Source organism: Cnephaeus nilssonii, assembly GCF_951640355.1.
Source record: "Cnephaeus nilssonii genome assembly, chromosome: 10".
In the NCBI taxonomy this organism is placed as follows: Eukaryota; Metazoa; Chordata; class Mammalia; order Chiroptera; family Vespertilionidae; genus Cnephaeus; species Cnephaeus nilssonii.
In genome coordinates this window covers 84,113,949-84,235,918 of record NC_137081.1, presented here as the reverse complement: position 1 = coordinate 84,235,918, position 121,970 = coordinate 84,113,949, and the positions used below count along the sequence as shown (strand labels likewise).

The window sequence follows — 121,970 nt, the reverse complement described above, 5'->3', positions numbered from 1 at the left end:
GGCTGATTCCAGGTGGTAGCATAGTGGGAAGGTTGCTTCACTTTTCCTCCAGGTCTTCTGCTTGAGTGAGGAGGCCACAGCTGGGTGTTGCCCTGTCCTGGAGATTTCCTTAGCCTCATTCCCTCCTCTCTGATATATATATATATATATATATATATATATATATATATATATACACACACACACACATATATATATATAATCTCTCTATATAAAAGCCTAAGTGACCGTTCAACTGTTCAACTGGTAGCTACGACAACCAGGGGGCAGACATTCAATGCACAGGCATGGAAACACAGAACAGACTGATGAATCTCAGAGGAAAGGGGGGTGGGGGAGGGCGGGAAGAGATTAACCAAAGATCTTATATACATACTAGAAGCCCAGTGCACTGGTGGGGTCCCTCGGCCTGGCCTGTGGGGATCAGGCCTAATCTGTGCACTGGGCCTATGACATCTCCCGAGGGGTCCCAGATTGCGAGAGGGTGTAGGCCAGGCTGAGGGACCCCACTGGTGCACCGGGCCTCTAGTTAAGTATATATTTCATTGATTTTAGAGAGAGGAGGGGAGAAGGGTAGAGAAATAGACACATCGATCAGAGAGAAACGTCAATTGCCTGCCTCCTTCATGCCCCTACTGGGATCAAGCCTGCAAGCCGGGAATCCAGCAGTGACCTCCTGGTTCATGGGCCAATGCTCAACCACTGAGTCATGCCAGCTGGGCTCTGTTTTATACTTTCAAAGAGAGACCAGGGCTACTCCACTAAGCATGTTAGCAGGTAAATATATAGCTAGGATTTAATAACACCACTTTGTTTTTATTTATTTTAAGGTTTTATTTGTTTTAAGATTTTGATGGCAAGTAATTCTGGCTTTCTGTTTATATTAGGGGTATTTGTTTAGCAAACATATAACACTTACTCGGTGGAAAGCCTGTTTCAAACACTTTGCAAAGAGAAACTTCTATGAGTCCCATAACCTAATTATAAACCTCTGTCTGTGACAAGAATTGTCATCCTCTTTTTTTTTTTTAATCTTCACCCAAGGATATTTTTCCATTGATTTTTAGAGAGGATAGGGAGAGACAGAGAGAAACATGGATGTGGGAGAGACACAGACATAAACACCTAAATAAAAGCTACACAAACCCAGTGACCCATGGCGGTCCCTTTGGGAATCCTATGGGCACAGCGACACAGTGGTTAGCGCAGAGGCTTTGGGGTCCATGTGATTGGTTGCCTTCTGCACACACTCCGACTAGGGCCAGGGAACCTGCAACCAATGTATGTTCAGAATCGAACCCGGGACCCTTCGGTCCACAGACCGACACTCTATCCACTGAGCCAAACTGGCTAGGGCACAGTGTAATCCTCTTTTATAGATGGGGAAACTGAGGCATGAGCGGTTAAATCTGGTTAGAAAGTGGTGGAATCAGTGTTGAAACCTGGCCATTTGGCTCTGGATATTGTTCTTAAGCTCTGTGCTATGCTGCTTCCACAAGGAGCACTCGAAAAATTGATGCATTCAAAGAAAAAGTGAGTTGATTTGAAGGAAACATCGATATAAAGAAAAAAGTTCACGCACCATCTGGAAGTGGCAGATATTGTGAAGGTGAACTAAAATGAGGACGGTTGGCTGCTACCTTGGCCTACAGAATGAATCAGTGACTCTCTGATTAAGCATTTGACCTTGAACACAGCATACTCCACTCAGAGGATCCCCAGAACTTCAGATAAAACTTCTTACAGGTTGATTCTACAGTAGAGGCATCTTGCAGGAGTAGATGTATTTGTAATCTTATGTCCAGGCACACACACACACACACACACACACACACACACACACACACACACACTGCTGCTTTGAGCTAGTATGTAGCAGGGGTGGAGCTACACAGAATTATCATTGAGTGCTTTATCTTCTTTAACACATATTATCTCTCTTATCTGTCACCACACCTGTGTGTCGTTTGCTGAGCTAAGATAAGCTGCGGAACTTGCCCCGGGCCACTCTGCTGACTGGGGCAGAGCTGCGCTGGGAGATGAGCCCAGGCCCCTCTGAACCCAAGCAAGTGCTTCCCCACTGCCTCATCCTGTTGGTGACTTGTTAGGAAAGTGAGCTCAATCTGCCTACATTCGAAGGTAGGGAAGGGCGGGGGTAAGGGGGAGAGATCAACCAAAGGACTTGTATGCATGCACATGAGCCTAACCAATGGACACAGACAACAGGAGGTGAGGGCATGAGTGGGGTTGGGTGGGCAATGGGAGGATAAGGACACATATGTAATACCTTAATCAATAAAGAAATTAAAAAAAAATAAAGAGTGTTGGGTCTTAGCCTGACTCTGGACCACAGTTCTCAGACTCTGAGATTTAAATAATAAATAACTGAAATCTTAGAGATTGATGTGGATTTGCCAGCTCTTTATTTAATAAGTAAGTGCATTAAAAACAAATCCAGCTCTGGCCAGGTAGCTCAGTTGGTTAGAGCATTGTCCCAATACACCAAGGTTGTGGGTTCGATCCCCAATCAGGGCACATACAAGAATCAACCAATGAATGCATAAATAAATGGAGCAACAAATCAATGTTTTCTCCTTCTTCTCCTTCTCCTTCTCCTCCCTCTCCCCCTCCCCCTCCTCCTCTTTCTCCTCTTCCTCCTTCTTTCTCCTTCCTCCTCCTCCTCCTCCTCCTCCTCCTCCTCCTCCTCCTCCTCTCTCTAAAATCAATCAATTAAAAAAAACACACAAGCCAACGAACAGATTCATACTTCCCTACATAAGTAACAAAGCCCAACAACCATCCGTCATCACGGGTAGTACAGAAAGGACAAGACGATCCTAACACAGAAATGTAGGGAGGACATACACTCAGAATAATGTGTGTGTGTATGTGTGTATGCATATGTGGCATATGTGTGTATGTGTGTGTGTGTGTGTGTAATATTTTTAAGACAATTGGAACTGAAGTGGCCATGTTGGGAGCCGCTGTCTTGGAGTGCCTACCTGCTGTCTCCTGTTGGCTGTTTAATTATATTAATTTTAAAATCACCTCCTTCAGGTGATATCAAGAAGCTATCTCTCAGGTATCCTGAAACTGATTATTTTCATTTCGGATTCTTCTGGCTCTTACTTCCTATTCACGCTCAGCACCATCCCCAGTGACCTAAGCCCCAGGAGGTTGTGAGCTACGAGAGGGAAGCAGCGCTGTCGGTCTTGTTCACTGCTCTCTCCTGGACCCTAGCACAGGGCCTGCATATAGTGGGCACACAGTATTTGTTGAGTGACTGAATGAGTGAACAAATGGCTGATAAATGGGAGTAATATGTTTAATTTTAAAATGTTTTACATGCAGATCTGATAAAATTCTTAATATAAAAACATATATTTAAAAATATATTTGTATTGATTTCAGAGAGGAAGACAGAGGGAGAGAAAGATAGAAACATCAATGATGAGAGAGAATCATCGATCAGCTGCCTCCTGCATGCCCGGGGGATCGAGTTCACAACCTAGGCATGTGCTCTGATCAGGAATTGAACTGAAATCAAATCGTGACCTCCTGGTTCAGAGGTCAATGCTCTACCACTGAGCCAGGCTGGTTGGGCATTATAAAAACATATTTGTAAATTGTGAAACAAAACAATGAAAAGTACACTGTTTTATTTAATTGTTTTCAAAAAAATTATTTGAGAGAGAGGAAGGGAGAGAGAGAAAAACATTGATGTGAGAGAGAAACATCAATTGGTTGCCTCCTCTATGGGCCCTGACCGTGGATCGAACCCGAAACCTGGGTATGTGCCCTTACTGGGAATGGTGCACAGGATGACGCTCCAACCAAGTGAACCACCCAGCCAGGGCGCAAAGCACACTGTTAACTTCCATGCAACTTCTGAGAAAACCTACCCTAGCCCATCCTCATTGCTTCTCCAGAAATACTAGTAAAAACCATCTTGAATTTTGGGTTTATCATTTGCTTGCTTTTTAAAAGTGTGGTTTTAAAAATCACAAATGTATGTATGTATCCCTAAACAATGTATTGTTTAGTTTTTGCTTGCTTTCTGAAGCTTATAAAAGCTGTATCACACAGCTAACTGTTTTTTTGCTACCTGCTCCTTTCACTCTGTATCATGTTTCTAAGTTTCACCAGAGCAATAGGTTTCTTTTAGTTGCTGAGCGATAATGGGTTGCTTCCAGTTTGGGCAATTATGAACAATACTAAGAACATGCTCTTCTTAAAAAAAATTAGGTGGTAATTATGCACACACATGTATATGTAGCATAAAACCAAATGAAAAGTGAATGAATTAAAATGTGAACAGTGTTGAACACCCCCAGGGTAAGGAGACCGGAGGCTGACCCTGGCCGCCGGCCTGCGAGCTCTGTCCCACACACAGTGCCCGCCCTCCTCCAGCCTGACTCTGTGCCAGTCACCTCTTTACTCCTCTTTGCTGCAATGTCGCCCATTCCTAACTACGACAACGTAGCTTTGCCTGCTTTTACTTTTCTTTTTTGAATGTCTGTTAGCTCTCCTTTAATCTGTAGGCTCCCATTCCATCTCCCCTCCTTCCTTGGCCAATTTGAACTATTCGGTGATGGTATTCACCTCTGTGATTCACTAGCATGCTTTATTGTCTGCAGAGATGTTATTTTGATCCTTATTTTTCTTTAAACAATGATACAGGGTTCGACTTCAACCATTTTCTGTTACTTATGTTTAATAATATGAGGTTTCCTGAACTTTTGGAAAGGAGGTAGCCTATATAATAAAGAGGTAATATGCAAATTGACCATCACCCCAACACACAAGATGGCCACCCCCATGTGGTCAAAGATGGCTGCCACAAGATGGCTGGCAGGGGAGGGCAGTTGGGAGGGACCAGGCCTGCAAGGGAGGGTAGTTGGGGGCGATCAGGCCTGAAGGGGAGGGCAGTTAGGGGCAACCAGGCCTTCAGGGGAAGGCAGTTGGGAGTGACCAGGCCTGCAGGGGAGGGCATCCTCGAGGGGTCCCAGATTGGAGAGGGTGCAGGCTGGGCTGAGGGACACACACACCCCTCCCCCCATGCACAAATTTTGTGCACCGGGCCTCTAGTAATTTCAGAATTGTTCTAATTTCACAACTTTAGAGCACCCTCTTCTGGCTTTTTTGTTAACTCCTCTGTTGGGGTTTGTCAGGGACAGGAGCTGGGCTGGTCAGTCCTAGGGTTTCTCAGGCCCAGTCTTTTCTGGCCCCTTCAGACACTGCCCCTCATCCTCACCAGCAAGTGACCAGCTAGCTCCCCCTGACCCAGGCTTTCTCCCGTGGGCCCACTGGCTGACCCCGCTGCCTTGGCTGTTTGAAATTCTTAGCTCTGTCAGGTAGACCACCGCTTCCTCCCGCTTCCCCTGGCACCTGCTGTAGCCTTTATTCAACCATCAATTGACCGACATTTGGGTGATTTCCACTTTTTTGCTTATATGAATTATGTTGCTATGAACATTCGTGCACATGTTTCTGTATGAGCATTTGTTTTCAATGCTGTTGAGTATATACCTAGGAGTGGATTTTCTGGTTCCCATGTTTAACTTTTTGAGGTTCTGCCTAAGGTAATTGTTTTTTAAAGTGGCTATACCACTTTACATTCCAGCAATGTATGAGGGCTCCAACTACTTCACATCTTTGCCAACACATTTTTAATTTGATTATAGCTTTCCTAGTGGGTGTAAAATGGCATCTCATTTTGATTTTGATTTGCATTTCCCTAATAACTAATAATGTTGAGCCTCCTTTCATGTGCTTCTTGGATAATTTTATATCTTTTTTAGATATATGTCTATTCAGAGCCATTGTCCATTAAAATTTTTAAAATAAATCTTTATTGTTCAGATTATTACAGTTGTTCCTCCTTTTTCCCCCATAGCTCCCCTCCACCTGGTTCCCACCCCACCCCATACCCTTACCGCCCGCCACCCCACTTTCCTCATCCATAGGTGTAAAATTTTTTGTCCAATCTCTTCCTGCATCCCCCTCACCCCCTTCCCCCCGAGAATTGTCAGTTCACTCCCTTTCCATGCCCCTGATTCTATTACATTCACCAGTTTATTCTGTTCATCAGATTTTTTATTCACTTGATTTTTACATTCACTTGTTGATAGATATGTATTTGTTGTCACTTGGTTGTTCATAATTTTTATCTTTACCTTTTTCTTCTTCTTCCTCTTCTTAAAGAATACCTTTCAGCATTTCATATAATACTGGTTTGGCGGTGATGAACTCCTTTAGCTTTTTCTTATCTGTGAAGCTCTTTGTCTGACCTTCAATTCAAATTATAGCTTTGCTGGGTAAAGTAATCTTGGTTGTAGGTTCTTGCTATTCATCACTTTGAATATTTCTTGCCACTCCCTTCTGGCCTGCATAGTTTCTGTTGAGAAATCAGCTGACAGTCGTATGGGTGCTCCCTTGTAGGTAACTAACTGTTTTTCTCTTGCTGCTTTTAAGATTCTCTCTTTGTCTTTTGCCCTTGGCATTTTAATTATGATGTGTCTTGGTGTGGTCCTCTTTGGATTCCTCTTCCTGGACTTGTAAGTCTATTTCTTTCACCAGGTGGGGGAAGTTTTCTGTCATTATTTCTTCAAATAGGTTTTCAATATTTTGCTCTCTCTCTTCTTTTGGCACCCCCATAATTCGGATGTTGGTACGCTTGAAGTTGTCCCAGAGGCTCCTTACACTATCTTCATATTTTTGGTTTCTTTTTTCTTTTCCGGTTGGGTGTTTTTTCCTTTTTCGTATTTCAAATCTTTGACTTGATTCTTGGGATCCTCTAGTCTGCTGTTGGATCTCTGTATATTATTTTTTATTTCAGTCAGTGTATGCTTAATTTCTGATTGGTCCTTTTTCATATCCTTGAGGGTCTCGCTAAATTTCTTGGAGGTTTCTAGAAGATTCTTGAGTAGCCTTATAACCGTGGTTTTGAACTCTATATCCAGTATTTTACTTTCATTCATTTCTTTCATTTGTGACTTGTTTCTTTGTCTCCGCATTTTGGCTGCTTCCCTGTGTTTGTTTCTATGTACTAGGTAGCTGCTAAGTCTCCTTGAGTTGATGGAGTGGCCTTGTGAGGTTGGTGTCCTATAGGGCCCAGTGGCTCAGCCTCTCCAGTAACCTGAGGTGGACGCTCTTGGTGCACCCCTTTGTGGGCTGTTTGCACAGTCTTGTTGTAGTTAACCCTTGATTGCTGTTGGTATCACTGGGAAGAATTGACCTCCAGGCCAATTGGCTATGATGACCAGCTGTGTCTACACTGGAAGATCTGTTGCACAGGAGATACCCTTTTGGGGCAGGACTTGCTTTAGTGGGGCTTTGGTGCTCACTGAGTCTGCCCCTTGAGTGTGTCTCTTATGGATGTGAAGAGTTGTAATCCTCTATGGTCTCACTCTGACCACTAGGTACACTGGCTCTTGGGTCTCCAAGGAGGTGCAAGGTCAGCCACTGTCTGGGGCTGCCCAGCAGAAGCTACAAAGACATCTGCAGATTCCTCCTCTTTGTATGGAGTTTGGAAGAGCCCAGATGAGGTCCAGCTATGAAGCAAGGCCAGCAGGGCCTTGGGGCTTCTTTTGGAAGCTATGGGGCTCTCTGACCCACCTGCAGTTTGACAGGTTTTAGGTGAAAGGACAGGCCATTCATATGCAAAAGCTGATGCGCACACCTTGGGTGGGGTTGTAAATTGGGTTGGGCAGGGTCTCTGGGAATCACCAAGGCAGAGCAAATAGTAGTGGCTGCCAGTCAGCCCTGAACCGGAGAAGTCCCCGGTTCTCTGCATCCTGCACCCCTGTGCAGGAACAATGATTACTGCGAGCCCCTCTAAGAGAAAGCCACCCTCACGTTCCTGTCCTGATGCCAGACAGTCCAGTTTCTCCCCGTATGTGCCTGGGTCCCCCAGAGTCTTGCCCGGAACTGGAGTTCAGAGCAAGCGGGAGCTTGTATCTCCCTCCGGATTAAAAGAGCAGCACATCCAGGTGCCAACACTTTCCGCGCCTCTGCACCTCTTACCAGTCTCAATGCGCTTTCTTCACCTCTCTAGTTGTGGAACTTCCACTCAGCCAGCCTTCCCACAGTTCTGGGTGGTAGTTGTTCTGCCATTTAGTTGTGGTATTGATGTGGTTGTGAGGGGCAGCAAGTACTGGTGCTTACCTCTGCTGCCATCTTGGTTCTGTCCATTAAAATTTGAGTTATTTATCTTTAATTTTGGGTTGTAAGAGTTCTTTATATATTCTGGATACAAATTCTCATCAGATAAATGATTTGCAAATATTTCCTTCCATTCTGACATTGTCTTTTCATTTCTTGGTGGTGTCCTTTGAAGCACAGAAGTTTTTAATTTTGATGAAGTTCAATTCATCTATTTTGTCTTTTGTTGCTTGTGCTTCACGTGCCATATCTAAGAAATCATTGCCTAAATCATGGCCATGAAGACTCACATCTATGTAAGAGTTTTAGCTCTTACATGTAGGTCTTTGATCCATTTGAGTTAATTTTTATATATGGTGTGAGGTAGAGGTCTAATTTTTTTTCTTTTGCATGTGACTATATAGCTGTCCTAGCATCTTTATTGAAATGACTATTCTTTCACTATTCAGTTGGCACCCTTGTTGAAAATCAATTGACCATGGGTGCACAGATTTATTTCTAGGCTCTAAATTCTATTCTATTGATCTATATGTCTATTCTTATGCCAGTCTTACTTCCTGTAGCTTTATAGTAAGTTTTAAATTTGGGAAGTGTGAGTCCTTCAACTTTGTTCTTTTTGAAAATAATTTTGTCTATTCTGTATTTGCCTTTCCATGTGAATTTTAGGATGTGCTTGTCAATTTCTGCAAAACAAAAAACAAGAACAAAAACCAGATGGAATTTTGATTGAGATTGGATTGAATCTGTAGGTCAATTTGGGAAATAATGTCACCTTAACAATATTAAATTCCAATCCTAAAGACGGGTGTCTTTCTGCTTACTTATGCCTTTATTTTTTTTAATGATGTTTTATAGTTTTCGGTGTACTTACAAAATTGTGTTAAATTTATTATTAAGTATTTTAGTCTTTTTGATGGTACTTTTAATGAAATTATTTTTTATTAACATTTTTTGCATTTTCTTTGCTAAGACATAGAGATACACCTGAGTTTTGTATATTAAACTTATATCATGTAACCTTAATGAAGTCATTTATTAGCTGTAATTTTTAATAGAATCCTTACGATTTTCTATATATAACATCAGGTCATCTGTATACAGAGATAGTTTTATTTGTTCCTTTCCAATCTGGATGCCTTATTAATTTTTTCCTTGCCTACTTGTCCTGGATAGAACTCCAGCACATTGTTGGTGAGAGTGGACATGCTCTGCCTCCTGATCTTAGGAGAAAAGTGCTCAGTCTTCCACCATCATATGTTAGCTATGGGCTTTCATAGCTGAGGAAGGTCCCTTCTATTCCTAATTGTTGTGTGTTTTTCTCGGGAAAGGGTGTTGGGCTTTGTGATGTGCACCTTTTTTATTATTATTTATTTTTAAATTTAATAGATCTTTATTGTTCAGATTATTAATTGTTTCTCTTTTTCCCCACATAGCTCCCCTCCACCGGTTTCCTACCCCACCCTCTGCCCTTACCTCCCCTGCACTGTCCTCATCCATAGGTGTACACTTTTTGTCCAGTCTCTTCCCACACCTCCCACTCCCCTTCTCCCCCAAGAATTTGTCAGTCCACTCGCTTTCTATGCCCCTGATTCTATTATATTCACCAGTTTATTCTGTTCATCAGATTTTTTATTCCCTTGGTTTTTAGATTCACTTGTTGATAGATACGTATTTGTTGTTCATAATTTTTATCTTTATCTTTTTCTTCTTCTTCCTCTTCTTAAAGAATACCTTTCAGCATTTCATATAATTCTGGTTTGGTGGTGATGAACTCCTTTAGCTTTTTCTTATCTGTGAAGCTCTTTATTATCTGACCTTCAATTCTGAATGATAGCTTTGCTGGGTAAAATAATCTTGGTTGTAATTTCTTGCTATTCATCACTTTGAATATTTCTTGCCACTCCCTTCTGGCCTGCATAGTTTCTGTTGAGAAATCAGCTGACAATTGTATGGGTGCTCCCTTGTAGGTAACTAACTGTTTTTCTCTTGCTGCTTTTAATATTCTCTCTTTGTCTTTTGCCCTTGGCATTTTAATTATGATGTGTCTTGGTGTGGTCCTCTTTGGATTCCCGAAACCCAGGTATGTGCCCTCACTAGGTATCGAACTGTGACCTCCTGGTTCTTAGGTCAATGCGTATTTACTCCTTCAATTCTGACAGTTTTTACTTCATGCATTTTGGGAGTCTTGTTAGGTGCATTTGTGTTTGTAACTGTAATGTATTCTAGATTGGCTGACTCTCTTATTGTTATGTAATGTTCTTTATCTCCAGCAACAAATTTTGTCTTAAAGTCTGTTTGCCTTTTATTATATAGCCATTCCAGTCTCTTTTGGTTACTATTTGCAGAGAATGTCTTTTTAATCCTTTCACTTTAAAACTATTTGTGACTTTGAATCTCAAGTGTGTCTCTTGCAGCTAATAGATAGTTGGATCATTATTTAAAAAAATCCATTCTGGCAATCTCTGCCTTTTAATTGGAGTATTAAATCTTTTTACATTTAATGTAATTACTAATAAGGTAGGATTTATGCCTACCATTCTGATATTTATTTTCAATTTTTCTTTTTTGTTCTTCATTTTCTCCATTCTTTCTTTTGTGTTAAATAAATATAGAGTAGAGCAAAAGTGGACATACAGTTGTTTGTATGGAAAATAATACAATAACTAATAAATAATAATACAAGAATAAATTCCTGTGTTTCAGGTACTTACAACTGTAAACCTATTTTTGCCCCACCCGGTATTTTCTAGTGTACTATTTCAATTCCGTGTAATTTCTTTTGCTATATATCTTAAATTATTTTCTTAGTGGTTGCCCTGGGAATTATAATTTACATATTAATTTATAACAATTTAGTTTGTGTTAATACTAACTTAATTTCAGTAATACACAAAAACTTTACTTTTTTTATACTCCATTCCATTCTTCCTCCTTTGTTCTGTTATTGCAGATATGACATCTTTATACACTATGTGCCCATCAACCAGATATGTAGTTATTGTTTTATGTGTTATCTTTTTAATCAGGTAGGAGGTGCTATAAATAAAAACATACAGTTACATGTTTCCATATTTACCTTCGTAGTTACCTTTACTGGTGTTATTTCTTCATGTGGGTTTGAGTTATTGTCTGGTGTCCTTTTAATTGAGGCAGAAGAACTTCCTTTATGTGTCTTCTATGGCAGGAATGCTAATGATTAATTATCAGTTTTGTTTACCTGTGGATATCTTCATTTATCCTTCATTTTTAAGCATATTTATAATGGGGTTTTGAAGTCTTTTTTGTGTGAAATCTGATATCTGGTCATTTCCACAGGCAGTTTCTTCTATTTCCCTGTTTTGTTTCCATGGTGTGTGGGTTATATTTTCCTGTTTCTTAAATGCCTCATAATTTTTTGTTGGAAACTGGACATTTTAGATAATATATTGTAGCAACTCCTAGGTATTGGTCCTTTCCCCCACCTCCACCCTACTTTTGCTCCTAAGTGACTGGCTGGATTATTTTAGTGTCTATCTCCTCCCTCCCAGCTTCTATCATTGCTCCTCAGAGAGGCTCAGTTTGTGCATACCCAGTCACCTTGGGGTCCCAGTGGTATTGGTAGGGCTATCCTTCTTTCGTTCCCTGGCCACACCCAGTTTATGGCCCTGGGACCATCAAAGTGTGGCTCCTTTGAAGGGATAGTTCCTGTGTTGATATTTGTTCTGACCCTGGAGGACCTAGGATCACTTTTCTTCTATTTGAAGTATACTTTTTAGAAGCTCTTTGGGTAAGAACTATTGGGAAATTCTAAATTTTTGTATATCTGAAATATTCTTATCAAATCTGAAATATGCTTATCTTTCTTTCTTTCTTGAAAATCAGTTTTGCTGGATTTACAATATTATGTTGACAATGAATTTTCTGCATTAGGCCACTATTTTCTGATTTCCATTGACACTGTTAAGAAGTCCATTATAATTTCACAACTATAAAGGGTCTGTCATTTTTCTCTGGCTGCTTTTGATGCCATTATAATAACCTAATTATCATTTAGTAGAAAAGGACTGAAAGGGGAGACCAGATAACATAGGGATGCCATTTATACAGCTTTGCCAAAAGCTGCATTTAACACTTTCCAGTCTGTCCCCCACTGATGGATGGAGGAAGGGACTGGACAAAGGCAAGTTAGACACATGCCAAGTAAGGTCTGAGTGACGTGGGAGGGTGCCTACCTGTTTGCCCATCAATCACACCTGTGAGTGAGTCGGTGCCAGAATAGGCATGGCCACTGAAAGCACAGGAAACGTAATATATAAACTTGCAAACAAAGGAAATTCTGGCTCTCTCTCTTCTCCCTCTGGGGACTCCTGTGGCAGAGGATGCTCTCCCTGTGCCCACATGGCTGTGCCCACGTGGCGCACAGCCATGTTGCACCCCACACATGGACTAAGAGACTAATCTGGCCTGAATGCTGAGCCACACCCAGCCACAACATGAAACGGAAGCTCTGGACACTGACCTCCCAGCTACACCTCGTCCAGGACTGGCTTAAGGGACAGGGGACTTTGGAATCCAAGAAATGTAACTCCACACCAATAAAACCTTCTTCCACATCCCATTCCTTTCCTAAAGATGTCACAAGAACCTCATTCCCACTCGTGGGAAAACTGGTCCATTAATACCTCCTGCACCACTTGTAAGAGCTCCTTAGTTTGTGTGGTTTTGTTTTGTAAATTTGCGTTCCTCTTGATGACATGCCCTGCACTCTCTGCTGTTTTGGATCCCAGTGCTTCATTATGGCTGGGAAATCCTCAGCCTTTCTCTTTAGAATTTGCCTCCCCACCTGCTTTCTCTCTGGAACTCGTTATTTGTATATTAGACACTTTTGTTTTAACCTCTAGATTTTTAAACCTGTCATATATTTTCTATCCATTTGTCTCTCTTTTTGCATTCTGGGTAATGTTTTTCAGCTCCATTTTAGAATTTACTAATTTTCTACAATCTGTTGTTAAACCCATCAAATTATGTTAGTTTCCAACAATTTTTCATTTCTGAAGATTCTATTTTTAAAATTCACTTGAGAGAGAGAGACAGACAGACAGATATTGATTTGACTTGTTGTTCCACTTATTTATGCATTTGTGGTGGGCAAGATAGACAGACATGAGCAGGGCAAGGACAATGGGCCAGGTACAGAAGGTCACCTGGGTGGAAAGCCCAGGGTGCCTAGCAACAGACGATCAATTGTAGGTGGGACCTCGCCCCCAGGGTGACTTTTTCTCGCTGGTCCTGTGGTTTGGACCCCCTGACCTTTTCACTCTTCACATAACATCTATGCCTCAGTTGCATTTTAGTTCCAGGCCCAGAAGAGCAAAAAACCAGCCACAGGCAACCTCAGGACCAGCTGCATTGACTAATGACCCCCTGACCTGGTGCCCGCCAGTCAGTGGTGACCATAACCCTGAAAGGACACACCTGGAAAACTGCTGACTATTCTATTGAGGTCTTCCCCTGGGACCTCCCCTACAATCTCTGTCTTTAAAATCCTTAGGACTGAGGACCCCAGAGTACTCCCCGTCCTGAACCCTTCCCTTCCCTCACCCCTCCCCGCCCCCCAGGCACTTTGGGTTACCATTACCTTCCTCACTCCCAAGCTCCTTTGCCCCTAACACTCCATTTCTTCTACGAGTTACTTCTTGTACCTCTGTGATTTTCTAAGTAAATGTTCTCTTATAGTTTGGGTCTTGGCTCTGAATTCTCTCCTAGCCAGAACTCAAGGACTGATTTGCTGAACCCAGGTCCGGTCTGACCCCACCGGTCTAACACCTGGTGCCGCTCCCACCGCCTACAACACTTTCATAGTGTCTTATAGCTTGTTTTTATGACTCTCTATTTTACTCTTTCTGTATTTGGTGCTTCATTCTACATTGGATAATTCTATTCTTTGATGTCCTGGGGGGTTGTGTTTCTGCTAATTTCTCAACGACGTTTTGTTGATTTTAGATTTGAGCTCCTATTTGATTTATCTGATCTGATGTTGTTTTTCTCCAGAAAGGACTTGAATTTGCTTCTGCCAGGAGTCAAGGAGAGTATGGTTTTGTCGTGTGTGTGTGTGTGTCCCACTTGTTTTCTGCCCTCCTGATTTCTCTTCCCTCCGGAGAGTTCAGCATTAAAAAGTATGTCCTTTGCCCAGGAACGAGTTGCTTTGTACAGGAAGTCTCTTCAGGAAGTGAAGGCCCTAGTGAATTCTCTAGTTGGGGAAAAGTTTTAACTGTTGAGTGAAATTAAATGTTCAAGAGTAGGTTCTGTGTGGGAACAAATATGCTAGGTTTCTGGCCCAAGAAGTGCAATCAGCACTTGAGCCAGGGGTGACCGTTCACGCTGCGGGCCGGTTGGCAGTGGGCTGTTTAGCTGGTGAGTGCACCACAGGCTCCGTGTGTGCTCACTCCTTTCCCGACACAGAAAACAAAAAGGAAGCCAGAGCACTTCGAGTAGCTGTTAGAGATCAAACGGAGCCAAAACAAACTACCTGGAATTACTACAGAAATTGGTGGGACCAACGGAATTTAACTGAATAAAAACTCCACTTTGCATACTTTCCAGGAAATACAATTAGTATGTTTCACCTTAGACCCCCCCCAAAAAAATTATAACCATGTTTGTTTGCTTGCTTTTGTCTAACCCTACCATGTTTCTCTGGTCAGCTCCCTGTTCACTTTCTCCAACAATTTGTTTTAACCTTTCCTCCCTTTTCAATCCTCAGAGCCAAACCTCCTCCTTCCCTGTCACTCTCAGAAGGTGGCATTGGCTACTTTGTGAGAAAGGCTGCAGACACGATCGATCGGAAGAGGACTTCCGCACTCACATCACCAAAGCTTGACCCTCCCCTCATCGTGCTCGGCCTTTTCTCGTAATTTGGAAAGTCGGTCTGCTCCTTGCTGAGCTTCCTGTGCTCATTCTCTCTCAGTGTCAAGCAGGTCTGTTCATCGCGTTCTTCTCCAGAAACGGAACTCATGCTCACGCCCGAACCAGGGAAAAATAACCCGCCCACTCTGTGCCCTCCAGCTTTCCCGTGGCCAACCCCCCTCCCCCCGCCGCCGCTACTGCACAGCAGCGCTCAGCAGCTGGCAGGATTAGTCCATGTCCCCACTTCTCACTCATCACCTACCAATCTCGGTTTCACCCCCAACACTCCACTGAAGTTCTCACCATAAAGTTTCCATATTTCCAAATCCAGTGGACATTTCTTTGTCTTCACTCTTCTTAACTTCTCCCAGGCTCCAACAGTTTCAAGCACACACACACACACACACACCTTTAATCCTTATTTTAAAATGTCAGTTATAAAGAGGGTAAATGATATTTCATTGAATATCATTGTATTTCTTGTAAAACAAACATTTATTGCAAGGACATTACTTATAATTACTATTCATTTTTAGTATATATTAGACTAAATTAATTTCTAATTTTTATTTCAATGAAGACCTTAAATTGATGTTTAAAAAACCATATGTAGTGCTCCCTTCGATAGCTCAGCTGGTAGAGCGGAGGACTAAAAAACCATATGTATAGGTAGGTTACATTTTTTCTGAATTTCATTTTTAAGGTTAGTTAAAAGGGATTTTCAACCTATTTGTTAGGGAAAGTTGGAGGGCGGGTGGGACTGCGTTTCTGCTCTCTCCTGTGGAGTCCTCAGGTTTCCGCACAGGCGCGCTTCCGTATGTTCGAGGGCCACTTCAGTGCTTGTGGAAGAGATTCAACTTGTCAAATAGCGGAATGATAATTTCTCTCTTTAGCTAATATGAGTTATTCTGGTTGCTCCTTAGTTCTCATGTCAGCTACCTGAATAGTGATTTTTTTCATCAAAATATTTAGTCACTTCTTTTTACACTTAACTCTCCCAGGGTTATGTGTGGGAAGACACAGAGTAGAAGGTGAACCTCCAAGCGCAAGGTTCCTCTTCCGGTGACAATCACTGTGGTGGGGTTGTGAGTTGTTTTCCGGCCACGGTTCTTTCTTTGGAGAACGGTTATCATGGGCTCAGAACGGAAGGCCCTCTTTCTGATTACTGTTCCCAAGAAATGGTTTTAGCCATTAGTCTGCTTCCTGCACATGGGTTTCTTTTTCCCTCCCTGCACAGGAAGTCAGTTCTGGCTGCTTCCGGGAGTGGCCTGATGCATGATGGGTGGTCTCTGAAGTGACTGTTCTCCTGGTGGACCCAGGCCCATGGGTGGGGCCACCGGGGGCATCGGCATACATGGCCTTGCCTCTGCCGGCTTCCTCCCTCCTTTAAGAGAAGAGGCTGCAGCCCCAGGGCCCTGTGCAGAGGTAGGGCTCACCAGGACAGCCAGGGCTCCAGGGTCCTGGGGAAGGCTCGTGGGCAGAGAGGACTGTGTGCACTGGTTTGTGGGCTGTTGGGTACAGCACAGCCGACAAAGGAATCCATCTAAACCCTGTTACCCAGTGTCTGCCGATCAAGCCCATCCTGTCACCTGGGAGCTTATTAGAAATGCACAGCCTCAAGCACCATATGATTTCACTCCTGTGTGGAGTCTAATGAACAAAATGAGCCATCAAGCCAAGTAGAGACAGACCCGTCGGCAGAGAGCAGGCTGACAGCTGGTGGGGGCTGGATGGTGGGGTGGAAGGAATGAAGAAAAAAGGGAAAAAAGAAAAACTCATGGATACAGATAACAGTGTTGGGTGGTGGGGTGGGGGAGTTGGAGGAGGGAGTCGGGGGGTAAATGGTGATGGAAGGAGACGTGGCTTGGGTGGTGAACACACAATAAAGTGTACAGGTGGTGTGTTGTGGAATTGCGCAGGTGTAACCTGTATCATTTTGTTCATCAGTGTCACCCCAGTACATTCAATTAAAAAAGAAAGAAGTACAGAGTCTCGGGCCTCCGCCCCTACCAACGAACCAGAACGTGTGTGAGCAAGGCCCCTAAGCGACTTTCGTGCACAGTCCAGTTCTAGAAGCATTGCTGCCCCAGCCCACATCCCTGGCTGCGGCCTCGGACCACCGCGCACACACTCTCCCTCCGGGCAGCCTTCCCAGCCCTCTGCGGGCCGGGTGCTCCTCTCACTCCCCCTGCACTTTGTCCCCTGGGTCCTCAGGCTTCCTCCCTGGCCTGTCGTCGCTGCAGGTCTGCCCTCTGCCCTTCCTCAGAGGAGAGCTGTAGCCCGGGTCATTCTGTGCTCACCTTGCACGTTGCCTAACTCGATGAAGGAAGGAAGGAGTGGGCAGGTGAGCGACAGGACAGAAATAAAAGCCTGAAATTCAAAGCGTAGATATTTATTTTTGCTGCTTCTTATACAAGCTCTACAGGTAAAAATGACTTCCAATGCATCCATTTTAAACGTAACCTCTGACGTGGCAGTTGGATTCCCCGAGCACGCTGGTTCAGGCACTTGTGCACCCAGAGGCAAAGACTTTCCCAGGCTCTGAGAGTGGCTCGCTCTCTTGGGGATGCTGTTGCCAGCTGCTGGGTGAGGTAGGGAAGAGCAGCAGACACAAGGTCAAGGCCAAGCCCAAGCCCACAGCCACCTGCCTTTTATGAGCTGCTTTTCCAGTTGGTGGGTGGGAGGTCCTCTGTTGAGCCTGCTCCTCCCGCCGCCCGCCTGGCCGCCCTCTCCCTCCTGAGCGCCTGCAGTGGGAAGTGGCGGGAGGGAGGCCGCGCACTGGGCTTGGCTGTGTTGGCATCTTTGGTACAAGGACCCGTCCCCAGGCCCAGGGAGGCGCGGAGAGGAAGGCAGCCAATAGCCACTGGGGTTGGCGGCCTGGTGGGTTGCAGCGGCCCATGTTCTCCCTGCTACCTGTCAGCAGGAAGCATGGGCCCTCATGGGCCCTCATGTTGCCCAGCAAGTCCTGAAACCGCGGCTTCACCCGCCTACTCGCAGAGACCTCTGCGGGCCACTGAGGCTGCTCCACCAGGGCCCGTTAGGAGGCAAGGAGTGGCAGGTGGCAGCATCTGCAGTAAGCGACAGCTTTGCTAGCTCCGCGCCCCCCCTCCCCCCAGTCACTGGCCTAACAAGATGTCTTGCACTTGTCTTTTTCCCCCTTTTCACTAACGGACCCTGATGAGCTCCAGACATGAGGTCACGGAGCCTCCCCGAGGAGGCAGGGGCCCTCTCCCAGCAGCGCTGCCTGCTCAGCCTTTGTACCTGGACTCTTCCATCCTGAGATGCCCTCTGGCCCAGGAGACCTAAGCAACGTAGGTGTGACCCCACTCCCCGCCAGGGAGGAGCGCAGTGCGTCTCCCCGAGGTCTCAAGGTCTCCGTCAGGAGGTCCCGCCCTCTGTGTCCAAGGGGCTTTGTGTGGAAATGACAGACACCTTGGCTCTGCCAGGAGCGGGGGTGGGGGTGGGTGGGTGGGGGAGGGGGGCTCGGGCTCAGGGAGAACTGTGTGTTCACAGGGGAAGTAAACACAGTTTCAGGGTGAATCAGGCAGGGATGGCATATGACTCAAGGGCACATGTCCTGTGGCCCTGGCTGTGGTCCAGCCTCTTACGCTTTGTGGCAGCAAATTTCAAGTTTGTAACTTTGGTGGAAAAAACGCCCCAGCTGTTTTGAAATGTACCCCTCCTTTAAGAGGAACTTGGAACTTTCTGGGTGCTCAGAGGCAGGCTCTGTGCCCTGGGGCAGCAGAGGGCATTGGAAGAGACCCCTGTGTTTCCCACAGGGGCAATTTAATGAAGACATTCAGCCCTGCAGCCCTCCCCTGCTGGAGCCTAGGTCACCTCCCCATGCACGGAGGGACGAGGGACATGGAGGGGGCCTGCCCCAGGCTCCCTGCAGACACTCAAGCTGATGATCTAAAGGGAGAAGGCACCGTGGTCCAAGGACCGGTCATCACCAGCTTAAAGGAGGAAAGACATTCCACTTGTTCCCAAGACATGGCCGATTAGTGCCGCCAGGAGGGCGGTGCCTTCCCACGCCCACAGGAGGATCCATCCTCAGCGCAGTGGCGACGCCTGGCTTTGAGGGAAAATCTCCCAGCTCAGGGCAGATTAGGGGGAGCCGTTCAGCCCAACCTCCCTCCTTCCCCTTCCCCACCTGGCAAAGGAAGGGCCTCAGACACCAGGATCCCCCCACCCCAGCCCTGTCTGCCCTGCCACCTTAGAGCCCAGCTCTGCAAACGCCTTGGGAAAGCAGCAAAGGGGGGTGCGAGGCACAAATGGGTCGACTCCACCAAGGACAAGCCGCTCATGGCCTTTCCTGGGCTGAAAGTGTGTGCGCATCTCTGTTCTCCTAACACCGGGCACTCGCTTTTAGATGTGCAGGCTGACATCCCAGGGCCTGAACATTTTAGCTAGGAAGTATAATTGCAAGCCCTGTTGTACATATGAAATATATATGAACCTACATATCACACACACGCGTGTGTCATTCTGAATATTACTAAATACATTTGCGTCCCAGGAATTCGAGCCTCAAACCATCGATTTGTGCAGTTACACCGTACCAGGAAAGCTGTCCTGCCGCGGCTGGTTTCCGGAGCCAGCTGCGAGTCCTCACAAGTGGCTCGTCTTCTGGCCCAGGGCGTGGTCCATGGGCAGCGTGAACTTGACGGCGCTGTCCTTCTCCCAGCCCCTCCGGATCTTGGAGAGTCTGCGGCTTAAGCAGGGCAGGAGGAACAGGGCTTTGGCCAGGATGACGACGCAGGGCACCAGCAGGGTGAGCGTGAAGGTGGGAGGCAGGTAGAACTTGTAGTGGCTTTCCTCGAAGGCGCGGGTCCAGCCGTAGGTGAGCGTGTGCAGGGTGCTCAGCACCAGGGCCACAAAACCCAGAGTGGACTGCGGAAGAGAGAAGGCTGGAGTGAGGGCCAGGGGCTGGCGGAAACAGAGTCCACCAATGGCCCACTGCTTGCCCGGCAGAGGGGAAGGAAGGAGTGTGGCTTTAGCAGTTAAGGCTCTGGGTTCAAATCACTTGCTCGCCACATGATCTTATCACTACCTAAACTCTAAGCCTCAGTTTCCCCAACAGAAAAACAGAAATAATACCTCTACCCTGAAGGTATATAAAGACTGACTGATTCATAAGGATTCACTAAAGTAACTGTTATTCGTACCTGTGGTGGCTAGCAGAGGACTTTTTAATTTATTTTTTGACTTTAAATAATTTTGTATTTTTTCAATTACAGTTGCCATACATTAGCTTCAGATGTACAAGCCAGTGATTAGACATCATACAACCCACTAAGTGATCACCCAGATAAATCCAGTACCCATATGACACCATACATACATTGGAATATTATTGACTACATTCCCTATGCTATACTTTACATCCCTGTGACCATTCTGTAACTACTAATGTGTACTTCTAAATCCCTTCACCACCCGGCTAGTGTGGCTCTCTTGCTGCTTTTAAGATTCTCTCTTTGTCTTTAACCTTTAGCATTCTAATTATGATGTGTCTTAGTGTGGGCCTCTTTGGGTTCATCTTATTTGGGACTCTCAGTGCTTCCTGGACTTGTGTGTCTAATTCTTTCACCAGGTTAGGGAAATATTCATTTATTATTTCTTCAAATAGGTTCTCAATCCCTTACCCTCTTTCTTCTCTTCTGCTACCCCTATGATGCAGCTGTTGTTAGGCTTAATGTTGTCCCAGAAATCCCTTACAGTATCCTCATTTTTTAAATTCCTTCTTTTTGCTGTTTTGATTGGGTGTTTTCTGCTACCTTGTCTTCCAAATTGCTGATTCTATCCTCTGCTTCATCTAATTTGCTGTTAATTCCTTCTAGTGTATTATTCATTTCAGTTATTATATTCTTCATTTATGACAGATTCTTTGTTATGGGATCTATGTCCTTTTTTATGCTTGCTATCTCTTTGTTGAAGTTCTCACTAAGTTCCTTCAGCATCCTTATAACCTGTGCTTTGAATTCTGTATCTGGTAGATTGCTTGCCTCCATTTCGTTTCGTTCTTTTTTCTGGAGTTGTATCCTTTGAGGAAAAATCTCCCAGCTCAGGACAGATTAGGTCAGCCTCATTTGGGCCATGTTTCTTTGTCTCCTCATTTTGGCTGCCTCTCTGTGTCTTCTCTGTGTATTCGGTAGATCTGCTTCAGCATTGGCATGGTGGCAGTGTGTAGTAGTTGTCCTGTGGGGCCCAGTGGCACAGTTTCCTGGTCCTCTGAGCCGGGATCTCCAGAAGAGTCCCTTGTGTGGGTTATGTGGGCCCTCTGGTTGTAGTCAAGCCTTGATTGCTGCTAGCATGTCTACGCATGTGGCTGACCCTCAGGCTGGCTGGCTGTGAGGATAGGACATCACCACAGTGTATGAGCTACTTTGTGAGCTGAACCCATGAAATGGAATTTGCCTCAACAGGGTCTGGTACCTGCTTAGTCCTCCCTTTGGGTGTGCTACCTGTGGACCAATTGAATGGTACTCTGTTGTGGTCTGAGGCCAGCCACGGGGTGTGTTGGTTCTGGGGCCTCTTCTGAGGGCCCAGCATGAGGCTGACACCCCTCACTCCTCGGGGGGTGGGGAGGAGGGGGGACTCTGCCACTGAGTCATCCCTTTGGATTCTCAGCTGCCACAGATGGGTGTGGGGCCAGCTCGTTTGTGTCTCTGCCCCTCCTTGACGTGGCTTCTTTATATCCTTAGGTATATGACTTCTGTTTAGCTAGTCTTCAGATGGTTCTCCAGGTTGATTGCTCTGTAATTTAGTTGCAATTCTGATGTGGTCATGGGAGGAGGTGAGTGCAGCATCCACCTACTCTGCCATCCTGGGCCCTCTCCTGCAATCTAATGATGTTTAACTGGCTTAATTAGGAGCAGTTAGCACAGCCCAAACCAAAGTAAAACAATACCCCACCACCACCCAGACAAACAAAAATCCAAATTTAATACTTTGAAAATGGCCTTGGGAACAGAAGGATAAAATGTAAGCACAAGTCACCTCTATGGAACAATGCACTGTTTTGAAAGCTTTTAGCTAAATAAATCAGTAAGGACCCAGGCAGGGGTCAGCTGGGCCCACTGAGAGCCATGGCATCTCCATAGCCGGTTGAGAAGCCCGGTGGCTTGCTGGGTCGTGTGTCGCAGGGGAAGGAGTTGGGGTCAGCTTGCTCCTCACTGGCAGTGCTAACTTTACGGAAGACGGCAGCTTGCCTCAGCAGTCAGGCAGCCACCGCTGGGCCTGTGACTTTTACACGTCTTCAACTCATGCACTCTCCTGTCCTCAACTCAAATGCTACCAATGACCACAGGACGCGGACACAGACATGTGAGGACACAGATGCTCTGAGAGGCTAAAATTCTGCCTAATGGCACAGGGCCAGAGAGTGGTGGTTGTAGGACTGAAACTCAGGTCTGTGCCCCCCTCCCTCAGAGGGACTGCATCATGCACACCTAAAAGGCACCCAGGAGCCAGCAAAAACCAACTTCCAGAGCCATCCAAGCCACCCCCAGGCATCGGAGCTCATAGGTCAGGGATGAGCCTGCGTATTTCTCGAAGAGAGCTCTGTGACTTCAGACTTTTTTGATGGTGGCTCACTGTAAGAATCACACATCACTGCCCAGTACACAGCCAGGCATGACACGTGTATCTATACCTACTGAGTCAACGCAACTTAAAAAATGCAACATGCAAAGCACTCTGATGCTTTCTTCCCCATTCTATTCATTTCATGTTTTTAAAAAGCTGGCTGTGAGCCACTAAATTGATTTCATGGCCACCAATAAGTATCAATCACCGTTTGCAAACAGTGACCTGGACCTTCTCCTGCCCAGGGTCGGAGTTCCTTGACCTCACTCGCCGCCCCCTACTGATGGGTAGCTTAGTCGGGGATAATGGAAATGCGGCCACAGGCTGTAAGAATAATAGCAAAATGCTTTTTCTCTCTCACACAGAACCCCTCACAGTGGCTCAGAGCATCCTTGTAGCGCACTCGCTCCATTTTACAAGAGGCTTGGGAGGATGTGCTCTGTCCAGGGCTCTCACAGCTCCCCCTCTTGTCAGCACCCCCGGGGGAGACAGGGCGTTGGCTTTTCTGGACAGAATGCGGGCAATTGATCTCCTCAAGTAAAGCCCAGCCTCTCTCCCCACCTCCCGCCCGCCAATCCGCTGCTCCTGCAGTGGCCGGGGGACTTGCATATTTGTCTTTTCGACTCTTCAACATGTAAAGCAGAGTGTGGCTGCTGAGGCCCTGGTCCGTTTGGCTAACAAATCCTAATCCTCCGGCTTTCCTGGGCAGTCGGCGGCCGGCTTGTAATCTGCGGCTGCTTAAGGGAGCAACTTTCTGGCGAGAGGAGCAACTGCATCTGTTTTAATTGTGGACAAACCATGCACCCCGGGATACTCGGGCAGGAACAGGAAAATCCCAGCTTTGGGTGTGCGACACATGCGGATTAGTGGCCAATAAATGAAATTCTTGTTCCCCTCTAATGCCGGCGTGTGTCAGCCCTGAGCATCCCTCCAGGGGCCTGCTGAAATGAGCAGAGCCAGTGACATTCAGAAACTGACACACTTAAAAAGGAAGCCGCCACAGCTCTGGTGGATTCTGAGCTGGGTACGTGGTCCCAGCCAGGGGCAGTTAATGGGTTCCAGAGAGTCCTGCACTGTCCCTCTGTGAATCCTGTACTGTGTCCTCACTGCAGAGAAGATTGCAACAGGTTTTTGTTGACAGTGGGGGTGGATGTGATAGCTGCCCTCTGCCTGCCACGACGGGGGCGGGATCCAGTCCCAGTCAGCTCCCTCCGTGGGAGGGGAGAGTCAACCTACCAACACTGGGGAGCTGGCCACGCCTTCTGCATGGGGAACAATGGCAGATGCCAGCCATGTAAAAACAGTCCGTCTCACTTGTCCTTATCATGGAAACTGGCTAGGCCTGTCTTGTTCCTTGTCACATCCCAGGCCTAGCCCGATGGCTGGCATGCAGTAAATGCTCAATAAACAGTTACTGAATGAATAAATGCATAAAGAACCTTTTGTCACAAGCAGTGTATTCTGTGGAGTGTAGATAGTGCTCAAAGAAGTCTGGTTATTGCCCTGGCCGGTTTGGCTCAGTGGATGGAGCGTCGGCCTGCAGATGAAAGCATCCTGGGTTCGATTCCTGGTCAGGGCACATGCCTAAGTTATGGGCTCAATCCCCAGTAGGGGACGTGCAGGAGGCAGCTGATCAATGATTCTTTCTCATCGTTGATGTTTTTATCTCTCTCTCCCTCTCCATTCCTCTCTGAAATCAATAAAATTATATATATTTTTTAAAAGTCTGGTTATCCAGGTTTGTGTTGTAGACATTAGAATCTGCAGTGTGCCAAAGTGCACTGTCTCTCTCTTGGGGGGCAGCAAACCTTTTCTCAGATTCATTTGACCACCGACCTCCTTTCCTCTGGTTTCTCACAGGAATGGGTCCTTGGGAGATGCTGTGTTTCATCTGCTATGAACTGGCGATCCCAATGCTCACCTCCCTTCTGCCCTGCTCAGATCCGGGGTTCAGGACCCACAGGGCTGGGTGGAGAGGAGGTGCTCAGCGAGGCTCACTCCCCGGCACAGTGACTCCCCGCCAGTGACGCCCAGTGACTGCACATCATGAGGTTTGGTTTGGGAAGCTCAAGAATTGTAAAACGGATCCTGCTTAATCCAGGGCTCCCTGGTCTGTTGTCTACTCTTCTCACACACTTATATCTGCTTCCCCAGAGGCCAGGAGAATGAGCTGGTCCCAGGCAGCCCTTTATCAGGCACTTGGACGGGCCCAGAAGCCCTGGCACCTGACTGAGCGGTCCTGCTGTGTAGATTATCACAACCGGGGCCGTTGGCAAAGGGGGAGGTGCTGAGGCGAGGGGAGGCCCGCTGAGGCTCACTGCCGCAGGCAGCCCTGCTTTACCTGAACGAAGCTGAACTCCCTCCAGTTGAGCGAGTTTGCAATGGACGGCAGGGAGGTGACGGCCAGCAGAGACAACGTGCCGAGGGCCAGCACTCCCAGGGAGAGGTAGATCTCCATCCGCCAGACATTCTCTTCAACCCAGAGGTGACTCTTGTTGGTCAAGACCTGATGGGGATGGAAGGAGAACGTGAACACCGGGCCCTGGGATGCGGCCAGCGGTACCTTCAGATGCCAGACACAGAGTCACGGCCAACCACACGCAACACGTGCCTGGCTCTGCTCTCAGCGCTTGCAGGTATCAGACCATCTAAGTCTCACAGCCACCCCCGAGGCCAAGGTCTCTCTTCTCCCCGTTGTACAGAACAGGGGAACGAGGCAAAGAGACGAAGTTCCTTCCCCAGGGTCACACCAGCTAGGAGACGGCCAGCTGGGACCGGGACCCAGGCAGACTGGCTCCGAAGACCTGGGCTCCCTCCCTGTGGCTCTCACCGTTCTGCCTGGGCCAGCCAGCCCGACGGTCACAGGAGTCGGTGAGAGTCAGAGAAGTCAGTAGACAAGCAGACCCTGCGAACACGACCGTATCACCCAGTCCCCCAAAGGAGGGAGACGCTCTCCTAGCTCGGAATCCCATCAGCCAGATGTACCCCTGTTTCTGCCACCTGCTTTGCCTTCCTGGTCCCCCAACCTGCCCTGTCACTGCCTCGCACTAGGGGCACACAGAGACACATGGACACTAGCGCCCCAGCTCCCACCTTCCCACCCAGATCCCCATTTCTTTTGGAGGCACGTAGCTTTGGCTTACCACTGCCGGGCCACAGGGACTGACACACACTCAGCAAGCACTCATAAAGCACCTACTGTGTATCACGCCCTGGGCTGCAGAGAGCAAGGATACCTGTCCTCACAGAGCTCTGGATTCCCCCCCTGAGCTACAAATCAGGGATCCACGTGGACTTGGAGGTGTCTACCCACCTCCCCACTCAGAGTGTCTTTAGCTGAGCCTCCTCCCAGCCCGGCTGACACTCAGGCACACAGCGTACACACGAGGAGCTTTTATCAAGGTCATTCCATTAGAAGTGCCATTTCCCACCGCGACCAGGTGGCAGAGTTCCTGGAAGTCGAGGTGTTCTCTGAGAAACACCGTGACATGCTGGTGCTGTATCCGCAGCACCAGGAAGTCTTCCCGTTAGGAACGGTGACAATGCGTCAGCAGCCAGGCCTCTGCTTCGCACAACACAATGACTCACACAGGTTTGTGAGAAAGTATTTCAGCAGGAAAAGCAACCCAAGCCCAGCAACCGGATCTAACATTTAAAAGTAATCTAGTGGGCTGAGCAGAATGCTTGAGTAGCTTATGAGAGAAAGCATAAAAAAGGAGAAAATGCCATCCACTGGGTACTTCTCCTGCAATTTGAGAAAATGATGGCGTCTGTTCTCATTTAAGGGCAGGCTGGCCCACGTTGGTGTCTGTAAGCCTCAAAAGAACCAGGGGCCTGCGGACCCAGCTTTCCGTCCTGACAAGTCATGTTTCTGGGCTTCTGCCGTCCACCTGAGAGCGTTGGTGAGGTCACGGCTAAAACCCTGGACTGCTGCTAGAGGACTAGCAGGCAAGGGGGCTGACATTACCACCGAGGGCAGACGGCAAAGAGGTCTTACTCACACCCTCGTGCGCTAACAACCGCAAAGTCGTCTAGTTGCAGGTTGTGCGTTGAGTCTGCTTCCTTAGGCAGCTCATTCTCCAGTTGGAGTTTGGATGATCACACACACAGCCCACAGTTGCTTGCAAAATGTCTTGTGTTTCCTCTAATACTTCCACTCTGCAGGGGTGCGGGGAGGGCGAAGGGGGGTCACCAGGGTGCAGTGGGTGGTGCGGAGCCTGCGTGAGGATCTGGATCCAGCTCCCTTTCATAGCCTGTGAGTCTCGCCCAACCTACTGAACCCCACTGCTGGAATCGGGGCTCCCAGTGACCAGCGCCACACACGCTGGAACACAGCTGACAGCTCTCCACTCCCCCAAGTAGTTCCCTCTAGAGCTAATCAAGGCGGCCACCTGGAGACTGATGAGAGTTGTTCATCAGCAGACGATACAATGGCGGCGGCATTCACGTGGATTTCCCTCCCCTGTAGGTTGCAGGGCCAGGAGGACCAGCGGGGCTGCAGCACCAGCCCCTCTCCGTGTCCTAAGGGTGGCTGACGGATGGGATGAGAGTGGCGCTGGCCCAGAGGAGGGGGAGGCTGGATGTGAAAGGGGCAGCCTGCGGTGGTGGGGGAACGGCCTCACAGTCCCAGGGCCTGGGTTCCATGCCCACTCTGCCTGGGGCAGTCCCGGGGCCCTGGCTAACGGCAGCGCTGTCTCTTTCTCACTGCACTATCGCCAGGACTAAGAGGAGGATGTTCGTGGCACAGGTCACAGGTGACTAGCACGCAGCAGGTGATTGGTGTCAGCAGCTGGTGCTGTTGTTCCAATGAGAAGCGGGCAGGTGGGCTAGCTCTTGCTCCAAGTCCCACATGGACTAAGAGACGCCTGGTGTTGGCTTTGTGTGGCCACGTTAACAACCAGCCACTCAGTGAACATATGGTGGGAATCTGTGTCACATACATGGGCCTCCAGTGGTGAAGGCCCAGTCCTGGAGGAAGACAGATGTGCAAGTGAGTGAGCACAGTGTTACATGAGAAAAATCATAGAAGTGTGCACAGCGTGCCTTTGATGGAGGTGAGCATGGAGAATGGGGGAGACGCGCTGGGAGCGGAACGGCAGGAGGGTTTTGAAGGATGAACAGGAGCTTGTCAGGCTGTCAAGTTGTCTCCAGGTGGGGAGCCCAGGCCAAGAGGAATGAGCTCTGCCCAGTCATAGGGCAGCGTGGGACCTAGTGGGACAGGTCACGGGTCACGGGAGCAGTGGGGAGACGCGGTTTGGAGAGAGGAGGCTGCATGCAGAACAGTCTGTCACTACCCCAGGGCGGTGGGGCGTCACTGAGCGCTTTTCAGCAGTGACGTGGTCAAATGTGAGTTTTAGACAGTTCTCTCTGACAGCCAAGATTAGATTTGGGGCGAGGGGGAGAAGAAAACTGTGTTGGTTAAACACTTTCTTTGATCTCAATCTTGAAATGCATTTTTAGGGAACCACACAGCACCTTAAAACACGGTGCAAATATTAGTTATTGTTCGTAGTAATACAGTCAATAAGCATGGTCAGAGGTTTTCCCTGCAGCTGGGATGCAGCTCTGCCTCCAAGTCTGTGGGCTCAGGGGCTTGGCGGAAACCGTGCGGTCTCCAGTGCCCTGGCTAATGCGATCCCCTCCCCCAAAGGCCCAGCAGGGCAGCGGGATGGTGAATGTGCGCCCACCTGGAGGCCCTGAGGGGAGGCCCAAGGGCAGGATGGGAAAGCCACACTCCAGGCACCCGGAGGCCCTGCTGTGACCGGCTGACTGCAGAACACCTAGATGTCCAGTCTCGGCGCCTGAGAACAAGGCTGACCCGCAGACTCAGCATCTGCTAGGGCTCCTCCAGGTCAGGCGGCTCACCACTGGGCAGCTCTGCTCTGTTAACCCCGCCTTCCTCTACCCCCTCCCGACATCACCCCTGCTCTGCCCTCCAGACTCTGTGGACCAAGGTTAGGCCCCTTCGTGTGACAGGCCTTCGCTACTCCCACTCGGAGAGGGATCCAGTCCTCTGGGAGTGATGGTTGCCTGGCCTCCACCAGGGCCTCCAGCCCTACGGGCTTCGGGACTCAGGGAAACTGCGTGGCATGTGCCCCCCTGTGCCCTGCTATTTGCACCTTGGCAGCACTGGGTGAACATCCTGTCAAGGAGAGCCTTGGCAGGGCGGAGAACTTAGGGAAAGGCCTTCGGAGGCTGCGTGGGGGGTGGGGCAGGCGTTTGCCTTGGGCTCTGGGGGGAGGAGCATTACCTTCTTCCCCACCCACTGCCTGAAATGCCTGCCACTCAGATCTGCCACGTCCTGGGCAGCAAACACGGTGCCAGTCCCAGAGGAACCGCACAGAGCCGCCCTTTTTAGAAGAAAATGTCATCGAAGAATCAAACACATTAGCACCAGGGGAGACCTTGATCTACATCCACATCAGGGCCCTAGGACAAAAGAGGGGCTCTGGCCTTCAGACCCTCCCGGCCCCCGCCCCAGCCAAGAGCAGGGACAAGGCTGTCTCCTCTTATTCCCTTCTGGGACCCCAGGACCTGGAGAGAAGGTGCTTGGGGAATGAATGAGATAAAGACCCGAGTTCATCTACTCAGCTCTTCATCTGGACTTGTTTCTCCTGCAGAAAGCGGTCTGGTTATGAACATGGACCAGGGGACGGCTGGATCTGAATCCCAGTTCTGCCTCTTACTGGCTGTGTGACTTTGGTCAAGTTACTTAACCTCTCTGTGGCTCATATGCAAAATAATGGTAGCACAGCACACTGGTTTACAGGGGTGAGAGAAAGGTTAAGTGAATCCACACGGAGGGTGTGAAGCCTTGGGAACAGCACCTGGAACACAGAAGCTCTTTTGAAAGGTTTGTGACTACAGTTTTCCCCTTCCTCTCACTTCCAGCAGGATTCTTGCTTCTCTGCCTCAAGTGTGGTGTCCGCTTCTCCTACGAAAGGCCAGGCCCACACATGCGCGATGCCAGGAGTCGGAGGGTGGGAAGGCGGAGGCATTGGAGAAGCTGCCAGCAGGGAGGCTGAGAATGAGCAGGGGCCGAGGTCTGTGCTTCACAGGCCGTGACCCAGCCTGGCCTCCCGGTCCTGCTCTGGGACGCGGCCCAGCCAGTGAGGGGACGGCTGCGGCGGGGGGGGGGGGGGGGGGGGGGGGGTGTGCACCTGGGGAGGGTGCGGCCCCACCACGATCCCTGCACTCCCCTAGGCTGGAACAGACACTGCAGGGACCGTCGGGCCTGGAAAGAGGGATGGACGAGCAGTATCTCATTGGCACCTGGGCCAAAGCCTCTGAACCCATTCACCAGTCCAGAGGCAGGAGGTGGGATTAGGGAGGCGGGGGAACCGACAGAAAGACTGTGTCACTTGCAGACCTGAGCTTGTGCCCCGTGAGCTTGTCAGCCAGGAGACAGCATCAGGGGGCCTGTTTCTGTGGGTCCAGGTCCCGCTGATGCTGCCTGTGCTGTTCCCTGCCTCGGCAGGAAGGCCCCCATTTCACAGGAATCCTGCTGGCAAGAATGCAGCCTGTGGTTTCTTAAGTGAATGAATACTCCCTCCGTGACAAAAAATACCTGCTCCTAAGGCCTTCCTCTCCTCAGCTGATGGCAATACCATTCCTCCAGGTGCTCAGGCCAAAGCTCGGAGTCCCCTTGACCGCCCCGTGTCCAACACAAGTCTGTGTACCCGCCTCAGTGCCGTCCTGCCCCTCCACTGCCCGCCCCTCTAAACCTTCCCTGCCTCTCAGCTGGGCTCCCGCACAGCCCCTACCTGCTCTCTCAGCATCTGCCTCCAACCCCTGTTGTCTATTCTGCACCAGCAGCCAGAGTGAGCCAGTGGAAAGATCAGCTGGATCCTCACTCCTCTACTCAAGGCCTTCGCTGGCTCCCTAGTTCAGTGAGTCTAAGGCCGGAGCCCGCCCTCAGCCTCCCAGGCTTCCCTGGTCTGGCTCCAACCCATCAGGCCTCACCCACCACCCCCTCCCTCGGGTCCAGCCACAAGGGCCCCCTGGCTGCTCCTCACATGTGCCAGGCAGCTCCCCCCCTGCCCCCCCCAGGGCCTCTGCTCTGGCTGCTCCCTGCTTCTCCTCCCCCCACCCCTCAGCAAGGCCTCCTGACCATCCATTACAACTGTATCGCTGTCCCCTGCTTGATTTTCCCCCTTAGCTCCCAGACCTTCTAAAAGCACTCTGTAACTTACTGCTGTATGTGGCCAAGTCCCCCTGCCTGGCTGCCCATGAGCACAGGGATTTTCATAGTTCGTTCACGGACACTCAAAATCTTGGACAGCAGGATGTGGGTTCTGCCGGGTCAGGGCAGAATCGAGAGGCACACCGACTCGGCACATACTGTGTCCCGAGCTTTCCCCCGCGATCCCTCCGCCCTGCCACAGGCCTATAGCTAGGTGCCATTGTCCCCACTTGTCAGGTGAGGAGACTGAGGCCTGAGCCTTTGCAGGTTGTCTCCTCAGCCCAGAATGCCCTGCTGCTCACCGTGACTGGCGGGTCACACCCCCGGGCACGGCTGGCCTTGGTGACATGGACTGTACCTGCTTGATGGCGAGGTTGACGAGGTCGTAGCGGTAGGAGACGCGCACCGGCAGACAGACACTGTAGAGGGCGTGCAGGGCGGCGCAGAAGAAGCTGAGCAGGCCGATCTGCTTGCGGTGCTGCAGCCAGTGGTCTAGCCAGTCGGGGAAGCGGCGGTACTTGGTGCCACGCCACAGCTGCAGCGCGGCCGCCAGGATGCCGGGCAGGTAGACCAGCGACAGCAGCACGTAGGCCACGCACGGCAGCGACGTGTTGACCACGGACAGGGGGAGCTTGTAGAACTTGCTCTTGCCCTCCTGCACGTAGGGCTGCAGCACATCCCGGGTGAAGTTGTAGGCGTAGAAGAAGATGAAGAGCCCCAGGGCCAGGATGACAGGCACCTTCCAGCTTGGGAAGAGGTGCAGAGGCCTGGCCTCCACCTCCCGGGCCGCGGCCAGGGACCCCATGTCCACGGGCATGAAGCCCATGGCGTGCGCCAGCTCTGAGACGACGCGCTTGGCTTCTGGCTGGTCACTGCAGATGGGCACCTGCGGGAGGGAGGCGAAGGGGAGTCAGACCGGGTCACAGGCCACTGGGGTGGGCAGAGCCTCAGAGCATCAGGGCCAAACTCCCCGCTGAGCAGCTGAAAACCCGAGGCCCAGCCGTGCCAGTTAACAGTGTAGCTGGGCACAGAGGTGGCTCTGACACCCAGGCCCGGGGTCTTCCCTCGCCCCTTGTGGCCTCCCGGACTCTGGCCCAGCAATGCCCACTACTCAAGGAGAGCACCGGGCCCACCCAGCAGCGAACGTGTCGCCCAGGTCATTACCATCAGCCTCCCCAGCACAGTGCTCGCCTCGGCGGCCCCTGCGGGGCCTGGGGATAGCTGCATCGAGGGCTGTGCTCTCGAGGACTGTGCACTTGGCAATTGGGCTGTACATGTAGCTGGGAATGCAGCTCTACCCCTCAGTCCAGAGTGTCCCTTTGGATCATGTTCCTCAGCCCTATGACCCTCAGCCAACACACAGCCAGCCCCAGCCTCAGTTCATGGCTCCCCACCGTGAGCTCACATGCACGCACCCTGGTTTTGTCCCTAAACCCTCCATGGGCCTGGTGACCCTGCTATGGTCAGCATGTTCTACCAACACTGACTCGGCATATACTGTGTTCCGGGCTTTACCCCTGCCTGGTACCATTGTCCCCATTTTTTTCAGGTGAGGAAACTGAGGTCTATGACTTTGCAGGTTGCCTCCTCGGCCCGAAATGCCCTGCTGCTCACTATGCATAACAACATGATGTGGGCAAGGCCAAGGTCGACCTCAAAGTCTTCCTCAGCCAGCCGCTAGCTCTCTTTCCTCCAAGCCCTGCCACCCCACACTCACCCATGGTGCCTGGCCTGTCCACACATGGGAGCCCTAGGATGCAAGCTGCACAGAGGTAGTTGCAGACAGGGGTGGCCCGGCCCCTGTGGGCTCTCCCCCGGCCTGGCAGGCAGCTCTGCAGCAGCGTCTGGCCTGACCTCGGCGGTGGGAGTTCTCACACATACGTGGGTCCTGGCCCCTTCCTCCAGGAAAATGCTTGGCCTCTTGGTATTAAAAACTACCTTGTCTTGGTAAGAGCTCCTCCTGCCAAGAACTGGGAACAGCTCGGCCGTTCTCCGGAGCCATTTCCACCGTCAGAAAAACCTGCTAGAGACTGTTTTGAGAAATGCACTCAGTGCTGGGAAGCCCTCTGAATAAATGGATGAAACTTTGGGACATACACACTTCCTCAGGGCTTGGCACATACGTGGGTGGCTTTCCTTCTTCTGAGTCCAATTCTAAAAGCAAAGTTTCTTCCCTTCTTGACTCTAAACAGAAAAAGAAAGCCATTGGCTGGAGGGGGTTAATGAGGGGTGGGGGAGGAGGGCATATGTAATACTTTCAATAATAAAGAATTATTTAAAAATAAAAAAATAGGCAAGCCATCAACCTTTTCCTCCTTGCTCCCTAGGTAAGCAAGTTACCATAGAAAAAAGAATATGAATTTCAGATTCACAGGAAATGGGTTCAAATCCCAGATCACCAACTGTGGGACCTGGCGTAAATTCATCAATATCTCTGAGCCTCAGTTTCCTGTCTGTGAAATGGAACTTCCCAGTGATGTGAGACGAGCTGAGACAATGAGCACAGAGAGCCTTGTGTGCTGAGGGCCCTCAAGGAAAGCTAGTCATTATATTTATTGTCATGATGGTTGTTACCCCCCCTCCCCCGTCTCACCCCCGCACCTACCTGCCTGTTCCCATCCCTTGGGCCAGCCTGCAGGGTCCAGGCGGAGATGACATTGAAGGCCTTGACCACTGTGCAGGTGGGGAAGAGGGCGGCCAGGTACTCGGCATTGGACTCACGGTGCTGCAGGTGCTCCTGCTCGGTGGGGTTGCTTACGTCCACCAAGATCTTGCCGGCTAGCTGGCTACTGAGCCCACACAGCGAGGAGTAGTGTTCCCGGAACACGGCCACAAAGATGACCTCAGAGGAGTCTACCGCCTCCGCCTGGAACACCACTTGTGCTGCCGAGGGGAACAGCCCAACCGTGCGTTTGGGGTTGCGGCTTCCCACCACCACGCTGAAACCAGAGCGCACCAGGTGTGTGGCCAGGGACCGGGCAAAGTCCCCGGTGCCCAGGATGCCCACTTTGGGGGCCCCACTGGCAGCCTCGGCAAGGCTGCCATCACTGTCCACCAGGCGACGGCTGATCAGCGGCTTGTCCATCTCTCCTGGCGTATTGGTGGCTAGAAGAGAAAACAGGGACCTGGTCAATGGAGGGCTCCTGGAATGCCCTTCCTGTCAGCTCTGTCTCTTGTTCACTGCATGGTGGTCAAACATTCACCCAACAGGCCTTCATGAGTGCTAAGCGGTGCCAGCATGGAGCGACAAGCTGAGTGAGACCCAGCCCCTCCCTGAGGAGGGCACATGTGCAGGGAGAGGAGGGGGAAGGACCTCTGCCCTCCAACCTTTGTCCTTCCTACTGAATTATTTCTTTGGGACAAATGCGCAAGAGTGAGAGTGCTGAGTAAGAAGGGTATGGAATTTCCAATACCGTGCTAGGCAATGCCATGCTCATTTTCAAAGGAATGTGTGGTGGACAGTGTGACTATCCATAGTGACTGTTGAGCCCAGCCTCACCATCTCTGGGTGTTATCTTAGATTACCAGGGAGGGTAGGTGTGTTCCTCTGCTCGGCTACATTTTGCATTTGGAATAGAACCTATGATGCTCTCCTTAAGGAGATGTGAATAGCTTGAAGGCAAGGACCTCATCTTATGTGACTTTGGATCTCACCACTTGTCACAGGGCCAGTGCTCAATATTTGTCGAATAAATGACTAAATACTGCAGTGCTACTCTAAGGGTAAGGGAGGCTGGGTCATGACTTTGAATGGGATCTCCCTCACTGAGCCTGCGGGATGAGTGGACAAGGATGGAACCCTGGACTTGAACCAGGAGTTACCAGGAGTTTATAGTAAACTTATTGGGAAAAATTATATTTTAATTGTTACCAAATTCTAACTGAAATTTGCTATTTCCTTATGCACGAAAGTAAGCAACAAATCACAACAGTATTCATAGTGAGCTTGTCATCCATATTGACCAATGTGACAGCACAAATTTAATTGTGAAAGTTTTCCAAATACTGTTTAAATTTGTCACTAATTTAAAAATCATTGTAAAGAAGAGCACCTAAATATATAAAGCAAATATTAGCAGATCTGAAGGGAGAAATAGACAGCAATACAGTTCCCACTTTCGACAATAGATAGATCATCCAGACAGAAAATCAGCATGGACACATTGGATAGCCCTGTAGCCTCCTCATGTGTACATGGAACATTCCTCAGGACAGATAATTTGTTAGGTCACAAAATAAATCTTAACAAATTTAAAAAGATTGAAATCATATCAAGATTCTTTTCTGACCACAACAGTATGAAACTAGAAATCAATAACAGGAAGAAAACTGGAAACTTCACAAGTACATGGAAATTACACAACACACCCTGAACAACCAATGAGTCAAAGAAGAATACAAAGAGAGAAAAAGGTATTTTGAAACAAATGAAAATGAAAACCAAAAACTTATATAATGCAGCAAAAGCAGTTCTAAGAGGGTTATTAATATTTTAGTGACTAAATTAAGAAAAACAAACACACTCAAACAATTTAACTTTACACCTCAAGGAATTAGAAAAGGAACACAAACTAAGTCCAAAGTTAGCAGAAGAAATAAAAAATCAGGGTGAAAATAAATGAAATACAGGAGAGAAAAACAGTAGAAAAAAATCAACAAAACTGAGACCTGTTTTTTTTAAATCTCTAAGGGAGCTGGTTTTCCCTTAGTCTATGACAGTGTAAACATTACAGGCAGCATAAGCAGAGTAAGATATGTTTGTTTTTAATTGAAAAATCTTTAGTGAGACTAAAAAAAAGAGAGATAAAAAAATAAATAAAGTAAAAAATAAAAGAGGAGAACCCTAGTCAGTTTGGCTCAGTGGTTAGAGTGTTGGCCTGCAGACTGACGGGTTGCAGGTTCAAGTCCAGTCAAGGACATGTACATTGGTTGCAGCTTGATCCCTGGCCCAGTCAGGGCTTGTGCAGGAGGAAACCAATCAATGTGTCTCACATCGATGTTTCTCTCTCTGGGTCTCTGCCCTTCTCCCTTTTATACTCTCTAAGAATCAATGGGAAAAATATCCTCCGGTGAGGATTAACAAAACAAAATAAAAAAACCCCAAACAAACAAAACAAATAAATGGAGAAATTACAACTGATACTATAGAAATATAAATAATCATAAGAGACTATATGAACAATTATATGCCAATAATTGGGTAATCCAGAAGAAATGGATAAATTCCTTAAAAAAAATACAATCTACCAAGACTGATCATGAAGAAAGAGAAAATCTGACAGGCCAATAATGAGTGATGATATTGAATCAGTAATTTAAAATCTCCCAACAAAGAAAGGGCCCAGGACTGATGTCTACACTGGTGAATTCTACAAAATATTTAAATAAGAATTAATGCCAGCCATGGCCTGTTTTGTTCAGTGGTTAGAGCATTGGCCCTTGGACCCATGGGTTGTGGGTTTGATTACAGGACAAGGGCATGTACCTCAGTTGCAGGTTCCCCAGCCCTGGTAGGGGCATGTGTGGGAGGCAACCCATCAATGTGTCTCTCTCACATCAATGTTTCTCTCTCTCTGTCTCTCCCCCTCCCTTCTACTCTTTCTGAAATGGAAAAATATCCTTGAGTGAGGATTAACAACAACAACAACAATAAAAACACACAAAAAATAATTAATGCTAGTCCTTCTCCAATGCTTACAAAAAATAAGGACACTGTAAGAAAAGAAAATTACAGGACAATATCTCTGATGGGAAAAAAATTCTCAACAAATTTCCTAGCAAAAAAACCAACAGCATATTAAAAAATCCTGTACCATGATCAAGTGGGATTTTATCCCTGGCATGCAAGGATGTTTCAACATCTGCAAACCAATAAATGCGATACACTCCATTAACAGAATTAGGGATAAAGATCATATGACCACCTCAATAGATGCAGAAAAGAGCATTTATCCTTTCATGATAAAAACCCTCAAGAAAATAGCTAAAAAAGGTATGTATCTCAACATAATAGAAGCCATATATGACAAGTCCACACCTCACACCATCCTATATAATAAAGATGTAATATGCAAATGGTCATTATGCCATGAAGCATAAAGACCGACCATGTAATGACTGGATCACGGATCAGCAGGAGGGCAGGGCAGCGAGCTACAAGCAGGTGGTTGAGAGCTACAGGAGGGGACAGGGAGCAAGCTATGAGGGGGGGAGTGGGGGTGGGGAGTGGGGAGGGAGAGCTACAGCAAGGCGGCAGAGAGCTACAGGGCGAGTTACTGGTGCATGGATTCATGTGCAGGGCTACTAGTACTATGATAAAAAGCTTTTACTTTAAGATCAGGAATAAGACAAGGATGCCTACTCTTGCCACTTCTATTCAACACAGTACCAGAAGTTCTAGCCAGAAAAATCAAACAAGAAAAAAAAATAAAAGGCATTCAAATTGAAAAAGAAGGAAAATTGTCACTAGTTGCAGATGACATGATCTTATATATAGAAAACCCTAAGGACTCTACCAAAAATTTGTTAAAGCTAAAAAACTAATTCAGTTAAGTTGCAGGATACAAAACTCAATGTAAAAAAATCAGTTGTAGTTCTAGACACTAATAATGAACTATCTGAAAAAGAAATTTTAAGAAATCTCATTCACAATACCATCAAAAATAAAATAAAAAAATACTTAGGAATAAATTTAACCAAGCAGGTGAAAGACCTGTACACTGAAAACCATGAAACATTGATGAGGGAAATTGAAAAAATAAACACATTAATAAATGAAAAGATATCCGTGTTCATGGATCAGAAGAATATTGTTAAAATGTCCATAATACCCAAAGTGATCTACGAGTTCAAAACACTATTAAAATTTCAATGACATTTTTCACAAATATAGAGACAATAAACCTAAGATTATATAAGACTGCAAATAGCTAAAGCAATCTTGAGCAAGAACAAAGCTGGAGACTGATTTCAAACTATATTACAAAGCTATGATAATCAAAATACTGGAATAAAAATAGACACATAGACTAATGAAATAGAAGAGAGAACCCAGAAATAAACACACAGATAAGGTCAACTAATCTTTGACAAAGGTGCCAAGAATACACAATGGGGAGATGACAGTCTCCTAATATATGGTGTTGGGAAAATTGCATATCCTCACGCAAAAGAATGAAATAGAATCTTTATTTCACACCATACATGAAATTCAACTCCAAATGGATTAAAGACTTAAATATAAGACCTGAAACTGTATAACTCCCAGAAGAAAACATAGCAAAAAGATCCTTGGCATTGGCCTTGATCGTGAATTTTTTGGATTTGACACCAAAAGCACAGGCAAGCAAAAGTAAAACCAAACAAGTGGGACTACATCGAACTAAAAAGTCTTTGCATAGCAAACAATCAACAACATGAAAAGACAACCTGTGTAATGGGAGAAAATATTTGTAAATAAGTTACCTGATAAGCTTATATCTTATACACCCAGCTATATGTATCTGATAATATCCAAGAAACTTACTTGTATACAACTCAACAGTTAAAAAAAGAGACAAATAAATGGGCAAAGGACCCGAATATACATTTTTCCAAAGAAGAAATACAAATGGCCAATAGGTACATGAAAAGATGACCAGCAGCACTAATCATTAGGGAAATGTAAATAAAAACTCTTAGGATTATCATTGAAAAGTCAAAAGATAATAAATGTAGGCAAAGATGAGGGAAAAAAGGGAACCCTTGTATGCTGTTCACAGGAATGTAAATTAGTACAGACAACACAGAAAACAGTATGGCGGCTCCTCAAAAAATTAAAAATAGAACCATCATGTGAGCCAGTAATCCCTCTTCTGGGTATTTATCCAAAAGAAATAGAATCACTATATATATTTTTAATATTTTTATTTATTTCAGTGAGGAAGGGAGAAGGAGAGAGAGATAGAAACATCAATGATGAGAGAGAATAATTGATTGGCTGTCTCCTGCACGTCCCACACTGGGGATTGAGCCCGAAACCTGGGCATGTGCCCTGACCTGGAATCGAACCATGACTTTCTGATTAATAGGTTGATGCTCAACCACTGAGCCACGCCAGCCGGGCTAGAATCACTATTTTGAAGAGAATTCTGCCCCCATGTTCGTTGCAGCAGTATTCACATAGCCAAGATATGGGAACAACTTGAGTGTCTGTTGATGGGTGAACAGATGAAGAAGATGTAGTACGTGTACACAGTGGAATATTATTCAACCTTAAAAGAGAAGGAAGTCCTCTGGGCATTATGCCATGTAAAATGGGCCAAACACAGGGAGACATATTACATGATCTCACATGTGGAATCTAAAAAAGTCAAACTCACAGAAGCAGAGAGTGGAATGGTCACCGGGCTGAGGGGTGGGGGAAACGAGGAGATGCTGGTCAAGGGGCACAAACTTTCACTTATAAGAGAGCAGGTTCTGGAGATGAGACGTCCAGCGCGGTGTCTACGGGGAACAGCACGGTACTGTGCACGTGGAATTTGCTGACTAGATCTCCAGAGTTCCCAACACACAAAAGTTGTAATTATGTGAGGCAATGAACATGTTATTAGCTTGACTGTGGTGATTACTTCACAATGCATATCTATATCAAAACATCACACTGCATACCTTACCCATTAACCATTTTGATTTGTCAAGCATACCTCCTTAAAGGTGTGGGGGGATGAAAAATAAACAAAATCATGGTAGATATTAGACCAGTCACTAGATTGTGTTATTTAATAAAGAAGCACGCATATTACTACAGCACATCCTTTTTAAAATAATCTAGAAGCTATGTTTCAATAGCTGGTTTCCTTTTCGACCCTGTTATTTTATTTCATGCATTGTTCTGCACGGAGGTCCAGGGGCTTCACCAGCTGTGGGTCCCCGGGGGTTCCTGGCATCGAAGGGTTAAAAACCACTGCCTGGAACCGGCTTTAACACCCTGCAGTGGCTGCCTCTTCCCACGCTCCACAGCGGTCCCCGGGTCGCTCAGCACCAGGTGAAGTGGGTGGGTGGGTGGGGGGTTTACAGGGTCTAATGCGAGGGGCAGCAGGGGACCAGGAGCCCGTGGCAGGCTCTGTCATGGACCAGCCCCTGTGCCTCTCTGGCATCCCACCTTTGTGAATGGAAACCACAGTCTCCATCAGAGATAACAGACCAGCAATCCTAAAAGCTTTGAGAACTGTGGCATGGACTTAGGAGATGCCCACTACGTCGTGCCAGACACTGCCTTTCTGGGAGTGATGCCGCCCAGTCCTCACAAGAACTCCCCGAAACAGGTACTGTTGTTACCCCCAACTTAAAGAGGAGGGAACCGGGGCTCAGAGAGGCTGAGGAACTGGGCCCTCGGCCTCTCGCACTTTAAAGTGGTTTCAAAGCATCTCCCTGTCCTCACAGCACATCAGGGGCCAGCTGAGCTAAGCCTCTTCGGGGTTATTTTTGTGGGGACCCACAGATGGAGGGGCCACGCTCACACAGACATGCAATACCAGTCGGGACCCCAACCTGCTCATTCGGACTCGACTGTGGACAATCTGCCTGGCTCTGGGGGAGGTTTTTGAGTGGAGCAGCCCCTGCGGGTGCAGGGAGGCCCCGGACTCCTCTGTGCACAGGCTGGAAGCTGAGCCCATGGCTGCTGGGGCGGGGGCGGGGGCGGGGCGGGGGCGGGGGCAGGGGGTGGCGGTTCTGGGGCCAGACTGCCTGGGTTCTAATTCTGACTGCCACCTGCTGGCTATATGACCTCGGGCTTCTCAGTGCTCAGTTTCCCCACTATGAAAAGGAGGCAATCAGACCTTCCTATGGGGAGATCACAGGAATAAATAACTCAGTATTTGGGAAGCACTTAGGACAGTGCTCGCTCAGCACACAACAGCACGCAGAGATGCAGGGCAGTAGTTATGACATAAATACTGGCTGCCGGCAGGAACCAGCAGCAGGGCCAGGCGCAGGAAGGACGCAGGAGACCCGGAGACCTCCTCAGTGTGGGGCAGAGGGCGCTGCTTGGCTGGGGCTGTGCGGTGCCTCGGGCTCCCAGGGCAGCTTAGGGGATGGGGCCAAGGTGAATGTGAGCGCTGACTGCCCGGACTCCAGCGTTCCCGCAGCGGCCCGAGGCTGGAGAAGGTCTGCGGGCACCTTTCCGAGTGGCTGCCTCGGCCCTGGACACACCAGCCCTGGGCGAGCTTTGCCCTCAAGGGGAAGGAAAGTAACCACACCACCTCCAGACCATCTTCTCCACATCTGCCAGCACCTTGCAGGAGCAAATTCTCCTCCCCCCCTCCCCCCCCCCCCGTCTCCTGAGTAACTGCTATGTGAACCCTCAGAGGATAAAGTGGGGAAGACGAGGTCCCACTCAGGCGGTGTACTGTCTGGTTTCCAGCATTGTGTGAGCGACTGGTGAGATAAGGCGCGCCCGCGCAGGGCGGAACACAGGGCAGCACGGGAGCCGGAGCGTCAGGCTTCATGGCACACGTGGCACCTGCTGGTTCCTGAAGAACCCCAGTGGTTTACAGACTCAAAGCAAAACCCAGCCCACCGGAAGGAAGAGAGACAGTGAGGCCTGGACTCGGTGCGCCGTCCACGTTGACCCCAGCCTCCAGCGCGAGCGGGAGGAGCTATTTGGAGCTGGCTCTTGGGGCTCAGTGCTCAGCACCCGACTGGGTACTTGCTTCCTTTGGGGGAGCTGAGACAGAGGCCGCACAGAGGGAAGCTGTGAGCAGGGGCTGGGGGGACCTGGGGCTGGTCCCAGCTTTGCCCCAAACTGGCCCTGAGACATGGGAAAGTTGCCGAGCCTCTTGGGGTGGGTTCTGGAACATCAGAGCCTCTCAGAGCTCCTCCCCTACCCCCCTGACCCCCCTCCCCCAGCAGGCTGGGGAGCTAAGAGATGCCCTGACTTATGGACCTCAGGGGCCCTGCCCAGGATGGAAAGGAAACATGAAGCATCTCTACTGTGCTTCTTGCCATCAGGATTCGGTCCTTAGGACAGGAAGCGGCCGGGTGCTAAGGCCTCCCGGTGAAGCCTCCGCCCAGGGGCTGCTCCTCAGCAGCGCTGACAGGCGGCCCCGGGGCCACGCCTGAGGTCACCCACAGCCACACCAGTTGCTCGTGAGCCTGTGCCTTTCAGCCTTAGCCCCAGGGCCTTTAAATGGGGACTCCAATTGCACCTTTCCACACGGGGTGCTGGGGTGCTGTGAGCTGAAAGGAGGAAATTCGTGCACAAGCTCAGAGCCCTCTCTTCTGATTGGCGCATGTGCCGGTGTGTGCCCGGGCTGTTCTCTGGGGTGCTTCATGGGCAGCGGGCACGTCTCAAAATTCTTTTGCCCGCCCAGTGCCCAGACCAAGGCCTGCTGCTGGTGGAGACTAATCCTGGCTTTGCCCTGGCTCCTAGGTTGTTCTATTTACAGATCTGGGGGAGGGGAGTGGGAGGGGATCGAATTGCTGCTGGGTAGGCTGAGACTCAGCCTACCCACAGACCTGCCTCCGCCCCTCCCCCTCCCAAGCTTCCAGCAAAAAACCAGACAGTCAGGCCTGCAGGAGCTCCAACCACAGGTCCTAGCCCCTCTGGGTCTCTGCCAGGCTCACCCATTCCCTCCCACTTCCTGGCAGAGGCATGGCAGGGCTGTTTGTGGCTGGGAGCCACGCCTGGCCCATGGGCCTGCCTGCCAGCTCCTGCCAGCTCCCAGGCAGGCCACTAATGGTGGGCAGTCCCCACACGGCCAGCCCTGCAGCCTCTTCGGCGGGGGCAGCAGGCAACCCTCAGGCTGAAGTGGCTGGGCGGGCCACAGCCACCAAGGGGTCACCGTGGGGGGGACTGAGGGTAGCTGGCTGTGGTGCCCTGCAGCTAGATGGAGAGATGGCCTTCGGGCCAAGTGGGGTGCCTCCCCCCCTCCCAAGCAGAGGCCAATGGAGCTAATATTTCTGGCCCAGGCTGGCCATGGGACGGAGAGAGGACAGGGCACAGTTCATGTCCTCATGCGGCCCACAGTTACCTTCAAGCTTTATTTTTAAATGTTATCTGATAGTAAAATTAAATTTGGGGGATACATTCCTGTTATTGCTACATTTGCGTATAAGTTAAATATATTTAAAATGTATAATTTGTGCAGTATAACGTGATATACAGAATAAATCAGATAGAAACAAATAGAAATGTAAAGGGATACGCTGGAATTTAAATACACATGGAAGCTCTAAATTTCCTTCGTCCCTGGGGAGTTCGCACCTGTTCCGCAGACCTGTGCCCAGGGAGAGTGCCAGGCCCAGGAGGAAGTTGAACCAGGTCTCCTGAGAAGAGGGCACTGGCTTCAAAAGGGGGAACTGGGCGGGCTGGCCTGAGCCGAGCCTGAGGGATGTGAGGAGGAACCGGGAAAAGCACTCCTGGAAGAGGGCCGGTGGCTGGAAAGGGCAGAGCGCAGGGACCCACCAGGGCTCGGCTCCCTGGGGCAAACTGGTGTGTGCCCACGCCAGCACCAGGGCCTCAGCAAAAGCCACAAGTGAAAACACAAATCCTTGCACAGACCTTTGTTTAAGCCGAAAAAGTGCAGAGTTGGAAGGAGTAATCTGAGAGGTTGAAACTCTGGTCCTATCCGATGATTTCCTCACATGGAGACACCACAAGTCCTCCTCTCTCTAGCCTCAGTTTCCTCATCTGTACAAAAGGAATGCCTACAGCTGCCCAGCTGCCCTCAGTGGGCACAGCGAGGGCTGTCACACCGGGGCGTTGCTCTGTGGCTGGAAACTTCTCTGAAGTCCTTGCCTGCTGGCTCACATGCTTGTCTGCCTCCCTGCCCTCCTGTCACCTTGGGGAGGGCAGAGGTTGCTGTGTGTGCTCCATGCTGTCCCCCTGGCACCCAGCACCATCCTGGCACATGATAGGAGTTCCATGAAGGCACACATCTCTGGAACTTACAGCTTCAAAACTCACTCTATCCTTGGGGGACAGAAATCCTTTCAAAATGCAGTGTGTATTTCAAGAGAAGGCAGTCAGATCCTCACCCGAAAGGCAGGGATCACCCAAGCTGCAAGAGATGCTCGTGGGTCTTGTCTTCTGTTTTATAGAACCTGCTCTCAACAAGGGAGGATGCCAGGACAGTGATCACAGCTGTCTGCCTGCCTCTTGCCTCCCCCGCCCCCTTTCTATTGAATTTATTGGGGTGACACTGGTTAACAAAATTATGCAGGTTTGAGGTGCACAATTCTATAATACATCATCTGTACACTGTATTGTGTGTTCACCACCCTAAGTCAAGTCTCCTTCCATCACCAAGCCAACTTGCCTCTTAAAATCTCCCCTCTCCCCACCCAAGTCCTGCTAATTTGTTGTGAACAAGAAATACAGACAACACACCATTGAGAAAGTGAAAAGACAGCCCACAGAATGGGAGAAAAATTAGGCAAATCATGTATCTGATAAGGGACTCGTTTCTAAATAGATAAAGAACTCTAACAACTAAATATTTAAAAGACAGCCCTGGCTAGGTAGCTCAGTTGGTTGGAGTGTTGTTCTGATACACTTAGGTTTTGGGTTCAATCCCCGGTAAGGGCACACACAGGATGCATGGATGGGTGTTAACAACAAATTGATGTTTCTCTCTCTCTCTCAATCAATGAATAAAAATGAAAAGAAAGCCTTGCCTCGATGGCTCAGTGGTTGAGTATCGATCTATGAACCAGGACAGGAGGTCACAGTTCGATTCTTGGTCAGGGCATTTGCCCGGGTTGTGGGCTCGATCCCTGATCATGAAGGAGGCAGTCATTCAATGATTCTCTCTCTTCATTGTTTCTATCTCTCTCTCCCTCTCTCTTCCTCTCTGAAATCAATGAAGATTTTAAAAAAATTAAACAGAAAGAGGTAAATATTAGGACAAATAACCTATATAAAAAGGGGCAAAGGACTTGAATAGACACTTCTCCAAAGAAGACATACACATTGGCAATAAGCACATGAAAAGATGCAAATTAAAACCATGTGGCATCAGTTCACACCTATTAGGATGCTATAATCGAAAAGATAAATAATAACAAGCGTTGGTAAGGATGTAGAGAAGTCAAAACCTGCATCCACTGCTAGTGGGAATGTCAAATGGTGCAGCAACTGTGGAAAAGAGTCTGGCGGTGCCTCAAGGGTTAAACAGAGTTTCTATGTGGCCCAGCAATTCCGGTCCCAGGTATATACCCAAGAGAAATGAAAACATATTTCCACACAAAAATGTGAACATCAGCATTCCTAGTAGCATATTCATGATCCCCCGAACATAGTTTGAGTGAGAGCTTCAGGACTCTTCACGAGCTTAATGTGTGGATTTTGGACATTCATGTTGGTGGTTCTATGATCTTCCAAAGTTATTTCCTAGCTGTTTTCCACATATTTGAGGCTTCTAAGCCCCATGACCTTCACATAATCAACACCATTAACTGTTGTTGTAGGGGCGGTGGTACAATAGGCTAAGCAGGCCTCTCAGCTTCTGAATGGGCCCTGCAGCTTTTGCTCACACAGCTACTTCTCTGTACTTCACCTCACGCAGCAGATAGCCATTCCTGGCCACATGGGGCAGCTGGCAGAGAAGGGTGCTGAGGTCTGAGGCCAACCCACCCAGCTCCCGGGGTGGGTCAGCCAACAAGGCAGATGCGATCTGGTAAGAGGGTGGGGGGAGGTATCATTTGCCAATTACCCAAGTGGCTGAGGGTTTACAAGGCACACAGCTGCAAAGCTGCTAGGGGGGGCCTTAGGTCCGAGTCACTCCCCTTTCCCCACCCAACTCATCCCCTCTTTAATTAGACAGAGAATCAGCCCCTGAGAGCCAGCCGGCTCCCACAACGCAGCCACAGAGTGTGGGCCCAGGAAACGCGGGATGTGCTGGATTTACTCCACTGCAGGTGCCTTTGGAAACAGCAAAACAGACCAGCAAAACACAGGCTGGGAGGCAGCGGGTCGAAGTGCAGCCCACACTTAAGAGCCGCTGGCCTCACCAAGTCACGTTACCCCCTCTGAGCCTCGGTTTCCTCATCTGTACAAGAGAGTGCTGTTGCAGTAATGAGCTATAGTCATGATTATATGAGATACGCCAAGTGCCACGGTCTGAGCCTATTAAGTTCACTCATTTTCATTTTGTTCCTCTCTATCTGGCATTTTTAAAAACCTCTTGTCTGTGTAAAGCAGAAATAGATGCTCCTAAATCAATACATGATGTTCCCTGCTGAATGGAAAAACTGGCTCTAAAATTTTCTAAAAATGTGCGCTGAGGTAATGGCCTGGAGGTTCGCACACATTTCCCACCAGGACAATTGAAGAAATTGACTTGCTGCCATTTGCGACTCAGGGAGTGGAAAGGGAAGGGCTAGCGGTCAGGGGCAGAGCACCAGGGTGCTTTGGGGTTAGGCCGTGGGCCCCATGAGCCCTCTAGGGGCAGCTGGTCCCAACATCAGGCTCCTTGCCAAGACGGCCTTCATGCCAGGAGGGTCTCCAGGCCCCCATCCCTGCCAGGACCCCAGCTCCTGGGTCTGCCTCCACCCCTTTGAGAGCAACCCCTTTCCTGCTGACAGTATTTCATTCTTTCCCGTCTGCCTCCTCCCTGGACTCCAAGCTCCACCAGGGAGGGATGGAGTCAAACTCACTTGGCACCCCCCGCACTTGGCCCAGGGTCTGGCACGCGTGAGGTCAAACTTGAGCCTCACTGGAGCCACCGGGAGGGCTTGTTAAAATGTGTTGCTGGGCTTCAGCCCCAGAATCTCTGGTGCTGCTGGTCCCAGGACCACTCTCTGAAAACCACTGCAGTAGAAGCTCAATGAAGGTCTGTGCAAGGCGTGAATGAAGGAAATCACTTGCAAGAACCACTCCACATTGACCTTTTTCTGGGTCCTCACACTCGGGCTCCTCCTGAAGCCCTCCTGACCCCCAGGCCCGGCAGCAGTGCTCTCCCCCCGTGCTCCTCTAGGCCTTGAGGGTCAGAGCTGGGTCTCTGTGGTGAGGAGAAGGCAGGCAGGACCATGGAAGCCTAGTCGCTGAGCCAATGAGGCCAACGCCACAGGGACGCTCCCATAGCCCCCTCCCCTCCTGTGCACGGGTCGTCAGGCCCACTGCGGGCTGAGGGAGAACAGAGGAGCGGTACGAGGAGACATCATAGATCCTGAGGACCCCTACACCCCAACTAGGGAGATCTTCACCGAAGACTGAGTTTCCCAGATGACCAAGAATTCAGATGGCCTTCTCTACAAGCAGGACTCTCTCACTACTGACGGCGGGGCCTGGAAGAGCTGCTCACTGGACACGTCATCACCAGCCACTGCCAGCAGAGGCAGGAGGGAGGCCAGTGCTGGCTGGGAAAGGGAGGGAGGAAGGCCCAGTGGTCAGCACCAAGGCCAGGAGCTCCAGGCAGTGAAGATGCTTTAGGCCCATGGTCCCCATGCTGCACAACCCAGGGGCACCATTTACACTGTAATCCCTTTACCTCTGGGGCTGTGCGGTTTTAGGCAATAGTTGGTCCTGTAATCCTCATCTGAAATGTTTCCTCATTCGTTATTCCCTGTAGACCTACTGTGTACCCCGCATGGAGCAAGGCACTAGGGCAAAGGCTGGAGACACACTGCAGCAAGGATTGAAGCGCTTCATTGATGGCACACCCAGCGCTGTGCCAGCCAGTGCGGAGCAGCTGACCTCCACCCAGTGAGGTCAGGGAGCTGGCATGGGGGGTGGCAGCCGCTCCTTCTGGGCTGGTTAATGCAGCCAGGCGGGAGCAGCTGAAGCTGCAGCCTCAGCGCCTGGGTGGGTGGCTTCTTGCTTTCCAGGGACTCTTGGAGCCGCAAACCCTGGGGCCAGATAGGTTCTGTGGGCTGTGGCTGCCCCACCCGCTCCCCTAGCCATGGTGTAGGTTTTCAGAATCAGGGCTAGAAGCTCTGCTCCCTGCAGGGGAGGGGTGGGTGCAGGGAAAGGGGCAGAGGCAGCCAAGCCACACGGGGGCAGCTCCAGGGGCTTCCGCCAAGGAGCTCAGCTGCCTCACGTGGTCTGACTCCAGGCTTGGGGATGCATGCTGCCCTGCTTTGCCCAGCGGATGGGCCACCTCTTCCAGGAAGCCTCTGAGGCGGAGGGAGGTCCCCGCTGATGCTTAGTGGCCTCTGGACTCCTGCAGGAGTCCCCGGGGACCAGCCCTACCGTGTGCCAGCCCCACGCACGACTGACTTCTGCAGGAGTCCCCGGGAGTGCCTCCTGGCTTCCTCCGTGGACTCACGCTGCACTGTCACGTTACCATTGGCGATACACACTGGCTCACTTGTCTGTCACCCACCGAACTAGGGGTCACTTCTTACTTCTGTGTCTCTAGCAACCGGCCTGGGCCTGGCACCAAGTGGTGCCCAATCACTGTTTGTAGCTTGAAGGACTTCGCTGCTGGACGGGCTGAGGGCAGTGTGCTGTGCGCGGGCCTTCTCCCCAGAAGCTGGCGGGGGCCCTCCCGTACCCAGTGGTGACTAAATACTGCGAGTTTCTAATCCCTACCGCAGCCCGGCAATTTAGTTGGACCTGGCCAGGCACTTCCTGTTTGATAGACTTAATAACACGGAAGACAAATAATGCCCATATGTACTTAAACGCTGCAAATAAACAGACAACACAATGGACTCACGCAGCTCTGGCAGAGTGGAAAGCCAAACACACACGTGAGGCATGTCAGCGGTAGCTGGGTACGTGGGTACCCGGGCGTCCAGGGAAGGAGGCTGCAGGAATGCTGGGTCAGTGGCTCCCCGGCCCGCGGGCTTCTGAGATGGGGGGCAGGTAGCAGCCATGCGGAGGAGTCTGCCCAGTCTCCATCCGGCAGGGTGTCCGGGGGCGGGCGAGGCCCAGCTGTGGCCACTGGCAGATGGCCTCCTTGGCCTTTCCCACCCGAGTCCTGCCTGGCCCCTCAGTGGCCACCACACCCAAGCATCAGGCTCTCCCCTGCTTCGGTCACAGCCCTAATTTTTTTTCTCGGTCAAGTCCCTTCCTCCAACTGATGGCAGCCTAGGTGGAGCGGAAAGGCCACCTCGGCGAAGCTCTCACCTCCTCGCGGCAGGATTAATCCCTCTCCCCGTCCCTTTCCCTTAGAGGCCCCTCCCCCCTAATCTCCATTACTCCTTCCCACATGCTAACGTTAATATTAACATTCATACCCTTCCATGTAGTAATTCACATTTCCCAGCCAGGTGAAATGACTAAGAGCTGCTGTAAATCCTCCCCATTTTATGGATCTGAAATAATCTAAGCAAAAAGCGGGCCTTTGCTGTGCAAATAGAAGCTGCTTTCAGGGAAGTCCCGAGTTCCCCTTCCCTGTAGAAACCCTGGGCTTCCCCGGCTCTGAAGTCACCGCCCCTGCAGCGAGGCAGCGGGCGAGTCACAGCCCGGCAGCCAGCAAGTGTCCGGCACGGGGCACGGGGGCAGAATTCAGGAGTCACAGAGGATAAGGTTTTGTGAGGCGAGGTCCACAGGGAACGATCCCGGCTCTGGCTTTGACGTGTAAAAGCTCTCATGACTTCCGCGTTGCAGATGAGAGAATTGAGGCCCAGTTAGGACTTCTTTAAGGCCCCAAAGTTGGCTCTTGCCCTGGTCCCATCCAGTCCCTGCATCCAAGCTTCCTGCAGGGTGGTGAGGGCGGGCGGCTCATTGCTGTGGCATGAGCAATAGCCGTCAGCTGGTCCCCACGGGTCTGCTCCCTTCCTCCTGGCCATCCCTCCGCCTTGCTGAGCTGCCTGAACCCATACTTTTTAGCCCCTCATTCTCAGGCTGTCTCTGCAAATCCACCCTCTATCCTGGACTCCAGACCATGGCCGCAGGGCCCCAGGCCCTCCCCCTCCCTCTTAGGCCAAGGGGTCCAGGAGGCATAAAGGAGGCTCCACCTGAGTCCGCCTCCCACCCGGGCCCCACAGCTGACCCGAGGGGAGACAGGGTGGAAGATGCTGGTCTCGAATTGGGGCTTAAAAGCGGGATTAGAGCCACACACATCTTAATTGGTGCATTTCTACCTTCTCTGTGGGCTTGGTCCCTTTCTGATGGACTCTCACAAACATCTTCCTGTTATATTTCTTGTAATACTGCCTGGAATTGTTACTTAGACATCATAAAAAAATCATTATATTTTTAAAAGGAAGGCAGAGAAGTTTCTACAAAAGCGAATACAAAAAGCTCAGCACACACACAAACACACACATATAAGCCAAACCCCACACAATGCACACACGTGCAAATTTGGTCTAACAGAAAAGGGCAGTTCATTACTACACCGCTTTGCAAAATAGAAGTGCGTGCATAACTTATAGGGCTTTTTACAAACATCTAGATTTTCTAATCATTCTAGAAAAATCCGGTTCGATTACTTACAGCAGCAGTTCTGTGATAAACCACCCGGAAATGGTTACCAATAAATAACATTTACAATTCCCAGTGGGTCTGTCTCCACAGAAATGCATCAGAGGCATTAACGACTTTTTCTCTAACACGCCGGACCCCACATGGCTCTCCCTCACCGAAGGCGCTGTGTGATAAATCCTGAGCCCTTCACTTTAACAAGGCTCCTGGCTTAAGGTTTAGATGATATTTCCCATTTTATATTGGCAAGAACTTCATTATATTCCCCTCTATGCTGCCAGTCGCCAATCTGCGGCGCCTGAATTGAGCCGTGCAGCTCAGGGCCTGGGGACCCCGAGATGACAGGGAACAGCGAGCAGGCCAGGGGCTGGTGGGGCAGGTGGGAAGGGGCTGCACACTCCCAGGGGGCCGTCTGGGACCTGCCCTCATCCACTTACCCACCACAGGCTGGCACCACATCTGGCGACGAGGGTCTGAAGCACCAGTCCTGACAACTCCACTGTGACCCAGGCCCCCCTTCTTGCCGGGTCTCCCTCTCACCTGTGGGCAGCCTGACTCTTGTTTGGAAGGCGAGGGACCTCCCAGGGGCTGGGACAGCGGGCGGCTGCCCCTCGGCCTGCACTCCGGCTCCCGACCACAGGCTGGCGCAGGAGCGGTCACTGATGATGGGTTACAGAGGGCACTGCACAGCCTTCTGGCCCCACACTTCCTGTTCGGGGAGGAAACCTCACTGATGATAAGTAAGGGCTCAGACTCAGTCTGTTTGCTCCAGGAACTAAAGAAGGAGAGCCAGCAGAACCCAGGACACGTAAAATGAATAAATGTCCTCCAAGCAGGGCAGACTGCCTCACCACAGTGTGTGTGTAAGAGGCGGGTAGAGGGGGGGGGGGGGGGGAGAGAGAGAGAGAGAGAGAGAGAGAGAGAGAGAGAGAGAGAGAGAGAGAGAGAGAGTGCTTTTATACTTTGGGATACAAAGCCAAACATAATGGCTATAGAAAGCGGCAATTTATAAATTGCTGAGGAGGTAATTTATTGCAATCACTGTGGCTGTCACAGGCTTAGTGATAATTCTCTCCACATTTTTGTGCCAACAAAGGCTTCCTGGCCGTCTTTCCTTGCTGGTCACCGCGATGGTGGGGAGAGACAGACAGGCCAGCACTGTCCCGGGGCAGCGCGGGCTGGGGCGCCTGCCTGCTGCTGAGGGCTTTCCCACTGGACTGGAGGCCGCGCCCACAGCACAGGGAGGCCAGCGGTTTGGAGGCTTCTCTATCATTAACGCAAATTATGCCAACTTCAGTCCTAGGACAAGTATTCGATTGTTTTCAACTTGTTTGAAAACTGGTGATCTTGGAAAATTGTAGCTCTGAGTAACCTTGGGCATTTGATAACCGGAATATACACCACAGGCTCAGACGGGTTTACTCTGTCATTCACAGAACAGGGCCCGCATGGTTGACTGCTGTGGCCAGGGTCGCTCTTCTGCTGGACAGAAGCCTCCTGTGGGCCGAGATGCTTAATCCCCCACCCCACTCGGTGCGTCCAGTGCACAACTACTGGAGTCCAGCTCGGAGTCCAGCGCTGTCCTACGTGCAGACTGATGCCGCCTTAGCTCATCTTCCACTCTCTCCTCCGGTCCCTGCCGCTCCCCACTTCTGCCAACGCTGCTACCTCCGCCGGACATCTGGGCATCCTCCCGGCCATCCAAATGCCCCTGCCCTGAAGGGCCTTGGGCAGGCAGGCACTTCCCAGCCCCACCGCCCACACGGTGCTCCAGGCCTGAAGTCAGAGGAGCAGCTGTGTTCACTGGTGGATCTAGTGGGACAGACCTGGGTATGAATTCGGGTTCGGCCATGTACCAGCCCTGAGACTTGGGCAGGTTACTCCTTCTCTGTCCGGATGATTAAGTAAAACAGGGAACTTGAAAGCCCCCAAAGCCACACCTTAGAACCCTCTTGTTTTCGCAGTTGCTGCGCACTGCTCTGAGCATGCTCACATTTCAGCTTGCCAATTAGACTCTAAGCTCCAGGAGCGCAGGGACCTGTCTGCCCGCCACACCTGTCTGCACAGTCCCGCACCGCGCGCTCTGCTCACTGGGGGTCTGTCGATGCCCGCTGGGCCCACAGGCTCAGGCAGTGAACACGGACACTCTGCTCCTATCAAAGCTCGGGGGGTCTGAGCCCCTTGGAGAACCGTCCTGTCAGGGGCCACACTTCCTCTGAAAGCAAACCCTCCAGGTTGGGGGCAGGAGCTCCGAGAACATCCCCCCAGTTCCTGGGGTCATCCTGGTCAGCTGCGATCTGTCCCTGGGGTTCTCACTGAGCCTTTAGCTGTGCCCTGAGCTCCCCCCAATCCTGGGAACCCCATTCCCCTCCCATAGACAGCCAGGCCAGATCAGAATGTTCAAGAAGAGCTGTAGAAGCTATGGGAGGAGAGAAAGCAGCTATGCCAGAACTCATAAGAGCAGAGCGTGCTCAGGCCTCCAACCTCCCAATCCTGGGAGGCCAGAGGGCGGGGGAAGCACCCCAACGCCCCTCACCATCCCGGCTGCCCCGGCTGGCACTGTCCTGTTCCTTCCCTTCCAGTGCCAGGTGCCACACATTTTGGCCGTTCCGGAGCCATCTCCATGGACCAGCACAGAGGGCCGGGTCTCGCCTCCTGCGCTGCTCAGCCCCGCCCAGGCTGAGGTTGATTTGCTGGAAATGGTGACGGACCCCCACCCCACTCGGGGCGTCCAATGCACAACGACTGACCCATTGCCGGCCGGGTCATCCAGAAAGCCTCGGTACAGGCCCTCGGCCACCACACACATCGGGTGCTATGGCAACAGGAAGGGTCACTCCATTAGACGCCAGCACACCATCTTTGGGACCTGCTGTCTACACAGAAACTGGGCGTCCACTCCACCCGGGAAGCTTAGCGGGCACATTCGCCTGTCCCCACATTACATTCACCTGTGACCGACTTTATAATCTTGGGGCCATTTTTTAGTTTAATCTCCTGATCTGATAGCGCCAGGAGGCTTAAGAAATGCGCTGTTTGCTTAGATCCCACCTGGCTCTCATGAAGCGGAAAAGGGAGACGAGAATAAGCCGCTGCGTGATTGCAGGACAATTAGTGTCACCTGTTGCATGTTCTGCCAGGTGACAATGGTGATTTATGAGGACAGGCTGATTGGGAAGAGTTGAGCCCTGGGTTGAAGTGACAATTCAGGAATTCACGGTCTCGCATAAATCACCCGTCACCGATGGAGCCCTGAGAGCAGGCGGGGGTCAATAGCTCCAGCTCAGCAGGGAGCTGTCTCTAGTTGTGAATCCTGGCTCGCATCAGCTGGGGACCTGGGAAATACAGTTCCCTCACTTGTATTTAGAAAAAAGTGGGGGGAGTGGGTTTTTCACAGGGTCATAAATGACAACCGACACTCATCCCGCCAGAAGTGGGACTCAGCCAGCTCTTGGGGCTCAGGAGACGTTTGTTGAATGAATAAATGATGAGACAGAACTTGGACAAGGATATATAGTTAGTGGTTAGGAGTCGAAAGTTTGGGGTCTAAAGAATGGATTGGAGTTCCGTGTGTTCTCGGGAGAGTTAAATAGTTGGGAGAACATTATCTATGTCTTAAGAATGGGAAGATTCGAATGTGCTCACACATACAGCATGCTTGGCCCAGGGCCTGGCACGTGGGAAGCTGAGTGTTGAGTGATGATGGAGATTTGTCACTTCAGGCGTGATGGAAGTGGTTCCGTGGCTCCCGCAGGAGGGCGCATGGCGAGGGTGTGAAGGGCTGACATGCAGAGGCCTCAGATTGGGAGGAGGTCAAGTTGGACATGAGGTGGGCCCTGCTGTAGCAGGAAGTGCGACTTCTGTCGCTGAACCTTTGAGAACCACTGTCTCTGGTTTTGAATCCTGGCTCGCATCCTCCTGGACGGGGTTGGCGAGGGCAGAGTGTGTGGGGGAAAAAGAGGCACTCACCTCTCCAAACCCCGAGAGGGAGGAAAAGAGCCAGCTTGGCCTTAGGCTCTTAAAACTACTTAAACTGGCAAGTGTCTCTGTTTTAAATCGCGGCCCATCCCTGGTGCAGATGCTGGAAAGCAATTTCATCGAGTGCTCAACCTACGTGGCTCAGCCTGCCCCGCCCAGGAAGACCCGGCCGCTGTGCTCGGTGGGGAGGGCAGAAAAGGTGGATCCGGCCTCAGGTGGGGCCCAGGGAGCCTGGACGTTACTGCACAGCCTGTTCCGCTACCCCAGCCCACCTGAACACCACCCACCTGCTGAGGTTCTATGAGGAGGAGGCAGGCTTCTCCCAGTGTGGGAGCCTAGGCCAGGACACTGAACGGGGAGTCCTGGGGCTGGGCCTGAGGCCAGCTCTGCGACAGAGAAGGGGGCAATGGAGGCCATTCTCTGGGCCTTAGTTACCTTCTCTAGTGAACTGAGGGGTTCAGACTAGGACAGTGATGAGTCTGGAAGGTCCCCTGGGAGGGGGAGGGAGGAAGGGGGAAGTATCTGATAGTGCACTCCTAAACTCATTGCCCTTCACATAATTAACCCCCCAGGAAGGCAATATTGTACCCTATTTATAGGAATATCAGGTGCAAAGCCTTTAGCAAGGTTTTACAGATGAAGAAACAAGTTCAGAGCTGAGGACTGCCAAGGTCATCACAAGGCAGAGCTGTGGGGATTCAGACTTGGGTCCATCTGATCCCAAAGCCAGGAGCCCTTCCCTACAGTCAGCTCAGCCGCTTCACCCCTCTACCACGGAGGTGAGGCGCGCAGCGGTGGACTTTAGTCATTCACTTTCACTTGTTAACTACCCAGAGCCCTGCCCATAACTGATAAATCCCAGGAGGGAAGAGCAATGGGGCGAGGACGGCTAGCATGGACAGGAGAGGAATCCACGTTTGGCATCTCCAGGCTGGAGACGTGGTCCCAGTGGGACCAGGCCAGGCCCAGGGAGCCCAGCACTCATGGCTCTGAGGCCAGGGCCCACCATTGGAGTCCTCCTTCAGGAAACCTTCTCTATCAGTGGCGCCCCCCGCCCCACTAAGTCCACTCATCCATCAGACACTGACTAAGCACATGCTTCATGCCAGCCCCTGGGTGACTTTGGCTGGGGGTGGGGCTGGGGGTGCACCCTGCTGATTGGGATTCCCTTGGCTGGGGTGGGACCAGGCATCTGTATTTTTTTAAAGATGTTTTTATTGATTTCAGAGAGGAAGGGAGAGGGAGAGAGAGATAGGAACATCAATGATGAGAGAGAATCATTGATTGGCTGCCTCCTGCATGCCCCACACTGGGGATCGAGCCCACAACCTGGGCATATGCCCTGACCAGGAATTGAACCGTGACCTCCTGGTTCACAGGTTGATGCCCAACCATTGAGCAATACTGGCCAGGCTAAGCGTCTGTACTTTTAACAATCCTTACAGATTATCTGATCAGTAAATCCTTACTGATCAGATAATCTGCCTGTTACTGGAATTACCTAAGGGCTATGGGTGTACCCCATAGTCTCAATAAAAGGGATAGCAAGGTCAGAGCCTAGAGTAGTCCTCCCACTAGAGGTGGGCCCCCGCCTGGCCCCCAATATCGCCAAATTAATACATTTTCTAGTCTCTTTTCATTTGTGTGCGGCCTTCTCCAGAACCCGAACCCTGAACCGGAACCCTGAACCACGCTGGCCGTGAAAGGGGCTCTCACATCCCACTTCTGGAGCCTGTCCTGGAGGTGGCCTGGCCTCTCAGTGCCCTCCGCCAGGCTCTGATCACTCCTATTGCCCCATGAACAACATTCGGGGTGGGCAAAGGTAGGCTTACAGTTGTGAATACCCGAAAGTTTACTTTGTATTATTTGTTATTGTACTGTTTGTATTACACCGGCAGACCTGCTTTCGCCGACCCCTGTGTTAGCTTCGCACACGCACAAGTGCCTTCCCTTCAGGAGTGCCCCAAGTTCCAGCCACGCCTCCGGCAGCCCACCCCAATGTCAGGGAAATGCACGGGAGAGGGAAGGGCTAGCCAAGTGCCCCCGCCTCCTTCCCACCGAGGTCGGCGCCTCGGACCGCTGCCTCCCCGGCCAGGGAGCAGCCGGGGAAGCCCGGCCCCCGGCCCCCAGCCCACTGCCCCGGCCCCGGCCCCGGCCCCGGCCCTCCCTGAGGCCGGCGACACACCGCGGGAGCAGGGACCGGTCACCTCGGCGGGTCGCCCCGCCAGCCCCCCAGCCCTGCCACCCCCGCGGCGCACGCGGCTCGGGGCTCGGAGGAAGCAGGGCGCGCGGCGTGGGCACCGGGACGTGCTGGGTCCCGGCGGCCGCAGTCGCCTGCGCACTTGGGGCGCCGCCGGCCTCCGCGCGGCCATGGCACAGGGGGGCAAAGGGGCAGCGCCGGGTCGCGGGCTCCGGCCAGGGCGCAACCCACGGCCCGGGGACCGTCTGGGGGACGGGTCACTCACCTCTCCGGCCCGCTGCTCCCAGCAGCCGCTGAAGGATCCGCGACGGAGGCGGTGGCCCGGCCCAGGCTCCTCCTCTGGCCCCGCGCCCCGCCCGCCCGCCCGCCCGTGGCTGCCGCTTATCCGGCTCGGCCACCTCCCAGGTGCGGGGACGGGAATGCCGGTCCGCTGTCCGCGCTGCCCGCTGCGCTGCCCCGGCGGCGGCGGCCACCTGGGACCCTCCCCCCTCGCCCAGTGTTCGGGGCCGTCCCTCGGCTTCCCGATTTGCCCCGTCGCTCCCCCGTAAAGTGTGCAGAACTCCGGAACCGCCTGTTGACCAGCACGAGGGGGTCGTGGAGGCCGTGACTTCTGAGGCCGCCCCCTTACTCGGGGGGGGGGGGGGGGCGGGGGGACACTCGAATCCACGCTAGTTCCCAGCGGCTTTTGGCGGTGGCACAGGGGGGAGAGCCACGTGCCCGGTTGGCCCTGCGTCCTTCTGCGCTGGAAGCAGCAGAGGCTCCTCGCCAAGCCTGCGCTCCGGCCTTGGCGGTCCTGCCCCATCTCTGTCCCTTGGCCACCCTTAGGGCCAATAGTCCCCGGCCGGGTGTCCAGGTGCTTGGGCCTCCGGAGCTGCGGGGCACTTGGCAGCTTGCCTCGGTCTGGACTCCGGGGACCCCAAACACCTCCCTCCCCGGCCTCCCTCCGTCCCCATGCTGAAGGCAGCACAACAGGCACGAGGGGGGCATCTCGTGGGCGCTCCCTAGAGGTTTGCGCCTTCATCGGATGCCCATCTCACTCAGGACCTCACACCGGGTCCTACTGGCAGCTCTTCCTCTCCCCGAGAGAACAGGGCTCGGCTCGGCTCGGAGGGAGAAGTTGGGCACAAGGCCACTCCTCAGGGAGGCTCACGTGTTATCTGATCCCCGGGACTCTCTCTGGAATATTGCTGGGGGCATAGTCCACCAGCCCCTGTAAAGACCTTCAAAGTACTCCAGGAAGCAAACCTGTGCTGGAGAGATAAGCCCTAACAGGGGTTATCTGAACCCCCAGGCAGAGGCAGCCGGCTGGGCCTCAGAGAGCACAGTGCGAAGAAGAAGCGGCAGAGTTCTCACAGCCCCGTGGCGGGAATGCTGCTGTGAGGGGCCTCTCCTCCCCCTCCCTGTTCCCCACCAAGACCCACCCGTGAACACCTAGTGCTTTCCCGCCTCCATGGGTTTTCTCCTGTTTAAAATAACCCCCTTCCCAGCCCTCTCTTCGGCCTGGCCCCAGGGCCCAGGTCCTCTCCTGTCTTCTTCCGGAACCCTCCTGCCCGACCCTGCCCCAGGGCATCGCCCTCTGTCTTATAGGTCCTTTATCCAGCCAACACTTAGGGAGCCCTGCAGTGCCACACAAAGTCCCAAGGCTGGGGACACGGGCGCCCATCGCCTGGTCCCTGCCTTTGGCTGGTGAGTTGCCTCTGCAATGAGTTGTCAAGTTTAAGAAGACAGAAACCAGTTTCTCGCCCCCCTTGGTGCCCCTAGCATGGGGCCCTGCACAGAGTAGGTGCTCTCCAAATACTGGCTCTAGCTGACGGGGGTCTCTGAGCATCCTTCCTGCAACTACAATGGGTGGCACAGGACATGGAACTTGGAAAACCGAGTGCTAAAGTCTCCCAGCATTTTTGGAAGGATCCCTGAATCTATCCAGCATTCCTCCCAAGAGATCTGGTAGGCATCTTTGTGGGGCTCCCGGGAGCTAGAGAGAGATCTGAAAGATGAACTGGCAGAGGCTGTGAGAACAGTAACCTCACAAGTGATCTGGTGGTAAATTCTTAACTGGCAGGTCCAGGTGGGCAACCACACCAGGCACAGGAAGTGTTTCTCTCACAGAACGTGAGCTCTCGCAGGGCAGGCGGTTTTTCTGTCTCATTTACTTTTGCGTTCCCAGTGCCTGGCACATAAGTAGGTGGTCAGCAAATAGTTGTTGAATGAATGCACTCCCAGTCTCACCCTTCTTCACCTCCTTCAGCATCTCTGGGAAGCTCCCCCATGGCTCTTGCCCACCTCTGGCCTCCTCCCTCCCCTGCCTGCCCCAGAGCTGGTAGGGTGCTGGGGACTGAGGAGTGCCCAGTGTACTAGTACCTCTGATGCATGCTGGGTATTCTCTTTAGGGAGCCTGTGGCTGCCACCTCCTGAGATTTCCCGTCTCCTAAACAGGAGGGTAGCCTTTTGGTTAAGAGGACAGGAGCATCCGGGATGAGAATCTAGGGTCACGTCCTACTTGGGCCAGAGAGAAGAGGGCTGTTGTTCCCTCTCAGCTTCTCGGATTGATGCAACATTTATAGGCCGCACATCCATTTTACAAAATAAATATTCTAACTGACTATTAAAGCGTGATGGCCAGGAAAAGCAGTGTGCCCTGATGTACTCTGACAGCGCTGGCTGGGAGCCAGGCCACGGGAGCCAGTCCTGCCACGGGCAGCACCCTAACCTGCGCTCACCTCTCCTCTCACCCGAGCGTGGGGAGACGCCTCCAAACGTGGGCACAGGGAGCTGCTCCCCTATGTGAGGAGGGAGTGGGGCTGCAATTTCTCCATGTAAGAACTTAGAGAATTTTTATGAGTTTATCTGAGCCAAACCGAAAATTGCCAGGAAGCAAAATCTCAATGGACTTGTTAGGGGGCAAAAATAGAATACTGGGGACTAGCTATGGTTATGGGAAATACGAATTATGTTTTGTTAACCATGATTGCCTTGTGCTGGTTAAAGAAAGGACATTCAAGCTGGTTTGGCTCAGTGGATAGAGCGTTGCACCCAAGGGTGCCGGGTTTGATTCTGGTCAAGGGCACGTATCTCAGTTGCAGGCTCCTCCCAACGGGTCCTGGTCGGGGCTCTTGTAGGAGACAGCCAATTGATGTGTTTCTCTCACATCAATATTTCTCTCTGTCTTTCCCTCTCTCTTCCACTCACTATATATTTAATATATATTTCCCTCACTATAATATTAATATTAAAAAAAAGGACATTCTAACCTGGCTGGGAGTTGTACACCCTCAGGACCTGGGAGTCAACGTTGGGCCTGGGAATGTGGTCCATTCTCATTCAAGAACTGCCTATTTTTGCCCGTGGATTGAAGGATTCCAGGTTCAATTTCAGTCATGGGCACATGCCCAGGTTGCAGGCTTGATCCCCAGTAGGGGGTGTGCAGGAGGAAACCAATCAGTGATTATCTCCCAATTACTGAAGTTTCTATCTCTCTCTCCCTCTCTGAAAATCAATAAAAGTATGTATATTTTAAAAAGAACTGCCTATTATCATGGAAAGATTAACAACCTTGTTGCCCAAATAATGGGGTCCCACCCCAGCTGCATAGCCTACTTCCCCATGCCCGTAATCCCTACTTCCCCATGTAATCTTTGTCCTACCTATATAAGCAGCTGGCTTATGGGAGGCTGAAGAGCAGATTTTTGTGGATAACCTTCTGCCAACAGTATTGGAATAAACGCTCATATATGATTTGACCCTGTCTCTGCTTAATTGGCTCAAGTAGTGACAGGCAGCACGGACCCATTGATTGTGCAGTTACAGACAGAAAACACACTGGAGAATGGCAGTTTTACAGCTTATTTTATACATTAGAATCAAAGGAGGAGATGCAGGGGATTACATGAAATCCATCGCTGGTTGATTAGGGGGAGGGAGAAAGCAAAGGGGGAAATCGCTGGGATTGGATGAAGAGTCAGATAGAGAGACACATACTCCTACATTGCTGGGTACAGGCTGGGTAACACAGTATATAGAGATGCTATGTGGGGAACAGATAACAATGAGGAGTCTGTGGTCTCCTGTTTTGGTAGGAGGTTGTGCCCTAAGGAGTCTGGAAAAGGAGATTACTCTGACATTTCAAAGGTATGTTATCTTAGATGCAAAAAGACAGTAGGCAGGCTCAGTTAAGGTCAAGACTGACCTTTGTGAAGGAAGCTACAGGCCTAGGATGTGTCCCTGCCATGGCTTGCTTCTAGTTAGAAATGTTTATTAATTTTAAAAACTTTATTGAATTTATTGGGGTGACATCTATATATATAAAAAGCCAGCAACCAGAATGCTGGAATGACCGGAACGACTGGTCACTATGATACCCACTGGGGCCAGCAAACCAGCCCGATCGGGGGTGGGGCTGGTAGGCCAACCTCCCGTGGCCCCTCCCCCTGGCTGGCCCCACCCCAGATGGGCCCCCACCACCCTGATTGGCCCACGGCCCCTCCCTCAAGCCAGTTCCATCCCTGATGGGCCCCCCTACTCTGATCAGGGGTAGGGCTGGCCAGCCAACCACCCATGGTATCTCCCCCAGGCTGCTGGCCCCCGATCGGCCCCCCCTCACCCCATTCGGGGGCAGGGCTGGCTGGCCCACTGCCAACAGCCCCTCCCCATGACAGCCCCATACCCAATTGGCCTCCCCACTCTAATCGGGGGTGGGGCTGGCCGACCAATCGCTCTCGGCCCCTCCCTCCAGCCAGCCAGCTGGCCCTGATCATGCATCCATCAGGGTTGGGCCGGCCGGCCAACCTCCCTCCATCTCCTCCTCCCAACAGGCCTGGCCCTGATCCGACAATTGGAGCCAGGCTGGCCGGACCCCACCCATGCATGAATTTGTGCACTGGGCCTCTAGTTGGTTAATAAAATTATATAGGCTTCAAGTGTACAATTCTGTAATACATCATCTATATATTGTATTGTGTTACTACACAAAGTCAAGTCCCCTTCCGTCACCATTTATCCCCCTTTACCCTCTTCTACCTCCCCCACCCCCTTTCCTTTAGCTAGGAATTTTTATGTTCAGACCATCCTGTGTGGTTATTTTAGGTCTCTGAGCTTGTAAGGCCACCATGCAGGCCTCCCCTAAGCTTGTCAGGTTCAGTATGTTGCCCCTTTTTCATCCACAAATTCAAGGGGTCTTGAGGGTGATTTGGGCAAATGGAGGGTTGTCTGCCACCCTGATGACTCAGTGGGTTAAGTCATGTCAGAAACTCCCAGAGCTCAGGTATGTGAGCAACGGGCATAGCCTGTGAGGGAGGGGCACTGATTGGGAGGCAAGCTGGCACAGGTGTGCTTGGGGCCTGGGATTTAGCTACAGGCTCTGTTCTCACATGGCACCTTATTTTGAGACTGAGATGTACCCACCCCTACGTCAATCTCCCTGCACCTGAGGTTGGTACTCTAGCTTGGCATAAGGCTGCCTTCCGTCTGGTCCTCGGCTGAAACATGAACTCTCCCAAGAGGAAATGTTCTCTGAGCTCAGCGGAATGGGGAGCCATGTCTCCTGTTTTGGTGGGAGGTTGTGCCCTGAGGACTGTGGAAAATAAGATTACTATGACATTTCGGAGGTATGTTATCTTAGAAGCAACATTTTCACAGGAATTGCCAGAGACTGTGTGCACATGGAAGTCTGAGAAATGCTGGTCTACAGTGCAATCGAGGAGCTGTAGCTGTGGTCAGCACAAGTGTGGAGAAGGTTCTGAAGGCAGCTGCTAAAGGGCAGGGTGGGTAAAGACCTGGGGGTGGGCTATTTTGCTCCCTGGCACATAGTAGGTATGTCTGTATAAGAAAGTCCACACCTACACAGAATTTTTATAAAAATTCATTTGAGCCACACAGAGGATATGCCTGGAAACAAGATAGGAACAGACTGAGAAAATGCTTCCTAGAAGGGCAGCTTGCAGCTGCTCTTCTGCATTTGGAACTGAGGAAGATTCCCCGAAGATGGGACGCAGCGAGGCAGGGATTGGATTACCGGAGAGTTAACAAGATTAGGTGTTCTCTTGAGGGAGGTTTTCCTTGAGGGGTCTGAAAAGAAGCTTTTCAAAGGTGCGTTAACTAGATGCACAAACCATGGGCAGAGTTTGCTTAAGACAAGGATAACCTTTCACTAGGGAAGTTATAAGCCTAAGGCATGACTTACCTACCATGACCTGTATGATCAGATCACCCTTTGGGGTTACTTTCTACAGAATCACCCCCCCCCCTCTTTTTTTTTGTCCACCGTACTTAATAACTTTTTGTGTGAGATCAAGTGTCTTGGCTTGTGACTAGGCCATCGCTGGCCAATGGGAATGTAGGAAGCTGGCCCAGCACCTCCAGGGAGCATTGAGTGAGCCCAGGAGCAGGTCCTTCCTGTGAGTGTGGGAGCCTAGCGTTGCCTTTCAGCTGGGGGAGAGTGCAAAGGCACCAACTCCAGAAGTCTGGGCCTTAGCCCCTTGCTCCGGGTGTGGTGCACATGATGGCCTGGGAGGATTTTAAATTGCAAAGCCTTAGGCCCAGCCTAGACCTCCTGAATCAGAACCACATTTTAGCAGGAACTGCCAGTGACTTCGCACATGCAAGTTTGAGAAATGCTGGTCTACAGTGCAATCGAGGAAACACCCAACTCCTTGCACACCTAGGCCAAGACAGAAAGCCGATACCGGGCCACACTCATCCTCACTGGGTCGCACTTCAATAATGTTCGTACCCTTTGTTTTCTTAAAGGTCCTTGTGAGCCAAATAGACTTGTTTAATATGCTTCTGAATTTAAATATTTTTAAATTGATTTTACAGAGAGAGAAAAAACATCAATTTGCCATTCCACTTACTTATGCATTCATTGGTTTGATTCTTGTATGTGACCTGACTGGGGATCGAACCCACAACCTTGAGGTATGATGCTCCAACCAACTGGGCTATCTGGCCAGGCTGTTTCTGAACTTTTATAAATATGGAGTAAATGACTCTGTCCTTCACAACACTCAATGCCTGCTATGCAAAGCTTCAAGGAGAAGATAAAAGACTAGTATGCTTACTCCTTTCCAATAACTGATCTTATTTCCCTTTTTACCATGGCTACTATGATACTCAGACCTATATTCATGACTGTGTTCACCTTGTCAACTGTATTTACATTCTACTTTATTTTCCTTTGATCTGTGCTTTTTGTGCCTAGTGTACTATTAGCCTTATTGTTAAACTTTCCATTATAAGCGACCTTAAGTTGCTTTTAGAAACAGCACATTGTTTGAGTCAGATGACTTGGAAACGGCTGTGTGCTACAGCAGCAAACCCTCTCCCCTGCGTGGCCATCACCCTTTCATGGTAACGGCCAGGTCAGGGCACGTCCTCTGCTGGATTTTGTTTGAGAAGAGGATGGAGGGGTTGGGAGAAGCATGTGTCTTGGAACTTCTATCCCGACTTAGGAGAAGAGAAAACCCAACCAGCTAGAGGTCACTTTGAGACAGGCTAATCTGCCGGGACAAGCAGAATAGGAAAACACAAATAGTTAAAGGGTCACACAGTTTACAGCCAACTAGTAACCCCCCAAATCCTCTCTTCTCTAACTAAGGACACTTTTGCCCTGTGCCCAGTTGCTTGAGCATAGTCGCATGCACCCAGAGGTTTCTGGTTCGATTCCTAGTTGGGGCATATGCCTGGGTTGTGGGTTTGATCCCCAAAAAGGGGTATACAGGAGGCAGCAGATCAATGTTTCTCTCTCTCCTCCTCTCCCTTCCTCTCTCTAAAATCAATAAACACATTAAAGAAAAAAAAAAAAAGAACCAAGGTTTCAACTTCACCAGTAACAACTTGGGGTGCTTACTCTGTGTCCCTCCCAGCTTCCCTTCTGCACACCAGTGCCCATCTCACCTGATCGGGAGTCCTTCGTGTTGGGGGACTCTCCACAGCCTAGGGCAGGGTCCTGTTCACCAGGGCCTTCAGCTGCCATCTCTCCACATGCCGCTCCTTCTGCCACTGGGCCCGCAGGCTGGGCGGCCAGCGCTCACTCAGCAGAGCGTGGACTGTGGACTCAGTTGAGGCTGCTCAAGGTCAGGAGGGTCATGGCATCGCCCAGCACAGGTGGGGTCAGTGGCCTCAGACTATGTACAAACAAACTGGTTCGCACACATCCCTCCAGGCCTGGGGATGTTTCAACTTGCTCAATTATGTTTCCTGGGTCTTGGCTCCCAAAGGGAGGTTAAGGGGGGCAGCTTGCCACCCCAAAATATGCCTCTTTGGGGGTAGTGATTATTTGAGGCTGGTTAATTTAAGAAATAGCAGACATGGGAGAGGCTCTGAAAATCAAAGGCCTAAAGTAAGCACAAAGTTTGAGAAGCATTTGGGAAGAAGGTCCCCCTGGTTCATCTGTCATCTGGAGCTGAAATACAACTGAGGCCGAGATGTTATCTTTAGGGAGATGTTATCTTTAGACGTGGGAGAGGCTCTGTAAAGGACACTTATATTTGTAAGGGGAATCTCCCTGGTAAGGGGCTCTGCCTCCGAGCCAGGCCTGCACTGGAACCCAGTGGCAGCCTTACCCTGGGTCACTGTGCTCTTCCTGGTTACCTCCCACAACTGACTTGCCACCCCCAGCACCATCTTTTGTCTTTAGCTGAAGGTGGTATTTCAGACGATGGCTACAGCCACTCCCATGTGTAACGGAGGTATACATGTTATTAAACTTGTTAGCGTAAGAAACATTAGGAAATGTGGAGATTTTTTGTGAGTTTATTTGAGCCAAACTGTCCACAATTGCCGGGAAGCAGAATCTCAATGTATTGGGATAATGCTCCAGAGAATGTCAGTTTTTCACCTTGTTTTATAAATTTCCATCAAAGGAGGAAATATAAATGGGTTGCATGAAATCCATTGGTGATAGATTAGGGAGGCAAGAGAAACCACGAGGGGAAACCTCTGGGATTGGACAAAAAGTAAAACGATAGACTGTGGGGGCCCTGACCAGAGTATGCCGGAGGTTAAAGGCCTGCTTGCCATAGGCATGGGTGCCGGCAATGACTCAGCAGTAGCACTGTACGTACTGCGCAGGCGTACCCTTAAATAACCTGCTTATGTTAATGTAGCACAGAGGAAACTAATTGGCAGGAGGCCTCTTTCGTTTGAGCGTGTGTATAAGATGCCACTGACCAGCCAGTTGTTGCTGCTTTGTTCGTAATAAAGCATGTCCCACCTACCTATGGTCATTCATGGGTTCTTCCAATTTCCTGCACCCAGAGGGGTCAAGTCCCTGGCTGAGGAACTTCCATGGGACATAGACACATACCTCTTTTACACAGGTGGGTACAAGATAGTTCACAGTCAACAAATAACATGGTAAAACAATGAGAGGATTTACCCAGTGGGGATCTGGAAAAAGGGGGGTTACCCTGACATTCCAAAGGAATGTTGTCATAGATGCAAAAGACAATAGTTAAGGTAAAGATTGACCTTTTACAGGGAAGATACTGCCTAGGACATGACTACCCACCCTAAACTGCTTTTAGTTAAAAAAGTTTGAATTTAAACTTGGTGCTTACTTTAGGCCTCTGAGTTTGTAAGGCCACCACGCAGGCCTCCCCTGAGCTTGTCAGGTTTCATACATAAACTTTAATTTGTTTCTCTACTGCTAATCTGTCTTGTGTTAATTTGATGTTAGTCCAGCCAGAAGAACCTTGAAGGGTAGAGGATAATTTTCCCTCCCCAACAGAGGTGAGGGTAGGGAAGTGACATTTGTTGATGTCTCACCTAGAGGCAAGCACTGTGCCCTGTTTACATTGCCCCCTTTGGGCCCCACCGGACCCTGCCAGGGCAATGGGATCAGCCCCATTTTTCAGGTAAGGAATGTGCTTGCTTCGCATCCCGCAGGGAGGAGGTGGCAGAGCTAGGGTTTGAAACAGGTTCCCCGACTCCTCTTTTTGCCTCCTCTGCCTCACCAGGTGGAGGGCTCCTGTGAGTAGTGGCCAACATCTCTTCAGTGACAGCCCGCTTGGTGTGAAGGACTGGAGCTAGCTCGGTGCAAGGGCTGAGCAGTGCTGTGTGTGACAGACGAACCAGGGGGACCTTTTCCCCAAATGCTTCTCCCAGTGCAGCCCTGCCCTGCCTACCCGAGGTCCCACCAGCTTGTTCCTAATGGGGTTACCGGCTGGGACTTCGGTTCCTCTCATCGACACAGCAAAGATCTTAAGGTCAACGAAAATGAAAGTAAAGCAAAGCGGGATTTGTTGAAGGTACACTCCAAATGAGGAGCGGGCTAGTGGAGAGAGACTGGGAAGTCAGAGAAGAGGGGGCCTAGGAGACAGGTTGCGGGAGTCAGCCCGAGACCAGCTGCTGCTGCTCATTGCTCTCCTGGTTGCAGGTCTCGTGGGGTCCCTTGGAGGTTGGGGAATGCGTGCCTGTGGGGGAACGGCACGGGTGTGCTCCTAGGAGGGAGAGTGCGCACTGGGTCCTTTGCCCTGAGCGTATTTATCTCTCTCTTGCAGGTGGAATCTTAGGGGAGTGTATCAATATTCATTAGCTCTCCAGATGTGCTCTTTCAGGGTCATGGTCTCCACTGCTTGGTCAGTGCCAGGGCAGAGGGTCATTAGTCAATGTAGCTGGGCCTGAGGCAGCCATAGCATCACTTGTATGGTTCTGTTGCTTTTCTGGGCCTGGAGCTGAAATACAACTGAGGCCTAGATGTTATCTTCAGGGAGGAAAAGATCAAGAGTCTAAATCACATGACCAGGGATATGAAAGATCAGGGCTCCAAACCGCATGGCCAGTGATGTGCTGGGGGCGGATAGCTTGCCCTGGGCCAGGCTCTTGTCTTCCCAGTTTTGTAAGTCTCTTGCTAAGCATCCGGGGCTTTCCGCCCTGTGCGTTTCTGTACCTGGCCCATCCCCTTGCTCTGCTCTTGTCTAACAAACTGTTCCCAGCCTCGCACAGGTTTGTCCACCTGATATTCTTCAAGCCAGGAAGCAGGTCTGTGAATGCCAGGTAGGTCTTCAAGGTTCTGTTTGTGGATGACAAAGGAGCCCATGCTAACCTGACAAGCTCAGCCTCTGACCTGGGGTGGAAAGGCTTCGGAAAGGCCCATTATCCAAGGTCATATCTCTTGACTGTGACATCCAGGAAGGAAAGCAAATGCAGGACCCTTGGGCCACCTACTAACTGACACTTGGAAAGAAGGCTTTTGAAGTTACAAGGACCTAGGCTTAAATCCTGAGCCTCAGTTTTCTTATCTGTGAAATGGGGATGATGACAGCAGGAGGAGTAAGCCAAGTGCAGATGGTACAGTTGGGCCTTGGACACATATTAATCCCCCACCTCCCCTCACCTATACTCCTTTGGCTCCACAATCTGAGCCCATGGATTCCAGAAGCCCGAGGAGACAGAAGGAGAGTGCTAGGACCCAGTGTGAGAAAACACTCACCTGTTCGAATTCAAATAATGGACTCGGAGATACAAAGTATGGTAAAAGTGAGACCTTTAATGCGGGCTTGCAAGATTGGGTGTCTGGTTGAGCAGGCATACCCGGAGTGGTGATCACAGGTAATTTATCCCTAGTGTGCAGAGTCCCTCCCCCAGTTCCTCGTTGGCTGAGTACTATGTGGTTAACAGTTTCCCCGTATGTCGCCTCGGTCTTTTTGTCTCCTATTGGGTTATTTAAAAATATATAGGCTGAGGCCTTTTCTAGTTGTTTCTACCTCCCTTTGTCTAGTTGTGGAGGGCAGATCTTCCTGGAAAATGTGTTGCTTTTCACGTACACAGTTCTTTGTTCTTATACTCTTTCCCCTTCTCCTTATATCCTGTTTTCCCTGGGAAAATTCAGTAACCGACTGGCAACATGCTGTTAGTCTTCTCCATTAAACGTTGGCTATGCTGAAGATGGATCACAGATGCTTATTTCCTACCCCAGGGTGCAAACTGCCCCGTGGCTCCCTCTTGGCTGGAGGGCCTGATTTGGGTGACTGCAAGGGCCAGTCTTCCCTCAGCTCTCGGCCTCAGTCTTCCTTGGAGTTCCAGAAACCCTCATCCTCCCAGAAGGGGAAGGGAGATGGGACCCCTCTTTTGCCCTTTGTGCTCCGGGCCTATCTGGCTACAATTTTTCTGGAAGTTGCTCTGTGAGGCCTGGAGCCTCCTGGGCATGCTGGCCACCCCTGCTGGCTGCACAGGCACACCAGCTCCTCCGGCTCTGCTGCAGCCACTGCGACCGAGGCTGAGACCCTTTCCTCCCTGGGCCTCCGTTTCCCCAGCTGTAACATGAGGTGTTTCATATGCTCTGCTGAGCCTGAGGTCCCTGCAGACACCACTGTGTGGTGAGGGCCTAGGCCGTGGTGGGACTCATCTAGAGCAGGACGGCTCTTACTTGTCTAAAAGGGGATCAGGTTGACTACCTCTGAGTTAGACATTCTGAAAGTGGCCTCCACACCTAAGAGACTAATCTGGTTAAATTAGGGTGCTCAGGAGTGGGGGACGATTGGAGTTGCCAAGACCCGGCCTTCCCCGGTGGTGGAAGTCAAAGGCAGGGGCAGTAGCTCCTAAGGGGGGTTTAGGCAGCAGGTATGTGTGGCGGGGAGGAGAGGTGCAGGCCCAAGGGAGACCAGTTCCTGTTGGGGTTGAGTAGGGGCCCTGGATGCCCTTTTGACACAAAGCCCAGGGGGCCACATCTCTGCTGGTGCCCTTTCCTGAACAAAATAATTGGCTACAAGACACATGAATACTGTGCTCATGCAAATTTATGTAAATAACATGCAAATGTAGCTGGCCTTAGGCTGGGTGCCTTGGGATGGCAGCTGGTGGGGATGGGATACCCCCCTTTTACTTCTGACTTGTCTCTCGCCTCTGCTTCCCAGGAGGACTGCACAGGGAGAGGCCCGCCCCTTCGGTCAGAATCATTCTCAGTGGGCTTACGCAGGAGACAAGCAACTACGGAGGGCCCACTGCACAGGCCTCACTCTGCAGGAAGCACCAGGCACTGACCCCTGATTCAGGACAACACCCTCACCCATAGAAAGGCCAGTGAAATGTGGAGAGGTGTGTGAACTGCCCATCACACAGCAAGAGGCAACAGAGCTGGAATTCAGTCCAGACCTGCCTAATCGCATTCCATGCCCTTTGCCATCATCGCTGTCTACGATGCTGTGCTACCTAATAACTAAATACCGGGGTGTGTGTGCATGTGGGCGTGGAGTCGCCTAGAGCCTGCGGGCCCCTGCAGTGGGACTCAGGCCCCCTGAACGTGCCACCTCTGGGCCATCTCTCTATTCCCAGACCCGGGGCCTAGCACTTGGGAGGGGCTGGGCACGTGCTTTGTGAATGCATGGAAACACTCGTTAAGGTGGTAGCACATAAAGTCTGTTTCAGCCACAGGGGCATCGGTTGCTCTTTCCCCAAGCTGGCCTTGTCTAGGCCAGACCACACTCTGAGGGTAGCTGGGGGTAGAGTTTTTATTTCAGGAAATGGATGTTCTATTAGCCAATCATGGGGAAAGGCACGCATCCTGGGGTGGGGCCTTAGAACTGGGCAAGGAGGTCCCCTCTGGGCCCAACTGCTCAACTGTGGAGGGGCAAGAGGAGGGGCAAGAGTTCCCGTTGGTGAGAGTTGAGCTGTGACTTCCTTCCTCCTCCTCCCAGCCCCCACCCAGTCCACCCTCCAGTTCCAGGGAATGGGGGGAGGGAGGGCCACAGGCAAGAACTGAGTGGGGCCATAAGGTCAGGCTGAAGTCCTGTGAACTAAGAGTTCTGGATTTGGGTTGCCTCTGAGCTTTGAGGGATATTTAGCTCTGAGTCTTCGCTGGGCCTGCTCATGCTGGGGCCAATCAGGGATCCCATTCCCTCTCTAGAGCAAGTGGGGGCATTCGTGGTCCGCAGTGGAGAGAGCTATGCCCACACAAGTGGGCATGTGGCCATCTCGTGTGGTCTTTGGTAAGGGAGGGGGGCAGAGGCTGGAGGTAGGGCCTTACTTGGAGAGAGTTTTCTGGGAAATACTCAGAAATCACGGTGGTCGGGTGGGGCAGGTATTCTCCAGAGCAAGAACCTTCCGGTAGGTGGTGTAGGAGCTTGTGTTAGAACGATTTCACCCTCAAAAGCATAGGCACAGTTTTAGGTGGTGACAGGCTGCTGGGCTCTGAGACCCACATAGCTCACCTGTTCCCCGGCCTGGGAACCGGCCAGGCACAGTGTGGAGAGACAACACCACTGAGGCTGGGGTGGTGAGGCAGAAGGCATGGCTGAGCTGGCAGGGGCCAGGCAGTGCGGTGGCACCGGCACCAGAGCAGGGTCTCCAGGCCCAGCAGCCAGTCTCCGCCCCTCAACCTCGGGGCACGGAGCTTCTTCCCAAGCAGCATTCACTTCGGAATTTGACTGGTTCCCCAAGTGAAATAAGACAACGTTTTGCTTCCCTAGGCTTTTCACACAGGGACCAGGTGCAATTATGGGCAAAATAAGTTGCCAAGCCCCACAGCAGAGGCCCAAGTCCTTGAAGAGGGCAAACGGGAGCCGAGGGCAGTGTGGTGAGCGTGGCTGCGGGGGCAGTGCCGGGCTTCTTGCCCAAGCCGAGCAGAGGGGGGCAGGCAGAGCACTTAGCTGGGGGGAGGCTGGTTCGTTCCCCCGGCCATTAGTTAGGCGAGCGGCTGCTGAAGCATTAGCCACCGCCTGGCTAATGCAGGGCGCAGAGGAGCGTCCCCCAGGCTCTCAGCTGCACCGAGGAGTAAGCGGGGGTGGGCAGGGCTGTGGGTCCTTGGGAAAGGAGAGCGCAGAGACATGGACCCTGCCCCTCACGGCCTTCCTCAAGAGTGTATTTGAGGCAGTGACCCTGAGCACGGGGCATCTTTACCCGGACCCCTGGAGTCCCAGGTCTGGAATGCCATTCTTGACCCCCCTCCGAGGCTCTGCCCTCTCACTCGAGGGGGCTTCACCCTGGCACATGCTCTGAAAAACGGGCCCAGGTTCTCCAGTCTCAAACCCTCTTAGGCAGGGGTCCTGCCAGAGCAGGGGCAGAGAGCACACGGGGCCAGGGCCCAAGGACCGTGGTCTCCCTCTGTCAGATGTGGCCGCCTCATCAGCCACCTGGCAGTCTTGCTGCCTTTTTTTTTTTTTAATTAATATATTTGTATTGATTTCAGAGAGGAAGGGAGAGGGAGAGAGAGATAGAAACATCAATGATGAGAGAGAATCATTGATCGGCTACTTCGTGCATGCTCCCTACTGGGCATCGAGTCCACAACCTGGGCATGTGCCCTGACGGGAATCGAACCCAGACCCTTCAGTCCTCAGGCCGATGCTCTATCCACTGAGCCAAACCAGCTAGCGCCATCCTGCTGCTTTTGAGCAGCTCTTGCCTGCCCCAGGCTCCGCTTCATCCCTGCCAATTTCAGCGCCTTATAGCAAGGCCCCCCACGCCCATTCCTCATCGCCTACTCTCCTATTTTGCCTTAGGGTCCTTTCTTCTTGAAAGACAAATAATGAGGGGTCACACATGGCCCTTACAGGTGCCAGGCTCTGTCATGTATGACCTGACAAGTATCATCTCCTATCGCAAACCCATAGGTGGGTTCCATTACCATCAGCCCCATTTTACAGATGAGGAAACTGAGGTACTCTCAGATTCCACAGGTTTAGCCACTGTCTCTAGTGAATAGAGACAATTGCCCATTGGGGTATTTCTTAAATCATCTCTGATTAACCCCAGGGTTCTCATCTGGGCCAACTCTGCCCCCAGGGGATATCTGGCAAAGTCTGGAGATCTTTTTGTTGTCTTTGCTGAGAGGGCGCCCCTGGCATCTGGTGGGTAGGGACCAGAGATACTGCAGTGCACAGGACAGCCCCTCCACAACCAAGCAGGGTGCAGGCCACGGTGCCAATAGATGGAGAGCCCTGGGTTAAGCAGAGCCCCCCGGAGAACCGCTCCTGTCCGGCTGTGCTCGCCTTGACGCTTCTCCTCCTGGCTCCATGCCAGTGCCGCTGCCTTGCCAGAGATCCCACTTGGCACCCAGGAAGCCCTCCTTGGCCGCAGCCCACCACCTGAGCCCTGTGCCCTCCTGCCTCTGGCCCTGACCCAGCTCCCGGGGGCTCATGTCTCAGCCTGGAGTCCCAGTAAGGGCAGGCCCCCCGCCGGCCTGTGTGGTTTAGCGCAGAGGAGAGGCGAGCTCAGAGCTGGTGAGGGGCTGGAGGAGTGAAGTGGAGAAAAGCAAGTCAAATCAAGCGTGTACTGTAGAGGTGATCTCTGTTTCTAGAGGCTTCTGCCCCGCCCCACCCTGCGGCGGAGGGCTGCACGGAGAGCCCCTAAGGCCCTGCACTTCAAGCTGTGAGGGCCTGCGCGTGGGACAGGTGCTTCAGGCGCCTCGCGTCACAGCGTTGGAGAAACCCTGGGGCAGGAAAGGAAGCGGAAGCCTGCAGAGGGCAGGCGGGCATGGCTTCAGTCAGAGGGGGGACTGGAGGCAACTGGTATAGCCAGGGAAAGCCCCAGTGGGCCACGGCGAGACCCCCACACACTTTCCACAGACTGACACCAGCGAGTGTGGGCACAGCCCCTGCCCTCAGAGACACCCTTACGCTGATGGGGACAAAGAGAGGGCCGCATCAAACAGCCTGGGGGACCTCGCAGAATCGTCCCCCCACAGCCATGGATGAAGATGGCAGAGCTGCAACTAGTAGGAGCTTCTTGTTAATTCTAGTCCAACCTTGACTCAGAGATGAGAAAGTGAGGTTTGTTTATTCCTTCATTCAGCACGATGCCCATTTCACTATAGTAAAAAGGGAGAGGGGTGATGTCAGTTCTAAAGGGGGCCCGTGCCACTGCTAAGCCCTAGAGGGTTCGGTGGGGGCTCTAGAGCCTGAATGGGACGGGGTGGAGGTGCGCAGGCTGGCTCCTCGCACCTCCCTGACTCTTGGCACGCCTGGAGGCGACTACCTGTCTAGGAACGCCTGGGACCTGCTAGAGTCTGCGCATCCCTCCCCGTTGTCGATGGGTATTGACCTGCAAACAGATGCTTACGTGCAAGAGACGAGGCTCTGGTCAAAGAACAGGCACACACTGCAAGAACGGGAGTCCTGAGCAATATGAATGCTCCTTCCCTCCCGGGCACTGGCTCTGTCTAACCTCAGGCAGGTCAGCTTTCCTCTCTCTGGGCCTCAGTTTCCCCTGTTTTTTACACAGCTGGAGCCTACCAAGAAGGCTGGCTTGATGACTAATTGGTCGAATGCCTGAACCAACCCAGAGGATGATCAGTGGACGCAGCGTTGGGATAGTCTTACCTAATTTCTTGTTTAAAGATGGGGGAGTCGAGGCCCACATCCAGGAAGTACAAGTTGCCCTCCAAACACCCACAAGCAGATGAAGAAGGCAGATGTTTAACCAACGCGAGGTGATGAGTGTTGGAGCAAGTGGGCCAGGAACAGAGCGCCAACCAGGAGGCATGAGCAAGTCTGCCCACACCGCTTTGGACTGTGGGAACTCGGCTGGAAACAGCCTTAAACTCCCCCAGAGGCCAGAGAGGTCTGCCAGCAGCGTGTTTTCTCCTTCCTCCCTCCCTCGTCTTCTGTGACCTTTCCAGGTTGCCCACAGCAGACCTGGGCTCGGACGGCCTGGGGCAGGAGATGGGCCCTCGTAGAATCTAGGGAGACCAAAGGGAAATAGGCAGGAACCACAGGCCACCAAAACGACCGCCGAGGGCATGTGACAGCATCATGGTCATGACCAGCTGCCACCCTGGCCCTCTGCTCCTGCCTCCGCAGTCGGCTGGGCTTCTGACCTGCCCTGCTTCTCAGAGTCCCTCCCTCTAGTCTTATGCCACTGGCGAGAGCCTCCCATCATCTAAACTTAGGGCACCAGCGCTGTCCAGTGGCCCAGGCCAAGGAGAGCAAGGCAGGGCCATCTCCCCAGTGGCCCATTCCTGAAACATGGCGAGGCATACTAGGTCCATCGACTGTGTGCTCTGTACTTGCCTGGCCTCCCACACCCACTCTGTGTAGGACAAGGTCCCGAGCTCAAAGAACCCACAGCCCATGAGAAGGCAGCTTGAGACTGAGCCCCCGGAGGCCAGCCTAGACCCAGGGCTGGCCTCTTCCATTCCTGGAATGCTGGAGAGGTGATGGTGGCCCAGTGCCTCCCAGCATCTCCAGAGGGCATCTTAGTGGGCATTTTGACCTTTGTGCTCAGAGGCATCACAAAGAGACGGGGACCAAAAAGAACCTCATCGGGAGAGAAGAATGTGGCTGCAAAGTGGCCAAGGGCTCACTTTGCCCGTCAGCTACGTATCGAGCACTGTGGGCCCCAAGGCGACAAGGGGACCTGAACAGCAGTGCGGTCCTCTCCAGTCCCTCGTCCTCCGTGAGCTGCATTCAGTAAGTGACAACACAAAGGTGTCCCCTCCCTTGCCTCTCTGCTAGGTACGATCAGCACAATGGGTAGCAGAGGATGGACAGATCTGCACCTTGCTCCTGCTCAGCAAAGCATCTGGAGGTCATTCCACATCAGAGCACGCAGCGCTCACTCCTGTGATGGCTGCAGGACATGCCGTATGAATTCATTTCCTTGTTGATGAGAGTTTGATGGTTTCTATGCTTTGCTTTTACAGTGTTTGTGGGTTTTTGTACATATACATGTGACTTTTTGCAGGCTAAAGTCTTTGAAGTGGAGTGCTTGGATGAAATGCCCATTTAAAATGTTACCCAAGCCCTAGACAGGTTGGCTCAGTGAATAGAGCATCAGCCTGTGGACTGAAAAGTCCCAGGTTCGATTCCGGTCAAGGGCAAATGCCCGAGTTGTGGGTTTGATCCCCAATAGGGGGCATGCAGGAGGCAGCCAATCAATGATTTTCTCTCATCATTGATGTTTCTATTTCTCTCTCCCTCTTCCTTCCTCTCTGAAGTCAATAAAAATATGTTTTAAAAAAGAAATTTCTTCTAAAAAAGTAAAATGTTACACAAATTGCATGCCTTAGCCAGTGTGACTAAGTGGCTAGAGCATTGGCCTGAGCACCGAAGGGTCTCAGGTTCAATTCCTGTCAAGGGCAGTGCCTGGGTTGAGGTTTGCTCCCCGCCCTTAATAGAGGCAAGTTTGGGAGGCAACCAGTCAATGTGTTTCTCTCACATGGATGTTTCTCTCTCTCTCACTTCCTCTCTCTCTTTCTCTCTCTCTCTCTCTCTCTCTCTCTCTCTCTCCCCCCCCAACTCCCTCCCACTCTCTCTGAAAAGCAATGGAACAAATGTTCTCATGTGAGGATTAACAAAAACAAACAAACAAACAAACAAATAAAGAAATAAAATGTTACCCAAATTGCCATATTGCTCTTGAGTAGCGGCTGTGTCAGTGTGCACTCCCACGAGCAGCAGATGGGCAGATGGGAATGAGAGCATCTGCCGCATGTACGGGGTGTTTGGGATACGGGGGAGGTAGAAAAGGTCGAACAAGTTGGCCAGTGCTAGTCAGACCCAGCAAGATGGCATTGCCTGGTGCTTGGCTGGGGAGATGGTGCCTCAGCTCTCTGGCTGTGTTATAAATGTTGGTTTTCTGAATGCAAAGTGTTTTGTCAGGGCTTTTCCCCCCGACGGCAGATTGGTGGAGGGCCTCTGTTAGCCCGCAGGGCGACGGCTGTGAGGGCAGAGGAGAGAGCGGGAGCATTCCTCTGGCCACACTCTCTTGCATGTGAAGCTGATGGGCCCTGTGGCATGCTCATTGCTCAGTCAACAGGAAGTGGCCACGGCCCAAAGATCATTCTGGAGCAAGCATTCCTTCGCTTCTCACTGACTCATCCGTCTGTCCATCCATCCATCCATCCATCCATCCATCCATCCATCCATCCATTTCTTCTTTCATAAGACATAGCCCCTGCTCTGGGCTAGACACTGTTCTTCGTGCTTAGAGAGCTATGAGGTGAGGCGGAGGGAGAGGATGTAGAAATGCAAGTAACTAACAGCTCTGATGTCCCTTGTGCTGATGTGGAGGAAGGTCAGTTACAATAGATGGCGCTCCTTGCAGACTCCCAGTGTGCCGGGCCCTCGCTAGGTACGTGGGATGCAGAAACGGTGGGAAATCGTCATCTCTCCCCTAAGGACACCAGGGTCTCCCAGGGAGGAAGGACAGTTATGCGAAGAACCCACATTAGGGAAATACTGTATACTCCACACTGAGGAAAGGGGTTAGGTTTTGCTGAGAGTGAAAGAATGTCACATTATTTTATTTGCTGTAAAGCAAATTAAAGTGGCTGCAAGCCCCCGTCTGTCAGGATGGATGAGAAGCCCATGTCTGTCCTGTGTTGGGCGCTCTTCACCCAGGGGGGTGGGGGGGGTGTTTGGGGAAAAGTCTTCTGCTCTCAGGGGGTCTCCCACAGGGTGTCCCTCTGCTTCCACACCGGCCGAAGCTGGGCTCTTACGGAGGCTGGAGCGGCAGGGCTTACGGACAGCCTCCGCGGGCACCTCCTGTATGAAGTGTTTGTCTGCCTGGGAAGATGTTCAGACAAAGGCCCAACTCCTGCCAGCTCAGAGACCCACCCCAGAAACTCTAAATTTCCACTTCTAGGCCCAGGGGAAGACGGAATCCTCCTTTCCTCTCTGGAGTCCAACCTTTGCAAGCACTGGTGTCCTTTCCTTTTAGAGAATTCCGTTCTGTCAATGCCAGGAACCCAGACTTTGAAAACAAAATCTGTCCAGCAGGTGTGGCTCAGTGGTTTATTGTTGACCTTTGAAGCAGGAGGTCACAGTTCGATTCCCGGTCAGGGCACATGTCCAGGATGTGGGCTCCATCCCCAGTACGGGGTTTGCAGGAGTCAGGAGATCAATGTTTCTCTCTCATCGATGTTTCTATCTCTCTTCCTCTCCCTTCTTCTCTCTAAAATCAATAAAAATATACTTAAAAAGAAAGAAACAAGGTAACAAAAGCCTTGGTGGTCATTGTCTCCTTGCGGCCCGGGCTGCTCCTGACCTTCGCTGGCTGAGCAACACAGAATAGTTAGTGAGCCCGGAACCAAAGGCTTGTCACCGCCTCTGTGGAGGGGACACTGTCCTGATCCCCTCGGTCCCTTCACCATATCTGCTTGCTGAGCACTTGGCGTGGAATGGCCTGCACCTGAGCCACCTGCTGCACACGTGCACAGAGGACCCAGCGAGGGGTGGTGGCACCTCCTAGGGAAGCCCTGAGGTAAGGACTGACTGGCTGGGACAGGCGGGCCCTGACTGCTCCCCTGAGCCAGGCGGCTGGACGGCCATGGGCGTCCTCCATTCAGATAACGGAAGGCACCCACCATGGACTTGGGTCCTAGAGGGAGGGACACCTAGAAGGAGGGCAGGTCAGAGTTCCTGCTGGCCGAGGTGGCATCGCTGCAAACAGCAGGGCCAGTGGTGGCATTTGGTGTCCACACTAATGGTCATAGCACCCTGTCATGTGCCCTCAGCGCCATCTTGGTTTCTCCCCTTTCTCTGTCCTGCACCCCCACTGCTTCTCGTGTCTCCTTAATCACTCACCTGAGTCCTCATCTCGGGCCCTGCTTCTGGGGACCATGACCTGTGACAACCAGCAAGGACTAAACACAAATTATGGCCTCTTCCTGCTGCTTCCCTGACAGACGCAAGGAATGTGTTGTTTCAAAACTGAGAGGGGACCCCAAGCCCATCCAGTCCACTTTGTCTCAGTGGGGTCACCCAGACGACCAGCACAGGCGAGGAGCGGCGGCTCTCCAGGGCACTGAGGGCGGCAATGCCTTTGTGACCACAGGCTCAGGCGTGCCCAGCGCAGCTCAGCTGCCCCACCGTAATGACTGCCACCATGCGGTGCTAGCGAGCTGGAGTCCAGAGTAAGACAAGTGAGCCCTAGCTGGTTTGGCTCAGTGGATAGAGTATTGGCCTGTGGACTTAAGGGTCCTGGGTTCGAGTCAGGTCAAGGGCACATACCTCGATTGCAGGCTCCTCCCCAGCCCAGGCCCTGGTCGGGGCTTGTGCAGGAGGCAACCAATTGATGTGTTTCTCTCACATCGATATTTCTCTCTGTCTTTCCCTCTCTCTTCCACTCTCTCTAAAAATCAATGGAAAAATATCCTCAGGTGAGGATAAAAAAAACACAAAAAAACCACACAGAGTAAGACAAGTGAAATCCCACTTAAACCAACAAGGGCACATGGCCCTGAAGTTGTGGGCTCAGCTGGAGGCTTCAGCTAGAGAGGGACATTAGCCCAGCTGGCGTGGCTCAGTGGTTGAGTGTCAACCTATGAACCAGGAGATAGGGGTTCAATTCCTGATCAGGGCACATGCCCAGGTTGCAGGCTTGATCCCCAGTGTGAGACATGCAGGAGGCAGCTGTATCAATGATTCTCTCTCTCTCCCTCTCCCTTCCTCTCTGAAATATCTCTCTCTCTCTCTCTCTCTCTCTCTCTATCTCTAATGTATCTCTCTCTTTACCTCTACCTCTACCTCTACCTCTACCTCTACCTCTACCTCTACCTCTACCTCTACCTCTATCTCTATCTCTATCTCTATCTCTATCTCTATCTCTATCTCTATCTCTATCTCTATGGAGGGACATCAGATTTCTGGTGAAGTGGGTGGAGAAGGTAAACGCAGAACCCGCCTCTCTCAGCAACCACATCAAAATCACAACTAAGCTTCAGAGCAATCATCATTCAGAACTGCCGGAAATCTGGCCGAATGGAAGTCCTATATTTAGGGAATTAGAGAGGAAGCCACATCAAGACTGATGCTGCTATGGGGACAGATTCATCAAAAACGACTGGTGTGGAGGGTGGTCTTCAGCAAGGGCAGCTGCCGGGATGGGGTCCCGATGCCCTGCTCAGCTGTGGCCCACGGAGCTGCCCTGGAACTGGAGGCCCTCTCCACAAAGGGAGACATAGAAAAGAAAGATGAGCCCTAGCTGGTTTGGCTCAATGGATAGAGCATTGGCCTGCGACTGAAAGGTCCCGGGTTCGATTCCCGTCAAGGACACATACCTGGGTTGTGGGCTTGATCCCCAGTAGGGGTTGTGCAGGAGGCAGCCAGTCAATGGTTCTCTCTCATCATTGATGTTTCTATCTCTCCCTTCCTCTCTGTAAAAAATCAATAAAATATATTTTTTAAAAAATTAATTGAGTATAATGGCTTGGGTCAAATTCTGGGTTCTCTGTTCTGTTCCATTGGTCTGTATGTCTGTTCTTGTGCCAGTACCAGGCAGTTTTGAGAACAGTGGCTTGGTAATATAGATTGATGTATGGTATTGTGATCCCTCCAACTTTGTTCTTCTTTCTCAGGATTGCTGTGGCTATTTCAGGGTCTTTTTTTTATTTCAGATGAATTTTTGGAGAGTTTGTTCTAGATCTTTGAAATATGCCATTGGTATTTTAATAGGTATTGCATTGAATCTGTAGATTGCTTTGGGTAGTATGGATATTTTAATGATGTCGATTCTACCAATCCATGAACATGGTATGTTCTTCCATTTGTTTATGTCTTCCTCTATCTCTTTTTTCAATATCCTGTAGTTTTCTGAGTATAGGTCTTTTACATCCTTAGTTAAGTTTATTCCTAGGTATCTTAATTTTTTTGGTGCAATGGTAAATAGGATTTTTTTTTCATTTCTCTTTCTGTGAGTTCATTATTGGTGTATAAAATGGCCATAGATTTCTGGGTGTTAATTTTGTATCCTGCTACATTGCCAAATTCATTTATTAGGTCTAGTAGTTTTTTGATGGAGTCTTTGGTGTTTTCTATGTTCGAATAAGGACAGTTTTACTTCCTCTTTTCCAATTTGGATGCCTTTTATTTCTTCTTCTTGTCTGACGCTATGGCTAGTACTTCCAGTACTATATCGAACAGGAGTGGTGAAAGTGGGCATTGTCTTGTTCCTGTTCTTAGGGGAAATGGTTTTAGTTTTTGCCCATTGAGTATGATGTTGGCTGTAGGTTTGTCATATAGGGCTTTTATTATGTTGAGGTATGATCCCTCTATTCCTACTTTGCTGAGAATTTTTATCAAGAAAGGATGTTGGATTTGGTCAAATGCTTTTTCTGCATCAATTGATATGATTATGTGATTTTTATTTCTCAGTTTATGTGATGTATCACATTTATTGATTTGCAGATATTGTACCATCCTTGCATCCCTGGAATAAATCCCACTTGGTCATGGTGTATGATCTTTCTAATGTAATGCTGAATCTGATTTCCTAGAATTTTGTTGAGGATTTTAGCATCTATGTTCATCAAGGATAATGGCCTGTAGTTCTCTTTTTTTGTGGCGTCTTTATCTGGTTTTGGGATTAGGGTAATGCTGGCTTCATAGAAAGAGCTTGGATGTGTGCCTTCCTCTTGAATTTTTTGGAATAGTCTGAGGAGGATAAGTTTTAGTTCTTCTTTGAATGCTTGGTAGAACACCCCTGTAAAGCCATCTGGACCAGGGCTTTTGTTTGCTGGAAGATTTTCTATTACTGTTTCAATTTCTTTGGTAGTTATCGGCCTATTCATGTTTTTTAATTCTTCTTGGTTGAGTTTTGGGAGCTTGTATTTTTCTAAGAATATGTCCATTTCATTTAGGTTGTCCATTTTGTTGGAATAGAGTTGTTCATAGTATTTTTTTTCATAATCATTTGTATTTCTGTGGGATCGGTTGTTACTTCACCTCTTTCATTTCTGATTTTATTTATTTGGGTCATCTCTCTTTGCTTCTTGGTGAGCCTGGCTAGAGGTTCATCAATCTTGTTTATCCTTTCAAAGAACCAGCTCTTCGTTTTGTTGATCTTTTGTATTGTTTTTTTGGTCTCTATGTCGTTTATCTCAGCTCTGATCTTTATTATTTCCTTTCTTCTGCTTACGCTGGGCTTTTCTTGTTGCTCTCTTTCTAAATCTTTGAGTTGTAGGGTTAAATAATTTATTACCAATGTGGCTATTTGGGGTCTTTTTTTATTCCAGATGAGGTAGGCCTGTAGAGCTATGAACTTCCCTCTCAAGACTGCTTTCACTGTGTCCCATAGATTTGGGATTGTAGTGTTTTCATTGTTGTTTGTTGCCATGATGCTTTTTATTTCTTCTTTGATCTCTTTGGTAACCCAGTCATTGTTTAATAGCATGCTATTTAGCCTCCAGGTGTTTATTTGTTTTTATTGTTTTTATTGTAGTTGATTTCTAGTTTTATGCCATTGTGATCTGAGAAGATGCTTAATATGATTTCTATCTTCTTGAATTTGAAGAGACTTTGCCTGTGTCCCAATATATGATCTATCTTTGAAAAAGACCCATGTAGACTTGAGAAGAATGTATATTCTGTGGCTTTGGGGTGAAATGTTCCAAAGATGTCAATTAATTCCATCTGATCTAGTGAGTCATTTAGGATTGATGTTTCTTTGCTGATTTTTTGTTTAGAGGATTTGTCCAGTGGTGTTAGTGGGGTATTAAAGTCCCCTACTATGACTGTATTGCTGTCAATCTCTCCCTTGATATCCTCCGGAAGTTTTTTTATATATTTGGGTGCTCCTGTATTGGATGCATATATGTTTAGCAGAGTTATATCTTCTTGTTGAATTGCTCCCTTTAGTATTATGAAGTGGCCTTTCTTATCTCTTGTTATGGCCTTCACTTTGAGGTCTAATTTGTCAGATATAAGTATTGCTACCCCAGCTTTTTCTTTTTTTTCATTTCCATTCACCTGAAAAATCTTTTCCCATCCCTTCATAATCAGTCTGTGTGAGTCCTTTTTTCTGAGGTGTGTTTCCTGTAGATAGCAGATATATGGGTCATGTTTTCTTATCCACTCAGCTACCCTATGTCTTTTTTTAAAAAATATATTTTATTGATTTTTTACAGAGAGGAAGAGAGAGGGATAGAGAGTCAGAAACATCGATGAGAGAGAAACATCGATCAGCTGCCTCCTGCACACCCCCTACTGGGGATGTGCCCGCAACCAAGGTACATGCCCTTGACAGGAATCGAACCCGGGACCCTTGAGTCCGCAGGCCGACGCTCTATCCACTGAGCCAAACCGGTTTCGGCTACCCTATGTCTTTTGATTGGGGCATGTAATCCATTTACATTCAAAGTTATTATTGATAGGTACTTGTTTTTTGCCATTTTTATTCTTTATGCCTGTGTTCCTTCTTCCCTTCATATTTCTTCTTTTTACAGCAGACTCTTTAGCATTTCTTGCATTGCTGGCTTGGTGGTAATAAACTCCCTTAGTCCTTTTTTGTCTGTGAAGGTTCTGATTTCACCCTCAATTTTGATTGATAGCCTTGCTGGGTACAGTATTCTTGGATTCAGACCCTTCCTTTGCATGACTTTGTATATTTCATTCCATTCCCTTCTAGCCTGATGTGTTTCTATTGAGAAATCTGTCGCTAATCTGATGGGGGGTCCTTTGTAGATAACTTTCTGTCTCTCTCTGGCTGCTTTTAAGATTCTTACTTTGTCGTTGGTGTTTGCCAATTTAATTATAATGTGCCTTGGCATTGGTATTTTGGGGTTCATCTTGTTTGGGACTCTGTGAGCTTCTTGGATTTGTGTGAATTTTTTCTTCCCTATATCAGGGAAGTTTTCTGTCATTATTTCTTCAAATAGGTTTTCTATTCCTTGCTCAGTTTCCTTTCTTTCTTGCACCCCTATTATGTGGATGTTGTTTTGTTTCGTGTTGTCCCAAAGTTCCCTTAGGCTCTCTTTCTGTTTTTTAAGTTGTTTTTTTTTTCTAGATGCTGCTCTGCTTGGGTATTTTTTCCTACCTTGTCTTAGCTCAGTGATGTGATCCTCTGCTTCTTCTAGTCTACTGTTGATGCTTTCTATTGAGTTCTTTATTATAGCGATGTCATTTTTCATTTCCTCTTGGTTCTTACACATATTGTTGAATTTGTCTTCCAACCTTTTCAGCAATCTTATGACCATTTCTCTTAATTCTTTCTCTGACATATTGCTTTCCTCAATTTTGTTTACTTCCTTTTCTGATGATGCCTCCTTTTCTTTTGTATGTGGGCTGTTTCTTTGTCTCCCCATGATCTCTCCTCTCCAGGTGTCTGGTTATGTAGCTCTCTCTCTCCTGCATTGACTTAAAGGCACAAAATACAACACAACAAGGTACAACGCACAAGGTACTAAACACAAATGTATTCACGATACTAATAACCCCAAATAAAGGTGACCACCAGAGAAAAGAGAATTAGGGGATAAAAAAAATGATATTGAGAAAAGGGAAAAAAAAGTAAGAGAGAAAAGAAAGAGAATAAAAAAGAAGGGGGAAAAACTATTTATATGGGGAGAAAACTCCAACAGAACAACAACTAATCCAAAAAATGCAAAAAACCAACACCCAGAGATGAATGCAAACTACAAATAATAACTAATAACAAGCAAGAGGAGGAAAAACAGAAGCAAAAAAAAAAAAAAGAGAGAGAGAGAAACAATCATACAAACAAACAAAAAACACACAAACTAATCAACAATCAAACAAACAACAACCATGGGACAGAGAGAAAGAAGGGCAAAACAAAACAAAATAAAACAAAAAACATAAAATAAAAAAAGGGAAGAGAGAAAAAAATTTGGATAGTGAAGAAAGAGAAGAAAGAAGTGTGTATGGACTTGGAGCAGGGGAGTGGAAATTAGATATATATGTAGGATAAATTTTTAATAGGGGGTAAAAAGAAAGAATAGGGAAAATCTAAAGCAGGAATAGGGTAAAAGAAACAGAACAACAAAAGGGGAAAAGTGAGGAAGAGAGTGTTGGCATGAAGGTAAAGTTGAGATAGAGTAAAATGATGCTAAAGGAAAAATGAAAATAGAATGTAGAACACTAATCCCAACAAAATAAAATAAAATAAAATAAAGAAAAAAATAAAATGAAACTTTAAAAAAGGTAAAATAATAGTAGTAATAATACTAATTAAAAATAAAAATATAATAGTTAAAAAGGTAAAATCAAGTGAGAAAAAAAGAAAAATATTTAGTTTCCTAAGTAAAAGATAAAAATAAAAATGTGCAGTAGTGAAGGTCATTCACTTCCTCTACTGTTCTGCTCGGCAGGCCTGTTTCCTGTCAGGTAGTCAGGACAGTATTGAAGTTCCCTGCATTCCACCACTCCTCTGTGTCGTAAGCCACAATCCTGTTTTCAGGCAGGAGGTATTTGTTTGTTTCTCAGCCTGCCTTTAGTTGTATTTCCACAAGAGACAATGTGTGATTCAACCCCTGGGTGGCAGTATTTCTGTATTGACATCCAGGGCTATAAGTCCTCTCTACCCAGTATTTAGATTTTGTTTTACCTGCTACACTTAATACTGGTTTGGGGGTATGGACTGCCCCAGAGCTGGCTTTCTGATCATTTCTCCCTGCTCTGATCCCCAGGTTCCACAAAAACAACTTTCCCCTGCAGACTCTGAGAGTGTTTTTAATTGGGTGATCCTATGTACTGGGCTTAGTAATCAAAAGTAAGGATTTAAAGAGAAAAAAAGTGCCAGAGTAAGCGTGCGAACTCGCAACTTTTTTGCCCTGTCACTGCGCGCAACTCTGTGCATGTCTCTGTGCACATCCTTTTCCCCTGGCACTGTGCAGCCGGTTTACTGGTAGGGCTTCAGGCTGCCTTTCTGTGCCCCGCCCAGCTATGGTTGATTTCTAGAGTTCCCTTCTGCCAGCAGCCCTGTGGACCCCCTTCCACATTCGAGGGCTATGCTGACCCCAACTGCCACGGATTTTGTGGAGCACAGACTTCTGAAACTCTAGATCCCACTAAGTGTGTTTCTCCCTCCAGCCTGGATCGCAGACTTCACCTTTCTCTAGGCAATATCTGACCTTTCCGTGAGAAGGTGCAGGGCTTGTCCGAGTCTGTGTATTCACGCTGCTTGAGACCTGGTGTTCATGGGTTTGCAGCTGGTCCCTGGGTGTTGTGATTGTAGGGTCCCGGGAGGAATCCAAGTTCTTCCCAGTTGAAGGTAAGGCTAAGCTTCTGATCACAGCCACTCTCCCCTTCAAGATGGCTCAGTCTCTGCAGTAGAGCCAGCCACTCTGGGAGAGATTTCAGCAGCAGTAGAGGCTGCCGGGTCAGGGGAGCCCAGTCCGGCAGTCCCCAACAGTCCCTTGGAATATAGCTGTCCCTCCCTTACAAATAGACACTCCCCTCACGTCCACACTCTCTCCTTTCATTCTCTCACTTACACACTATCTTGCAGCCTGCCTTCCTGTCAGCAGCCATCTTCTCGCCATTCTCCGGTTGTTTTGTTGTTTTTGTTTGTTTGTTTTTTGTAAGAAGGAATAATAGGTCAAATCTACAAGAGTAAAGTGTTTGTTTTTAACCAAAATTTCTTTTGTCCCAAACCTTACAAAGATTTTGGGAAAAAAAAATTGTAAAGACTTGACAACCTAAATATTTTTAGGATGTATTTGTCTGATATACATTGCTTCTAGTCTATGCATACTGTAATTTTTTATGCAGACTTTTAAAATATAAAATTTGTGATAATTGTTTACATGTAATATACCTATTAGATGAATTTCACTCTCTTCCTTAAAATACATATCTGTATATATGAAAGCCTAAGCGACTGATCGACCAGCGACCGGCTGACCTGCTGGTAGCTATGATGCGCACTGACCACCAGGGGGAAGACACTCAACACAGAAGTGGAAAACAAGGCATGGAAACATGGAACAGACTGATGCATCACAGAAGGAAGGGGGTAGGGAGGAGGGCAGGAAGAGATTAACCAAAAATCTTATATGTATACCAATAAAAGGGTAATATACTAATTAGACTGGATCGACCAGACATCTTCTGGTCATTCAGTCCTGCTTCTGGACAAAGCCACAGTGGTGGGGGCTGAGGCAGAGGTTATTAGGGGCGATCAGGCCAGCAGGGGAGGGTGGTTAGTGGCAATCAGGCTGGCAGGCAGAGGTGGTTAGGGGCGATCAGGCAGGCAGGCAGGCAGGTGAGTAGTTAGGAGCCAGTGGTCCCGGATTGCGAGAGGGATGTCCGACTGCCGGGATCGGGCCTAAACCGGCAGTTGGGCATTCCCTGAGGGCAGGAAGAGATTAACCAAAAATCTTATATGTAAGATTGGAGAGGGTGCAGGCCAGGCTGAGGAACCTCCCACCCCCGGTGCATGAATTTCGTGCACCGGGCCTCTAGTAAATAAATAAGGAGGGCCATTAACCCTCTGGCAGTGAAGGGCTAGAAAGCAGGGCAGTTTGCTCTCTCAATACCAGGTAGATGGACCGTTTTTTCTAAGAGGAATGAAGAGATCTGGATAGAGCAAGTGAGGTTTGAGCTTTAAAGATGAAAGGGACAGGCATTTGAGGCAGAAGGAGCTTGCCTCGAACTCGCTCTGTGGCCTCTGGTGACTCATTTTACCTTTTTGAGCCTTGTGTTCCTTTTATGTAAGATGAGGGCAATAGCAGTACAATAAGCCCTCACTTGATGTCACTGATAGATTCTTGGAGCTGCAGCAAAATGATGGCCTCTAATGAACCAATTTTACCATGGGCTAATTGATATAAACAAGAGAATTTCCTATGGCATTTCATCAAATTATAACAAAATGACATTGAACTCAACAATGTTATTCCAGGACCTGCTGGACTAAATTCCTAGAGTATTGTAAAGGTTCAGTAAGATATGCAAATGAAGCACTTAGCACAGGGCCTGGCACATAGGAAATGCAGAGAAAACATTAGCCGTTACCATAATATTTATATGAGGAGGAGATGATGGAACTGAACATGTTTGTATTATCTATTTAACAAACACCTCTATGTGTATTTCAAGACCTAGACCAATTGGGAACATCTCCCATTCCTCTCCCTCCAACTAGGAGCGGGCTGGCTCCTCGTCAGGCAGCCCTGTACGACCCTGGGGTGGGTGCTGTGGTGTCCGCACCAGCTCTCCCTCAGAAAGGGGCCCCGTGTCCCCCGCTGCCTGGACTATTGGCTGCAAAGGCTTCAAGCTCCCTCTGGGAATGCCATTAGCCGAAGGCGGATGCCTTGTCCAAGTCCACGACCTTGCTGGGAGCAGCCCACATTCTAGGGCAGGGTGGGAACCATTTTTCTGCCAAGGGCTATTTGGATATTTATAACATCATTCGCTTAATATAATTCACTTAATATAAATTTATGTTGCTGTGAAAAAAAGCTCCTAGATTTATTGAATTTCTAATCCCACCTGCGATTGCCTGGGCAGGGCCAGACCAAGTGACTTCTGGGGCTTTATATGGCCGGCGGGCGGGACAGTCCCTGCCCCTGTTCTAAGGGATGGGAGACAGCTTGGAAGGCCCATCCAGCTCAGCCCTCCACAGAGCGGCAGAGCGGCAGCTGGGGACTCTGTTGTGACTGCATCTCCTCTTATCTCTGCCTTCTGCCCAGCCTAGCTTCGTCATTCCTTTGCAGGCGTCAACCTCCTGCATGCAGACCCAACTTCAGACACGTCCTCTGCATCTCCTCCATGTCTGCTGCCTCAGAAAACACGGGGGACTTCAGGAGGGCAGGGCCGGGTGCTCTCCTCACCAGTGTCCCCAGCACCGGCACGGAACAACGCGATGTATTCAGGTTAGTCCAGGTGCTGACAGAGCCCTGAGGTGTTCCCACATGAGAGGTGTGGCTTCCAGGTGCAGGTGGCTTCTGGGCTGAGTCCAGTGCCAGCCCTGGGGGTGCCAACTTGATTGACCAGCTAAGCCCAGGGGGCTCTGCTCAGGGGACGGGTTCTCATCAGGAGGCAGCAGGTTCCTGAAGAGGGTGGTGATCATGAGCCCTCAGTGCCTCTAAGGGACGTGTGATATAAGCTGCGCATGGAGAAGAAGGCACAGGAGAGGGGAGTAGGCAGCCGTTTCCCTCAGTGCAGAGGACGGCAAAGTGGAAGGAGGCAAGGCTGACCCTGGCGTCTCCAGCCTGAGTGGGCAGCGAGACCGGGCAGTTACCTCCCACACAGCTTCTGGTGGTGGGAGGTGGAGAGGATGAGCAAAGCCTTTGCAAACTCACATCGGGATTGATCGGACAGGCACTGGGGGAGAGGTAGGAGCTGAAACGCAGACAGCCCCCTGGGTAGAGTCGGGTGAGAGCGGAAGGCTGGAGATCCGACCTGGGGATGGAGGTAGAGGAGTGGGCACTGGTGGCCCTGATGGGAGGTCGAGGGGAAGTGAGACAGAGGAGAGTCAAGGAGGTGTCAGAAGCCAGAAGGGTCAATGCTGTGTGGATATCGAGGAGACTGAGGCCACAGGGTCCCTGGGCGTGGTCTGGGGGTGCTCCTGGTGGCCTTGGGGGATTGGCTAGAGCAGGGATTGAGAATATGGGGTTTAGAATCAGAGCTGGGTTCAGTTTCTAGCTCTTTCACTTGCTGCCTGTGTGTCCTTGGGCAAATCACTTAACCTCTCTGGTCTCTGTATCCAGATCTGTGAAATGTGATTGTCACAGGGACTAAAGGACGCAATAGCTGGACGGTGCTTGGCAGTGCCTTGCTGTGAGGAGTGCCAGTCACAGGCAGCTGGCAGGGCCACAGGTGGAGCAGCTTCTGTGGCGGGCAGGAGCAGGAGGCGAGGACACTAGAGGAGACCAGGGCCAGAAGGTTTGTAAGGCCGGGCTGGGGTTCCCTGTGGCAGGAGGGGCCCAGGAGTGGGCGGAGCTGAAGATTGGAATGTGGGAAGGGGGAGCTATGGTGGAGGTGTGGCAGGGGCAGGGGCGGAGAGGGGAGAGCCTGGAAGTATCCGGTCCCTCCAGGCTGGGAGGTGGGACTCCAGCTGGCAGTGGCAGGAAGCCGTCTGCCCTCATCCTGCATCTGCTCCTGGCCATACACTATGGGCTAGCACAGGATTCAGTCACTAAGCAAACGGGATAAAGAAATAATTGAAAAATGGGTCCCTGCCCAGAAGGAGTGCAGTTGCTCCCTGTGCTACGCCCGCCTCCTGCTCCCTGAGGAACGGGCAGAGCCGGGCGAGTAAGGACATCTGCTCAGGAGGCGAGAAAGGCCACCTTGGACAGAGCAGGAAGTTAGCCGTGAGGGTGGAAGAGCCTTTGTCTCTTGAACAGGAAGAGGGAGAACACCCCAGTGTTCCCTGGGGTGGAGGAGCAGGAAGGACAGGCAGGCTCACAAGCCCTGAACGTTGACCTGAACTCAGGGCCTCCCCGGGGAGGCCGTGCTCACAGCCCAGCTGGAGTGGCCAGGGCTGGGCTGGGCTTCAGCCTGCGGGCGGGCGGAGGGGGTCTGTGTGAGGAGCACAATGGTTTTGTCTGCAGGCCAATTCTTCTGTCTCTTGGCCCCTGCAACTCTCATCCTCATGTTGGACTCTCAGCACCGCCTCCCCAACCCCCTGCCCACACACCAGACCTCCGCCGTGGGCCCTCCCTGGTGGGCAGGAAGTCGGGGTGATGGTTATCCAGGCACAGCCCTGGGGGAGAACAGGTTTTCTGGTGGTGGGGTGTGCGGAGGACGGATGGGAATGCCCCCCCTGCCCACAATCCCCTCCAAAACCTTTACAAAAAGCTCAGTGCTGTATGGAAATTCCACTCTGATGTGTCTCTGGGCTGCTTCATACCTGGCCTTGGACTCCATCCGCACCCCTCACCCAGGCGCCCACAGCCCAGACTCCATCTTCAGCCTTCACCCAGACACCTACAGCCCAGACTCCATCCGCACCCCTCACCCAGGCGCCCACAGCCCAGACTCCACCCGCACCCCTCACCCAGGCGCCCACAGCCCAGACTCCACCCGCACCCCTCACCCAGGCGCCCACAGCCCAGACTCCACCCGCACCCCTCACCCAGGCGCCCACAGCCCAGACTCCACCCGCACCCCTCACCCAGGCGCCCACAGCCCAGACTCCATCCGCACCCCTCACCCAGGCGCCCACAGCCCAGACTCCACCCGCACCTCTCTCACTTTTGGTTGTTAAATGCACCAAAGCAGGAACTGTGGGCTTTCCTTCAGCTGGGCCTTCCCATCCACAAGCACTGTACCAGGCACCCACTGGGGCTCACACGCTTGCTTGTCCTCCCTCTCAACACAGCCAGGGCAGCTCCAGATGGAGCTCCCAGCTGCAGTCAGTCAGGGGGTGCTGCTTGTCCACTCCTCCGTCTCTAGACCAGAACAGTGTGTCCCAGGACTCCTCCATGCACATGTTCAGATTCCTGGCCTCACCCCAGAGCCACAGAACCAGAACTCCGGCATCAGCACTGCACCGAATAACCAGCTGCCTACCCTGAAGGGGGAGTGTCCCCCGGAAGGACAGCTTCCTCCACATGAAACAGCTACGGAAGGGTCCTGGGTTTTACAAAAACTAACAACATTGGAGCTCTCCAAATAGGATATGCAAGGATTTGTTTGATAAGCATTGAGAGCAAAAACATTACTAGAAGATAAAGATGGAAGTGGAATGAGCAAGCCAGTGATGGAGAGACGGTGGATTTATACCCAATCAACTTTCCTCACCCCATCTCCTTTTGACGTCCATGAAAACAAATCTTTGGTCATGTAGCAAAAAGTAAATTTACAAAAGGCAATATGCTGTGCACATGCATTAGTGGCTTCTGTGCAACGAAGGAAGTGAGGGGCTGGAGGAAACCAGCAGAGTGTCAGGATGTGGCGGCCTCTTGCGGCCCTGGAGTGCAGCCAGTCTGCCTCGTCCTCCATGGACTCACTCCTGTCCTCCGCGGACTCCTGTCCTCCGTGGAATCCTGCTGTCTCTCTCACTGGTGTTGCCCCTCGAGGCCCAATCTGTGCTCACCAAAGGTTTTGCTGAGCACACATCCCCTTCATTGAAAACCTCGCCATAGGACCGTCCTGCCCCCCTTGCACATTACACGGAAATTGTTCTCCACCTGATCCGTTCTTTGGTTTCTCAGGGGCCATGGCCAGTGGGACCCCTCAGTTGTCCTCACAAGAGGTACCCTCTGCCCCAGGGGAATACCTGAGCAGCACAGTAGGAATCTCTTTGGAATGTGTCTCTAAGTGATTCTGACTCACATCAAGTCAGGGAACCCAGGGATGAGGTGTTGAAAGTCTGTGGCAGTCTTTTATGTTTCTATTGCTTTTCTGGGTGGCGCCCTTATGGGCCCTTCCTCCCATCCCCTGTCCACCCCCAGCCCTCTCCCCAGAGCCCCCCCATAGCTGCTCCATTAACTGTAACTGCCACTCTAAACCCAGTCCTAAATCCCGCCACAGCTCCGACCCAGCTCCCGCCCCTTTGCTCTTAGCTCCCATATTCCTTTCCTTTCGCTTCACTTCTCTTCCCTTTGCTTCGCTTCTCTTCTTTTCTTTTTCTAAATTGATTTGAGAGAGAGAGAGAGAAACATTGATGTGAGAGGAGAGAAACATAAATTGTTTGCCTCCTGTACATGCCCCTACCAGGGATTGAACACTTAACCTGGGTATGTTGCCCTGACCAGGAATCTAATCCACTACCTTTTTGGTCTATGGGATGAGGTTCCAACCAACTGAGCCACAACTGGCCAGGGCCCATATTTATTTTATTCATTTTAAAACATTTATCAATGTACAGGAAAATTCACATTCTTTTGGTGTATGAATTTTGAGAAATAAATATAGCCATGTAATCATTTCTGTAAGCAAGACACAGAACGGGTCCAATCCCCCTGCAATGACCTCTTGCTGACCCTTTGCAGGCATTTTCTTCCCTAGTCTCTAGCCCTGACAACCACTGATTTGTTCCTATAATTTTGCCTTTTCCAGAATGTCATAAAAGGCCTGTGATATTTTCCAGATGTCATAGAATCGTGCAATATGTAGCCCTTTGATTCTGGCCTCTGTTACTTAGCCCAGTGCATTTTGTGATTCGTTGTGTTGTTGCATATGTATCAGTATCCCATCCCTTTTTAATACTGAGTAGTATTTCATGGTACGGGTTTGCTTATTCATTCTCCAGTTGACGGACACGTTGGGATATTTCCAGTTTGGGGATTGTAACTAAAGATACTATAAACAATCATGTACAGGTTTTTGTTGACTTTCTCTTGGGTAAGTGGTGATGGCTGGGTCATGTCATAAATTTAACTTTGTAAGAAACGGCCAAGCTCTCTTTCAAAGTGACTGAACTATATTGTATGTATGTGTGCACAAACAATGTATGAGATTGTATGTATCTATGTATGTATATATACACGCGTGTGTTTGAATTTGTATATAGTACGTACACAAGAGAACTGTTTTGTTTGTTTGCATGTATGTATGTACGTATGTATACATGAGCAATGTGTGAGAGTTCCGGTTTCTCAACAACGGCTTCTTCAGCTCTTGTATTTTTTTTTTTTAAGTCTTTCTATTAGTGGTGTAGTCATATTTCACTGTGGTCTTAGTTTGCATTTCTCTAAAGACCAATAAGCATCTTTTATGCGCTTATTTGCCATTCAAATGTTTTCTTTGATGGAGTGCTTAAATTTTTTGCCCATTTTAATTGGATTGTTTGTTTTATTTTACTATTGAGTTTTAAGAGTTCTTTTTATATTCTGATATAATTTCTCAGGATTGTGTTTTGCAAGCATTTTTTCACATTCTGAGATTTGTCTTTTCATTCTCTGAGCAATGTCTTTCACTGAGCAGAAGTTCCACGTAGGTATCTTAGCCTAACCCAAGGCCAGGAATATTTTGTTTTCTTTTAGAAATTTTATACTTTTAGGTCTCTGTTCAATTGTCTGTAGGATTTCCTATGCAATCAGATCATCTGACAATAAGATAGTTTTTTTTCAACTTTCCCTATCTCCATGTCTTCTCTTTCTTCCGCTCACTGCAATGTACCAGTTAGGACCTCCAAAACAGCATTAATAGAAGTGTGAGAGTGGACGTCCTTTCTTGTCTTTATCTCAGGAGAAGCATTCAGCCTTTCACCATCACCATGATGCTAGGTGCATGTTTTGTAGATGCCTCAAGCAGATGAAGGGTGTTTTTTTTTCTATTACTAGTTTGCTAAGAGTTTTCTTTTGATTACTGATGGAAGTTGAAATTCATTACACATTTGTCCTGTGTCTATTTTCTTTTTTAGTTTCTTGATTTTGTGAATTACTTTGTTTTTTGAATACTGAACAAACCTTGCATTCCTGGGATTGTGCCATGCCAGCACAGCCAAGGGTTTGGTGAGCCTGAGGAGGGGCGGTGAAGGATTAAAGAAAAGACAGACAAAGAGAATATAGCTGGGGCTCGGTGGAACTCCCATGCCTGGATGAGGACACAGAAAGAGAGAGATCCAGGAGGAAAGCTGAGGCTTGATTTTATAGTCAGAGAAAAACAAGGTAGTGGTCAACATGTTTACAATGTTCTTGTGAGTTTCACTTGTTTTGGCAGCACTTGCTGCACCTCCCACAGCCCATTAGCTACCTAGGAAGGATCTAGGGAGCGCTATAAGGTCAAGCTTAATTATGCTGGGAGAGCTCTGCCCTCTAAGCTGGGACTTGTTTGTGGCTCTGCCACAGGTCAATCTGAGGCTTAACCCTATAGCCACTCCCTACAATTTGGATAAACCCCAAATTGTCATGATATATTATCCTTTTTATACTGTGATTCACTTTGCTAATAGTTCACGGAGGATTTTCACATATGTTCATGTTTTTATTCCTGATATTAGAAACTTGTGTCTTCTCTCTTATTTTCTTGGTCAGTTTGGCTAGAAAGTTATCAATTTCATTGGTCTTCTCAAAGAACAAGCTTTTAATTTCATTGATTCTCTTTGTTGTTTTCAATCTGTTTTTATTGAAACAATTTCGTTGTTTTCTGATCTTTATTATTTCCTCCCTTCAGCTTGCTTTGGGTTTAATTTGTTCTGATTTTTCTAGTTTCTTAAAGTGGGAGCTTAGAATATTGATTTGAGACCATTCTTTTTTTCTAATATAACCACTGAATGCCATGCATATCCTTTGAAGTGTTACTTTAGCTGCATCTCACAAGATTTGGTGTATTGTGTTTTCATTCAATTAAAAATACTTTTGAGCCCTAACCAGTGTTGCTCAGTGGATAGAGCGTCGGCCTGTGGACTCAAGGGTCCCGGGTTCGATTCCAGTCAAGGGCATGTACCTCGGTTGCGGGCACATCCCCAGTGGGGAGTGTGCAGGAGGCAGCTGATCGATGTTTCTCTCTCATCGATGTTTCTAACTCTCTATCCCTCTCCCTCTCTTAAAAAAAATCAATAAAATATATTTTAAAAAATATTTTTGAATTTCCCTAGTGAGACTGTCCATGACTTATGTATCACTTTAGAATCTTAATAATTTCCATATATTTAGGAATTACCCAGATATTTTTCTGCTAATGATTTCTAATTTAATTTTGTTATGTCAAAGAAAATATTTTGTATAATTTCAATTCTTTTAACACATTAAAACATTTTCCCTCTAATGGCCCAGAATATCTTTTTTTTATTTTTTTAAATGTCTTAATTGATTAAGCTATTACATATGTGTCCTCATCCCCTCATTACCCCCCCCCCCCCCCAGAATATCTTGTAGTGAGTGTTCTATGTGCACACAAAGAGAATGTATATTTTGCTACTTTAAGTTCGATTAGAGTAAGCTTGTTCATAGTGTTACTCAGGTCTTCTATATCCTTACTAATTTTCTGTCTAATTTTTTTATTAATTACTGGGAGTGGAGTATGACATCTAAAGTTTTATTTTTCTTGAAGAGAGTATACAGGTTGATCTTTTTGAAAAAATCTAATCTGATAATCTCTGGTATTTAATTGGAATTTAGATAATTTATATTTAATGTTATTATTGACAGATTTATTTTCATATTTGTTTTCTGTTTGTTCCTCTGCTTTCCCCTGCTTTCTATTTCTTTGCTTTTTTTTTTTTTTAGTATATTTTTATTGATTTCAGAGAGGAAGGAAGAGGGAGAGAGCGATAGAAACATCAATGTTGAGAGAGAATCATTGATTGGCTGCCTCCTGCACTCCCCCTACTGGGGATCGAGCCTGCAACCTGGGCATGTGCCCTTGACTGGAATTGAACCTGGGACCCTTCAGTCTGCAGGCTGGTGCTCTATCCACTGAGCCAAATCAACTAGGGCTTTTTGCTTTATTTTATTTTTTTAAAATATGTTTTATTGATTTGAGAGAGAGAAACACTGATAGGAGAGCTGCATTGATTGGCTGCCTCCTGCAACCCCCTCACTGGGGATGGAGCCTGAAACCCAGGCATGTGCCCTGATCAGGAATTTAATCAGTGACCTTTTGGTGCATGGGATGACGCTCAAGCAACTGAGCCACACCAGCCAGGGCTTTGCTTTCTTTTTTTTGTTTATTTTTTTAATTGAATTTATTGGAGTGACATTAGTTAATAAGATTATATAGGTTTCAGGTATACAATTCTATGATACATCATTTATATATTGTGTTGTGTGTTTATGTTTTCTTTTGCTTATTTAAATATATTTAGTATTCCATTTTAATTAATTGGCTTTTTACTTATGTCTCTTTGTATTTTCTTATTTATTTTTAGTGGTTGATCCAGAGGATGTCATATATGTAACTGCATAGCAAAGTACCACCAACTGGGTAGCTTAAACAACAGAAAGTTAGTGTCTGACCTTCTGGGGGCTAGAAGTCTGAGATAAAGGTGCTTGGGGGCCATGCTCCCTCTGAACGCTCCAGGGGAGGCCCTGACCCAGGCCTGCCTGGGCTGGTGGCAGCAGCGCTCCAGGCTTCACACGGCATTCTCCCTGTGTCTCTGTCTGCCCACATTTCCTCGTTTTACAGGTACACAGTTATATGGGGTTAGGACCCACCCTAATGACCTCATTTAATCTTGATCACCTCTGTGAAGATCCTATAAGGCCACATTCTGAGGACTTTAACATATGAATTTGTGAGGGACACAGTTCAACCTATAACAATAACTAATCTTTTATAGTCTACTTAGAGTTAATATTTTATCACTTCAAATAAAATGTACAAGTAACTATATAGATCCCTTTATCCTGCCAACACACACACACACACACACACACACACACACACACTCGCCTTCACGTCATAGTTATTATATGTACATGTCCCATGTAAAACTATTCCAGATACCATTGTAATTTTTGCTTTGAATAGTCATAAATATTTTAAAGAACTTGAGAGGGGAAAAAACTTTTCTATTTATACATATACTAGAGGCTGGGTGCACGAATTTGTGCATGGGTGGGGTCCTTCTAGGTGGCCTGCAGGGATTGGGCTGAAACCGGCCATCTGACATTCTCCAAGGGGTCCCGGATTGCAAGAGGGTGCAGGCCAGGCTGAGAGACCCCACTGGTGCATGATTGGGCTGGGGAGGGACTGTGGGAGGGCTCCAGGGTGTGTCTGGCCCATCTCGCTTAGTGCTGATAGGCCAGACCCCAGGAGCAAGCTAACCAACTGGTCAGAGCATCTTGCCCCCTGGTAGTCAGTGCACATCATAGCTACTGATTGACCGGTAGACTGTCTGCCCCCTGGTTTTCAATGCATGTCATAGTGACTGGTCGACAAGTTGACTATCTGCCCCCTGGTGGTCAGTGCATGTCATAGCGAGTGGTTGAGCAGCCTTTGAATGGTTGTTTGGTTTTTCTGCCATTCGGTCTATTTGCATATTACTCTTTTATTATATAGGATTTGAATTTTTGTTGCTCTTTCTTCATCTTGTTGTTCCCACTTTCCAAGTGGTATTATTTCTCTTCAGCCTGAAGAACTTATTTTATCATTTCATTTTTTTTTTAATATTTTTATGGATTTCAGAGAGGAAGGGAAAGGGAGAGAGAAATAGAAATATCAGTGATGAGAGAGATTCATTGATCAGTTGAGGATTGAGCCGGAAACCTGGGCATGTGCCCTGACCAGGAATCAAACTGTGACCTCTTGGCTCATGGGTCCATGCTCAACTGCTGCGACCTTCACGGTGGGGTTCAGGATCTGAAGGAGGAGCCGACCACAAATGAAAATGCTGGACCAGAAATATGAATTTAGAAGGCATTGGGGGCCAGGTGGAGCCTCTTTCATGGAGAGACACACTGACTTCTGGCCAGTCTGCTATTTATTTACTTGAATACACATTTTCCCTTTAGCAATGCATACAGGCATATCAAAGGTAAAGTTTGGTAAACAGTAAAAGGATTATCAGGTTAGGGAATTGCCTTGAACCACCACTATCTCACCACAAAGAATCGGTGCTTAGCGTTTGGCTCTGCCGCCTGTCAGGTGGGTGCACCTGCTTCAGTAACAAGCACATAGGACGACTTTATGTTTACAACTAAAAATGTTTATATCCCTTCACTCAGAATTCCATTTCTAGAAATCTCCCATAGAAATGTCGGCAGCCATGCACAAGCAGCAGCTTTGGGGATGTTTAGGCAACATCATTTCTGACGGGAGAAAGTTGAAGTCATCTAAACGCTCACCAGGAAGAGAATGGATGCATGCGCACAGATAGAATGCATTCACTGGACTTAGAAGTTGAAAGTAAAGAACTGGATCAGTGGCTTTCAAAGTTTTTGGTCTTAGGTCCCCTTTGCCATCTTAAAAATTATTGAGGCCCTCAAAAAGCTTTTCCTTATGTGGGTTATATCTATTGATATCTATAGCTTTAGAAATTACAAGACTGAAGACTAAAAAAACAAACAACAAAACAAAAGCCCTGGCCAGGTAGCTCAGTTGGTTAGAGCTGCATCCTGATACCCAAGGTTTTGGGTTCGATTCCCAGGCAGGGCACATACCAAAATCAACCAATGAATGCATAAGTAAGTGGAACAACAAATATCTCTCTCTCTCTCTCTCTCTCTCTCTCTCTCTCTCTCTCTTTTCTCTATCTAGTAAATAAATTGAAATTTAAAAGAAAAAATAAATGAAAAGACTGAGAAATTTAAAAAATATTAATTAAAAAGTAATAAACCCATTATATATTAACATAATATTTATATCAATATAAATAAAATTTTAATAAAATGCTATATTTTCAAAAACAAAGCAATTTTGTGGTGCCTATGTAAGAACATCCACTTGTAGAGAATTTTTATAATTATTTATTTGAAGCCAAACAGAGGATGTGCCTGGAAGTAAGGTCTAAAAACAGACTGAGAAAAATGCTTCAGTTTGCAGGGTTTTTAAAAATTTTTATGCATTTGGAATTAAGGTGGGAATTTAAGGAAGATTAAATGAAATGGGGATTGGATTACAGGACACTTAACAAGATCTGTACTCCCTTGAGGGTGGTTATGCCTTTAAGTTGTCTCAAAAAGAGGATTACTCTGGCATTTCAAAGGTGTGTTAACCTAGATGCACAAGAACAGCGGACAGGGCTGATTTAAGGCAGGTAAACCTTTTACTAAAGAAGTTATATGCCTGGAGCACTACGATCTGCCCAGTTAGGAATTTTTGATCAGCTCACCCTGTGGGGTAACTTGTGTGGAACCCCTGGTGCAGAATGCAATGTTTTACAGTTTTTTGCAAATCTCTTTAACTGCTGGCTTACTAGAAGACACCTGGATTCTCATATCTGCTCTGCATTCAGATGAGTGCACATGCAACATAGTTTCTCGAAAACATCACTGTAGTCTTGTGAGAGAGTAAGAGTGAACAAGACAAATAGCCTCTTAGTGTGGTTACAGAAATAGTTTTGACCTTGTGGACCCTCAGAAATGGTCTCAGGGACAAAGTCTCCAGACCATGTTTTGAGAACCACTAAAGTAGACCAAAGCAGATTTATTTTAAATGATACTTTCAGTGTTTCAGCTTGGGTTCCATCAAAAACCTGAGACAAGGGATTGCACTCAGGAAATTGGTCTTGGGAAGTAACCTGTGGGATTAGGAGTTGGGGAACTGAGAAGAATGAAGTGGAGAAGTAGGGAAAGCCTCTCCAGGGTGGGCTACTGAGCTGATGAGTGCTGTGGCAATTCAGATGCGGCTTAATTGGATCCTGTAGAGCAAGCATGTCAATCTCCAGGGCCACGGGCTGCATGCCTCATTTATTTGGCTTGTGTTAGCCTTTGAGTTTGACATGCTTGCTATAGAGTATGCCATAGAACTGAGTGCCACGCCCTGGGAGTGTGAGATATTGATTCACTGGCTTCCATCTCCCAGCGTCAAGGATTGCCCAGGGAGGTTAAGGGGCACTGCTGGGTGTACAGTACACCAAATACCTGGGGCAGACAGGAAGACATAGGAGTGCAGCTGAGGTGGGGCTGTCGGGCTACACCTGGGAGCAGCTGGTTGCCACAGCAACTATTGTGCAAAAGGCAGGCAATTAAAAAGATTTTGCATGTTTTTAAATATTCCCTAAAAGATGTCCAACACATTATGTGGGAAAACCAAGTTATAGAATACTACACACAGTAGATACCATTGTGTAAATAACAAAAGCACCAAAATAGTGTGTGTGTGTGTGTGTGTGTGTGTGTGTGTGTGTGTGTGTATATATATATATATATATATATATATATATATATATATATATATTAGGATATTATAGCTCCTTTTCCATGGATATATATTAGTGGCCCAGTGCATGAAATTCGTGCACAGGAGGGGTGGGTGTCGCTCAGCCTGGCTTGCACCCTCTTCAATCTGGGACCCCTCGGGAGATGTCTGACTGCCGGCAGTTGGACATCCCTCTAGCAATCCTGGACCACTGGCTCCTAACTACTCACCTGCCTGCCTGTCTGATTGTCCTAACCACTCTGCATGCTGGCCTGCTCGCCCCCAACTGCCGCCCCCGCCAGCCTGATCACCCCCAACTGCCCTCCCCTCCTGGCCTGATCGCCCCTAACTGCCTCTGCCTCAGCCCCACCACCATGGCTTTGTCTGGAAGGATGTCCGGAAGGTCTCCCAGTCTAATTAGCATATTGCCCTTTTATTAGTATAGATATAATGCATGTGTGTATATGAATTTGTGCATAACCAATTTCAAAGATCTGGATTGGGGGTGGGGTCATCTAAAAGAATGTTAGTTTTTTTCTGTAATTTCCTAATCTTTCTGTCTTCCCCAAGCTTTAAAGACAGATGATTAGAAACTTAAAAAGATCCACTGAAGTTAATGAATAGATTTTGTCTGTTATTGCTCCCTTTCTTCAGGCAGGACAGGATTGGGGGTTCACAGACAAGACAAGTAAGGGGCTCCAAGAGAGCAGCATGTGGAGTCGGGGAGGGGGTACCCACCAGAAGGAGGGAATGGCTCACATCCCTGAGTGCATGCTTGTCCCAGGGCACCAGAGTCACTGGCCAGTGAGGACATTTGGGGTATGGCATGGCAAGAGTCCCTGAAAGTTTGGGATTAAAGATGAGTAGAGAGACTTTTGCTTCCTCAATGGAGAATTCTCCAGGTGGGACACTGACTGGGAGCAGCCCTGATGCCAGGTGAGGAGGGGTCAGTCACTGGGAAGCTGCACTTCCACGCCTGGCAGGGCAGAGATGCATGCATTTCCTCCCGGAAGTTGGGCGGAAGCTGTCTTGAAAGAAGTCCACTCAAGAGGACTGCCTTCTTGGGGATGGGGGCCCCAGGAAAAGGCTGTGAGGAGTGAAGCATTGGAGAAACTTCTTGGGGAAGACAGAGACCCCATGGGGAGGGGGCTCCTCAAAACCCATCATGGAAGCCCAAGACAGAACTGATGCGTGTAACAGATTTCCCACCATGGTCCTCCAAGACAGCCTCCTGCCTAGCATTTCCCCCTCCCTGACCCTGACCTCGGAAGAGTGGGGAACAGGGAGGGAGGGAGGTAGAGAGGGAGAGGGATGGGGTCCACCCCTCCTCCTGTGCTGCAGGGTAGGTCTAAGCTGGGAGTGGGGAGAAGCTTGTGCCAGACTGAGTCTTGATGTAGACAAGGCTGTGCTTTCCATGCTTGAAAATACTACACTGGTTATGATAGCTCAACGTGTCTGAGAGGCTGTGGGGCTGCCGAGCAAGCGGCATCCGGAAGGAGGAAAGGAGGCTGGCAGAGCAGAGTTGAAAACAGCACTGGGGGCAAAAGCCAAGCCGCTTCTTGTCTATGCCCATTGAGTGCTGCCCATCGGTAAGTCAGCTGCTCCTATTTGTATTAAAAATATTCACATATAGGACAAGCCAGAAGCAAAGATGTGCACATGTTACTTGTGATTCTCAGACTGCTGGTTCCCTGTTCAGCCTCCGGTCACCTTCTGCAAATCCTATAGAACCCCAATTTTGTTCAGGCATCCACTCAGCTCTGTGAAGTCCCACGGTCAAGAGAGCTGGTATTTAAGTCAATGGTGGTACCATTCCTTAAATGTGTTCTGGAAATTGGTGGGGGCTTTTTTTGAGGGGAGCCCTTTCTCTAGACATTGAGTGGGTGAGGGCTAGGAATGCTAACTACCCTACAGTGTGCATGATAGAAAAAGAAAGCACTGTCAAAGTTGTCAGCCTCTTTCTACCAGTATAAGTCTTCCCGCTCCTCCATCAGTCAGCCAATCTCTTCCCCAGAGGCAACCGATATTACCAGTTTTGTATGCCTTCTTCTAGAAATACTGTACGCACAGACAAGCATATGCGTACATGTGCACACATACACACTTCATTTTCACATGTACCTGGGGAATCCAGATGAGGGTCATACCTGGCAGACAGGCCACCTGCTCCAACCTTTCTCAGGGCTTGAATATGCTCACAAGTCTGTGAGTGGTCACCCACCGCATCAGCCTGCCCCAGCACTTCCTCTGGCAGCTCTAGAGGTGGAAGGCCTTGTCAGCTTCCTCCCAGAGCATTAGCTTAGCCTCTGCTAGGTGCATCCCTGCCCCAGCAGAGAGCTGGGCAGGCGTGGGTCCTCTGTGAGGAGCAGGACATGAGAAGGAAAGATGACAGTCAGGTGTAGTCAGGGCCTGAGACTTCTGGGTAGTGGGGGCTGGAGACCAGACTTACAGGGTGACAAAGACCGAGGTCAGGTGACGCCATTGAGTGCCGAGAGCTGGGCCTGACCATGAAGGGGCGATAAGGAGGAGGACCTGGAGGCTAGCAGACAAGGGCAACTCCGTGGGGGCACAGGCCTTAAAGCAATGTCAAGCGTGGGGGTTGAGGGTGCCCCTGGGTGGACAGCCCCTCTAGGTGGACCGCCAGGAGGTGTGTTAGCAGCCTGGAGCATGGGTGTAGATGGCACTCGTGTGGGGAGCAGAATGAAGGCTAATGATGGCCCAAAGAGATGGTGAGATGGGCAGCCCCACAACCACTTGGCTGTGGGGCCCAATAACCCAGAGGACATAGGAAATTTCCATTCTAGGTTTGACAGATGCAAGCATACTGTGGGATGTTGCAGGGGCTGCCGGAGTGGGGGTGGGGCTGGGAGGAGAGGAAGGTGGTGGCTGCCGTGAGAAATGCTGAGTGGTCCCCTTATGCTCTGCCATGAAGTGAATAACCATGATGTCTGAATGTTAGGTGTCTAGAGTGGAGGCCATCACCGATCTTTGTGTGTACTGGTTACAAGAGAGGGCTGGAGGCCTGGACCATCTTGTCATATCACAAAACAAGGACACTGTATTCTTCCATCTTCACTGACTTTTATAAAGAAACTAGAGGCATGGTCCATGAAACTCATGCACTCAGTGGGGGGGGGGGTGCACCCCTCAGCCCAGCCTGCACCCTCTTGCAGTCCAGGAGTCCTCAGGGGATGGCTTAGGCCCACTCCCCCCAGCAGTCGTACATCCTTAGCACTGCCAAGCTTTCTACCTGCCTTTGCAAGCTTTCTACCTGCCCAGAGCTGGGATTAATTTGAATGATTAATCCTGAATAATTACAATGAATTGAAAACCACCAAAAAGACTTAAATCCACAAGTTCAAAATGATAGGGCAAAAACAGTCAACACTCCCAAGAAACCCAAACCTAATTGATCATTGGAGGATGCTAGGAAACAAATACAGTATTTAGAAAACTGATAAATAAAAAGAAAGAATAAAACATCCACCTCTCCCATACAAATGGTACCACTGAGAACCCAAATACTATAGTAGACGAGAGAAGTATCCTACCTAATAAAAGAGTAATATGCAAATTGACCCTAACTCTGCTACACCCACAAGCCATGCCCACAAGCCACACCCACCAGCCAATCAGGAGCAAATATGCAAATAAACCCAACCAAGATGGCTACAGCCACAGAGAGCAGGAGGAAGGCTTGGGTTTCCCCGGCAACAGAGGAAGCCATGCTTTCTACCTGCCTTTGCCAGCCTAAGCCTCCACTCAAGGCTACAAAGTTTCAATTATAGAAGGTAAACAAATCCAAACAGAAATGGTGGCAGCTACGGAGCTGGAAAGAGCAGGAGGCAAAGGTTGCCCCTGGCAATGGAGAAAGCCAAGCTTTCCGCACACCCTGGCCGGCCCAGGCCTCCGCTTAAGGCTACAAAGTTTCAATTATAGAAGATACACCCCAACAGAAATGGCTGCCAGCCACGGAGCGAGCAGGAGGCTTGGCTCCGCTCCAGGCTACAAAGTTTCAATTGTAGAAGGTAAATACATTCCAGATACCAGGGCCTCCGCTTGGGTCGCCAGGGTGCATGGCTGGCCTGCAAACCACCACAGGCCCCTCGCTCAGGCCGTCCCACGCCCCAAGGGAACCCACACCCTGATCCGGGACACCTTCAGGGCAAACCAGCCAGCCCCCACCCATGCACCAGGCCTCTATCCTATCTAATAAAAGAGTAATATGCAGATTGACCATCACTCCAACACACAAGATGGCTGCCCCCATGTGGTCAAAGATCCTGCCCCCATGTGGACACAAGATGGCCACCACAAGATGGCCTGCAGGGAAGGGCAGTTGGGCGGGACCCAGGCCTGCACAGGAGGGCAGTTAGAGGTGACCAGGCCTGCAGGGGAGGGCAGTTAGGGGTGACCAGGCCTGAAGGGGAGGGCAGTTAGGAGCAAACAGGCTGGCAGGGGAGCAGTTAGGCATCAATCAGGCTGGCAGTGGAGTGTTTAGAGGGTGATCAGGCTGGCAGGCAGAAGCGGTTAGGGGCAATCAGGAAGGCAGGCAGGCGAGCAGTTGGGAGCCAGCAGTCTTGGATTGTGAGAGGGATGTCCAACTGCCCGTTTAGGCCCCATCCCACTGGGCAGTCGGACATCCCTTGAGGGATCCCAGATTGGAGAGGATGCAGGCTGGGCTAAGGGCCATCCCCCCTCCATGCACAAATTTCGTGCACCAGGCCTCTAGTCCTATATAATAAAAGCCCAGTGACCATTACGGCAGAACGACCAGAATGACTGGTCGACCAGTTGCTATGATGTGCACTGACCACCAGGGGCCAGACGCTCAAAGCAGGAGGAGGGGGAGGGGGAAAGCAATGAGGCCTGGAGGTGCATGTTATGGCCCAGGGATTCCAGGAACCACAAGCCCAGAGCTTGCTTTCCAAACCAAAAAAAAAAAAATAATAATTAAAAAAAAAAAAAGCGTCCGACACCACCACCCTGGGAAGAACAGCTCTAGGAGGGAAAGGCCTCCCCAGGCCCCGCCCCACCTGGCTGGCATGCCGTGGGCTCGCGGGGACTCACCAGTGATGTGCAGGCATTGCAGCCCCTCCAACTCCAAAGCTGGTTGCACAAACAGCTGCTCCCCATCCAGCTCCATGGAGGATGCAGTGCTGCTGGGCTGCCTCAGCTCCGACTTCCAGCTTCTGGCTTCCTGCCCTCCCCTTTGTATACTATGTGCACTTGGGGGCATGGCTTCGTCCTCCCCAGCCTATAGCATCGCAGCATAGCCAGAGAGTGGCAGGACACAGCCACCAGGGCTGGCTGGGCATTGATTTGGCTGCTGACTGACGTCCATGTACGGTTACACTGTGTGTTTACATTTGTAGGGAAGCAGGGCAGACCACTCCTGCTGCCCGCCTCACCATCTAGGCTAAGAAAGGCCTGATATGTCCATGTTTCTCCTCCCGTACAGAATCAAAACCTCTTGGGGATGAATGATCCCAGCGATGGCCCCAACACATGCTTGGTGTCACTGTCACAGACATTCCCAGTCATTACAGCCCGTTCCTCAGCCCGCAGCGCCCTGCTCCACCCGCTGCCTCTCCTCACCTGTCACCCCCTGAGGACCACCTTATGCTATCCTATCTGAAATGTGAGCAAGATCTCAAATGCCCCCCTGTCCTTTTTTTCCCCAATAGCTCCCTTGCCTTACCTCTCTTCCTCTAAAAACCTTGCATTTTAAAAATATGTATTTGATTGATTTCAGAGAGGGAAATAGAGATAGAAACATCAATGATGACAGAGAATCATTGATTGGCTGCCTCCTGCATGTTCCAAACTGGGGATCGAAACCTCTCCTGGCCCCTCCCCTATCCCTCCTCCCAGCCAGCAGGCCCCCGGTGGCAGCGTGGCACTGAGGGAAGGAGGAGGGGGGAGGTGGGGAACTGTGGAGTGGCGGGGCGCCAAGGGCAGAGTCAGCATCTGGCATCTGTTCCTTCTGCACCTGGACTGGCAACCATCACCTCCTCTCCCAACCCTGCCGGGCCTTCAGGCCCCAATTGGCCTGGCCCTGATTGGCCCTGATGGTCCACCAGGCCTAGGGACCCCACCTGTGCATGAATTTTGTGCACTGGGCCTCTAGTCTTATATAATAAAAGGCTAATATGCAAATAGACCAAATGGCAGAACAACCAGTCACTATGACATGCATTGACCACCAGGGGGCAGAGGCTCAATGCAGGAGCTTCCCCCTGGTGATCAGTGTGCTCCCACAGGGGGAGTGCTGATCAACCAGAAGCCAGGCTCACGCTGGCGAGCGCAGCGGCAGTGGCGGTAGCCTCTCCCACCTCCATGGCAGTGCTAAGGATGTATGACTGCCGGGGGGAGTGGGCCTAAGCCTTCAGTCAAACATCCCCTGAGGACTCCTGGACTGCAAGAGGGTGCAGGCTGGGCTGAGGGGTGCACCCCCCCCCCCCGAGTGCATGAGTTTCATGGACCATGCCTCTAGTTTCTTTATAAAAGTCAGTGAAGATGGAAGAATAGAATTGGAATATCCACATTGTAACCTCTAGTTAATAAGGTGTCAAAGCACTGAGCACCGCCCACTGCTATCATCACCAAAAGAGAGGCAATTAGATATAGTGTGCCTTCCCATGGAAGGATACTGTGAAATAATCTTGCCAAACATGTAACCCGGACCTGAACAAGATCCAACTACTAATTTATAGAAATACAGAGAACAGAGAAATGATTAATTTACACCATGGGGTTGCAATCAACAAAATTCAGACAGTGGAAAATTTAAGAGGAAAATCAATCCAGTTTTTTCAGTAATTAAATCGCAGGGCAGAGAAAGAGAGAGAGCGCGCGCGCTGGGGGAACCCATAAACTAAAAGAAGTTTAAAAACTATAGATCCAGCAGTAATGCATGGATCTTATTTCTATTTTGCTTCAAACAAACTGCAATAATATGGCCTTTGTGAGACGACTGGAAATTTGAACAGTGACTAAATATTTGATGATACTGAGCAGTTATTGTTAATTTTTTTAAGGCAAAATAAAGGTATTGTGGCTCTGGTGTTTTTTTCAAAGTTCTTATATTTTAGTAAATTCTCCCGAAATATTCATGAATGAAATAATATAATGTCTGGGATTTACTTCCAAGTAAGAGAGGAGGAGTACAGTGGGTGGCAGTGTACAGGAAGCAAGCTTGTCTATGCGTAGATAATGCTGAAGCTGGGTGAAGGGCACAGGAGGTTTATTATATTATTCTATTTTTGTAAATACTTTATTGTTTTCATAAAAAAATGTTTAAAAAATTAGATAGTGAGGGTTCAGGACAAAACTGACTGGGTTCATATCCTGGTTCTGCCACACCAGTCACGTGACCTTGGGCAAGTTCCGTAACCTTTCTGAACCTCAGTTTTCTCACCTATAATAATAGCAGTGTCCATCTCACAGTGTTACTTGTGAAAATTAAGCAAGTTAACATTTATAAAGCATGTAAGTACTTAAGAAATGTTAGTTGTATTATTGTTATTATTGCTTTTATTTAGTTACTCCCTCTCTCTGGTAGTCTTCAGCAGAAACGTATGTGCATGCTCCAGCCTTACTCCCCGCTGTGGGTGTAAGGAGACGGCTGCAGCACCTGGCTTGGGCCATTGTACCCGAGGAAAACACTGTCCCCCACTCAGGGCTTCTGTGGTCATGTCAGCAGGAGTCCCCTGGGTGGTGGGGGGGCGGGGTGGGAATTAGCTATAGCTTCCGGACAGCAGATCCAGCTCCTTGTGGGGGCCTCCCTCTCCACAGGCCGGGACAGGTCCTTGCTTGCACCCCCACGGGCCTTGTGCACACTCTCGAGTTGCATCATCCCATTGCATCCTGTACCCATTAGAGTTTTCAACGAACCTGGAAGTCCTGTGGCGGGGCCAGGTGTTCTCTGTGGCCTGTGCTTACATCCTTAAGGGTGGTGGGGAGGCAGAGGAGGCGAATCTAGGTACTGGAGGCTGAGGGATGGCCTGGGAAAGAAATGGAGGGCACTCCACTCAGAAAGAACAGCGCGACCCAAGCAGCTCCTGTGGCTGGAGGTTAGTCAGGGTGCACGTGTCCGAGAACAATGGGACGCTGGCTCTGGGAGATGGCACTGGGGGGAGCCCAGGGGACAGCAACATCAAGCCACACAGGGCCACCTGCATGAGCGCCCTCTCCTGATTCCTCATGCGCGCTGTGAGGCCTCTCACAGGCTGGGCTCTGCAGGCAGCACCAGCGGCTGCAGGCTGGCGGACTCGCCTGTCTCCCCAGGGATGGCAAAACAAGAGGAGAGCCAGACCCTGCCCAGGGCCCATTAACAAGGGGACACACTGGTCAGGAAGCCTCCCTGCACCATGTAAGCAGCGAGGGAGCTGGAGAAAGGGTGAGTGGTTGGCCTGGGCCCCGCGCTGGCCTCTCTGAACCAAGGAGAGGCTGAGGAGGAGGCCTCTCTGAGATTGGGGTGCCTTCCTGGTGGGAAGGACTGGCGAGGAGCAGCCTGCCAGTGCGGCCTGGCCAGGGTGCTGCAGAGAGGAGCATCGCCGGTGCCCACCCTGGGATGCAGAAGTGGGGGGCAGCAGAGGAGAGCACAAGGTGGGGATGAGCCATGTCGGGGAACTCTGCGGCCTCACGGCTCTCAGGAAACCTCCTGGTTCACAGGTCGTCACTCAGCCACTCAGCCAGCTGGGCTCCCTGCCCTTGTTTTACAGGTAAGGACAAGGCCCATCGGCGCAGACACCTCCCCCAGGCCCCCCAGCAGGTGAGGGCTGCGGGGGGCAGACCCTGAGAAGCCCCAGTGCCCTCACCTCCTGTGTTCACCCACCTGTATGTCTCTTCCCACAAAACCAGACGTGTGGGGCTGGCAGAGCCCGAGGTGGCGTGTGGCTCCCCAGGCCAGGTCCCAAAAGGCCTTGCGATTTTGCCTTGGCCTCTTGCACCATGTGCCCTGGGGGCAGCCTCCACCGAGCTGTGAGGCCTTCCCAAGAGCCGTGCTGAGGAAGCGCCCCCCCCCGCCCCCCCAGCCAACTTGCCAGCCATGAGGTGAGCGAGGCCCCTGAAGTCAATGCCCAGCCCTGGTTCCCCAGGGGAGCAGCCCCCGCTGACGTCCCACCGCAGCCTCGTGGCCCCGCCCCGGTCAGGACTCCTGCCAGCCCCTCGGAGGTCCCCACCACACAGACGGGGGATAACCCACGATTACGGTTGTCCTACCCGTGTGGGCTGTTAGAACACGAACACCATGGCAGAGCAGGAATCCAGACCAGGTGGTCCAGCTCTACTTCACCAGTGGGCACACGCTCCATGGGTGTGTGAGAAACCCCTGGGGCACAGGAAACCCAATTTAGACTTTTTCCTTCTACATATTTTTAAACGGAAATAAAAGAATCGTTTCATTCATATGTGGTGTGCAGCTTGGCCAGGCAGCCGGCCTGGGTGCTGGCTGGTCCCGGGCGTGTGCTGTGCTCCTTCCCAGGTGTCCTCAGGAAGGACTGCAGGTCCAGCCGGCGGGACACTCAGCGAGCACACCTCCGAAGGGGACGCAGGGTGGGGACACTCAGCGAGCACACCTCCGAAGGGGACGCAGGGCGGGGACACTCAGCGAGCACACCTCCGAAGGGGACGCAGCTGGCAGACACCTGCCGAGGCCCCGGGGCCGGCGGGAGACCGGAAGGGGAGCCGAGTGAGCGCGGAGACGGCAGAGCTGGGCGGCTCCGAGGAGCACTTGTCCGACCAGCAGGGGAAGAAGGAGCAACTCTTCAGCCCTGGCAGTTTCCATCCCCTGGCTAGGCGAGCAGTCCCACCATTAACACCTTCTAGTGAGACATGCAAAGGCTTTTCCTGAGCACCATTGATGAGTGAAATTACAGCCTTACCTTGAAAATACTTATTGTTATGTCTTCCTCTTTAATGTGCAGGTGCTTTATAATGTATGTAATTTGTCAACGCTCTATTCCAAATATAACAGCACAAGCAAACATGCATATCTTGGGGGGTGGGGGGGTGGCGCTGAGCAGCGTGCACACTCAGAAAGCCCGGGCTCCTGCCTCCACTCGGCCGCCTGGAGAAAGGCGGGGCCCCGCTGTCCTGAGGAGCAAGCAGCTCAGAGAGAAGGTGGCCGCCAGCCCCCGGGACGCTGCTGAGCAGAGCTCCCCTCCGGTGCCCCATGCTGCCGGACAGGGGAGCTGTTGGTCCTCTCTGTCCTCGAAGGAGGGGCCGGGCACCCCCAGCTCCCATCACCTCCGGTGGAGAGCACCCCGCCTGTGACCCGGTGCTGTGAGATGCAAGGCGGGTGCACTGCCCGGAAAGCCGAGGGTCTGCACCTGCGCCTGCGCCGGGCTTACCTACAAGCGCGGACCTTGGTGCGAGCCATTCCCGTGGCGTCGAGGGGCAGGAGCCAGTGATGGGCTGAGGATAGGAGGTAAGAGGAGGAGCCCCCAGCACCAGGAGCGCCTGGGCCTTCCCCACGTTGCAGGGGGTGACGGGCTGCGGAGGCCGAGACATGGGCTGGGCCGCGGGGGCAGAGGGCAGCCCGCGGAAGCCTCACCAAGGGTCCTCGTCCCGAATCCAGTGTGAGCAGACATCAGAGGAGAAATTGGGCATATTTGGAAATTATATCAGAGAAAGAGGCGATAACGAGGGCGTTAGATCACGAAGCTAAGAAGCTTCAAGTGGGGGTCAAAGAAGGCTTGAGGTGGGAGTGACGGCGGGCGGCCTTCTGGCCGGGGGCAGTGCCCCGCGGCTGTCCCGCTGAGGAGGGAATGGAGGGTGCAGGTGAAGGCTGGGCTCCGTGCCTTGTGCTGAGCTTCCTGATTTTCTCCTCTGTGCCCACCCTAGACGTGAACGGGGAACCACAGAACCCCCAGTTACCTCTCCAAGCTTCCCGATTTCTCCGTGAACAGAAAGTTCTGGGTTCCGAGTGGCGAGGGAATTTCTCTTATGTGGCTTCTCCTTGCAGAGATGTCTGCCGTTTTGAGCCAGGGGCTTCCCACATGCTCGCTGACTCCCCAGCAGCTTCATTCACAGGTGTGGACACAGGCTGGGGGAGCCTGCACCTGCCCCGCACGCAGCTCACTGGGGGCGAACCCCAACCAGCCACGTTGCCAAGCCCCTCTCTGTACCTCCCAGTTCCCAATAATTCCCAAAGCACTGGAGGTCCGTGAGAAGATGATGGGAGAACATTTTTCTTTTAACAGTTATTCATTGATTGTCCACTTATCACTGGCATTCTGAAAAACCGCAGGTATTTAATTAAAAGGGAGTAGGTTTAAACATCAAACAAGCACTAGTGTAGTGGTGTGAAGACACGGCAAAACTTGGGGACCTTCTGAGGAACCCTTCACTGCTCTCCATTACCTCTCCTTTCCAGAACCCCTGTACTGGGGTAGCTACCCCGTTATTTTAGAACTCCCCCTTGTCTCCCGTCACTGGCTTTCCCTGCTGCTGCCAGCAGTGAAGGGAGCCCTGACATCTGGGAGTGGGGTTCGTGAGCGAAGGGCAAATCCTAGCCACCAACCCTGTCCTCAGACAGCCCAGCCGTGTCAAAGGCCCTTCTCCCTCACCACAAACCTGATCAGAGAGTGGGGAGGAGGCTCCCCGGCTCCTCGCCCAGCCCCCGCTCCGGGCTCTGAAACAGGACAGAGAGGGGCTCCTGGGCCAGGGTGTGTGGTCCCAGGTCCTGGACAAGACTCACAGGCTGAGGCAGGTGAGGATCCTGCTTGCACCCGGAAAGGAAACGGGTGGAGCAAAAATGATCCCCACGGTCGTCACTCTAACACAGCCGCTTTCGTGGCTGCCCCTGTCCCGGTCTGGTTCACACACACACACATCTTTAAAGAGGCTAACTCCAGCCATGCGCCATTTTGTATTCCGCTCCCCCACCCCCCCAGACCACACCCTGGACCTTTTCCCCGTGGCTCTGTGGTTTTTATGACGGTCACTCATGCTCCTAGGCCCTGCTCCCTCACCTCCCCTTGATGGCTGGACGTGTAGATGGGTCTAATTATTAATGTTATGTACCATGTTGCAAGGACTGCTTTAACCAGTTAACTGCCACACGTCCAAAACGGAAACCAGTAAAGGAGGTCATCTTCTTCTCTCGAGGTGCTCGGTTCCATTATTTCTTCCTCGGATGCCATTTATGGGGATTGAATTGTGTTTGCACAACGTAATATATTACAATGATAAACTCAATAATAAAATAATGACAATATTCAATTCTACGGAAATATCAACAAAAGCGAGTGCAGAATAAAAATAAACCATCGACACAAAAAGCCTCGAAAACACTAAATTTTGTTGATGCTCCAAAGACGAAATCTGTAAAAAAATAATGAAGAATACACACCATGTTTACCACTTTAGGCGTGAAATTCATGAGACACAAACAAATCTCAAGTGATACAATGAACAAAAAAAATCTCGTGTCACAGTGTTTATCTCTCGCGCGTCTGAGGGACAGCCCTATATATCGATATTGGAATTTCTTCCATGCGCGCTGGAATATTTACAATTTTAAGTTACCATAGTTTTCTTTACAAACCCAGAGATGTCACTAACAAGTCTGATTTTAAAATTGGGCGACCGGAGTTGATATGCGAGATTTGCGGCTATAGACGTGCGTAGCGTGTGGGGAAGGTCTGCTGTTTGCGTCTATAGACGCTTATGGCGAACAAAGAGTTAACAAATGTGGCTTTTAAGAATTAAAAAAAAAATTTGTGAATTATTTTCTACCCTCACTACCTCATCCCCATTCCCTTTGATTTTCTTTGCCTCTTTTCTTTTTAAAAAATATATTTGTATTGATTTCACAGAGGGAGAGAGAGATAGAAACATGAATGATGAGAGAGAATCATGGATCAGCTGCCTCCTGCACGTCCCACACTGGGGATGGAGCCCGCAACCCGGGCCTGTACCCTGACCAGGAATTGAACCCTGAGCTCCTGGTTCATAGGTTGATGCTCAACCACTGGGCCACACCGGCCATTCATTTCCTTTGCCTCTTTTCTTGACCCTTCCTCCCTCCCCCCCTCTCCTCTTCTCCCCAGCTGTCCTGTCTCCTGCCCACCTTCCTTCATGGCTCAATGACAAGAGCACTGGAAGTGGAGTCCGAAGAGCTGAGCCCAGGGCAGCATGTGCCGCTTCCTAGTTGTGTAACCCTAGCTGTGATCTTCCTAAGTCTTGTTTTATTTCCGTCTTTAAAAATAAGGAAAATATAGGCAAAGCACAGAGGATTTTTAAGGCAGTGAAGTACTACGGTGGTGGATACAGGCATTATCCATTTGTCCAAACTCAGAATGTACCACACCAAGAGTGAACGCTCATGTCAACCATGACCTCTGGGTGGTACCAATGTGAAGTGCAGTTTCATCAGTGGGGACAAGGGTTGTGCCCTGTGGGGGACATTGATAACGGGGAGGCTATGCATGTGTGAGGGTAGGGGGCAAGTGAGAAATCGCTACACCTCACTCTCCATTTTGCTGTGAACCTAAAACTGCTCTAAAAAATAAAGTCTTTAAAAAGTACGTAAGAAAAATAATACCAACCCTAAATATCTCTGTAGGTTTAATTATATGAGTAAAATTTTAGAAATAAGCCAAAAATCCATCAATAGGAGATGATATAAACTCCCCGGTAACTATAAATAACATGTATAGTGCCGCGTATTCACCAAAAGCAGCGAGCCTGTGCTGCGTGCACAGAGGAAGGGGCACACGGTGGTGCACACGGGTAGTGCGTGTGCCTGAGTGAGCACAGGGCTGCCAGACCGCACGCACAGCAAATCCCCCTTTAACAACTGCTGCTCCAAACACCAGTGCATTGGAAAAGGGTGCACAGACTGTTAATGACCTGACCCTCTGGGGCCTGAGTAAGGGAAGGAATATTTGGGGGAGCTTTTTACTTCATACTCGTCTCTTATTTAAATGTTTTGTAAACAGACATGTATTAATTGTGTAACATAAATAATTTTTAAAAAGAGAAACCCTGTCTGTCCTTTTCCCAGATGCTGGAAGTCTAGTGACACACTACAGTGGGAAGCTCTTGGTGTTACACACACGGATGCGTGTTATTAATTCCACTCCTGCGTGACGATTGGCCTCCTTAGCACCCCCCACCCCCTTCTTGTCTCCTTCTTTCTCTGGCACCTTTCCCTCCAGTCCCTGTTTCTCTTTCCAGCCGTTCCTTCTTGTAGATAGTATGTGACAGAGGTGACAGGCTGGAGGAGGAGGACGAGTCTTCCCCTCCCAGTTCTCTGCGCCCCACTCCCCTCTCTTCAAGTTCTGCCCAGGCAAGGACAGAGCTGGAAGACATGCAGGTCTCTGTGGCTGCCCTCCCCGTCTCCCGGGCCACATGGGCAGGTCTCGGATGCTCCCGGCCTGCAGGGCGTGTGCTCGAGCCCTCTGCTCACCAGGATGCCCGTGTCCAGAGGCCCCAGCTCCCTGCAGCTACCACGAAGAGCCCTTCCCCAGAGCAGGGCAGGAGCAGTACCTGGCACTGCCAATGGGGCCAAAGCCCCCAGGATTTGCTGCATGGCGCTGAGCTCAGAGCTGACAGATGGAGTCAGATGGGCAAACTAATTATATTTTTCTTTTTTTTTTTTCCTGGGCATTTGTGAGTCTGCGGGAGCTTAATTTATGTATTAATTACACCTCAGAGCTAAATGAGGGGGCTGGAGTGCCTGTGACAGCCTTTGCATTTTATCAGGAAACATTGCACACACATTTGGCTTCAAGCGAAAGCAGCTACGAAAGCTTCCTTCTGGGGAGCTGGGGGGCCTTGGGGAGCAGAGCTGGGCGGGGGCCGGGGGGGGGGCGCAGGTGGAGAAGCTGTAGGCCAGGCTTCCTTCACCTGTGGGCGTGTGAGCAGACTTTCAAACCACCTGATTAACTTGCTCACCTCCCTGCCGCACCTTCTCCAGCTGTGGTGTGTTCCCTCCTGATCCAGTGAGGGTTGCTGTGTGCCATTGAGCCTGTCTCCCTGTGGTGGCCCAGCGTGAGGCCATTGACCTGTCCTTAGCAGCTCAGGGTGCACTAAGAGAAGAACACAGACCGGGTGGCTCATAAACGATGGGATGTTTCTCCTTCGTTCTAGAGGCTGGGAAGTCCAAGATCAAGATGCTGGCAGGTCCGGTACCTAGTGAACGCTCTTCCGGGTTGCAGACGGCTGACTTCCCGCTGTATCTTCACATGGTGAGAGCCGAGAGGCAGCCAGCTCTCCCGTGACTCTTCCCAGGGCCCCGCTCTCATTGCCTCATGTAATCCCAGCCGCCTCCCAAAGACCCCACCTTCTAATATCGTCACAATGGGGGGTAAGGTTCCAACATTGCATTTGGCGGGGAGCACCTTCAGTCCATAACACCTGCCTGTGTTACTCAAATCCATCACATTCACGGCTACAGCCTCCAACCAGCTGGGTTATTGACAAGAAATCTACTTTGCCGGGTGACATGGGAATTCCTATTAGTGGGAGTCCATCACCTCAGTGGACTTTGTGGTTCTTGCACTCACCAGGGGGAGGCCGTGGGAAGTCTGGGACAAGGGAGTGACTGCCCATGGGGTGCTGAGGCTGAGGGCTGGGGAGGGGCTCAGCTTCTCGGAATTGCCCACGGCGAACTGACCCTGGGGAGGGGCTTGGAGGCCTGTGGGGTCCTTCCTGCTTACTCCAGTCGGCGTGCCTGCCACCGGCCGCCATGCCACCTGGTCTGCAGGAGTACGTGGGGTCCAGGAGGGGTGGTGAGCGTAAGTGTTTCCTCTGGAATCAAGCTGGAGTCCCTTGCAGAGCGTCCCTGACACATTTACCTGCCAGCAGCTCTTCCTCATCCACCCACCGGCAGCTCTTAGGTGGTGAACACACAGGGGCTTGTGTTGCTGTGAGCATCTGGAATCAGGGGCCTGGTGAGTCGCCACCTGGACAGGGAGAAGGTGCTGGCTGCTGGCCTCCCCCCAAGGGTGGATGTAGCCCACCCCTTTGCCTAAGCTTTGTGTCTCTGGTCCTGACACCTTTCCCCAGGGACCCTGGCTTGCCCACACCTGCTTGCTCTAGCTTCCTCCGGCTTCCTCCCTGGATCCTCAGGCCCCGACACCTGCCTTCTCAGCATAGGATAGATGGAGCCTGCAGGATCTTCCCGGGGAGCGATCACGCTGCCTGCGGAGAGGTGGCCGGCACGTATGACAGATAGCGCTCCGGATCCAGGCTGTCCGAATGCATTTGTCTCGTCCTGTCGAATGGCGCCAGCCCAGGAGATCAGTCTAACTCTTCCTGACAGAATCAGTTCAGCCTTGTCCTCCGAGCAGGGCCCAGGGTGGGCAGGGGGCTGGCTGGGGCCGGCACGGTGCTCTGACCATTGCCACCAGCGTCCTGCTGGCTGGGAAACAACACAGGGAAGTCCTGCTGGCCCAGCAGACAGGCTCCAGCCCAGTGGTTGGAGCGAAAGCCAGGAGAGGGACGGAGGGGCCCTGCTTCTGTGGCTTCTCCCAACCCCAAGGCAAAAGTAGGCAGGGGAGCAGCGAGGGGGTCTGGCTTGTTTTCTTCCACTCCCATCCCTGTGTCTATTCTGAGGCCCAACTATTGTGGAAGCCCACGTTGCTTGGATCGACATATGTCGCCTGGGTTTGGATCCTGGGGGTATAGGCCAGAGCAGAGGAATTGCCTGGGCCCCTTTGAGAGCACACTGTGGACCCGAAGGTCTGGTCTGCCCACCCCACAGAGACCTGCCCTTGGGCAGAACTCTGTTCCTTTGCATTTGAACAGCACATTGGGTGTCCTGCTGCCAATGCTGAAGGCCCACCCCTCACAGCCCACCCCCTGTCTAAGCTTTGTGTCTCCAGTCCCTTTAAGAAATTGAAAATTCACAATACTTGTGAAAGCTTATCTTTTCCTGGAAGAACAGAGGGAGGGACCCCAGACTGTGGATGTCACTTGGAGGAGGGGAAGGGAGGAGTGTCTGGGCGGGAGAAAGGAAAGGAAAGACGTCAGCCTGTCCCCACGTCTAGAAGGTGCAGAGGGGGATCCGGGGCATGGAGGTCTCACTGCTGGGTCTCCCTGGATGTCAGAGAACAGGGTCAGGCTGCAACCTGCACACAGAGTCCCTCTGGGCCAGAGCCCCCACCCCCCACTTAAGCACAGGGGCCAGATGACAGCCTCGAGGGCTGGGCCAGGGCTGGAGTTTCCCTGGGGTTGTTCAGAGAGCTGAAACACTTCCAGGGGCCTAAAGAGAGGCAGGTGGAAGCAGGTGACCCTCCAGCCACCCCTTAGGGGATCAGAGGATCAGTGGATCAGTGGACTACTTAGGGGATCAGTGGACCGCAGAGATAAAAGTTTCTGACCTGAAAGAGTTATAAATATGATGTCCTCTTCACCACTACCCACAACACGTCAAGCTGTGAATGTGCATGCGTGATCTTATGCAGTCCTGTGCCGTGAGGGAGCAGAGCCTGAGACAGGAGCCTAAGCGAGAGGCATTTATTTGGGAGGAGAGGCCAGGGAGTGGGGAAGTGCGTTGGGCTGGGAAAGGTGTGCAAATGTGTCTTGGAGTTGTTCCCTTTAAGGGAGGACTTATGAGTCAACTCCCACTGGCCACTGCTTAAGGGCTGCTCCCAGGACTCCTGGATCCCGGGCTCTTCCGGCCCCTGGGCAGAGGAGCAGAGTGCAGAGTGGGCCCTGGCTGCCAGTCAGCCCTTTCTGCACCTGGAGCTCAGAGCTGCAGGTGCTGGCAGTGGGGGGCGAGGCCTGCATGCACCGGGGCAGTGTGGGCAGGACGTATGCTATAGCACTATAGTCCCATTGCCCAGAGGATGAAACTGAGGCTCACAGAGGCCTCTTGTCTAAGGCCCTCTAGCTGGTGATAGCCGAGCCGGGATCTGACTCTGAAGACTGTGCACTTCCTACTCTAATCCGGCGCATGTGTTCTCTTCTGAGATGCTGGCCCAGGGGCAGAGTCTGCAGCACCTCCACCAGCCAGTGGCATGACATTGGTACCCAGACAGTGGCAAATAGAAATATCAGATTGCAGACAGCTAGGCCTTGTTAGGGCCATTGATGTGGACCTAGAGAAAAGGTGAGAATCAAATTATCTTAATTTATATATTTTAAAAATGTATTTTTATTGATTTCAGAGAGGAAAAGAGAGGGAGAGAGAGATAGAAACATCAATGATAAGAATCATTGATCAGCTACCTCCTGCATGCCCCACATTGGGGATTGAGCCTGCAAACCGGGCATGTGCTCAATTGAACCATGACCTTCTGGTTCATAGGTCAATGCTCAACCACTGAGCTATGAGCTGGGCCAAATTATCTTTTTTAAAAAAAAAGTGTGTGGTTTTTTTTTAATTGAAAAAAAATTTTTTTTTTACAGAGAGAGGGAGAGAGAGAAAGAGAAACATTGAGCCTGACACCGGGCATGTGCCCTAACAGGGAATTGAACCAGCGACCCTTCAGTGTCGATGACAATGCTAACCAACTGAGCCACACCGGCCAGGGCTCAAATTCTCTTTTAAATGCACCAGGGAGCTCACTATTAAAGGACAGGGGCTTTATGAAATGAGGTGTATCTTCTATCTGTGTTATGGCCTATATTGTGCCCCCTCAAAATTCATATGTTGATGTTCTAACCCCTGGAATGTGACTGTATTTGGAGACAGGGCTGTAAAGTGATGATTAAGGTTAAATGAGGTGCTATGGTGGGCCTTAATCTAATAGGACTATCTTTACAGGAAGAGATTAGGACATAGACAAAGGAAAGGCCACGTGAAGACAATAGAGAAAAGATAGCTAAGGAGATTTGTAGCTTCCAGAGCTGTGAGAATATATAGATGGCTGGTATTTGTTACAGCAGCTGAGCTGTCTGATGCAATCTGTTTCACCAGCCTAGAGTTTATGTAATGTTTGAGCTTGAAGGTAACTTAACCACGATCCCTCCCACCTTCTCATTGTTCAGAGGAGTAATAATGCCCCCCCCCCCACGCCAGGGGGGCCACAGAGGAAGAGTGGAGGGGCCACACACCCAAGGTCTTGTACCAGTTTGCACCCTGAGCTGGAAGTGACTAGGCACAGGGACAGCAGTGGGATGTCTGAGGGCACTGTCCTCAAGCAGACAGGGATAGTGGCCCCGCTGCACCGGATGGGAACTGGGCCCAGAGCAGGTCTGCCCCAGGCCGACCTGAAAGGTGTGGGTTCTTGACTTCATGCAGGAAAAATTGCACAATATGAGTCTCAGTGATTCTGAGACAGTGAAAACTGGGGACAGTGAAACAGGGGAGAGCTGAAGGTGGAAGAAGCAACAGGGGAGAGCCTGGGTGGGGCTGCTTTGTTCCCTACAAAGGTTATAGGAGAGAAGTGAGCCCGGGCGGGGCTGCTTTCAGCTCACAGGAAAGTCAGAGAACCGGGGGCCTTGGCGACAGGATCAGGGGGTGAGCCAGGCACGAGCTGCTGCTGCCCACTGCTCCGCTGCTCTGATGGGTGCAAGTCTGGTGGGGACCCTTAGAGTTTAGGAGAGAGAGAGCAGAGCTATCCCTGGCAGGCGTGGCTCAGGGATCAGAGCATCTGCCTGGGCACCAGAAGGCCTCAGGTTTGGTTCCCAATCAAGGGCACATTCCTGGGTTGCAGGTTCGATACCCTGCCCTGGGTCAGGATGCGTATAAGAGGCAACCAATCGATGTGTTTCTCTCATCTCTCTCTCTCTCCTCACCCCCCTTCCACTCTCTGTAAAAATCAATGGGAAAAGCATCCTCAGTCCTCAGGTGAGGAATAATAATAATAATAATAATAATAATAATAATAATAATAATCCTATATAATAAAAGCCCAATATGCTAAGGGTCCAGTCGTCCAGTCATCCATTCAACCAATCAAAGCGTAATATGCTAATGATATGCTAAGTCTGCTCAACTGCTCACTATGAAGTGCACTGACCACCAGGGGGTAGACAGTCAACCAGTCGCTATGACATGCACTGATCACCAGGGGGCAGACGCTCCAACTGGTAGGTTAGGTTGCTGCTGGGGTCCAGCTGATCAGAACTGAGTGAGATGGACAGGACAAGCCCTGGAGCCCTCCTGTGGTCCCTCCCCAACTGGCCAACCTCCCGCAATCCTCCTTGGCCCCGATCGTGCACCAGTGGGGTCCCTCAGACTAGCCTGCACCCTCTCGCAACCCGGGACCCTTCAGGGGATGTCAGAGATCCGGTTTTGGCCCGATTCTGCAGACCAGGCTGAGTGACCCCACTGGTGCACGAATTTGTGCACCAGGCCTCTAGTAATAATAATAAAAAGAGAGGAGAAATACAAGGTGTGGGCATTCTCTAGAAAGAGTGCAAGCTGGGTCCTTTGTCTTGAGGCTTTTTATCTTTCTTTAGCTAGCAGGGATCCTAGGGGAGGTCTTGGGGAGAGTCTTAACAGAATATTCATTAGCTTTCCAGGTGTGTCCTTTGATATGTTGGTTCATCAAAATGTGTGTAAAGACTGTCATTGAAGAGGGGCTGGTCTGCCCAGGATGGTCTGGAATGTGAAAACCATTTGCTCCTAAGTGTTCTCGATTAGGGAAGAGAGGACCTTGGGATTCATTAGCTGGCTGTAAATTGCTCAAATTGTTTGGCCTTGTTTATTTTGTCTCCGTTTGCCTTATTTCACTTGTTAAGGGAGTTCCCTAAGCTTCTTGCTGTCCTGCCTCACCGCCAGCATCTGAAGCAGTTCACAGGATAACTGATAAGACGCAGGGCTTCCTGCTTCCCTTCCCTGAAGATGGGCTGAAGCAGAAATGTGACCAGTCAAGAGCTCATCCAGGCTTCTCAGCAGAGATGGGAGGTCAGTGATGCTTAAAAACTCTTCTTCATAAAGTCTCCAGCTAGGGCCCTGAGAGGATGATGTCTACCTGGCAGGCAGAGTCAAGATCCTGGTCTAGAGGGCGCCAAACCAGTGCAGCAGACCCCTCCCCAAGTCCCATCCTGAAGCTGTTCTCTCTGGGTGGTGGCTGCACCTGCTGTGCACTTCTCAGGGCCCTTGTCCCCCACTTGTCCACCCCCCGCAACAGACAGGAACCCCTCCAGACCATACCTTGTTCACACTCATGTCCCAGGTGGGCCTGGCCCAAGTTCATGTCCTATAAATGCCTCACTGAGATCCTAGAGCTCACCACATTGTCTGTGGCCACATATTCTGTACGTGCCTTGTAGCCACACGCTCCTGTTTCCTCCTTAACCAGAGGAGCGTCTTTGCACTGTGGGCTCACTGGAGGGGCCCAGATGTCCCACATAGGAGACGTGAGGGGCAGCAAGTCTGAATGAGAGGTGGGGAGGCCTCGTTGAGCACTGGTGGAGCTGATGAAGTGCGTCCACTCTTACCGCCTCCAACCAAGTCGCCTCCCTCCACACGAAACTCTGCAGACCTCCTTGTCCTCTCCTTGGGCGGCATGATGATCGGTCTTATGTGTTACCTTGGCTCAACTATAGTCCCTAGTTGTTCAATCAAATACTAATCTAGGTGTTAATGTGAAGGTATTTTGTAGATGTGATTCAAGTTTATAATCAGTTAACTTTAAATATATTTTTATTGATTTCAGAGAGGAAGGGAGAGGGAAAGAGACAGAAACATCAATGATGAGAGAGAATCATCTATCGTCTGCCTCCTGCACATCCCATACTGGAGATTGAGCCCAAAACCAAGGCATATGCCCTGACCAGGAATTGAACCATGACCTCCTGGTTCATAGGGTGGTGCTCAACCACTGAGCCACACCAACTGGGCTATAATCAGTTAATTTTAAATAGAGGCGATTACCTGGATAATCTGGGTGGGCCTGATTCAATCAGTCAAAAGACCTTACATTAATTCTGAATTCACATTTCTTTAATGGAAATAAACATTAATGACAAAAGTTAAAAAAAAAAAAAAAGATCTAAAAGTAGAGCTGGGGCTTCCATGAGAAGAAATTCCAGCTGCGGGCAGACAGCAGCCTCCTGTGCCAGCATCCAGGCCGCCCTTCCTGAGCCCGCCATTCCTGCCCTGCCCTGTGGACTTTGCCTAGTTGGCCCACACACTAGTATAGACTGAGTCCTTGCAACAATACCCTTAACATGTGTCTCCTGCTGGCTCTGTGTCTCTGGTGGAATTCTCCCTGTTCCAGGCAGGCTGGGAAAGCTCCCTGTGCTAGGACGGGGAGGATGAATCCGGGTGACAGAGCGGTTCTGTTAGCACTGTACGGCAGGCAGGGTGCCAAGACTTTTGTCACTTTGAACCCTCTGAGCATCATATGTCATAGGTACTATTATCATCCCCATTTTCTAGATAAATCAACCGAGGCACAGCAG

At 50.1% G+C, this 121,970-nt stretch overlaps 1 protein-coding gene across 2 annotated transcripts; it reads right to left on the bottom strand.

The window, feature by feature from the left end:
- Positions 1 to 17,437: 17,437 nt before the first annotated feature.
- Positions 17,438 to 56,650, bottom strand: STEAP3 (STEAP3 metalloreductase). 2 transcript variants are annotated; one of them, XM_079782976.1, is made up of 5 exons: positions 56,618 to 56,650; positions 33,426 to 33,925; positions 31,179 to 31,706; positions 24,980 to 25,144; positions 17,438 to 19,941 (listed from the first exon to the last, which is right to left on the bottom strand). In XM_079782976.1, the coding sequence occupies exons 2-5, from the start codon at positions 33,903 to 33,905 to the stop codon at positions 19,660 to 19,662; spliced, it is 1,455 nt and encodes a 484-aa protein (XP_079639102.1). In that variant the 5' UTR covers positions 33,906 to 33,925; positions 56,618 to 56,650; the 3' UTR covers positions 17,438 to 19,659. The 2 variants fall into 2 exon arrangements, with proteins under 2 accessions (XP_079639102.1, XP_079639101.1); XM_079782975.1 differs by lacking the exon at positions 56,618 to 56,650 and adding an exon at positions 50,715 to 50,819.
- Between the last annotated feature and the right edge of the window lie 65,320 nt (positions 56,651 to 121,970).

What these genes read in the sequence shown, in the direction of transcription:
- STEAP3 (XM_079782976.1), bottom strand. Translation starts at nt 33,905, where the DNA reads ATGGACAAGCCGCTGATCAGCCGTCGCCTGGTGGACAGTGATGGCAGC. An exon ending in CAAGGGATGGGAACAGGCAG is followed by an intron (nt 31,707 to 33,425) that starts GTAGGTGCGGGG and finishes TCCCTCCCGCAG; the next exon opens with GTGCCCATCTGCAGTGACCA. An exon ending in GGGAGTTCAGCTTCGTTCAG is followed by an intron (nt 19,942 to 24,979) that starts GTAAAGCAGGGC and finishes TCTCTTCCGCAG; the next exon opens with TCCACTCTGGGTTTTGTGGC.